Here is a 129,456-nt window from a genome sequence, read left to right as displayed (position 1 = left end):
CCACGAAGTTCCGTTTTTAGGCAAATTCTTTTTTTTGGGAGGTTTTCATTGGCTATTTTTCGCCATCAGTTTTCTGTTCGTTGGTGCAAAAGATCGCCTACCTCGTTGCTCTTGAGAAGCCGCCATTATCCCACCTCAAATTTTAAACATAGATATAAAGAAATAATAACCATCGTACAAGGTGGAAAATTGCTCTGGAGGACCCGTTACGGATATATGAGCCAAAATCAGAACTCGATTGATGGATTTAATCCATGAATACAGAAATATTGCCTCAGCTTACTGCCGCGATCGCAAATGCATGGTGTGATGAACCTTGTGACATGTGACAGCATAGGTAAACAATGTCTCACAGAGTAATGCGGTTAATCCGTTGTCTCTTAGGACGCCAGTGGCCGGACCGTTGAAATCTCAAGGACGTCTTTTGTGAAGCCCCGCTCATCGTCCGATATCACTTAACTGTTCTCTTTTTCTTCAACAACATTCGTGCCGCGAGATAGCTCAGTTAGCTACGCCGCTGTTCTAATGCTGGGAGAGCTTTACTACTTGTGTGAGCGGAGGTTCGAATCTCGTAGGGGACAGCTAATTTTTACTGGTTGTATTGAATGTTTTAGACCAATCATCTAACAATAATTAATACTCGGCAACTTAGGAAGCACATAGGTCCCTTACGATGCGTATTCGGGCATATGTGTAGAGTAAAAATATCATACGTAGGGTGTCCCAAAAGTACCGGGACTGGTTCTGTAACTTCAAAAGTAAGATAGATACAGACATGCTTTTGGTCTCATTTTAAAGATCAACTCAATACCTATCGATTAAAACCAAGATCAGCTCAATCGAATAAAAATTGACCGAGTTATGACAATTTGAAATTAGTGAGGAAAGTTTACCCCTACGGTTTTTAGGAAGATTTTTCGCGTACCAGGATTCAAAAAGTTAATATTCCTATCCACTTTCCTCCGAATCTTCCATAACTTCCTTTTGCTTTTCAAAGTAGCATCCATCAAACCGGATGCACTTTTTCATGCGCTCTTGCCACTTATCCAACATTGTTTTCCTGAATTCTTCCTCTGGGATGGAGTTGAAGAAGTTTTTAATTGCATTCTGGATTTCGGTCTTCGATACGAATCTTCGTCCGCGAAGCTCCTTTTTAAGCGTAGGAAACATCCAAAAATCACATGGAGCCAAGTCAGGGCTATAAGGGGGATGAGGGATTGTTTCAACTCCATTTTTACTCATAAATTCACGTGTTAAGCTCGATGTGTGAGGCCGCGCATTGTCTTGATGGAGTATCCACGAAGCTTTCAAGTCCGACCGTTTCCGGGAAATGTGCATTCTCAACTCCTTTAGTACTTTGCAATATTACGCACTGTCAACTGTTGTGTTTGATGGTACAAAATGTTGATAAATGACACCTCGAAAATAAAAAAACACAATAAGCATCACTTTATCGGCCGACTTTTCGATTTACGGCGATGAAGAATCTTCCTTAAAAACCGTAGGCGTAAACTTTCCTCGCTGATTTCAAATTGCCATAACTCGGTCAATTTTTATCCGATTGAGCTGATCTTGGTTTTAATCGATGGGTATTGAGTTGATCTTCAAAATGAAATCAAGATCATGTCTGTATCTATCTTACTTTCGAAGTTACAGAACAAGTTTTTTGGGATACCTTATGTATACTTTACGCCGAAAAAGCGAACCTGAAACTTAAATGCGTTAACTTCCGAAAACCATATATAATCCAACGAAAATAAATAATTGGTACATAACAGCTTTCTTGTATGCAAAGAAAATAATTAAAAATGTTAAAAAAGAGATGTCAACACAAAATTACATAGCCCCTTCAATTCAGAAGATACTACAAACGAACTGTACCTTAACATTTTCATATCCCAGAAGCTAACGTTCCCATGACGAATATTGCCATCGCTAGCGATTGCAAAATCCAACTTGTTTCTAATTTTTAATTGATACTTAATTTCCATTTATCACTATCGAATTCCTATTTTTGAAAATTCTGCTGCATGGGTTTAGCCGAAAAATTCCTTTTTGAGGAGATAGCTTCTAAAGTTTTGGTTCTTTTCTCCATTCCTGTGAATCATTAACATAATCACGTCTTAACCAAGGTATTGCATTTGTCAAAGCGTTGCATATCAAAGTTTATTGCAGTTTGTTTTTGCAAGTAATGCACAAAACACGATGCAGATGCATCCTTATCTGATTCGATATCAGCCAGAGGGTGAAAGTTACAAAACTCGTACCTCGATTGCGAAGTTTCAAAATATCTGCAAATGTTATTTACTTTTTAAAGAAAAATCAATGGAAGATGTTGTTTGGAGCCATTTAGAGAACGCCACTTAAATAATAAAGAAGAGCCCGTATAATATTTGAAATAGAATGTTAAAGTAAAATGTGAACCGAGATTTGCAACGTCGCAGATGCCTTTTGCAATTTTCAGCGCACTGCTTTGCATAGGATATCTTGTAGCGAACCTCACAAAATGAAGGCGAAGTGTAGACGTTTGATTGCGCGTCATCTGGAAAGTTCCGTTCGGCTCCTTATTTTGCCAAGTCAAAATACGCAACTGGTATTCACGTACTTCCTACGCTTGAAACTTAAAATTGAGGACTTCTTCGGTCAAATGACTCATAGATTAACAAAGCAGCTAGAGACCGTGGAAATTTTTGCCCATAACTGACGTTTTTAAATTTTCATAATTTTTTCGTGGAGGTAAATTTGACTATGTAAATTACTCAAAATTGCTTTTGCTGCAAAAAATATGCGCAAAATCGTACGTGCACAGTCTTGACGGCACTGCAAGAATCCTGCACACTTTTATTTGAGAAAGTCCTCGATTCATCTAAATTAACACTTAGTTTCAGCATGTATTATCGGATAAGTGTTAAAAATTATGAAGCCTCTACTAATCATGAGTAATTTTGCTGTCAATATTTATAACGGTGTAACATATTTCAAGAATGAATAGTTACAACCGTGCTCTAATAATTTTGAAAATTTTTTTTTTTGATGTAGGAAAAATTAATTTAGAGAGAAATTAAGTCTATACTTACCTATTAGCTCTTCAGTTTTTGCACGGCAAGAGTAACAAGCGTAGAGTTAGCTGAAATATTATCCGTATTTGTAAAATTTCATGTTATATTTCGATCCCCATTTCGACCCTCATTCTTCCGCGTTAAGGAAGAACGTCATATGAGTCTTCGGACGCAGCTAAATTGTCTTTGACAGTGAACAATTGAGAACATTTTCCTTTTCATTTTTTTCAGGAAACGGTCTTCGCGATTTTATTTAAGTCACTTGAAAATTTCAAGAAAAAGTATTCGCACTCTCCTCAAAAACGATTATTTCAAGTGGATAAATTCGGCAATATTTGAATATATATGCCGTTGCACCTTTGCGCAGCAATACTCCTGAGGCTTGCTGTATACTGCCGTGCTAAGGAAGAACGCCGTATGAACCTCCAGGCGTTGCCAAGTTTCCTCCGATAAAATCCGAAATTACTGGGAAAATTGTGAGTATTATTTTCCAAAATTTTTCAACAATCTTGTACGCAATTTAATCTAAAGTATCTGAAAGTTTCAAGAAAAAATATGCATGAATGTTGTGAAAAATACATGTTTTATTTAGAGAAATTTGACAACTCTCGAATGTTCATACGGCGTTCTTCCTTAGCCAGGCCCGCCACATCCGATCTCGGGCCTTGGTACCAGTTTTAAGGCCCGGGCCGCCAGCACAGAGGGGGTCCGGGGGCCTCCCCCGGGAAATTTTTAAAATTTTAAGTCTACTTGGACGTATTTTGAAGCTCCCATGACGAAGATTTTCCATCAGTTTCTGCAGAATAATTACGCCTTTTTTTACTTTCAGCACAAAATACTTTCGGATTGTTGCATTCAAAACACCTGGAAATTTTTTTTGGGAGGGGGGAAGATGATACTATTTTCAATTGTAGGGGGGTCCAAGCCTCCCTGGACACCCCTCTTGTACGTCTATAGCAAGGAAGTTGAGCCATTGAAGTAACGGATGTCCAGACTGGAGACTCTTAGCATTCGACGACGGACGAAAATGAAACGCAGTCACAAAAATATCCATCTATACTAAAAATCTTGAAAACAGATAGAAATCTTCGAAGAAGTAAGGAAAATTCCACAGTGCCCCAGCATGTTTTTGAAAATTTATTCGCCTTTTGCGAAATTTTTAGGGTAAATTTTTCACTTTTCCTCACGAGATAAGGGTTACATGTGAATTCGTAGTGGTTTTTCACCAGTGGCCCGGAACCAGGGACCCAGTATCCCCCCCCCCCCCCTTGTGGCGGGCCTGTCCTTAGCACGTCAGTATACCGGACCGGTAAAAAATACATTTCTCGGTTCCATCGCATAAATTTCCGGGAAATCCGAATAGAGGAGTAGGCGTGTTCATCATGGCGTGGAGGAAAAAAGTCCAATCAAACGGCCACGAGGCCTAAACCTCGAGATGAGCAAATGGGCCGGAATTGCAAATGTACCAGGAAAACTGACCGAAATCTCGAACTTTCTCCGCCCGGCTTCGAGATAATCTTCCACGCATCTTTCGCATTTTTGTAGAGGCTCCGCCCATCAATGTTGCTGCAATTATAGCGCGAAATTTGGACATCTCGATCTGCGGAATTGAGCTCGTAAAATACTCAGGCCCTGAATACATAATCCGCCGATCCGCGCGTTGCATAACTTTCCTGTATTTATAATTTAGCAAAATTTAGCAAATAAGTTTTATGGCATTAGTGGATCTTCAGCGCGGCTAGCGTTTAAGGTAGAAGGCATAATATAATTTTGGGAAGTTGAACTTGATACCCTTTCGAAATGAGACGGATGGCTTTTCAGTCCCGTTACTTGCTCCAAACAAGATGTAAAACTGTTTTTGCTCAGAGGCTGCCACATATCGATGGCCAAAGTGCGAAACCACTTATGTCCGTTTGCGACGTTGCAAACTTTAACGTCGTCATACTTGGTAGTTTCCTGTAAGGGTCCTGGTCATCCTGATAAAACAAGAATTTCTGTAAAACTTGGAAACTATTTTGTTTTGCGATCTTGGGCTAATATTCTCCAGTTTCAACTTCTCCAAATTTTAAGGAAAAGTATCAATGGTCAAAGTGCGAAACCACGCATCTCCATTGCCATGTTGAGAAATTTCCGCTCCCATTTTATTTTTTCAATGAGAAATGAGTCTATTTTACAGCTTAACTTATTCAGAATATTCTGCATATAAATCTGCATGTAAAGAAGAAATATCAAGGATTTTTCAAGAAAATACATTACCGACTTTTCTAAAGAAAAACTAAAGTGTGACATGATGTCTGGAACGTCACAGACGAAGAAACATAGTCTCGCACTTTAGCCTCAGATGTTGCTTCCTTAAAAATACATGTTTTATCAGAGGAAATTTGGCAACGTCTTAATGCACGTAAAGCGTTCTTCCTTCGCACGGTATAGTATACTTTGCGAAATGAAGGCGTATTAAAGCGCTACTTCATGAGCTTCAACTCGGGTTCTGCTTTACACGACAATTGCACGTATTTCTATCAAACGGAACTGTATATGCATTATGACGTGAGACCTGTTATGCACATTATCTTATGAGTCTCAGGGATCATGTCTTAATGCACATAGTTCTGTTTGGTAGAAATACGTCCAATAGCAAAAAACACGTAACTCGTTTGCGCAATTTTGAAGTCTCTGCTCTCATTTCCTTCATCAAAGGAGATGAAATCATAACACTTTTGCTTCTAATTATCACAGAATATCATTCACGTCGAGATGTGAAATCAGGATAGGTTTTTGAGACATGACACTGCTGGTTTTTTCATTTTGAAGATAAAGTATGATAGCGTTGCAAACCGAGACACGTACATCTGCAGTTTTGCCGTCGACAAATTAATTTTTTCAGGAAAAAGTACTGAGCATCTTAGAATTTAACGCAGTTGTTAAACGGTCCAATGGGCCTGTTGCATGCAAGAGATACAGCCGCGCGAATAGATTTTTCAGAGGTTAAATGACACGAAAATTACGATGGTCACATTAAAAAAGTCTGAAATACATTCCTTACTGCGCAATTTGCGTTGTTAGGAACGCGCTTTTTCAAATTTCCCGCGTCTGGGGGCAGTTTTCTAATCACCGGAAACGAGCAAACGGCGGGCTCGGTGATTTCCGGAAGATGCCGAGTCGTTGTTGTTGTTATTTTTTCCTTCAGTTTGTTTACAAACCCAACGTGATCTCTTATAGTGGTGCATATACGCTTTATGCGGTAACCAAATCGATCAACTTTTAAATATCCAACGTAATCCTTCTTCATTTCATTTCACGATATCACGAGCTCCGATTTTTAGGTTACCTATGTTGTCAGTTTTAGTTGACCGGAAATAGCCACTAATTGCCGTTAATTGTTTCCGTTAGAAAACTGCCCCCAGACGCGGGAAATTTGAAAAAGCGCGTTCCTAACAACGCAAATTGCGCAGTAAGGAGTGTATTTCAGACTTTTTTAATGTAACCATCGTAATTTTCGTGTCATTTAACCTCTATAAAGTCTATTTGCACGGCTGTATCTCTTCCATGCAACAGGCCCATTGTATTTCTCAAAATGGGTTTCACGGATTGAATTGGATGCAGTGGCGTGGCGTGAATTGCGATATATCGATTGTTATGCCATTTAAACCTATGGAACAGGATCGATAAACAGGGTGTTCGCAGCGAATGCCTAAATAATCGATTCTTTACCATAGGTTTAAATGACATAACGATCGATACATGGCAATTTACGCCACGCCACTGATTGGATGTATACCCAACATCCACGCATGGTAATTTTGGAACTACATTTTGAAATTAGGAACTATAACTTCTGGCTCATATGTAAAAACACCTATGTGAATAGGGGAAATAATGGAACATACTTTGTATCTGAACTAAGCCAGATATTGTAGTTTCTAACTCTAAAATTTGATGGATGGGAATCCAAGACTTCCAAAATATCATTATGCGTTGCTAAGATATTGCATTATTGCATGCTGTTCCTGATGGTAAATAAAAATTTAAATGCCTTCGCTTTCAGAAATGTTTAATTGGAAAATATTCTTTAAATGTTGGTCTCATTGTTAGCCTTAGGATAAGGATTCGTATTATGCGGCACAAACATTGTCCATCCAATGAAGAAGTACAGCTGTGAAATCTTAGCAACAGTCGATAGCTCTTAGGAGGTTTTGCATTTCCATTCTTTTGATATTAATGTGCTTGGTGGTTTTACCCTTTTTTGTTGTTTTTAATTTGTTGTACAAGGTAGTTTCACAATTTTTAAGGAACACTTAGACGCGATATTTTCCTTTTTTCCTCTATGCCTCTGTCATCCAGTTCTCTTGCATAGCACGGTTTTATGGTGATGATTACATTGAAATTCGAACTGCATGAGTATCGTGCATTTTCAAAACTATAGTGTTCATATCCTTAGAATTTTTAAATATTTTCAATTTTTTTCAAAAATAAAATTAAAGGGATTTTCTTTAAAAAAGAACTTTCCAAACTCTACTGTCATTCATTTCATTCTTTTATCAATTGTATTTTCTGACTGATTTTTTCTCATTATGGCTCTCTTTTTTCGTTTTATAAGGCAGTGTTGCTTTTTTCATGCGCTTGAATCAGTATTTATAGGTAGGTACATTTTCTGGAACACTGTTTGTCTATTGTACATTTGAATATTGCTCTCATCAGTGTAGGCACAGTGGGCTTACAGCTCTGTTGAAAAGGGGTATTCTAAAACGTCACAATTAAACACTAACCAGTTTTATGTTTTAATATTTTATTTTGACTTTTTTCACCAATAATCTAACACATTTAAAATAAAAAATACATGGGTCAGTTAATTGCTAATAAACTCTTTTCTTCGGAATGGCTAAAAATAAATAAACGGAAAAATACAATAGAATGTATCTTACATCACTTAAATTACAAAAGAAAAATGTAATGAACCTTAAAATAATAAACATAATAAGAACCGTAGTGATAATAATCAAGAATAAGCACAAATTTTTTGATTTTTGTTATTTTTAACGAATTATATAATAAAAAAGAAAAGTTCTGTTAACCAAGTTAAATAAACACGTGGTAAATTTTGATTTTAGTTTCTTTTTGACTTACTGCTCTGCACAACGTTCTTCATAATTTAGGATATAAAAATTCAAATAATAAAAACTCAAATCAGTAAACAGAAAATGCAAAGTTCGAAAGTTAAGTCTCACATTCTCTTAGCCTACCAACTAAAACTTCAACAATTTTCCGTATCTTAAAGATAATTTTGATTTTGAAGGGAGGGGATAAGGCGTTTTTAACCAAACATGTAGCAGTCCTGCACATTATATATGGTTAAAACTTAAAAATTCACGCAAAATTATACAACTAAAATAATAAAAAACCAGATTAATGTTCAAAGCTTCAAGTAACTACCCTAACATTCAAATTAGAAGATGGTCTCATTTTTTCATTTCTTCAATTACCATTCCACCGATTTTGCAAAATGATCCAAGCAAATGAAAATTTGCGAAGATAATCCTTCTCTACGAAATACGTTCTTGCTGACACCAAGTGTAAACCTACATCAGTATGTGATTTTAAATGGTTTAGCTAACTTCAACCTTTTTAATTATAGAAAATTAAAAAAGGAAAAAGAAAACCACAAGAGACTCAAAAGTTTGATGAAAAATTCAAACATTGATAGGTAAGTGTCAATAATTGTTTTTGACGTAAAATAAAAATTTAATCATTTTGGTTTTTCGAGGGAGAGTTTATTGGTGGTGCAAGGAACGGGTTAATGAGTTTAAGCACTCTTGGTTATTGCAAAATTGTCAGTATATGTACTATCAAGAATGACGCTATGATTACGTATACGTCTGAAGCGGGATATCAGGAAAAATTGTCAGTTTGAAATTTTATTGCACACATTATTGAAACGGATGTTTTCTGTTTGACATTTAAAATAGGACGCGAGCAACCCTTTGCTAAGGAAAATTACTATTATCTCCCTCCTTTTGGCAAGTAAGCTCCCCAGTTTGACGTCCTTTTGTACTTTGTTTGCTCAGCATTTGAGAATAGGTGGTAATAATTAAACAGGGTTCGGAAGTAAAGTGTATCTTGGCGACTAGGAGTCAAGTAAAACTCGAGCTGTCAAGCAGAACTCGTACACAATTCAATTTACCCAATGACTTTAATGGTGGGCTTCCCGCAACTGCGTAAATAAAAGCAAACATTTAAAAAAACACCTTCTTAAAACGGCATTTTCCGTGGAAACTCGGCTCAAATATTTATCACCAGCCATTATTCGGAGTAAGTCAGAAGAGCATATGCTCAGCAACGATTAAAACTCAACCCAATTCTAAAGTGGAAAATTCCCCGACGGCGCGGTGGCGGGAAGCGCGGCGGCGAGGGTATAGCCCATTCATCAAGGACACATGTCCAAACTAACAGTAATATTTTGGCCTCTTCATAAAGAACACGCGTCCGAACTAACAGCAATATTTCAGTGCTCGATGTCTGAAGTTGCTCAACTTACGAATTTGACAAAAGGTGATCGGTGAAATTGTGAACGCAAGTGAATTGAAAGAACTTAGGGCACTTTTCTTAGATTTTCGTAGCTTTCTTGCAAGTAAAAAATGTTGATTTAAGTTGGCCATGTCTTTTTTACTAAAAATGAGCAAATCTGTAGTAAAATTTGAACTCTTGGGGGAATTTTAGGGGATTGAAAGAAGTTGGCTGTAGATAGAGAGGGGTGGAAAACAGAGCAAAATAATACATATTTTTGAACGATTCTATGGACACTCTCAGCCTATCTCTTAAGTTGGCGTGTTAAGTTCGCAATTTCGTCTCTTAAAAATATTTTTACAATGATAAAAAAAAGTCACTTGAAACTTTGAACTACCGACACACACATTAATTAAAACTTAAATTAAACTAAAATTTTGATTTGCTACCATCTAAAGAGGGCAAGAAATGGAATGAAAATAAAACAAAAAACAAGGAGGTAGAGGCAGATCTAAAGAAATGAAGAAGAAAAAAAAAACAAATCTAAAATTACATAATTTACAACAAAAATTTTGATTTTGCGCTTGAGATCAACAATAATAAACTATAAATTGTAATAAAACTGAAAAGGGAAAGAAGCAGGAAATGAAATTAGATTTAAAAAAATCTCTTGCTTTCTAATTTTTCTTTATCTTTTCTTTTTCTTTTTTTTCGGGGCTAAGGGAATGGGTCATGAAAAACTATGTAGGAGCTTGTTATGAGATGCGACAACACTCATATAATTTAGATGCTGCATTCTAATTGTTTAGTTATCTTTTTACGGTAGGTCCCATGGCTTTAACAAAGCTGGAAAGAGTGGTAGAAGCCTTTAACATTCAAGGGTTCAGAAATGAAAGAGGAGAGAAAATGATCGAATTACTTTACAACTAATAATTATAAATAATTTACTTACAATCGCAGGCATAGTTTTATTGGCTTAAGCTACTTATTTGAACATTTTTCTAGCACGTAATAACTTCAATTGAAAGGCAACATATGCTCCCTCTTTTTCCTCTGATTGGTGAGTTTTCAGAGGAAGAGGATGAAAGCATTTATGACTAGGAACTGTTTTCATTGACTAGACGGACAAGAGACTAGCATTTGCACATGCTTGCCTGCTAGTTGATATCACATCACGATCGTATTGTACCCAATGCCTACATACAAATACAATATACTCATCATGAAGCAAAATTTAACTTAAAAATAAACATTTCAATGAACTATTATGCTCATTCCAAACAAAATTAAAGTAAGATGCATCATTCACGGAAGTATTGATACGGAATAAAAGTGTTCGGATGGAGGAAAAGAAAATGATAGTCTATAATGATTTATGCATTGAGGGGAGGATTTTTTTTTCAATTTAATATGGAAAAATCGCTCTAAGTTAATATTACTATCGAATTTTGAATACATAAAATTTAAAACAATTACAATCATATTGTAAGATTCCTCACATATGAATCATATTGATAAAGCGTTAACATCCACTTTTCGATTTCAATTGCACCGAGAAGAATTTTCCAGTTGAAAACTTCCGAACGAGGATTCTCGTTGAATGAACTGGAAATTACAGGATGTTTTTTTGATATAACAGAAGTAACGTTTGAAAAAAAGAAGATTTCCAATTGACTCGACGAAAATTTTCGTTTGAGATGATTATTGCATTAATTGTAATTTCTATTGACCGAACAGAAAATTTTTCTCCGTGGAAGATTTTGGGCTAAAGAAACAAATTTTAATCTTACTGTCCATATTCTGCGATATAATCAGCCTACTAGTGAATATTTTTTTTTCATTACATTTAGCGCAGTTTCAAGATCAAATTATGAATAAAATCGAATATTTTCTGGGATCTAAATGACAGAACTTAATTTTATTACAAGGGCTTGAATCAATTTTTAATACATTTTTATGTCATCGATTTTGTCCTCCTGAAACTTTCCATAAAAATAGTCAAAGTCCAGAATGCTCTTAGATGGATCAAGAAAGCTCGGATGATGGACTCTTGGATTATAGCTTGAAAAACCTGAGTCCGTTAACAGCAGAGTTCATGGTTAGGATGTCAAAGAAAGAAGTCGAAAATGATAATGAATGGAGGAAACCTATACAATATCCGACGGATAGGTAGTGCATGGAAGTAAGGAAAATGTTGAATTCGCTTTAACATTTAACATGAAATGAGAAGGAACATTTTTTCTGCTGCTAAAAATAAATTTTACGGAAACGACATTGAAACAGTTTTTCTCACACTGTGATTCCTTCCTCTGTATTGCACGCATTTTCCTTGATTGGTAATGTAACGGCAGATAAAAGAGAAGATTTTCAGAAACAGGTTTCTTCCGCCGATTTTTTATTATTTTTTACCGCCTAAATTTATCTGAAGGTATTTTCCAGATTTTTTACTCTAAGTTCATACTTTAACTCAAATAATAAAAAACGTTCAAGAAGGTTGACAGCTTAATACCTGCACTGCAAGTATCACTGAATTGGGTAGAGGTACTCAACCCCCCCCCCCTCCCTCTCTCTTGTGAGAATATCTGATGACGAAGATTTGGACAGAGATAAATAAGTTTTGATATAATATTTAAGGTAGAAGCTAATATTACATCAACTAATGGTGGTTTTTACCTCTGAAGGACACAAAAACAACCTCTGCTCGTTTCTCATTAACTTTTTCCGGGTAAGAATATGATGAAACCAGTACCCCAAGTAGCAGTGATCGCGATAAATTGCGATTTAATTGGAGAATGTATCGCGATTTTATCGACGTCGCGATTTATTGCAATATTATCGGGAGAAAAATCGCGATAAATTGCAACAAAATCGCGATATTATCGAACGCGATTTTATAGAGATAAAATTGCAATAAATTGCAATTTTTCATTAACGCATGAATGACGCATATGAAAGATGTTTCTATTCCGCCGCCGCCGTTTTTACCGAGATCCGTTGGTAACTTAACCATCTCATTTTTTTTTATCAATTATTAGTATAATGTTACAAAGACAGACTGGTAAGCTTACCTGAAAACCGGTATTTTTACTGATTTTTTCAGGTAAGAATGCCACTTTTATTGGTAATCAATCCCCGGTAACTTTACCATTTTATCTCGGTAATTCTACCACAGTCGATAAAAACTATTGGCGTTTTTCCCAAGGTCCATCGGTAACTTTGCCATCTCACTATTATTGGTAATTTTACAGAGACAGAATGATGAGATTACCAATAGAACCTTATTTTACCAACCGTATTTCAAGGTATGAAATAAAATACAGAGGAGGGAAAATTAAAAAAAAAAAAAAAAAAAAAAAAAAAAAAAAAAAAAAAAAATCCAATGAAAAATTGGTGTCAGTCAACGCAAAGACATAAGTTGTGAGGTTGCGAAGCGCCGATCCATGTATAAGAGGCTTCAATTCGCATACGGTCATAGCATAGTGACAATGTGCTGGCCTTCCACCGTAGCGATTGGGGTTCGAATCCCCGCGGAGGCTCCGGGGATTTTACGCTCGTCTTCGTCAAAGGACCTGACGGCTGAACCTAACGGCAATCGGCTGACAACTTTAACCCCTTTTTTTTGGCGATTTTATCAATCGCTAGGATCATCAACATCTGAGCGATCATCCTCGATCTTATCGCGATAAAATCGCAATTTTTTTGGGCCGATAAAATCGCAATAAAATCGCGAAAAGATCGAGGATAATCGCTCAAATGTTGATGATCCTAGCGATTTTATCGCCGATAAAATCGAGGATAATCGCGACTTTATCGGCGATAAAATCGCGATTTTTCCGTTGAAAAATGCTACTTGGGACATGGACAGAAGAAATTGGAAAAGTTTGTGTGAATGAATGTCTGAGTCTCAATTTTCTTCAACCTATTCTACTGAGCCTTGAGGGCAAAGCTGAAATTTTTCATGACAAGTTGTGCTTGTTACAACTATCTCTTTCCACCGAGTATCTCGCAAATAGCAGCCCTTTTCCTTTCCTTCTCATCATGGCTTAAAAGAATTGATCAATTGATCCTTAGATCGATAGTATATAAAAAGACCAGTCACTCTTCTTTGCAGGACGACAATGAAACAGACGCCGAAAGGAGAGATCAACTGTCTAGATGTTTCGATTATTATTGATATGTATAAGTCCTATTTGGTTGTTATTTTACCAGGAGATGAATAATTGAGAACGAATTGCAGGTCAAGGAGTACGGCCTTCAGAAATATGAGTGTATTTCGCACGATGCTCCCAAATTCGCAAAGTCTCGTGACCTCAAGTCTTGATTTAGGCAGAAAAATTACCATTTGCGCCGGGGTTAACATATCAATGCAGAAGGTGTAAACAATGTCCAATGCCAGTCTAAATAATCGACTATTTTATTACACGGAATCTTCGAACGATACATAATAAAGTGACGAAAATTTTAAATGTCACATCATTTAAAGAGACAACCTATTATCATATCTCAAGTCCCTTGATTAATTTTTTCACGAATCGAGAAAAGAGAAGATGAGAGGGAGACATATTTTAAAAATCGTGCCCATGTTTTCGACGCCTTGTTCATCAAACTCGCGCTATTTTCTCAATCTTAGAAATAAAATATTTTCATTAATACATTCGAAGTTCCAACGTCACTTCAATCTTTCATTTATGCTTTTTTTTGGCGCAAAATTGCTGAGGTTCACATCTGGCCCGTACCTGAGAGTCTACAGTAGATGTTAATTTTAATCGCTACTCCCGCTACTTATTCAGAAGTTTTCCTCGATTTACTCTTTTTGAGGTCTCGTAAATGTTGCTTTAAGTTTTAAATTATATTTTCTTCACTTATTCTTAAACGGCGTTGTCTCTTCCTTTGCCCAGATACCTTAATTTTAGCTTTAGTCAAAACATATTTTTATATCAAAATATGATCTCAGGCTTAAATTTCTCGATCGTTTTACTCCTTTAGCTGCTGTAACGGTGTTGGCGAACGAAAAGTTGGTGCGCGTCGACCTGGAAACGGTCACTAGCTGCGAGGGGGTGAGAAGGAGAGGGAGGGGATGGGCAAAAAGAGGGGCTGCATAAATCATAGAAAATAAGAAGCAGTCAGAGGCACGCGTTTCAAAATGAATTGTTATTGAGCGATGGACATACGCGGCGGCGCCGATCACGTCGATTTATACTAGGAATTTACCAATTTTCACATGAAATACACAAATACATATGAAATTTGCCCCAGTTTTAATACTGATGTATTCCTAGTAAAACTGGACATGTTTGTGCAGGTTTTACTGATGAGTCTATTCTGTGAATTAATCTTTTTCGAACCAAAATACAAATTTCGGACTGATGCAATTAAAGTGGCATCTCTATTCTCCGCTCTACCACCTTCTTAAGATTTCATAAAAAAGTTCAGTCAAAATTGAACTACGTTCAGCAGCAAGGAACTACAATTTCGGGCTCATTTTAGAAACAACTTATATGCTATTGGTTTCCCTATGTGGATAAGTGTTTTTACGTATGAGCCAGGAATTGTAGTTCTTTATTGCGAAATCCAGTCTACTTAGTGTATTTGCAGAAGAACAAGAGAGAAAAGAACAGGATTAGTCTAATTTTTTCGGCCTGAAGTAACTTTGACTTGGCTCGTCAAAATGCCGCAATCTCTGAAGTTGTTTTTTTTTCCCTTTGGACCTTAGACGTGGAAACCAGCGAGAGGGATCCAAAAATATTCTCATTTTCTCCAAATTCTTATTTTTCTCTCGTAAAGAAATTAGAGGTGTATTATTTTTAAAATTGCACTTCGAAGTTAGAAAATACTCATTGCACCTTTGGGAAACCCAGGAATCAACCAAAGGCCTGCGTTAATTTGAGTGCCTTTTCCGATTTAATCGAACTTATGAGTTTTCTCCTCTATAAAAGCAGGACTTAGCGGCGCGCTAATATTAGTCCGAAAATTATTTGCGAACAGAGTGAAAAATCCCCAAAAAATTGGAGTCACCACCAAAATGTGCGAATACACTTGGTGTCTCTGAAGCCATCAAAAATGGTCTGATCGCGTAAAATGTGCATTTGCCCATTTTACTCGCACAGGATTCCATGTTCTTTTGCATTTTTCCCTTCGATTTGAGCCGTCATCCTCGCAAGCTTACGACTCGAAACAAAACGAGGGCAATAAAATCGAGGCCTGGTCCAATCTAAAGTCCCTCGGACGTAACAAAGCCAAGGGCCAAGGGGCTCGCAGGCACGGGACCATACGAGGGGTCAGAGCGCGAGTCTTAATTTCGTAGACGGGCCAAAAACGCGGGCGATTTTTACGTTTTTGAGGCGCAAAAAGGGAAATCTGGTTGTCGTCCCGTTCCGGAGCCCACTTTACACTCCACCCCTCGACACGAACTTTCCCCTATTTATATTTAAATAGCGTTCATTTATTTTTCTTGCTCGCCGTCTCTGTCTGCGCTAGCCCCGTCTCTGTCTATCCTTCTGCCTATTTTAACCTCTATAAGTCTATTGTGCACACCCCCATTGCGAGACCATGCGGGGACTCAAAACTGCATTTTCAATCGCCAAGTCGAGTCATGCATGCGCAGTTGTTTCCTGTCCGCGATTCAACATTTTCGGAGGATAACATTGATTAAAAACGGGTAATCGCACAGATAAAAACGGTTTTTGTTTCGAAATAAATAGTATGATCTGTTGCGCAATCGACAGAATTTTATTTTAAGATGAATTACACCGGAAGGAAATCAACATCAAAGTCGTGAACAAATTTTGCTGGATTACTGGTTTCACTTTAAATTATTACCAATAAACGCGTAGGATGACGCACATTAGCTGCTTTTTTTTGAAGAATCCAAGTATTGTATGAAACCCCAGAATTAAGCTAAAAGTATGCGGATGCGAAGAATTGAATGCAATTGGTCACATTAGAAATATTATGGTTTTTTAAAGCAACGTGCAATGCTTTCTGCATACATTTTTAATTTATTCAAGAGATGGGCGTTGTGGCCAACACATTATTGCTATCATTGTCCATATCCTGATTGGCTAGTTCTTTTGCGTAGGAGGGACATGTCGCAGATACCCGCACGCGCTCCACTACGTTTTATTATCAATGGAATAAAAAGAAGTTCTTTTAGGGATACCTACTTCGTTTCGCGATACGAGGGAAATATGAATAATTAGAGCGGCGATAGCGATTTTTCACGGTTGCATAGGGGTAACCTTTTTGCCGTTTGATGAGAGCGGACTGGAGTTTTCGGAATACAAGCTTAAAGACCGACAATATTTGTGCACAAAGTAATTTTAAAATAAAATATTTTGGATTGATCAGATCCTATAATACACATACTTTCATACCCTGAATAATCTTTGAGTAAATCACTGGGAATAAGAAACCCTCCAATCAGATGTATGCTGCACACTGGCCCTTAGGTGAGAAAAAACAATTTCATTTCGTTTCCGTGTTGCATAAGTAGCAGAAAAAATGCGCAAATTGGGATGTCGCAGTTACAATTGAGCATGTAACTTAAATACTGAAACAGACACTAATAAATCATTATTGACCTTGCTATCAGTAGATTTACAAGCGAGATGAACTTTTAGATTAACAGCTGCTGAAAACAAAGGAAATGCAAAAAGGAAAAAAGATCGCAGAACTAATAGTTCTGCCTCCGCATTCTGGAAACAAAACAGTCGTAAATAATGATAGCGAATCTGGGATAACAAGAAATTTGTTTCAAGGAGCTTACTCCTCAAAAAAATCGGGACCTTTTGTGTGCCAAACTTTTTACACTTTGAGTCTTGAAATCAAGTTAGTACTAGAACATATGAATTGAGGCGTTCTTTTAAGGCCATACACCAAACCTTTAGAGTCCTGAGACCAGCTAAATTTTTTTAGAGAAATATTTTTTTCCAGTTTTGGCGTGCTCTTACCTAGATACTTTACAATACGCACCATCGGTTAAGAAAAAATCCATTTTTTATGCGACAAATTTTTCACATCTTCGTGTCGTATTGACCTCTGTTTTTAGAAAATTAAAATACACTTTTCATTTCCTGTATCAACACATCAAACGCTGAATAGATATTTTACCGGGTACAGTTTGTCAAATACGAACTTAACGAGCATGTGTGGATTAACATTTTTTGGAAATTAACTGAAACATGAAAATCCATTCAACTCTGAGAAAAAGTGTACTCGAAAATGTTAAACAGATATCTAAAGTAATAAGTTAGTGACCATCGAGTAACTTTTTTTCCAAGCTAACAAAACGCAACCGAACTGTTTATACATGTTAAAAAAATAATCAATGATGATACATACTTACTCGTAAAAATATGAGAAAGTTACATGATAAAACCAATATTTATAGGAAATTTACAAAGTGTTAACAGTATAATGAGGTACATTTTATTTAATTTACATGTAAATGTTAAGAAGTGTCCAAGGTACAAAGAAATCTACTATAAAAATATACAACAAAAAATTAACCTCTGAAATTTTTCCCTAACTGATAAAAACTATTTAAATTGAAACTCGATTTGCGAGTGCATGTACGATAGTTATGTTCATTGTTCTCACTTGAATGATTTAATTTCCCTTTTTCCTAAAACCTTCATTTCTTTCAATTTTTCTTCTTCAAAAATATGGACATAATGTGAACATTGCTCTTTCACAATACGTATTACTTGCATTTTAGATGAAAATAATTAAAATAATTTTTTGAGGCAGATATTTTAGTCAGTATAAGTAATCATAGGACCACAAATTCCTTATTCTACTTCATTTGAAAGTATTCAGATATGGCTCTTTAGGAGCATTTTCCATTGAAACTTTCTTTTAAGTTATGAGTGGCTAAGGTTTAAAATATATTTTCTCCCCATGTTTTCCTGTTTTTACTACATTCATGAGTAAGATGAGAAATTGCATCTAACGTGTAGTTTTAATTTGTAGATATACTTTTTGCCATTTTGGAGTATTGTCCTATTCAGTAATGTTTTCAATCTAACATTTTTGCCAACGAAGTCATTTTTGTTTTCTGAAATATCTATACGATTGAAAGTTTAAAGTGTGCAATCATGCTTTTCTAGAGCCGAAACCTTTAGCAAGAGGGCTTTTACCTATAGCACTAATTTCTTGACATTCGTGAAAACTTTAATTGGAATGAGAATAAAAGAGTAAATATTGGTTATCAGAAGATAAAAGTAACCTTTGGAGACTGACGTATGAAATCTCTGAGAAATGTTTAATGAGTGGAAAGAGCGATATTGTCGTAAGTAATTCCTATCAACTAAAACTACATGACCAAAACGTAAGTACCCTGAGAAGTAATACATATTTTGGAAGAATGTTTTCCTGTGCTGGACAAATTAACGTGATATTGTGATTGATGGCGTAAAAAACGTTCTTGAAAACTGTTCTCGAAACTCAAATAATACAGTTTTTATATTTGTGAGTCTATCCCAAACGCATTTAGATTACTGAAATACGGCGTAGAAAATAGAAATGGACAAATAGGAAGCTCTGATTGCTACACTGACTCTTTTTCTATTGTTTATTTATTTCAGCAATATAGTGCTGAATTCCTTATGTAATACTACAAAAAGTGAACGATTATCAACTAACGATAAATGAATAGACCATAAATCTAGGTTTAGATTTAGTTGAGGAATTGCGAGACCATGAGTAGATCTACGGCCAAGGTTTTTTAAAGACCTACGTCTAAATACCGAAAGTGTATCGTTCTAAGTTTTAGATTTGAACGATCAGATATTTCAACGAAAGAGGAAAATCAGACTATTTTGTCTTGGGATGACCTCGATTTCAAATTTTTCTAGATTCTGAAGAAAAGTTTACAAGGAACGCACGCTCGGAAAAATTTTCCTATGATAACCAAAACTCGATCTTTAAAGGTATTTCTATTTTCTGTTAAAATGTGAAACAATAACAATAAAATATGAGAACGATTCAATGATATATTATTGAGCATGAGTATTAAACATATTCACACTTAAGGAAAAATGACATTTTCTATAACACTGTAAATGATGATTTTTAAAGGCGCGTTAGGAACTTTAGTTATATCACTATTGACTTTTTCACAATGCTAACCTATAACCATTGTACTCAAACATCAATAATGATTCAGTCTTTTACACCGTAAGTTAATTCAGGAAATTTACTTGGCGTAAAATGAAAATTCGGAATGTAAATGAAGCCATTTAACACTTATTTTCACGGCTCTCTCACAAGATACACCAATCATTATTTTACATTTTTTTCATGCGTATTAACAGTGTCTTTCAATATTCAGCAAAAAATACAATGGGGTTAGTGGTTAAGAAAATTAGCATACAAAACCTAAAATTAGTCTTAATATTTATTAAACGGAATTAAGTTCAGAAGCATGATATCAATTCTTTGTCGAGTAGTACTGATATGTTGGCAATCTTAATAACCCCTCCAAATCCAATCGAATTCCTGCAGGCGTGGTAACATGCAATTTTTCAAAATTGTGACCTACATTGGCACTAATTTTGGTGAATTTTATCAATTCCTGAGAATAAATTTTAGCTTGAAATGAGATGAGCTGGAATCTTAGGTCAACGATGACTAGTGAACTGTGCGTTTAAAAACAACGAATTGACCCTGGAAATCAAGCAAATATATACACTTGAAATACTTCACGTTGAAATACTTCACGTTGAAATACTTCACGTTGATACTCGTGAAATACTTCACCGAATATCGATGATGAAACTGCAAAAACGCGTAGTTCGTTCATGGTGTTGCAGAATCTCCGGTTCCATTTTATTTAATCAAACGAAAAATCCTGACATCATAGCTTGAAATTTCCCCAGAATGCTTTTCACAAAGATGAGAAAATTCGAAGAGTTTTTACCAAATGACGTTGAGTACTTTTCCGTTTAGAAAATAAATCATAACAGGAATTCTGCATCGTTGCTGATCGAGATACGCAATCTTGCAGTTTCAAAGAATATAGCAATGTGAAACCATCGAGTTTCTCTTAAAGCCTCGATGAATGATCGTATAACCAGTTCACAGAGTCATTAGTAAACCTAGAGGAAAAGAGGGACCAGAGAAATTATTCTGTCTTGCCACCCTAGCCATTTCCTGGTGGAGGGAGGGGGGAGGTCCCAAGACAGGCGAATGTGTGAAAGCTGCAAGTGACTTTTGTGAGCTGAACGCAGGAAGATCTGAGGCACACGTGTGCGACCTTTTGAATAAAAGTTATCCTTGTATTGGGCAATATTTCATTGCCAAGTCCTTATTAGAATTTATCAGTTTCAGAGCGAAAACGTTTCCATATAGGTTTAAATCTCTGCGATAAGCATTGTGCAAAATTAGCTTGGAGTTGGTTTTTGATAAGCATAACACATCACTGAACACTTATGACGTTTTATCATTGCTAAAAATACTGAAAAATGATTTCATATTTTTTTACCGCCACCACTTCCCATATTAATTTACCGTTGCCCACATTTTCTCCACATAATAGCCAACTATGAGTGATTTAAAATATTTCGTATTAGGATAATAAAATTTCGGAAAGAGGATAACCAATTCCAATTAATATTTCCATTGCAATAAATCGGAAGAGGACGCAATTAGAGAGAGAACTATGGCTCTGCTATACATTATATTATACATTATTATATTCAACACCGGAACAGAGTTCCGTCAAAAATAATTGTGGCTAGATATTTGGTGCAGTTTTTTTTTTACGAAGGTCCGAAATTGTTGAATTCTTTTCTTTTTTCATAGAAAATGGACGTACTACTGAAAAAAGGAAAACTAGGAGAAAAAAGTAGAAAAGAAATACTTCAAAGGAGGGAAACATCGTAAAACTGACTTATTTTTTCTTAATTGGAATAGAGCGGCAATCATGGCTTGTTGCATATCTTAACTTCGGAAGGAAAATGTTATCTCTGTCCGCGCTGCCTGGGTAACTGAACATCGTTGCTTCAATCTTGCGGACCGCAGAGCTTCATAGAAGTCACAAGAGTATTTTCTCATTCTTATGAAAACTACAAAAGCTCTGCATTCTGTGAGCTTACAGAATTCGTTTTCAAGCCTATTAATGTATTTTCATTCTTAATAAAATTTTCAATGATTCCTCACGTTCAATGTCATAATCACACTAAAAGAAATGTATGGAAAATATATTTTAAGTTTAAAATGAAATGTGAGCAAAGGAGAAATACAGATTTCGAAATTATCGTTGTATTCTATCCAACCCTATCAAATCAAAATACGTAATTTTCAGTGCCAGTGATGTAGCCAGGGGTTGGGCTGAGAAGTCCGTACCTACTCCTCATGATCATAGGACCCCCCTCTCCCAAACAAAAGTCATTTCCCGTGATTTTTAGGATTTTTTTTTTCAGCCCTTCACCTTCTCTTTAGGGGAAATTATTCACCGTAAGACCCCTCCCCTCTCCCCCATGCAAAATAGCTCGTTTACCATTGTTCAGCATAGTGCATTAGTGCCCTCCTTTCCTAGTACTATTCTCGCCCAATTTTTTCCATACATCCTCAGCTCCTCATAGAAAGTATTTGATGTTAATACTTCATATCCGAGACCTCTAAGAAGGAGGCCAGCCATTGTAACGTCATCATCTCTTCTCTGATAGAGAATCCAACAATCTAATTCAAGAATTGGATAAAATTCAAGCTTGACTAGGCTTGATATACGTTCAATTGATCGTACATCAAGCTTAATCCAGTCATCAATTGGTGCCAAGTAAATCCCTCTACAGTAATTTACCAAATGAATGGTGTACTTTACCACGATACAAACGTGCTAAGTGGGTGTGAGTTTAAACGAGACAGTAACGGCTTTGCTCAATTTTTGTTTAACTGGCAAGTACACGAGTGACGATAGGAAAGAGCCAGAGGGCTCCGTCGATTGGTCTGATGCAACATTTTCGAGATAAAACGGCTGCATGATGTAGGAGTCCTGATTCTGCGGAATGGCGAACGTTGTCGGCAGGTTAGTTTTGACGGACGCCGCGTGGAGCGCCTCCTTCATTTTAGACACGGTATCCGTGATGTCAGCTTCCTGTCTGCCCCGGAAATCCGACCCCAGAGTGAAGCCGCCACCAATGGGCGACCTAGCTGTATCCGGCCGCTCATCAGCACCGTTAGAGCCACTTCTAGATAAGTCTTTGCTATGACCCCTGCGGATTATGTTTAGATCTAGCGCGGGGTTCCTCCTCAGATGCTCCAAAACTGTTTTCGAGTCAGCGTCAAGTACCGATCCTGTAGGATCTCCATTCTCCTCTTTCTTAGTCGGACTGTCGTCGAAGCCTTTCCTCCTGTCCGGGAGCGATATGTTATAGTGCCTAGCGACGTGCCTCTCTAGTTCCATACCAGTAGGAAGCTTGTCTCGACAAAGAGGGCACTGAAAACCCTCCTCAGCCCCCGAGTTTCCGCCCATGATGTGGGTCCGCTCATGCATGAAGAGCAGGGCCAAGACTCTTGTGGAGAAGGGACAGTAACTACACTGCTTCACGGTGGAGTTCTTGCCATTAATGATCTCAGCCAGCATGTTCTCATTCAGCGCTGCTAGGTTGAGGGTTGCATCTGCACCGTCCTCCTCTCTGTTGGTCGGAGAATCCAGTTTGGCCGCGAGGGGAGGCTGTTGACACTGAGTTGGTTCTGGAAATGAAGCCACTTGAGTTTACCTTCCTCTCCGTGTTCATTGAGAAGATGTGCTCGTAGCCACTTGGTGCTGCGGAACCGGCGGAAGCACAGCGGACAGACCTCCAGGAAGTGACTGAAGTATTTGTAGCTGAAGTCTGTTTTTTCGGTGGGCTTCAACGATGCGTCGACTTGAGTGGGCGATTGGTTCCGTGCGTCGGCGGTCCAAAGCCGCGGTGGCAACAGGACGTCGTCCACGATCCCGTGAGAGTTCTGCTTATGCACGCGCAGGAAGTACTTGCTGCAGAGGGTTTTATTGCAAATGTCGCAGACGACCCCGCCCACGTTGGCACCGGTCTCGATGGAGATGTTGTGCATGCGCTGCATGTGGGTTTTCATGAAGTACTTGTTGCAGAGCTCCTTCTTGCAGATGTCGCAGAAGCTCGTCGAGGGCGCCTGACTATGGTGGGGCTCGCTTTTCTGCGCGGGTTCCGGTTGCGACGGGCCGGAGGTTGGCTGAGGAATCTTCAAGCTTGGCCCAGGGGTCTGAACGCATACATGTTGATCCAGCTGCGCTGCAGATGGGAATTGATGCTGACAAATCCGGCAAGCGAACTTAGACTCGGAGGCGTGGTGTGGTGCCTCCTCGTCTATCATCCGACTTACCTCGTCCAAAAGCTCGCCATGCTCCCGGAGGATGTGGTTCTCTAGAGCTGATATGTGGCCTAAGTCCTCGCTACACACGTCACAAACCGTCACATTCTCAACGTTTAAGTTGTTCAACTTCATGATCAAAGAGTGTAACTTTTGAATGTCTTCCTCGTTGTGCTCTCTCTTGACACCATCATACTTACTCCTTCTGCTGCCATCCGGAGAGTTTGGAGATCTAGCTTCTTGACGAAAGTGGTTAGCCTCAGGGAAGTTATGGAAGTACGTCCTGTGCATGCTGAGTAGGAACTGGCTTTGGAATGGTTTGCCGCACATTTCGCATCTGCAAATCTCGTTCCGATCTTGATCTTCGCTCGGTCTTGGGCTGATGCTCTCATTTGGGAATGCGAAGTTCGAAGGGCCGGATGAGGAGGGAACGAGGCCCGGCTCTATTTTAATAGATCTATTTGGTGTGGAAGAGTCCCGGTCGGCAGGGTTGACGTCAGTCTCCTCGCTGACTCTGGAAAAGTCTTTGCGGCAGTCTTGCGAGTCTTCTTGAGCCTCGCTTTTGTGGTAGCTCTCGCTGTCAGAGAAGCTGCGTGAGCTGTCGTCATTTTGAAGTCTTTCGAGGAGTACATCTTGCCCCAGGGAGGTGCTGATGACGGAGGAACGGATACCGTGCACTTTGGCTTTGTGGCGGCGCAGAGAGTGCCGGCTGCAGAACTCTTTTTCGCAGACTTCGCACACCGGCCGACTGTGGCTTGAGGTAGAGTTTGAGTTGGAACCGGGGTTGGCATTACAATCGAACGCCTTCGAGCCGACCTGAACATTCGGCTGTGACGAGGCCAGTGGCGTGTTTGGCGTCGCCGCAGTTTCTGACGTCACGGGCGGTGCCGATTGAGAGGGACTTATCTCCGAGAAGTTCGGATTCCGAGAGTAGTCATCCGAGTCGGGATCCACGCCAGCTTCTTGCGCCTGCGACTCCTCGTACTGAAGTTTCAAGTCAAGGAAGCTGTAATCCTCGGTATAGGTGGACTCTGTCGACTCCACAATCCCGTGGATCTTAGCTTTGTGCCGCCGAACGAAGTACTTGTTGCAGAACTGCCTCTGACAAATGTTGCAGTATGCTTTGGCACCGCTCGAAGGTGCCTGCGAGGTCGAATACTTGGGAAACGACCCACCAGAGCCAACGAAAAACGGTTTCCGCGAAAACCAGAACTTGACTGCGGGGTTGGGGCTAGACACGTCGACGGGGCTCGGTTGGTAGTCCGTGTTCAGCGATTCCAGAGGATTCCCACTCAGGCTTTCCGAGTAAATTCCGTGTTTATTGGCTTTGTGGGTCTTGAGGAAATATTTGTTGCAGAACTCCTTGTTGCAAAGGTTGCAGAATGCCTCGGGATTGAAAATCCTCATGGGGCCGAGGCCGATGGGGGATTTGAGAGCAGGGCTGCGGAACTGCTTGAAAGAGGTTGGCAGGGTGGGAGCGAGGGGGTTGAAGGGCTCGGGCGGGGGCTTTGGATATGGTCCCTGGAACTGGTGATATGGTGACTCGTTGACCCCAGGTTCAGTCTCAGTCTTCTCTAAGAAGGACATGACGTCCACGCTAACGTCTGAATCTCCGCTGGATAGTTTCGACAGATCCAAGGGGGCCGATCGCGCGATTTCGGTCTTCGACTGCGGTGGACTATCAGGAGGCTCCGGGTCCGGGCTGGCTGAGCCGTCGCTGACCTCGGATGATCCCTCCTCACTCTGGTTTTCGTCCTGGTCCTGGGTTTGGTTCGCACTTTCGTTGCCGTTCTCGCGGGCCGCGGTCGGGTCATCGTCGTCTAAAGTTATTCTTACCGGTTTCGATTGTTTGCGACGCTTCTTGAGTTGTGACCGCTCCGAGTCATCGCCGTCCTCGAAGCTGGGCAGTCTCTTGGCCGGTCCAGGTCCAGGTCCGGGCCCAGGACCAGGCACGGGTCCGGATCCAGGTCCGCTGATCTGTGTCCTGTCCTCTGGTGCGGTCAGTAGGGGGTTCGTGATCGCCGATGAGAACAGGAACGACGTCATCGTGAGTTATCGCGAGTCGCAACTAGCCAGGTTCATCAGTACCTGCAACAGAAAAGTGTCATCTCGATTAGCCTTCTCTACTTTTGAAACAGAGGGTCTTAAAATAAGGAAGACCCGTTCTCGTAAAATGTAAATGGGAATAGATGGTATCAGCGAATCAGTCATGCATTAATACATCGGGTTGCTCTTTTTTTTTTATTTTTTTTTATTTATATACTTTAATTCAGGGCCGGATTTAGGGGGTGGCCACATGGGCCGCGGCCCATGGCGGCAAATTTAGGGGACGGCAAATGTTGTACCTTTTTCAAATGTAGGTATCAAGAAAACAATCTGATTCAGGAGAAAATTACAAACGAGAAAAGGCGAAAAAAATCTCTCATTTCCTGAGAGTTCAATTTCTAATTTGTTCGTCTTTCGGTGATATAAGAGACAGCGCCTTTCGTTAGTCTATAGTTGAGAGAGAAACCAAATACGTAATTTGGCTTGAAGTGGCGCGGCGCAGAGAGCAATGAACACGCGGACTTGAGATGGGAAGGAGAAGCCCTTGGCGCGCCGGTCAGCATGAAACACTTATTAGCGCCTACAAGACTCCATGAATACTTCACGCATTGCGTCAAACGTAGTGCGGTCAGCAGCGGTCGGCTTGAAACGCATAGCGCCTACAAGACTGTAGGGATACTTCACGCATTGGTCGCATTGCGCTAAACGCAGTGCGGTTGGCGCGGTGGCGGAAATTAACATCATTAAACCACATTCATGTTTATTCTTTCGTAATTTTTTCGTTCTTTTCTTATAAATGAAGGGCCTCGTCCACACAGAGATAGGTTTACGGAACTTAATTTTCGCGCAAAGTTCCGTGAACTTTTGCTAGTGTTGACAGGGCTTTCACAAAAAATGTGCCCAACACGAGTAAACGCGTCTTATGCACTCTTTCCCCTCCGGCACGTCCACTTGATGGTTTGTATCGATGTTTCAAAACGAATGAGAAGGGGCGGCAAAATACAGGCGGCCCATGAGCGGCAAGTAGATAAATCCGGTCCTGCTTTTATTTACTTATATTTTTAAAGAGCCTGCATACTTAGGTAAGGTAATTATATATAAAACCTGTGCAATAGAGAATTGAAATAGTCTACTCGATGAATACTGCTACTCTACTCTAAATCGAGGAGGCAGAATGTTATTACTTTTACATTTTTGCAGATGTAGGTATACACCGAAACCCTGTTCAAGCAAGAATTAAAGGAAGCGAACGAGTCATAACTTTAGGATGAAAAATATCCCGCTGTGTAGTTTAGTGGGTGGTTTTGGAGAGTGCCTCCGGCTTTTGTCTTTTCATTAAAATTGTCGTGACTCCTCCAATTTCATGTTAAAAAATAAAATTAAGTACCTAAAATGAAATAAAATAAATAAAATTAAAAAAATAAAATGAAAAACAAAGTAAAGCGAAATAAAATAAAATAAAATGTAATAAAAACATAATAAAATAAATCAAAATACTCGACGTTAAAATAAAATGAGAAAAAAATTAATTAAGGCTCTACATTTTTTTCGGTATTATAAAAAAAATATTAGTTTCAGGCATTTTAAATTGGGGGAAAACATGTTAACTTTGATAAGTGGGATGGCATAAAGATTTCGGAACGTAAGAAGGAACGCAAAAAATTTATTCCGGTACCGGGAATCGAACCCGAGCCTCCTGGGTGAAAGCCAGGTATCCTAGCCACTAGACCATACCGGATCGGTGGAAGCGGGTGGCGAAAAAGGCGCATTCAAACACACAGCGTGTGACTCAAAGCGTCTGCGCGGAGTCTCGCGAGCGAGACGAGAGCCGTAATAATTCCATTTCATTCGATTCCCGAGGTTCTTGACTCGGCGCACAGTGGTTCCAGAATGACACTTCCAGAATTTTTGAAATCGCGCAGTTGATTGACATTTTTTGCAACTTTTGCTTCAATCTAGTCCAGCATTTTATACTTAGGGTTGCAAATAGGTAAAGATTCAGGGAAAATTTACAGCCAGTTTTGCTGATTGAGGACCAGAATCTTATACGGATTCGATTTTACACTTGTGCGACGGGAGGTCGAATCGACTGATAGCTGATATGCGCCAGACGGCGGCGGCGGCGCAAAACAGCTGTCAAATGCAGTTCCCCGCTCCGTATGCATTTTTAGCAGGGATCCCTCCCACGCTCCTATCGAATATGATACAATAGGATAGAGATAAGGGATTTGCGGCGCCAGACACGGTGGTTCTTTTTGTGTCATAGAAACTTGAACAGTAGCAAGTGTTCAGAAAATTCACGCACGTGCTAGTGTATATGGGCAATTCTACGAAAACTGTCCAATTCCAGTCAAGATCGTTTTATTTGTAAAATTTGTGATAAAAAGTCTCACATTTCAACAAATTTGATGGAAAATGAGTGTTTTTAACGAAATATAACCATTACAAGTGTGTAAATTGATGGATTACGCTTCATTTTCAGCTTTTACTGCTTAAAATGTCACGACCGTCCCTGTCATGCTTGGTAGGTTCCAATGTTTACAACCTCATAACTTTTGTTTGGTCTGATACATTTTTCTGATTTTCGCACTAATTTCATCGAAAATGCTTGCAGTTGAGTAAACAATGCATTTGATTACGAAAAACATATGTCATCCACCAAAAATATTTCGAAAATATGCTGTCATTAAGTTTCACGTCACGACCGTCCAAGGTATTTTTGCCTGTCAAAACGGCCGCTAGGAGCTATTAAATCGCTGCGAAAATGATTTGAGGGTGTACAAGTGAAATGAAGTGAAGTGTTCCTATGGTGCAAGCTTGCACAGTAATCGCCCAAAGTCATTTTGAAGATTCTACAACGATTTGAAAGGAAATTATACCTAACTGAACCTTTTTTTGCGTCACGACCGTCACGTCCTTTTTTAATTATTTTATGAAGCGTGTGATATTCTGAAAAATCTTTGTGCCCACTTTATAGCCCTTAATACCAATTGCAAGTTTACCAACTTTCGAGAATGTACCTCATTGCTGTTCAGTACACCCGCCGTTTTTGTTTAAAATTTGTCACGGCCGTCACAGTCACGACTGTCGCATCGCATCGGATATTTAGTGAAAATTTCTCCAAAAAAAAAAAATGCCTGATAAAAAAAGGTACTTGTACAGAATTTTTAAGCCTGATACTGTGCTGAACTAAGAAAAAAACTCTCGATCCAAAATAACATAGTTGAATTTTTAGTTTTTGAGAGGTCAAATTGGACAGTTTTCGTAGAATTGCCCATATGTATAGTCTTGTTTCATTCTTATGCATAAATACTGAAAACTCTTATTTAAAATCAGTGAAAAACACATGAGAATCAGTGGTGTGGCGTGCTTGCGATGTATCGATTGTTATGCCATTTAAGCCTATGGAAAAGGATCGATGAACAGGGTGTTCGCAGCGGACACCCCAATAACCGATTCTTTACCATAGGTTTAAATGGAATAATGATCGATATATCGCAATTCACGCCACGCCACTGGTGAGAATTTTTACCATTTGTATTTTATTGCTACATCGAAAGCCTTGGGACTGTTCGACATAATTTTAAAACTTGGTGACTCCACTCATTGCGTAATATTCTCGGATGTACCGGACCGATAGCTTAAACTGGGATTGATGCGATCGACTTCGACATAATTCGATCGAAAAATTAAAACGAACTTGTTATTTGATTATTTCTCAATGATCGATTCTGGTCAGAGACAATTCGATCGGTTCACGATTGCTTCCTTCCATCGATTCTTGTCGATCTGATAGTATTTCGATCCACCCGTTTCGTTAAAAACTCTTATTTGTACGAGTCCCGAGGAAGCGTATCATATTTCGCGACGATACCACTATTCGACCACGCGGGAGCTCGGGTTGCCTGCGCTAAAAATTGAAGGCGAACTGATATGGCGTTAAAATCACCTCTTCCGGTTTGACCATAGAGTACAATAGAGTCGCAAAGTACTGGATCGCCGTTGAAGTCACTTTTCGAGGCTGTTTTGTCCAGTTCTCCGGAGACTAGTGTGCGGCGACTAGCGACGACGCATACGCAGAGACTCGCGCTCAGCGCTCCCCACCTCCCCACTCCCGACTCGGCTCCGTTCGTCGGCTAGGTCCACACACATTGAATCAGCTAAGTAGGCCGGTAATAAGTCTGAAATTGAGTCCATATATGAATATTACCCAGGAGTAACATACATTAATGGATTCGTTATGGCTTTGAATATCTATTTATAGCAAAATTTGCACAAATTAATATAGATGGAATTTAAAAAAGTCGAAAAAACACAAGCAGTCGTTGATTTCTCCATAAGCCACCGTGTTAAAAAATGCCGGTTGGTTCACAACTTGGTAGTTAAGTCAGAAATTAAATCCCTATATGAATATTCTCCAGGAGTAATATACATCAATGGATTCATTATGGCTTTGACTATCTAATTATAGCAAAATTTGCACAAATTAATATCGATTGAATAAAAAATGTCGAAAAAACACAGGCAGTCGTTGCTTTCCCCGTAAGCCGCCGTGATAAGAAATGCCGGTTGGTTCACACTTGGTATAAGTCAGAAATTAAATCCCAATATGAATATTATCCAGGAGTAATATACATCAATGGATTCATTATGGCTTTGACTACCTTTAAATAGCAAAATTTGCAAAAATTAATGCTGATTGAATTATAAAATACCTAAAAAACACAAGCAATTCTTGATTTCTCCATAAGCCGCCGTGTTACAAAATGCCGTTGGGTTCGCAAATGGTTCACTATTTTCGGAGCACACGTGGCTCGGAAACGCCTGTTAATGGATTGGCTTCATCGGCGCTCCAGTACTTTGCGACTCTATTGTACTCTATGGGTTTGACAAAGAGCGCGATTAATTGACGGAGCTCCGTGTAAGCGTGCAATTATGATAACACCACTGTTCCACTTCTTTCTCATTTTCTTATTTTCTTCTTCTTCTTATCATCTTATTTCTCTTCTCCCTGTTTCTACTTCCCCGTTATTTCTATTTTTTTCCTTTTTCCTTTTTTATTGTTACTTTTTTCTTCTTCTTGCTCCATTATTCTTCTTTATTTTCTATCCTCCTTCATGTTTTTCCTTCTATTCTTGTCTCTTTTCTTCGTTTCCTTTATTTATTCTTCTTCTTTGTCTTCTTGTTCTTCTGTTCTTCTTTATCTCCTTTCTTAATTCATCGACTTTTTTCCATTCTCTTTTTATCTTATACCTCTCCTTTCTCTTTTGATCCTCTTCTCAGACGGGAAATAAAAGAAAAGAATTAGTTTAGTGGGAAACAGCTTAAAAGGAGCACTAACAAAGTTGAAATCAATCCTCCCAAGACCAAAGAAAGTTAATTTACGTATGAGCTACAATATGAGATGTGTAATAATACAAAATCGTTTGAAATATTGCCTAACTAGCTATATAATTGACGCGGGCAGTGCGCAGGACGTTTAGTGCCGCAGGCGAGGGTCCCGCATGCGCGATGATGACGGCGCAGCGATACAACTATTCGTGCTCGATGGATGTCCGTGTCGCATCTGCAAAATTGAAGGCGCCATGGCGCGAGGCGTGAACTCGCAACGCTTTGCTCTGTCCTGTCAATGAGGCGTTGCTTGGATTTGGGAGAAACTTTAAAAAAAAAAAAGAGGCCTGATTATATTTATCCTATTTTCCGCCGTATTGCTCACGTAGCCCTCAAAGCACCACTAAAAAAATAAGACAAACGGAACCAACACAGCATGAAAATAGAGCAACGGGAAGGACATCCATCGATGACGGCGCAGTGATACAACTATTCGTGTTCGATGGATGTCCGTGTCGCATCTGCGAAATTGAAGGCGCCATGGCGCGATGCGTGAACTCGCAACCTAAACTGCCTCTGCAGTGTCGCTGTAATTATAACAAAACATTTTGTGTCGACAATAAATTAGCCGACAGAGACCATCATGACTACCATATTATAAGTATACTAGGGGCTTATGGGGCTGCTTCGCAGCCCCTTATTTTTCCTGTACACTTTTCACTTTCACATTATTTTTTTGAGAGAATAAATATAACAAATGTTATCAAAAATTGTAATTTTATTTAGTAAACTTTAAACTAAAATTTTGTTTTAATCTTCATACAAAATTATTTTTTAGGTTTTACATTTGTTTTCAAACTAATTTTAAAGAAGATCTTTTTTTATTTTTTAAATACTTTGCTTTTTTTTCGATTAAATTGTTGATTCTTCTTTTGCCATTTCTGTCCTGCTTTTCTTCCTATATTTCCTACAACTTTGCTCTTCTTCTTTCCTCCTTTTGTCTTTTCTTTTTTTGCTTCTTCTTTTTCTTCTTCAGTAGCTGTTCCTTCTGGTTCTTCTTCTTTTTCTGCTCCTGTTTTAACTTCATCTAATTTTTCCGCTTTTTCTTCTTCGTTTTTTCCATGTTCAGTCTGCATTCTGGTTCCGGTAATAAACTTACCTATATATGGATCCTTGAACTTTAAAGCAATAAGGTCCATCACCCGGAATATCAATTCGATTTGCAGAGAAAGAGGCAAAAGCAACAGCACTATTATAATTTCTGATATGCTTTATGAAATTTGGAGAATATAAAAATAATGATTTCAAATCGGTATTTGTCCGAATACTCGGTAAAGAAATTAAGCCATTTTGGCAGCAGTTATTAAAATGACCATTGGACATTTCACCCTGAAAATGGCGAGCATCACAATGATGACAAATTATATTCATTGAACCGACTGAAAATTTGGTAACAAAATTTTCATCAAAGTTCTGATCATCAATTTTATACTTCCGAAATGAAGAAATGAAACTTTGATTTTCTATACTAATAACAGAGTTAAGTTCTTGCTTCACTAAACGAACATGCAAAGAATTCTGGAAAACGCGACCACGTTTTGGAGGACGACCGCCTCGGTCATTGAAAATTTCACTCATAACAACTGTTAAATTTAAAATTAAAATTAGTAAAAATTATTATTATTTTAACAAAATCATAACTGAAAAGTTCAATTTTTAAATTAAAAAAAATAAATCAGAAGAAAAAGGATGAAATGAAAATGGAAATTAATAATAAACATATTTATACACATTGAAAAGAAACAGCGTGAAAAGTTCTGATCGGAAATGAGAAAAAAAACTTGGAGGTTATTGACTTAATGAGGAAAAATTGGCAATAGGAAAAAGATGGAACCAATCATGAAAAACCGTAAAAAAAAAAAAAAAAAAAAACGCGGGAAAAGAAAAATGTAAGTTGATGGCAGTTGAGTGTTGGAAGTAACCTCACTTAATGATGATTGTTGAATGAAAACAGCTGATAAAAAGACAGCAAACGGTAAAGTAAGATGCGTAGCAACAAAACTTTTCCGAAAAACAAAAAACAAAAAACCCCCACTTCCCCTCATCCAATTTATGAGTTTTTAGGGATTTAAAAATCGGGGACGAACCCCAGAAAATAATTTATAGTTTTCCCGAAGCATTGAGAACAACACCTTTCAAATGAACCAACGCCCCTCGCAATTAGTACAGTGGTTGATTCACAATTTCATTCTATTTTTCAAATTACATATTAAGATTCACTATGTAACCATCCTCATCCTTAGTCGCATCCTGTGTGTGTATGTATGAGCCGCTTTTACGGCGCGCTAGGGCGCTCTGCGACGCCTATTCTCCACAGGAATCTGTCATGGTAGAGATCCTCCGGAAGGTGGCATCTCTCCATCTCTTCATGGATGCCCTCTACCCACCGTTTGGCTGGACGCCCTCTCCGTCGCCTACCTGGGGGGAACCACTCCAACACCTTCTTCGGCAACCTGGTATCAGCCATTCTCTGCACATGCCCATACCATACCAATTGCTTGGTCATGATATCGTGCACAATCGTCCCCTCAACGCCCATTATCTCTCGGACACGTTCATTCCTGACACGTTCTCTCCTCGAGATTCCAGCCGATCTTCGCCAGAAATCCATCTCGGTCGCCTTGAGCATTTCTTGGGTCCGCTTCTTCAACTGCCACACTTCACTGCCATAGGTGATAATAGGCTTGACAACCGAGTCGCATCCTAATATTATATTAATCAAAACGCGCTCGTGCGGGGAGATGTTACATTAGGCAAACTGTCATAGCAGTTGAGCGGCTCATACATACGTAAACTTTCTCATTATAAGAACACGCGTGTTTTTCTCTTTGCTTATCAGTTCAGCAGGGGCATAGCTAGGAAATTTCTCTTGGGGGGGTCATGGGACCACCTCTCGTGGTGAAGAGAGCGGGGGGAGGGTGAGGAATGGAGGATCCCGTTTTTCTGGGGGGGGGGGGGGCACGAGATTTCTGGGGGGCAGCCCCCCCCCCCCCAGGACCCCCCTAGCTACGCCCATGCAGTTCAGTTTTTTCAGATTTAGCCAAGAACCTTATAGTCTTTACCGAGGCCTGGACCGAAGCTCAGTGTCTAAGATCTCACACTTCGCTTGCATTCACCGAAAACATTCGTCTTTTATGATAACCGAAGTTTGGACATTGTAACCGAAGTTAAGACCTTGTGACTGAAGTTAGGACTTTGTAACCGAAGTTCAGACCTTGTAACCGAAGTTTGGACATTGTAACCGAAGTTCAGACCTTGTAACCGAAATTAGGACTCTGTAACCGAAGTTCGGTTCTTGTAACTGAAGTTTATTCTCCATGTGCGGTGACTGCCCGCGGCGCGGCGCGGCGGCTGTGGCGGGAAGGCGAGGTGAGGTGGTGAGGGGCGCGGTGGTCTCTGACGGCGAGATGGCGCTTCAGTCGGCGCGGCGCGGCGGTGAACAATGAATGAGTCACCCTCCTCGCGGCTTGTCCATGTCCTGTCCCACCGCCACTTTCCTCCTCCGGTCCAACATTTATGACCGAAATCAAACCCAACGGCAAGGCACAGCAGTTCACCAGAGTATCCATAAGTCAACCGACGCGCTTCTTTCATGAGCTCATGATCCAACTCTTGAAAAAGAAGGAAAAAATCATTCCGCCATACTGCCGTACTAAGGAAGAACGCCGTATGAGCATTCGAGAGTTGCCAAATTTCCTCCAGTAAAATGTTAATTTTTCAGGAGATTTATGATTATTTTCCCTTGAAATTTTCAGATATTATAGATTATATTGGGATTGAAATCCCGTAAAAAATTGGGAGAAAAATATCCTCAAGTTTTCCAGGAATTTCGTATTTCATCGAAGGAAATTTGGCAACGTCTGAAGGCTCATACGGCGTTTTTCTTTAGCACGGCAGCATAAGCCATTATGGCAGAAAACGTTCATGTAGTAATACACGAAAAAATGGTTTAATTCTCATTCCAAAAGAGGTAGGTTGACTGGCTAGGATTTTGGGTAGGCTCTAACTCTGTCCGGTCCTGCAACACCGGTGCTGGTATTACTTAAAATCGATTTTCAAACGCTTAACAGAATGAAAAAAATTTTGCTGTGGAAAGTAGCTTTAAAAGAGTATGCAGCACACCCAGATTCTAGGTGTTTGCCAGCTTTGCTCGGATCATTATGCCCATATCTTTGGTGATGTTGTATTTTAGGAATCAGGAGTCCTGAATTATTGATTTTTCCATGTTCCTATGTGAGGAAATTGGGTGGAGAGAAGGTTTTCAAGAGAGGAAAGTGGCGGGTGAAGTATAAGGCTTTAAAAATTTATAAGAGACGATGCCTGTATAGTTGTACAAGGAACATACCCTATCATGAGAATTTCTAATTTTAGTTGGACTACTTTTTGCGATAAGAACTCACTGTTTCTGGCTCATTTAAGTAACAACGAACGGTGAACTTCCGAACCACGTATCTCAGTAAGCGTCAATTTTTCAAAAATTTCGTGATTTTTCTTCTAAGTGCAGAAAAAAAAAAAGTCAACCAAGAAAAATGATGCAGATTTTCCTTTTTCAAAAAAATAAAATATAGGAGCGGAGACTTATCACATCGCACTACTCTCCACTATGTTGGCACGAGAAAATTCTTTTTTTTTTTTTTTTTTTTTTTTTTTTTTTTTTTTTCAATTTGTATATAGATGTTAAGATTCAGCGCACTTGGAAGAAAGTTTTGCTTTCAATTCTTCTCGGAAAAATACCATGACAGTTTTATAATAAAAAATATAGCAGACATTGCTGACAGAAACATTGAGAATCCGGAGGACAGTGAACAAATATTGAATCCGAGACTCTGAAAATAATGACGAACCGTAGGAAACCCTGGTGGAGAGATGACCGTATTCTTGTTAATAAGTTGAGAACAGAGCGTCTCGCCAACCGAGCCGTAAGTCCATGATTCCGCAACCCGGCTTAGAGGCTTCTGGTCAAACTGATCCCTCGTGTGTGGTGCTGCCAATTTGCGAAAACCGTACTATTTCCTCTCCAAAGACATGGTCAAATAGTAGAGTTTGTACACAAAAATTGGCTACACCGTCCACGAATTCTAATTACGTGGAATGACAAAGCTAAATATCACCGGCCGATCGGAAAATAATTGGAATATAATTGCACACGCATGGAGGAACCACAATGCCTCCCGCAGTTGGACTTGCTGGACTAGATCAGAGGCTTTTGCGTGGGGAAGGTGCGAAAGAAGATTCCCTCGTTACCGTAAAGCGCGGGAAAAGAGTTAATACAGTAAACCTCGGATTATCCGAACCAATATGGCAATCGGTCAGTTCGGATAATCCGGAGTCAGTTACTACTTTTCGTAAAATAATCGGAAAGTCCATGAAATAAATGCAAACTACTTCGATTTTATACAGTACAATACAAAATTAGTGTAAAAATGTTTAGTATACCTGCACAAAAGCTCAATAGGCATTTAATTGTTTAAAATAATTCATGACTTTTTTCTGCGCACGGCAAGCCGCCAGTTTTTTAGTTACTGTTCTAATCCGATTACGAGAAAGTGAGGAATAAGTTTCGACAAATGAGTTCCGATTATCCATGGTTCCTTGTATTACATACCGGAAGTTTTGAAGATCACGAAGGGTCACTTTTCAAAGAAAATGAAAATTCTTTTCAAAGTGGAAAATATAAAAAAAGACTCAACGGTAGGTAAAACAGATGTTAAGCACGGTAAATAAAATCAGCGAGTTCACTTAATATGGAAGCAACCATTGATTTTCATTCAACAACGTGCGATGCATGGCGTTATCCCATCAGACTCTTTCATAGCAATGAATTTATTGGACCAAAAGACGGCAGAACCACGGTGTAAAAAGTCCTGAAGTTCATGTGACTGCGATTGCAAAGGCCGATGCGCCTTCATTTGGTGAGAATAGGCCAGATGCGCACTCCCGAGTTAAAATAGTTGCTTGCGTTATGTTTGACCCAGATCCTTACTGACGGAAGATCTGCCCGACAATGACATTTGTTAGTTGAACTATGATATGGTTAACGATTGAAGTTTGCATGCATTTCATTCATGTGTTATTTTTCTTTCGTTTGTTTATTTGTTTGCATTTCTCGATTATGTATTGAATTGTGGTCTTTTGAAAGGTTTCAATTATTATTTTTTTTCTCATTTTTTAATTAGGTGTAAATTTTAGATGCCGCCATACCTGGTACATCTCTGCATATAAAAATCCTGTCGCTATCATTTGAGCTTATATGTTTGTACAGGCGTTAAATCGCATTCCTGCGTATCCATGTCATAAAATAGAAGGTTATGTCTCGACATCCTTTTCAATTTGAAAAGTTAAAGAAACATTTGTACCCAGAAAAAATAGACACGTTTAAATCATCAGAATGTAAAAGTGTAGGTTTTCAAAGAGAATTAGGGTAATTTCCGTCTCAGTGACTTTTTTTTTTACTTTCTTTTCATTCTACACCGATGAAAGTCAATCCATGAGTGCAATTCCTGAAAAAATGAATGAAAAAACGAAGACGAGAAAAAAGAAGAAAGCAAGAAGAATCGGAGCTTGAAGCATTAATGTAAGTCATAAAGGTCATCAATACCTCATTATGAATGTGTATGCAGTTGAGAAAAAACTAATTTTTTACTAGTAATATTAAAAATCTCGAGAGCAAAAGTACACAGATCGCGGATCTAGCCGGTTATTAATTTTTGCTTCACTCACTAGACATAATGAAAGTCTACTTAATATTGCCACTTTTTTAACATCGATATTTCGGATATTTTTTGTGTTAGATAGTTATTATAAGGTGATTTGTCAAGCTTAAGTGACGTGGTCGAACTAGCATGCCATATATCGCATCGATTAGGTCAGAAATCTCGGTAGATTTTGAATTTTTAGCAAAAAAAAAAAAAGAACGATAGTCCCTGCGCATGAGCCTAAAGAATCATTCTAAACCTAAAAATCGGCAAAATTCAGAGGTATGAAAGCAGAAAAGTGTTAGGATAAACCTCGCATTCAATAGAAAAATCGATGGCTGAAGCAAATGCGAGGTTTTTTCCTAACACTGTTCTGCTTTCATTTATCTAAATTTTGCCGATTTTTGGGTTTAGAGTGATTATTTAGGCTCATGCGCAGGGACTATGGTTCTTTTTTTTTTTTGCTAAAAATTCAAAATCTGCCGAGGCTTCTGATCTAATCGATGCGATATATCATATGCCAGTTCGACCACGCCACTTGAGCTCGGCGAATCGCCTGAAGATCCTTTCATATTGGTGTGAAACGATGTGCATACGTCGAGCTGTTCAGCAGTTGAGCAGTTCGGGGACGTGCCGATATTATTATTGTGCCACAATTTTTAAAAGAGGTACAGCCGGGAAAACTTACAACTAGCCCCTGACGGGGCTATTAATTACATTATTTTTAAGTTTTATACTTATAACTAAAATTTAACTAAAGCTAAATTTTTTTGTATTAGCAATAAACCATTCATACCGAACATACCAAATGTCTGTTTCTTTGACCCTACGCTATTTCCTTACATTCAAACACCATGCATACTGTAATATGGAGTACTAGTATGGGTAAAATAAAATACAAAAATGATTATGCAAATAAACAAAATTACAAAAATTAAACAAAAAGAAAGAGAGAGGACTTAATATAGGTTAATTCCGTTACCTATATGTATGTTTTAATGGTCCTACGTTACTCTAAGTGGTATACTTAGGAGTAAAGCAGGGTAATTGTTCACAGCACCACTGCGCTGTCTTTTAAGCTTGTTGCCACGGAGAGACGCCGCGATTAACCAGGCAACCCGAGGCCAAATCATAAGGCTTGTGCCTCTTGAGCCTTCTTATGGGGTTGTTTACTACAGCCTGCTGAGCCAGCTCGTTCGGATGCATCATGAGTCTCTGGTGATGCCGCCCCGACGCTCGCTCAATAATCTCTTTAACTGACTCTACTTGGAGTTCTTCCATGATGTGATCATTTCTAACAAACCATGGGGCCCCGGAAATCTGTCTAAGTACCTTGCTCTGAAAAGCTTCAATTAGGTACCTATTAGATTTCCGGGTGCATCCCCAGATCTCGCACGCATAAGACCAAACTGGCCTCAGCACCTGCTTGTAAAGGAGAACTTTATTGGTCAGGGAGAGCGGGGAGTGGCCCCCCAGAAGCCAATACATTTTTTTAAATTTTAGGTTGAGTTGCTGTCTTTTATTTTTTACGTGCTGTTTCCAGCGAAGCTTTGAATCTAAAGTTACCCCTAGATATTTTGCTGAATCAGAAAACGGAGCTGGTGCTCCCTCCAACAGTATTGGAAGATATCCTACTTTACGATTGGTGAATATCACATGGGCCGACTTGGGGCCGCTGAGGGCTACCCTCCAGTCCCAAGTCCAGTCCACGATTTTATTCACCGTTCGCTGCAGTTTTTCAGTAGCTTCTGGAAGGTCCCTCCCAGTCTCAAGTGCTGCCGTATCATCCGCAAAAGTCCCTGTCAGTCCTTCAGCTTCCGGCACGTCTCTTGTAAATAAGTTATATAGGATTGGACCTAAACAACTACCTTGAGGTATACCTCTATACATATGACTCGCAATAAAAAGAACTGAAGATGATGTAAACGGTTTCAAGACAACTGTGTGTGGAAAGAGAGGGATGTGAATGGATCATCAAATTAGTCGGTCCTCATGGTCATAAGGTTAAAGCCCCCGAAAGATATTATCTGCGATGAAATCCATCGAAGGAGCAGCTAACGGCAAAAGTAGGTAAATCATTTGAAGGTCAACCGCAGTCTATTCTTGAGCTAGCCTCATCCGTCGCCCATTAGTGAGACAGAATGTAAACCGCGCTGTTATTTTGTACTGCATTTAATGATCTAACCAGTTCCGGAACACTTTTCCCTGTTGCGGTGTCATCGAGGATTTGAGATATCAAAAAATTTACACGGACAAATTGAATACGACCAGTATAGATAGTCACACTGAAAAAAAGTGAATGAGCGAGAATAAAAATAGGATCATTTATCACGTTTGTGATCTTTAACCACCGCTGAATGAACAAAACAAAATTTAAAAAACAGAAAAAAATGAAGTGATTCAAAAATTGGTTAAAATATCTGATATATTGTTATCGAAATAGGTAAATCAATTTCATTTATCGTAAAAAATATGTTAAGACGGCTGAATCTTAACAGAGCAGTAGTAAATAATATCTCTGCAAGTTCTTACATTGACGAAGATATTGACTTTTGGGGTTTACGGTAGATTAGTGTATGCTGCGGTTTTTCCTGCCTGGGTTTTCAACCAGGAATGAACGAAATTCGATTTGGATTCCCCGCTTAAATCGCGCCATTGGTGACCTTTTTGTAGGGAAAACCATAGTATGCAAAAGGGTTGACGACGTCACTTACTACGTTTTTTATAAGGGAAACGTCATAGTCAATACTGGACATCAGAGTCCCGATTTTTCATAATTCCTCTTATTATATATGTTGTTTCTTTACAAGATTAAGTCGTCAAAACACGATTTTGTGTCGAGAGGACCTGATCCATTATAAATTCTAAATCCCTCTTAGCCTCCGAGTGTTCGTAGAATTTTCTCTCGCCCACCCGCACACTGAGAAAAAAAGTTTGGTTAGTTGAACCGTGAGTATTTTTATCATATACTTCTATATCAGCCTGGCAGTTCGGTTCATGCAACTGTAGTATCGGTTAGGAACCGTATCCTAGGTTCACATGCAACCGAGCTCTAGAATGAACCCAGCAGCCTGATTGTTGAAATTTTTTGTTCGTCGGGTGGACATGGATGACATAGGTTAAATGGCGAAGCGTGATTGGTCGGATACGTCTTATCGCTGCTTTATCGCTTGGAATGGACGACAAACTAAAGGCACCTCTTGAGTTTCCGATAGTATATCGTCCATTCCAAACGACAAAGCAGCGATAAGACATATCTGACCAATCACGCCTCGCCATTTAACCTATCCCATCCATGTCCACCCGACAAACACAAAATTTCAACAATCAGGTGCTGGATCGTTCCTGGAACCGGTCACATGAACTGTATAAAATGACCGATATAGAACACTGTATTAACGGTTCATACTACCGAATTTTTTTACTTGATGCAGATATAGACCTGTCCCAAGACAGATTAGTCCATTTTGCCTCATATTTTTTGGGCATCCAGTCCACAGAGGCACGACCAAAAGTATTCAAATTATGACAACTCTAATAAATCCTGGCTGTAAAAAAAAATATTGTAATAATATTGTTCCAGACTCAAAGTGAGGCCGAATCAAAGTTCAACAAAACGTTACACAACGGCGTAGTCCGCAAGTTCAAGGGCCTAGGCGGAGATGAGGAGCGCCTGAAGCAGCTGACCTTGGATAGACGAGCATTATCCAAATTTTTGACAAATTTGTGAAAACTGACTATAATTCTGAAACCGGAGCGGATTTAAGGACCGATACGGGCGCGTCAAAAATCCAATCCAGCCTCAGTATTAAAAAACAAGATCCATCATTAAACCCGCTAGACGGAATATTTTAGTTCTCGGATGCGCCAAAAAACGCCTTCGATGCGAGGGTCTAGTTTTGGGAGGCTGTCCTGCGCAATTTATGCTCGTTCGGCTAGGTTAGTTATCTAGTCCAGCTATGCAAATGATGCCAGTTCTCCGTATCCAAGCCCGCATCGTCTTCGCCTTGCGGGATGGGTTACCGCGGTTATGCTAAGCAAAAACAACGGATCCGCAGTGGGTTATCATCGACGTTATGTTGTTTTGGCTTAGCAGGGCGGGCTCAATTTTTCCTAGCGTGGAAAATCCCGCCGCCTCGATGCGATGCGACGGTGGAGGTCTATGACGCTTCTCAAAAATTGAATAGGTCTTCGTCAAAATCACCTATATCTAACGTTCGATGAGCCCTGGGATATATGCATTTTAATGAAGCTCAAGGCTCATTAAGAAATTGACTCGTTCAGTTCAAGTAATAGGTTTTGGCTCTTGTCGACTCAAATTCCATTTTCCAAAACTGGACTACCGCATCAACCGGTGGAAGAATTTCGGCGGGACTCATAGCCAAATTTCCGGCATTATCTTGTCCCGTTCCTTCTTTTCAAGTCTCAGATTATACAATCGAAGTCTAAAGTCACTAGAATTAGAATTGCGAGGTTTTATGAAATCAATGGCCTCTGTTGACCTCTCCTCGACGCCGTTAAGCGAGGGTTCGCAGAAGAGGATTTTTCGAAACCGGATCTGGTTTGAGTATGCATCGATGGAAAACGAAATGAATCAAATTCAAATGAAAGTGTATAACATTAATCAGCTCATGTTTGGTTTACGAACAAAAACGCTTCGATTTTTCAGGCTTGTTTCTTTAGAAAGAGTGAAACCATAGGCTCGAAAAAGAAAACTTACTATACTGCAAGAATAGGTAGTAGAAGTGACAATTTTTCCAAAGGTCCATCACCTAAAAAATTTTCAGGATTAATCAATCAAAAGATGCATACTTTTCTGAGTTTGGGTGTTTTTTATTATAATGCTTTTGTAAAAAAAAAAAAAAAAAATCACGAAGAAAACAGAAAAATTTTCCGGGGGTGGAGTTACGTTTATTTTTTGAAATGAAATAAATATGATATTTGTATGATAGACCCGGATGGTTATAACTTTGATAAGACTTAACTTCGATTTAAAAAAAAAAGAAGTTAGATTTATTGGTCATTTCATACGTCACAATACATCGCTAAGCGTAAACAAGTCAGAATAGTTGATTTGTGGATTAATTTCGTCAGAGGCCAGAGACCTACTACGTCTTTCGTCGCTCACTGCTTTCTCATCGCTGAGCACGTTGGGATTTTCCCCAGGATCCCGGAATTTTCCTTTTTGTGATAGTTCAAAAAACACAGCGAACAAATTATTTTCCTGCTCTTGGCTGCATCACGAGAGCGACTCTTAAATTTTTGAATTCAAAATAATTGAATATAAGATTGAGGCAGTTGAAAAATGATCGCGAATAAATTGCATCTATAATTCAACAATGATCACCATCAACGAAAAATATTGAATTTCAGACGGAGTTTTCCTCGATACGTTTATAATATATTTAAAAATAAAAAAGAAAAAAATCGAAAAGTTTGGGAATTTTTCTTTGAAATATGTTTTAGTTTTAATGATACATCACGAATAAAATCTGCTGAAAATCGGAACAATTTTCTCAAGGCTTCCAGAAAATACGCCTTTTTTCGGAGGGAATTTGGTAACGACCGAGGGCTCATACGAAGTTCTTTCATGAGCACAGTAGAAAACTGCCTTGTTAAGGAAGAACGCCGTATGAACATTCGAGATTTGCCAAATTTCCTTCGATGAAATGTTTATTTTTTCGAAAAGTTATGAATATTTTTCCTTTGAATTTTCAGAATCTTTGGGTAAAATTGCTAACTAAATTATCTGAAAAATTGAGAGGAAAATATTCATAAATTTACCAGGAAATTCGCAATTGATCAAAGAAAATTTGGCAACGCCTGAAGGTTCATACGGCGTTTTTCCTTAGCACGACAGAATAGGTACTTAAAAATTCATTTATTTTTGTTCAAGTAAAAAATTATTCCTTCTCATCTTATAATTAATTGTTGTGTTGGGGCTCACAATAAAGTCACAGAGAACGAGAGGCGACTCGATCGAGAGACCCAGTGATAATGTGCGAAAAGGGGGGGAAAAGGAGGAAAAATACCTTCTCGCGGGGGCCAAAGCTTCACCTTGAGTTCAAAACATGTTTCGAGCACGGACGGAGCGGCTACAACGAAGCCGAACAGGCTGGGCGTTGAGGACGGTCAGTGCTGTAGTTCCGAATTTCAAACTTTTCTCTCCGCCGCTTTTTTACGCAGGTGCTCTTTAAATATTTTTTTACGCGCTTGTTCCGCACTTGCGTGCTCGGATCGTACATTTTTTAATTAATGCTTCGGATACTGCGTTTTCCTTGTTGGCTCTGGCTTGCCTTCTTGGCAATGTTGCCAGATCTCCCGGTCAGCTATCGAGCGACCGCTGTAAAAAAGAGGGTTTTTGCACTAGACAGGGCAACGTTGCTTTGTTGCTCCTCTCGATGACCCCTCTGGTTTTTGGCGGTTGCGCAACACAGCCACACAATGGGCGAGAGGCCGAGACGCGATGGCTGAGAATCATAGGCGGATCCTGACACCTTGAACGGAGGGGGGATGGGGAGATTAAGGGGGTCCGGTGCTCCCCAGAAAATTTTCGAAAAAGCATCGAACATGCAGTTTGAGTCAGCTTTGTCATGAAAAATTACTAAGTACAAGCGTCCTTCCTTCTTCTTTATTCCCTCACTGAAAAAAAACAAAAAAAAAAAAAAAAAAAAAAAAAAAAAAACACATTGGATCTAGAGTTCAGACTTTTGAATACATTGACAAGAAAAAATACTCTTGATTCAATCAGACTTTGGCTTAGATCAAAAGGAAATCCGCTCAAATTAAGAGGAAATCCGCTCAAAATAAGAGGCTTGGTTCTTGATTTAAGCATAAATCCGATTGAATCAAGAGTAGTTTTTCTTGTCGATGTTTTTAAGAGTCTGGACTCTAGATCCAATGTGTTTTTTTCCAGTGCTTACTCCCTTCTCCCCCCCCCTTTCCCTTCCTTATTTCGAGCGAACGGGGGGGGGGGGGGGCTTGGATTCGGCTATGCTGAGAATCATGGCACATTAAGGTGGGTCCTCGTCTTGAGGACCAAAACTTAAGCTTCTACATACAACAAAAAGAAATATTCGTGTCGGAAATCGTATTCCAAAATCTTAAAAAAAGTTAAAAGTGGGCGCTATATTGAATCAAGATTTGATGTCGATACAATGAAATCTGTTGATTAGGAACAGTACTTGACTTTATTTTAGAATTTTGAAAGATGGTTCGGCACGAATAATTCAAATTGACCGATCGATCCATTGATCTCGAGACCGAAATTTCGATTTTTCCGAAATGATCCGGAATTTTTATGGGTTTCGAGGATAGAGAAGTTTAATTCTCTGTTGAACAAACACTTTTAAAAGGTTGAAATGTTCCCACAATGGCGATGAAGCGGCCAACTGGCCAGTTCTGGTATGAAGGGTGACAGAAAATTAATCCTTACAACCGGGAAATATCGTGAATCTGGGTGAATTCAATGAAAAGCAGGAAAATATCCTAAAAGCTGAGAAAATTGGACGAAAAATTTGATTATTTTTTTGTCTCTTTACATCTCGTTAGTGAAAGTCCTTGCGGTACAAATTTTTTGGTTGGAAAAAATCAGGAAATATCGTCGCTCAAGGGCTTATCACCGTTACAACGTGAGCTCTGAAATATATGGAGCTATTATTGAAAGTGGGGCTCAACTCAAACAACAGATATGTCCTTACGTCAGAGGAGCGATTATATACGGCAATTACCAGAAAAAATCAGGAGAGTGTGAGGATTTATTGATGAGGAAAATATTCTGGCTATCCCGTTAAAAGTGAAGTTTTGAACCGGTATTTCGAGATTCTTCGACTAAAAATGTTTCGCTCCAGGAAAGTCTGTAATTAGAATGTTGTGATATTACTATTTGATTATTTACTTCTGATGATCAAAACTTCAAATTACATCCCTCGTTTGTCGGCACGTTGCAACTGGTTTAGAAGAAGTCTCCACGTGGCACCAAGGCGATTTTACAACTAGTTTTTGATCCATTCCTCAGGTGCTTTCCATTGACAAATATTTCTCAATCGCAGATAGACATGTTTCGAAACACACCTGCTATTTTAAACGGTAACTAGCTGCTCCGGGCGCCCTACGGGCGCCCTCCACAGCTAGCAATAGTGGTGCGGTAGCTTATTTGGAATGGGAGCGATTAGTTGAATCTATTTAATAATGATGATGATTCTGCGGCAAAAGATCAAGGAATTTAACTGCCTCTCTGCGTTACAGGGTGGAGACTGCCATTCTACCGAAAAATGTTATAAAAAGCTCGCATTATTAGTTTTCCTTTTTTTGTGTTATTTTTTAATTATTTTTTATTTTTATTTTTTGATAATTTTCTAATGACTATGAGGCTTTTGGGATTTATAAAAGATCGAAGCACCTCTTTGTGCACGATGTTTTTCGTACGGTTGCCTTTGGGAAGAATTTGGACTTCAAAATTTTTGTACGATGTAGCTCGTGAGAGTGCAACATATAGTTGACCATGGCCAAAAACTGTTTGGGGTAAATAAATGCTGACTCGCTTCAGTGTTTGACCCTTAGCTTTGATGATGGTCATGCAGAACGCAATGCGAATTGGAAATTGTCGCCTCTTAAAAGAGAAAGGGAGAGAGGAGTCTGCAGGTGACAAATCAATTCTTGGCAGTGAAATTCTTTCACCGGCCTTCTCGCCGGAAATGACCTGCAAATCAAGACAATTTTCATAACGTTTCCAGACGATCAATCGGGCACCATTCGATAAACCTTTGGAAACGTTGAGAATTCTTAAAAGCATGACAAAAACCCCCTCCAAAAGTGTGAGTTTATGCGGTGGTAAGCCACTAAGATTAAGACTGTCCAAGAATTCGAGGGGAAAATTGAGAGCCTCTCCCTCTTCCTCTACAATGAGCCTGTTAACACTGAAGTACGTTTTAGAGACACCTGAAAGAACTTCAACAACCTTGTCGTTAATTTCATTGCAATGCTTATTTTTAGGGGCCAGAATTGCGCAGTTTGTGAAATCTACGTTCGAACATGAGGAAGCTATATTTTCCATAAATTTCAGTAATAATATCAATTCCTTTCAGTAATACTGCTTGTCGGTAAATCAATGAATTCCGGCATGGCCTTTTTTAGCAGAAAGGTAAACACCATCACCTATTTCGAGTTAAAATTTTGCAAACTCCGCTTCGTCTTGCAAAGTTCTCATATTTTGAGTAAGTTTTCTGATTTTGAAAAGAGGTCAAAGTGGTGAGAATTTGATTGCATTTTGCACCAATGTTTGGCGAGAAGCATGCGGAACAACGGGTAAAACCTGTCTAAAATCACCACCCTAGACGACAATTTTTCCTCGAAAAGGGATATCATTACCCATTCTCTAAGAAGTCGGTCGATGCATGCCAGAGCATGCGTGATAACCATGGGAGCTTCACCCCAAAAAATGATCGTTGTTTTTCGAATAGTCTCAGCCTCTCTTGAGCTAACCGTCAGACTCGACACAGAATTCTCATTCAGAACCGAAGGAATTTTGAATTTGCTATGAACCGGCCGACCGTTAGGTAGCAACGATGCGGCGATACCTGTCCAAGCAACGGAGATGACGTCTAAGTTTTCCTCTGTACAATACGCAGTAAGACATTCTTAAACGAAAGTTTTTCCCGATCCTCCTGGACCATCAATGAAAATCGCATTACACGTGTAAGATGGATTTTGGATGAGATTAATTATTTCAGAAATAATTTGATGTTGCTCTGGGTTAACGGCAGAAATCATGGAATCATAGTTTTAGGGGGAGGAGAGTCAGGCTTCGACCCTTGAAGATTCAGGTTGATTGGAAGCAATTCCGGAAGATCAATAATGATGATATTGAAATTCCATGAAGTCTTAATGTGTTTTCAATAGCAAAAAGCCGATCAACGTAGTCGACCGACCAACAAAATAAAGAGAGAGGAAGAAACGAAGTATCAAGCAAATTTGAAACAAAGTTGTAAAGAGAAAAGAACAAATAAGAATGAAATGTCCATAACAATACATGTTGTTAGCAATACGTGTGCGCAACGCTGCAGTTAATAAGTCAGGGTCAGTCAAACCGCCAGGATGCCTATCAAGAAGTGGTGAAGCGGAGTAGCCGAGAGATTGCGACGGAATGTGGGTGGTGAGTGACGAACGACAATGCGACCCAAACCTTCTTTGAGGTTGGTGGGAGGAAAGCTATACGAAAGAAAACGGAGATAGCCGAAAGAACGTGGTGGGAGGGGTGGCTGAGACCCTAGAGGGGGTATCTAGGGACGGGCAAGCAGGTAGCGGCCAGATGACCGCTCGAAACAGCTGAACTTTACTCGTCGATAAAAGTAAGAAAATTTGAGAAAATCGAAAAAACAATTACAGCCTGCAAATCTACAGATCAGAAGCTTTCATTTAGAAAAAACCCCATGCAAATCGGTCCGGTGGTTCTCTCAAAGTTAATGTCCCAACATGCGGACTTTAGTCTGAATAAATGGGAGAAAATTTGAGCCCGGCTAAACTTCACTCGTCGATAAAAGTAAGACAATTTGAGAAAATCGAAAAAACGATCACAGCCTGCAAATCTACAGATCATAGGCTTTCATTTAAAACAAAAATCATGCAAATCGGTCCGGTGGTTCTCTCAAAGTTAACGTCCAAAGATTCGGACCTCCGTTTTAATGCATCGAAGAAAATTTGAGAAAATTATGGGAGAAAATTTGAGATAATCGAAAAAACGATCACAGCCTGCAAATCTACAGCTCAGGGGCTTTCATTTAAAAAAAAGATCACGCAAATCGGTCCGGTGGTTCTCTCAAAGTTAATGCCCCAAGATTTGGAACTTTGCATTTTAATATATAGGATTTTTCCGGTGACATTTACGCACGAGGATTCCTTTGCGAATGACTTTTTTCGAACAAAACTTACTAAGGTTTTTCAACGTGAACTGCTTTTTGAAACACACGATATCTTCAGTTAGTCTGTTATCCGTTCATTTTTTAAAGAAAATACTTCTATTAGAATTCTGAAAGATTGATAAATATATAGTCATAACCTGCTGTGGTCAGGTTCTGGGTATGTATTTTCAAACCATCAGGAATAGATAATCCTCATGGGCTCTCTATCAAAACCAAGGAATTCGCATTCATTTGGTTTTAATCTAAAGAAAACTCATTAAACTGCAATAATTGCGTCCAAATATCTGAGAAAATGGCAATTCTTTTACAGTTCTAGTTCGGTTTGAGCCGAATATTTGTAATTTTGTAACCAATCCCAGACAGTAAAAAAATTAAACTCTGAGATGTATACAGGGTTGCAAACGATTAGCCCTTTTTACGTCCCCGAAATAAGTGGAGGCGTAATAGTCCACAGCTTCCATTCCATGTCCGGCAAAAGTTCCGGGATTCGGGACTTTTTTGTCCCAGTTTCTCCCACTCCATGACCGTCAAAAGTTCCGAGAAAGTTTCTGAAAATGCAAAAGATCCGGAACATTTCGGAAATTTCAGAAGTTCCGGGAAAAATTCAGAAAAATCTTAGAAGTTCCGGGAAAAATTCAGAAAAATCTAAAAAATTCCGGGAAAAAACCAGGAAAATCTCAAAAGTTCCGGAATCCGGAGCTAGTTCCGGGAAATCGGAGCACTATCATATAAAATCTGAATCATGAGAAAAGCTCACCTCGACGTCTTACTTTCTTTTCGTGCTTCTCAGGTGCAGGGCAAATACGTGTTTTTATTGTTAGAACATGAGGGATATTATTTTTGTGTATTGAAGTGATACAAGCGGCCCAGCTGTGGCTATGGTCGTCGATCCCTCCCATCCGTAGTCACACTCACTCACCCCAATTAAAATAGTTGCGGTTCGGAGGGAGCCCTCCGAGATCAACGGATCAACCTTGCACTCGCTGATCGGCGCGACCCTACGACTTTTACTCCATCCCTTCGAAGACCGTAGACCCAATAATTACTTACACCTGCTCGTCTGCAACCCACCCTACCACCGGTTGTGTCCCTGTACCGTGACAAATGTCTATATAAACTCAACCCTCCTCCCCCTCCCATCCAACAGTCCAAACAACGCTACCTTCGCAAAATTAAATTTATATAAATGGACTTTATTTTGCAATCGGGAACTGCAATTTTGGCTCATCCGTAAAAACACTTATGTGTATAGGGAAACTAATGGCACATATGTTGTTCTTAACCTGATGAGTCTCTCGAGTATATTGAAGACGGGAACAGGCTGGCGGGTGGGATCTTGGCCAAAATTATTGTAGGGATATTAAAGATAAGTTCTCTCTTGCTTTTACAGAAAAATTACATGAAACGAGGCTTAGAACCAAAAAATAGATAATTGATAAGAAGACAGTGGGAAGGAAAACTGTAAACAATATCATCTCCTAAATGATTTTTAAAAATATCCTTCTATATAAATTCCTGCTGACGAGACTTGAGGGTCTATTTAATTTTTTATCTTATTTGGTTTACCTCTTGAAAAAAGTATGGAAAAGGAAGTTCAGTGACTTTAACAAGGAAAGTGAGTTAGAACTAAAGTCTGGCGACAGACTAACAACCTCAACTCACGGTTTTTTTAAAGTGAATTATGATGCGATTCCTTCGACTTATATAACCATGGTATTCCTCACTTTATTTTTCTACGGCTTAATTTATGCAAAGTCTTTATTGTAAACATATAATAGAGAAACATTATTAAAAGCTCCGTCTTCAAGTTTAACTGTGATCGTGAGAAAACAAATTGTTTTCCTTGTTCGTAAATAGTAAAAAATGTCAATAATCAGTTATGATGCACGAGCGAATGTCTTAATATTCTGATTTTATTTTCTGTAATCGTGTATGAGTAAATCAACCCCTTGATCTGCGAATAGTATAAGTCGCAGTCGCGTATAAGCGAAAACAAGAAATTGCAAACTTATCATCAATTTCTAAGGTAAATTGAAAATAGAAAATGATCTAAGAATTGATTTTCTACAAATTGTTTCCAAAGGAGATGTGCGTCGTTGCAAAAAGTTTACTTCGTCCGAGTGGAACCGAACATGATATGGTTTTCGGTGGCTCTTGGCAAAACATCTTATAATCAATATCAATCTATAAACTTCACCTGTCAATGGTAAATGTGTTCCATTGAAAAAGTATTAACAAATACATCAGGCTCTATTGTTGCTTTAAAGAACATTAATCTGTACGGAAAATTCCATTGCAGAGGAAAAGGAAGGAGGAAACAAGGATCATTTCGATGATAAAGAGGAAAAAGCTCAATTTGAACGATACTTTCCTACTTTTTTTTACGTGGGTATATTTTTTGTTCCCTTATTTATTGACTAATTAGCTTACTCGTTTGAATTTGAATAATATTTCATCGGAAAGTAGCTTCGAGAAATGATAACTCTTAGAAAATTTAAAAATCCTAGTATACAGATTTTCCTAAGAGCTGTTCCTTTAAAATTGACGAGTTTTTTTAAAAGTGAACGTCGAACTCGCCAGTATAATAATCATCATACAGTTACTTACGAGCATTCTGGCTTTTCTTTGTTCTTGAAATTCATGGTAAGCGCGTCTCATCGGGCTTCTTCAGTGCCGACATTAAATCTTACACACTAGATTTTTTAGTGTTTTTAGTGATTTAGTGTAAGTTTTAATGTCGGCACTGAAGAAGCCCGATGAGACGCGCTTGCCATGAATTTCAATAACAAAGAAAGCCAAAATCAGCGCTCCCATTCCATGTCCATTAAAAGTTCCCGGATTCGGAACATTTTCGTACCAATTTCTCCCACTCAATGACCGTCAAAAGTTCCGGAATTCCTTTTAGATCTTTTTTAAAAAGATCCGTAAAAGTTCCGGAAAATTCAGAAGATTTGGAAAATTTCGAGAATTTCAAAAGTTCCCGAATTCGGAACTACACTGGAAAAAAAACACATTGGATCTAGAGTCCAGACTCTTAAAAACATCGACAAGAAAAGTATTCTTGATTCAATCAGAATCTAGCTTAAATCAAGAACCAAGCCTTTTAATTTAAGCGGATTTCGTTTTGATTCAAGGAAAAATCCGATTGAATCAAGAGTGTTTTTTCTTGTCAATGTTTTCAAAAGTCTGAACTCTAGATCCAATGTGTTTTTTTTTTCCAGTGCAATGCAAAGCATACAGGGTCTTCCTCAGAGGATCATCCGCTACAAGGAGCAGCTGAATCCACCACAGAGTAAGTATATGGATCCCGAAAAACGCGCCCCGTGATTTATCTGAAACCATAACGCAAACAGGTCGCGGGTCTAATGCCGAAAGCGCCGACGACAGCATTACAGCGGATGAGGAAGCGCCACACCCCTTTTGAACTTTGACGTTGTAAAGAAAGTTTTAAAGCGGTCACCTTGCCCTCGACATCGATCGGTGGCTTTGCGGGCTTTATGCAAAATACGCCCGAGATCGATTTTCTCCTCGCGGCCGTCCGCCAATCCAAAGCCGGATCGGTCATGCGATTCGCGAGTTAGGCGTACTCGCCTTACGCTTTTCGAATGAGAAAATTCGAGCGGGAAGGTTAGCTTATCAAACCACTGCAGTATTAAAATGTATAGAGGGGATTTTCATGGCGGTTATGCCTCAAATAAGATGTTCCAGGATTAAGTACGAATATTGAAGGAGTCGATTCTTTAGGTCCAGGAAAAAAAAAATGTTTTTGTAGTATAACTTTTTTTTTTTTTTCCAAAAACGCTTTCCCTGTAGGCCACAACCGCCTAAAGTCGGAGAAAAAAAAATCGTATTTTTAATACTATGACAATGTTCATCAACCATATTAATAAAAATTCGAGAATGGAGGTAATTTTTAGCGACTATCAGTGAAACTTTCGATTAGAAATTCCAAAGATTCTCCTGCATGGAAAAAATTAACTTGTTGATTTAACAATTCAATTGCTAAAAAAGGTGACTGCAAAATTTCAAAGTAGATTTCACAACACAAAAATGCTACTTTAACCACCCATGTGGTTAAATTAGCTTATAATAGTGGTTAAAGTAGCATGTATGTGTTGTGAAATCTACGTTGAAATATTGAAATCACTTTTTTTAGCAATTTAATTTTTTCCGTGTGGTTAAAATGCATTTTACGAGGAGGAAGGCAACATTGAAATGTAATTACGCTCTTTCGTGAGGAAAACGTCGAAATGTGATATCGATAGCCAAAATGCGAATCCACGTATCTCCATTTGCAATATTGCAGACTTTTGTGGCTTAGACAACATTAAAAAATGTTCAATTTATGAAACTCTTACAAAATTTATGAGAGGTATGAGTATAAGTATGTTTCAAGTATTTACGAGGTAAAAGGCTGTAAGAAAGTTCTAAAAAATTCTTAAAAGATCCGTATAGTTTTTTGAAACCTTCACACTTCTTGAAAAATTCGAGGTAAATTTATGGACTTCTCTACGTAAATCTTCCCTGTCGTGAGTTTCATTTCTAAAGCACTGAGAAAGGGTCTCGTTTTAAGTTTATATTATTAACAGCACTTTTAAGAGCTTTTCGAAACTGCTTTGCAACAGTCACCTCCATTAGAGAAATGAAAGCCTCAATTGAATGACACTATCATTTAAAAAGTCTTCGCTTTATACTTGACACTCTCAGAAGTGATTAACCCGCTCACATTCGGCACGGAGGGTAAAACGCAACACATACACCTAGCTAATGTCGATTTTGGATTCTCCCATTTTCCCATAAATTATTCAAACAGTTTATTTGATTGGACGTATTTATATCAAAAGGAACTATATAAACAGGGATATGTAGGCCCTGTTATGCATGTATCCTTACGGGTATCAGAGTCCAAGTCACAATGGAAATAGTTCATTTCGATTTAAATAAATCTGCATGAAGGTTCACTCGCCTTAAAGGTCACTGAAATTGCGTTGCTTCGTGATACGTAGAAGTGGCCGTGACGGTTGGGATTATTGACCGGGGCTTCCTTCAAATTAGAGTTTGAAATTTTTCGGAGAAAAAATTTAATTTTAGAGGAAACATCCTGTTTTCTTGAAATGCCATCGAAATAGATAAAGTTTTCCTGTTTGGAATAAAAATTCAAGTTCGCATACCTATTTTATGTGTAATAATATGGAAAAAAAATTACGAAAAGATTGAAAGCTGAAATCTCCAGTCCTAGGATTTAAGAATTTTTTCCTCCAGGACTTTCCTCATTGAATGAGTTCTTTATATTTTCAAGCATACGAAATGGATATCTTTGATGTAGCGAATCTATTTTCTATTATTATCAGAGGAGAGAGCTTGCACAATAGAACTCAGAAAACTGGAAGGACTTTTCCTCGAACGTTTCATTAGGAAAGTTTAAAATTATTTATTTTTTTTTCTCTTTAAATGCCTAGTATTTTCAAGGTTTCAGCTTTGTTGCTTCGTGCTATTTCAGAATAAGGAAAATTGAAGTAAAGCTAGTTAAAACAAGAGACGAGGGGGAAAAGGGAGGTAAGTGCCCTCGAACATTTTGCAGCTGTTAAGTCCTCCAGGGTCTCTCCGAGTCTTGAATCCCCTTTGTCTGTTCTCGCTAAGCTGAGTCGCAGAACATTGGCATAATATTTGCACTATTATACTAAAAGTTTTCAGTACCCCACTATCTCCTAACGGAAAATGTAAGTGGCATCTTCGTTTGTTCAGTTTCGTTACTTTTATTCATCAAATCTGCATAAGTCTGGTCTATTTTTACTGTATAGCTGAAAATATTTTACTTATACTCTAAAGACATAGGTTTGTTATTGCCTCATTGCTTGACAAAACAGATCAACCCCGAGCTTTTGGATTTTAAAATGGGGCAGCCAAAAACCGCGTTTTGTCTCGTTTTATTCCAGTTACCTTTATCTATAATGTAGCAACAGCAGCACCCTTATATGGACTAGAGCAAAAATTAGACCTGTTTTTGTTTTATAATTAAAAAATTGAGGGGCTTGAAGTACAATGCGCATTAGTGCAGTTTATGATTTCCACTAAAACTAGTTTTGAAATAGGGTCTCCGAAAAATTCACTTCTGAAATCCAATTTTTAAGCATTAAAAAGTGAGTTTGAACTTTCGTTCCGCCATAAGGCTCTGTGTAATTTGTCCTCTGAGCTCCTCAATTGTTCACTATACCCCTTATGGAAAATTTTTCATGACTTGACTCTGATCGGACTCTGTTTGACCCTAATTTACATATTTTAGCAGGGATTTCAGTAAAATTGGATGAAAAATATTTAAGTAGGATGAGATCGGGTAAACTTCAATCGTCCGCCATCATCAGAACATGAATTTATAAGATGTGTATGATGTTATGTTTCCTGCCAAAACAACTCGTATAGAGCATCTAAATACCTAAATAAGTATATGATTTCGACTTTCTAAATGTCAAAAAATTCTAAATTTCCCATTCAAACGGCAAGACTGGGTAAAATCGTACTATCTCAGACTTACGAAGGACATACTACCGAGGCAGGTCAGTTGACAATATGCGACCTTGTTGCAGCCATCCCATTCACTTGCCTGCAAAAGAATTGATCACTCACTCTCGACAATGCTCTTCACTTGCAAAGAAATACCTTATTTTTAACTCTTGAAAGCCTTTTCTTTACATATTTTCATCATAAATCTTAAGTGTGAACACGCTATTGTGAGTAGTCAATCTTAGATGCGAGGAGAAAATAAATGAATTTGAACTGCTTTTAAACGGGTCAACGAACAGTATACATGGTCATTCAGGCTGTCAAAGGTCAAATGTCCGAGTCGAAATCTAGGTTTCCCTCGATACCTAGCATTATCTTTAAAGAGGGAGTTCTTGAAAGCTGGAACTGCAGCCTTTCAAAAAGTCTTGAAATGGATTTTTTTGACGCTGTCGTGACATTTGTAAAAAAGATACTTTTGGGAATTCCTCTCAGCTATTAACTCATTTTTTTACTCTAAACAAAGGGGAAAAGATTTTAGAGGAGCTGAAGAATGGGAGTGCCAATTTTTAAAACGCGATTCCTGTCCAATTAAAGGTTATGCATTTCTCTCGACGACCTTAAGAAAAATTGTCACGAAGGGGATCCGGAGATTACGCAATAAAGAACCGTAATTTGAATTGCGGGCCGTTAGTCTCTCCTTACTGTCAAGGAAAAAAAGCAAATTGTCTCTGATTGGCGGACGTTTCCCGCCAATTTACAGGTCCCTGGTGCTAAAATTGTCAGCCCTTGTGGGTATTACATTAACATGGGGGTTTTTTCACAGTGAAACAACTAGAAAATGTAAAAAAAAATTAACGCGTTGGAAACTTCAAAAATTAACTCCTGGGAATTTTCAGAAGAGAGAATGGAAAAAAGTTCCACTTTTTAATGAGAAATTATTTTTCGAAATCTTCAAAATAGTGGCCATTGGTACGATGCATTCTTAGTCGCTTCTCCTCTACAGTTCCCTGTCTTTTTCAAGTTAATTTACCCTGAAAAAACTCCATGTTATTTTCCACGAAGGCTAAACATTTTTCGCCCTGAAGCCGGTGCGTTTCTTTGCTGAATTGCATAGTGCGATAGCCTCAACATGTATCTATGAGAGGACAGTTTTCAAAATTTTTCCAAGGGGAGATTTCCCCCCGAAACACCCCTTTTAAAAAGGACAATTTCGACTGCCTCCAGAAAATTACTCCAGCAGCTAGACGCATAGGCTCAAACGACTGTAACAATTTGAATTTCGTTTTCAAAAAGCGTTTTACAGCAACTGAAATTCAGTCCTTACTCTAGCCACGCCTAGGACAGCCTTCCCTTTTTCCTTCAAAAAAGAGGAAGTAGGTAAAAATTGTCGTGTATTATACCGGTCCAGTAAAACTACTATACCTTGTGGCTGTCTATGGACACCGTTTTATCAGTAATTATACAGCGTTCTTTTTTATTCCCCTACCCCTCCCCACCACATTGTATAGGCACATCCGGTATTCGATCGGTGGTTTTTTCGCACAGTAAAAGTTTTAAGCCAGGTGCTAAATTAGTTTTTTCATCGTATTAATCCCAACGCACCGAGTCGCAACATTGTCTCCGGGAGTCCTTACCGGCCGTCGGAAGAATAAAAAAAAAAAAATTGCGCAAATAAATAATATGGGGAAAAAATTGCGGCATACCTAATTATGCAAAAAAATTAAGTTTTAATGGGGAAATGTTGGTCGCGGAATTTGAGCAAGGTCAGTGATTTTGCGCTGCGCGTCGGGCGAGCGTGAAGACATCGCGTCGCGCCGGCCGCGGCTTCAGAAAAGTTAAGTTGACTTAGGTCAGAGTCGATGCGCGTCGCGGCGCGCCGGCCACCTCGCCGCTTCGCGTCGCGACGCTACGAGCCGTTTCGCGCGGATCCGTTTTTTTTTCGAACGCGGGCCATCGCTCTCGCTCGAAGGTTTCTAAAAACGCAAATCTGAGCCATGTTGCCGCGCTCGACGCAAAATTAAAAGCTCTGTAAAAATATTCTCTCATGATTTATTTTCTAACAGGAAACAGGATTTTGCGACGCTTTTTAACTTTACTTGCCAACTAGGGGGTCCGCCCCTTAGCCACTACACGGCTCAACCCCTAGGGCGCTGCGCGCCCCTAAAAGCTCGCTTCGCGGCCAGCGAAATCTCAAACGAAAAAAACCATTAAGAAGAATCACTATCACTCATTATTAAGAATTAAAAAAAAGAAACCTCAATCAAACCACTTATGGACGGGATGGGGACTTCCCTTATGGGAATTTCCAACTTACGGACTTTGAACTCTCCTTCCTCACCCCGGCCCATCGAGCGTCTTAAAATAATTTTATTAGAATAGGGATGATGTGCGATAGGATATGAAGATCATCTCACAAAATTTCAAGTTACAGGGATGCTTAATTTTCAGTTTAAAAAATAAAACATCAAGGATAATCATGACAACGTCTAATGTAGGTAGACTGATCCCTGCGAAATTCGTCCCATTAAGGAATGGAAAGAGCTGTGAAACTTTACTTAAAGTGTCCTCATCGATTATATTCTGCTGAAAATTATAATTAAAGATATTATTGTCATGGTCAGTACTTTTGCTACTCAGCTTAACTGCGTATGCTTAAAAAACATATTTTATGTTCAGGCTTTCTTTTGCTTCTGGTGCATCACTGCTCCATATTAATTTTTCGAGGGGAAAAAAGAATCCTGGAGCACTGTTGGTTGGTCATTGTCGGAGGAGCCGGCAACATTGCCATTGTTAATCTGCATATTAGAATAATAAAAAAAAGTGTGTGGCTACAGCTAGAAACGATTCCAAATTTTGTTATTTACCACGAGAATATGGTCAGAATTGGCCGCAAACAAGTCGCAGTTGATGGATTGTGTACGATTAAAACCTTTGTCACAAAGGATAAAGAAAATCTTTTTATAAGGCGAGGTTTTGTGTTTAAATATTTTCAGCCTCTTTAAAAATTTGAATTTCTGTAATGAAATTCCGCATTTGAATTAGTATGGGATTGGATACTGTTCAAAATATATTTTTTTCATTTTGAATATTTAATTGCTGCATAAGGCCTCCTGAGAACAAAAATTTGCGCAAGGTTTTTTTCCTTTTTTCATATTATACAGTTGCACGTTTTTTTTTATTTTTTTTTTTTAAATCGGGGTATTTTGCAGGTTTGAAAATTTCTTACAAAGACAACGTGTAATAAAAATGATCTGTCGAGGACATTGAGTGAAACGTACCACTTTTGCTTTCAACGGCACATGGGAACCGGAATTTCCTCATTTGAAAGAAAAAATCTTCCCCAATTTTGATTATAAATTAATTAATGTACCTAACGGGAGTTTTGAGACTATGAAGGAAAAGGAGAAGAAACCTCTTACATCCCACCCAAATTGTTAAATCCACGAAGCTTTCTTTTGGCAACATGACTACTGTGTGACCAACAGACGGTTAAAAAAACTGTACATCCTTGATACGCTAGCATTTTTTACTTAGCGAATCAACCGTACGTGCTGTATGTTTTAGCACTGAGGTTAGGATCTCATGATAAAAAAAGCGTCATTCATAAGGACAACGAGCAGCGACCAACGCCCGGTTTCGGTCTAATCGATCAACAACTCAGCGTTTTGCGTTAGTATTTCCGCTTAACCCTTTACGTTGGTTCTTAGACCATAACGTTGGGCAGTCGATCAGTGACCCGCGTATATCCGGATACATACCTACCCGTATTACATAAAGCGTTTCCAAAGTTCGGAAGCTCACCGCAGCCTTGTAACGCAGTTTATGGTAGCTTTGGCACCCTCGTAGTAAAACACAGCATAAGAGTCATGGGTAAAACAAGGTAATTTGGGTGTCAACGCTCATTTTCGTCGGATAATAGACGATGACTCCATGATAACCCGTTTGCAAAGGGGGTTTCTATAGTAGGTCTTTTATTAGGTCAAACAGACTGCTCAATAATCATTCTTAGATGACGATTTTTGTTTATCCTCGAGAGTTACTGCTACGTATATACGATGCGGGAAAAAATTAGTGGGAGAGGAGGTGGGAGGGAGGTCTCCGAAATATTTTGTGTCCTTAAAAACTATTCAGTGATTTAACTGATGTTTTCAGGAATATTTAACCAGAAAATAAAGCTCGGGGCCTGAAAGCTTTCATCTCAGACTATGTGGACATACCATTAGTTTCGGGCTCAAAGGCTGTTAGTTTCAGATTCCGGGGCCGTAAGCCTCGACTGCGCCGGGTTCAGCGACCGGAGCAAAGATTCCTCCATTTGAAAGCTGCAGCCTGCAGCCTCTGAACTCAGAGCGAATATCACGCCTATATCAAACGATTCTTTGGCATGATTTTTAAAAGATTTTTTCTGTTTCAAGATATGACGGGAAATCTGCCTGGCGATCATATTGCCTCTGATGACATTCACAATTTTTGAAGTTTAGTATCTTGTGTCTGACGATAGATATCATCATCGAAGTTTTCCAGCACGCAAGTTGCCGCGAATCACTCGATTTTTTCAAAAATGTTTGCTACGACTAATTTTGCTCTAGGCTTCTGATATAGTTCTGAATTACTTCTTTTAGAAGAAGTTTTTTTCAATGTAGGTTCAAAGGCTCTCGCATATGAATGTGCTTCATGACGTGTGCCACTGACGTTGTTTAGACGCTGAAATTCTTTTCACCGTCTAAGAATTTCAGGCATTCGAAGCGGCAAATTTCCATTCAGAATTTAATTTACATAAGCCTTACGCTCCGTCCTCTATCTGACCAAACTTCCCCCGATCCAGTTTGACAAACTTCGGATGAGCTTCGATCTGTCAAAAAAATCCCGCAAATTTGCCCGTTTCGCATAATCTATTTCCAAAAATTTCCCAGAAATTACGACGTAAGCTTTCCCTCGTAGAGTTCACTATTGGATAGTAATTACACAGTCTCTCTATGCTTCCTCTATTGCGTGTTTGAAAGCATTCTACATTTTTACTGTACCTATGTGTATGTATAAGCAGCTTTTACGGCGCGCTAGGGTGCTCTGCGACGCCTACCCGCCACAGGAATCTGTCATGGTAGAGATCCTCCGGAGGCTGGCATCTCTCCATCTCTTCACGGATGCCCTCTACTCACCGTTTGGCTGGACGCCCTCTCTATCGCTTACCTGTGCCCGATATACACTCTTTAAAGCCATGGAATGAAATGTGTGCGGGATTTCATCCCGGTGTCTATTTTGAACCCAGTAAATCAGAATGATATGAAAAAGGAAAGAAATCCGCTCCGTTAGAGCTGAGCTCGCTCGCCGCTCTCAGGGTTGTACGATGTACATGCTGTGCGACCATGAAGTCGTCCCTTAAACGTTCAGGCAAAACTCTGGAGCTAAGCTAACGTTACAGAGTTAGGTCATAACAACTTCATTAGTTAAGAAGGCCTTAACGTTTAAGCAAAGAATATGAATACGACGACCAATCGGATTTCCTGGGAGCAAAAGACTCCAGAGTGAAACGCACTCAGGATTTCTTATCGAGATTTTTAAAAGCGTAACATCCTGCAGGGTGCCATCGGAGAGTTAATTTCAAGCTAATTTTTGCGAAAGTAAGTGTTGTGAACAGCAGGGTCGGACTGGCTCGCATCTGAGGGCATGGACCCTTGGCTAGTTAAAGGGGCGTAATGTGATATTTCCTGATGGGGCATCCCCTTCGTGGAGAGGGGTTCAGAAAATTTTGGCAAAGCAGCATGATTTTAGGCTATTTTCAGGTTCAAAGTTTATTAATCGCCCTGAGTAAAAATTGTGAAATTGAACGTATTGAAGTGAACGACGGACTTCTGAAATTAAAGAAAACAAAAAAAATTAAAGCCACTAGACGCATCCAAGCACCATTATTTCCATAAGAACCGTGTCAGTGCTGCGGTTTACACGAGTTTAGAGCGTAGGTTCAAATCCACCCTAAAAAGAATCAGGCAAGAACCTGAAAGAAGTAGGAAGAACGAGTATAAACACAGCCGACGACAAGAAAGACGTATTCGGGCCTCTTTTTAACTTTTCTCCCGAACCTGAGCGACACCTTATTGGCAGCAAACAGCAGGGCATTGAGAAATCACGCTTCGCGTAATCGCGCCTTCAATTTTTCAGATGCAGCACGGACGTCCATCAAGTACGAATAGTTGTATCTCTGCGCCGTCGTTAACGCGCATCCTTTCCCTCTCTTTATTTCCATATTGTGTTTGTTTGCGTTTGTCTTATTCGTAATGGTGCTTCAAACACTACGTGAATAACACAGCCGAAGGTAGGAGAGATGTGTTCGGGTCTCTTTTTTAACTTTTCTCCCGAATCTGAGCGACACCTCATTGACAGCATACAGCAGGGCATTGAGAAATCACGCTTCGCGTCATCGCGCCTTCAATTTTTCAGATGCAGCACGGACGTCCATCAAGTACGAATAGTTGAATCTCTGCGCCGTCGTTATCGCGCATCCTTTCCCTCGCTGTATTTCCATACTGTGTTTGTTTGCGTTTGTCTTATTCGTAATGGTGCTTTAAACTAGAGCAGAGCATTGCGAGTTCACGACTCACACCATCGCGTCCTACATTTTTCATATGCAATGTGATGGACATCCATCTTCCGAGAATAGTTGTATCGTGTTTACACTTTAGATGTCACTCACTTTTGAATTTCGAAATAAATTAAGGTTAAGTTTGCCCGAGATATGCTATGATATGTCCAAATCAATAGTCATTTTGAAAAGGAAGAAATATGTTTAAAGGTCTCTCAAGAGGTCTATAAAGTGTGCGTATGTCTAAAAATCTAACCGGCTATCGCTTTTACGGGGGTTACACATAGAGAATGAAGGAGGGGGATGATAAAGCGCCTGTCCTGTATGTCAACAAAAAGGTGACAATTTCACAGAAAAGTGTTTCCGCTTCAGAAAGTAGTTATTGGACCTCTGTTCATCACTATGCGTAAAAGCACCTCTCTTCACTCCTAACTCTCTCTTCTTCCGTTCATTTAAGAAATTTTCCGCATATATTCTCGGTCGTAATTTTTTTTCTCTTCTTATTTTGCTATCTGTCAGAGGGGCGCGTTTTTGGCGCGCCAAGGAGGCGTATCTGCCAATGGCAGATTGGCCTTATGGCCAGTTCGAGCCTGGTGAACAGTTGCGTGGCGTGCTTTACGATATATCAGTTGAAAGGATCGATAAACAGGGTGTTCGCAACGAACAACTTAAGAATCGATTCTTTACCATAGCTTCAACCGGGGAACTATCGATAATCGAGCATTCACCTCGCCACTGGTTGTGGAAACGAAAGAGTTGGCTCAATTGCTGCACGAAAAGGAAAAGACAATTGAAGAGTGCTTGCGGCAGAATTTGGTCGAGGTCAGTATTTCCGTGGTGATTTCGGATGCAGGAAAGTTGTCGTAGGTCACGCTTTATGCGACAAGTGCGCTAACCACTGACTGAATCGCGCGTTCCTTCCGAAATCTTGATCTCAGTTAGCTCTGCGACTTTGCGAGGATAAAAACAGAGCTTTGCATTGAAAAAAAACGGCATGAAGATGGTATTCGCTAATCCATTGGCCGCACAGTGGCCAGGACTGCATTAATCTGAAATGTTTTCTTTTTAGCGAGAAATGGTTTTGTGCTTTAAGGATCCTAATATTTTCCACTATGACTTACATACAGCTCATTTGCATTTTTATCCTTCCTCTCTCATGATGTAACTGTGGAGGTTTTTTTGGAGGACATAGGAACTGTTAGAGAAAACAAATTGTAAAAGATTCCATAGAGATCTTTGAGTGAATATATTTTTCTCAGCATTAGTTCATAATTTGAAAACATTCTATATTCGGAGATACATTACCACCTAAACCCAAAAATTTAATATTGCTAAGTTTTTTTTTTAGTCGGATTTGGTTTAAGAAGTATTTAATGGTACCACTGTCTCAGTTTCTTCAGAAAATAGACTTGTGCATCTTTGATCCAATCCTAAAAATCGTTTAAGTATCTTCGCTATGTCAGAAATGTAGCACTCGGCTTAGCATTTCCAAAGTAAGGAAATGACATTTTCCCCCTTTTTTTGAAAAAAAAAGCCTCCAGCATAGACAATTGATCGACATATAAACCAACAAAAAACGGTAAGAATTTAAGAGATATTTGATTTTTCAGAAACTGGATTTTTACCTCAATGGTGGTGCCAGTAACTGCGCAACAGTTCAGTGATATGTAAATTGACTTTATCAGAATATGGCCATGTTTCTGTCTCGTCAAAATATTTCACTACCACGATTACCCTCTTTTTTACCATTTTCAATTATTTAATTTCATACCCCGAGCTAGACAGGAAACCGGGAAAGGTAGGATAAAGAGAAAAGAGGGGGAGAAGAAACTGATAGAGGAAATAGAATGAGTGAGTGTCGATGAAAGAAAGAAATATACATACCTAATGAGGACGGCTGGCAAAGAAAAGGAGATAGGTAAAGAGGCAAATTTGATAAAAAATAAGGTATGAGGGGATAGAGACAAAAAGAAAAATTGATGCTTAAGCTCATTGTTGTATGTAAATTTTGTATATTAGACATATTACATAGTTATATTTGCAACCAAAAATTCAAAGAGCGCGAAAAAAAGGATTAATGTAATCAAATGCATTTTTAAAAAAAAGGGTACGTACGTTAAAAACCTGACGACTTTCATGAACATTTTTCAGATTAAATCGTAATGTAACAAAATCATAAAAATGACCCGAAATGTTTTTAAATTTGACTATGGTTCTGGAGCAAGTTCTTGATTTTTATGGCCAATAAAATAACGTGCATCGTAACCAGCTTGTGAAAGTGTAGTATTTCAGCCAAGGAAAAGGGAAAAATGGTAATGGAAGGCTAAATGCGAATTAATAAAGACATCTCCATCCCACAGCTTTCCACAATGGACCGCAAACTAGGACAAGAACTGTATCATCACAACACGATTACGTCTATTTTCAACATCAAAGTCGCACGTTGATAACGTAAAAATTTTGAATATCGATGGCTGAGGTAAAAAAAAAAAAAATGCGTTTATCAATTGCAACATCTTAAACCTCCGATTTGTTTTCATTTTTCCCCCCTTAAGAATACTTACCGAAATATCTCCTTGAAATTTCTTGGAAATATTTTACATTAGGGAAGGAAACTCTCAGAAAATTCTAAGAAAAAATTGCGTGTGTTTTTTCTTTTAAATGCATACATGCATTTGATTCGCGAGACGCAATTTGTAACTTTGCGATTGGAGACGCGCATTTTTCAACTTTAGCCATATAGGTAGATATACATCAAAATTGGAATAATGCTTAGGTAATTTACGTTCTTCGTCATCAATTCAAATGTTTTGCACGCTATCCGCTACGGTCAAAGTCCACACGGTGAACTAATTTTGACGTATTTTACAATAGAATGTTTTAAGTTCATTGTTATTGTGTGTATTTGAAAAGAAAGGGGAAAAACGTAAAATTTTCCTCGGCGGATTTGACTCGTGTGGATTCGTGGTTTTCCCGCGTGCAATCATTTTTGAATTGACTCAAATTAAAATTGTAATACTAATGTCTCGAAGAGGAGTTAGCTTTTGAAATTCCGATACATTCATTGCATTTGGGATGGAATTTTGTTGAGAAAACATTTACGTGCTCACATGTTTATCCAGTTTAATGTTAAATTCAAAGATATAGCGATGGTTCTGGGGGAAGATTGTTGAAATTATAGCTGTGTACGATAAAACAGGAAAAACCCTGCATTGGTGTCCTAAGTGCGAAATCACATACAACGGGTTGGCGACGTTTCAGACTTCCTGTCATACTTTATTGTTTCTTTGGAAAACTGGTCAACGTAGTTTCTCGAAAATTTCCTCAATTTTCCCTCTATACCAGCGCGAAGTATTCTTCAAAAATTTCAAGTTTTAAAAATTGCTTATTTTTCGTCGTAAACATAAAATAGGAGCGGAAATTTTGAAACGCCGTAATGAAGATACGTGGTTTTACACTTTGGCCTTCGATATGTAGCCTGCTTGATTTTCGATGTTCCGTCGTGTTGACATGCGTTTCTACGATCACACTCCAGGACCATTAAGCTCAAATATTTTGGTATGCTCGTTCTGGACCAGTGGCGTGGTGTGCTTTGAGATGAATCGATAGATCTGCCATTTAAATCTACGGAAAAATATCGATAAACAGGGTGTTCGCAACGAGCACCTTAATAGTCGATTCTTCACCATAGCTTCAAATGGGAAAATATCGATAATCGATCATTTACGCTAGCTCGACACTGTTTCGGATTGCCATCATCGTTAAATTATGTAGTTGCGAATAAATTCGGAAGATCCAAAGGAAGCAAAACAATCTGATTCCGGTTCTCTCACTTTTAAATGGGCAAATTATCGGACATTAATAAGGGGGGCTAGTTTTCCTCAGCTACGCCCATTTCGGTAAAATTCGAACTTCCCAAAATTAGCTCCGCCCATCGAGAAGATACGTCCGGAATGTAGGCAAAAAATACAAAAAATCAAAAATGGTCGCCATGTCCACGAGGCTGCCGTCCAGGTGGAGAATTTCTAGGATCTCCTCCATGGTCATCCATTATCGTGAACGATTAGGCAACATGGCGCGCGTTTTCGGGCATTTCGCAATGATACGACCAGGCGCTCAAGGCCACGAAAATCCAGGGTCCGTTGCCCCCCGGCTGGGAGTGTCGCGCACCGTCGGGAAATGGACGTCTCTTCTCTAAACCTGTTTTAATCTCGTGAGCCTCGTGGTGTGTATGATGTGGGCCATTTCGTGGTTCAAGAGTACTTAAAACTAAGTCAGTTTTGGCACTAGGGGCTTTCCAGTATCACGCCTACCGGAGGCAGCCATACTTCTGAAAAACGAGTGCTCAATAGGAAAGGGGAGGGGGCGTCGGGTCACATGCTTCCCTGGATCTGCCAAAATTTGCACGTGGCTTGTTTTTAACCAGGTTCGGCATTCGGAAACGTATTCTTGATCCAAGTAGAAGGCGGGGCTGAAGGCGGAGGAATAAAATAGAGTGATGCTGATTTTTCAATCCACCTATATTTTGAGGGAGCTTTTCTTCCACAGGCTAAATTATACGGTTGGGAGGCACTCTTCTTGACTATAGTCTTACACTTTTAAAATTAGCGTTTGTACAAATTCATATTTCTGTGGGCCTTTGAGCCTTTTATGGCCTTTTGTCTGTCAAACAAGTTCATTCGGCTACGGGGAAATTAGTATGCAAAGTTTGTTTCAAATAGGAGTTATTTTATGTTTAGACCTCCAGAGACGTAAAACGAATCGATTCGTGTCGCTCGAATTCATACCCTCCATTTATGAGTAGGTACAAGTATTAATGCTAAAAAGAAGTATGCACAAATAAATTATATAAAAATGAGCTATGAAGCCCATGGATTCTATGTGCTTAGTTCCCTAAAAGCTCAATTCCTCAAAGTTCTTTTCCAATACTCTTGAATACGTATATCCAATCCGTGCCACACGTTTTTCATAGCTCCTCGCATCTCAACCATTGATCCAGGGAAACATGGAATACATTATTGCATTCGAGCTGAAGTAGTTTAATTAATTAATCCTTTAAATTTCCGAAATCAAGGAAAACGTCATTCTCAGGTAAGATGTTACTTTTCGGGAGTTTTCGAAGATTTTTCCTCAACTACGAGCAGACACGAATGAGACATTTGTGAAATTTTCATGCGGTTAGAATAGTTGAACTTGGAGTTCTGAAACTTTTGTGAGGTCAATTTAGTAGATCTAGAGAGGAAAAATGTCCAGTTTAAATTATTCTAAGCCATCGAGTCTTGTTGTCGTTCGTGAGTTCAGCGATCTAGTTTGTTTATGTATGCCTTGATGAACGCAGTAAAAATTTGGGAATCGGAAACGTAAACAGATTTCTCGGCAAAAAAAATGTTAATGGATTTTTCTGACAAGAGGCTTACTGAGTAATTCCCTCTCCTATATTTTATTCTTTCGTAACGTTTTAATTTCATTCGTTGAGTGATGAATATTTCAAGTTGTACACACAATATACCTACTGTACAAATTTAAAATTGAGCGTCATTGAGGGTGGAATGAAACCAAACCGGTTGTGATGGGATTCCTAATTTTATAAAAGGGGTCTTAGATTTTATTACTTAATGTGTTACCAACCTAGGTTCCGTCTTAAATACGCAACAAGCTTCTTCAATCGGGCAACGTGGATTTGTTGTTTTGATTTTTCTATGCATTAAACAAGAAATAAAAACAAAAAAAAAATATATAACCTAAATACAATTCGCCAGCAAATTGGAAGACTCTTAAGAGGAAAAAAAGTGAATATTTTCAGTCGAAACGTGAGTACAACCATCACAGCGTTTAAGAACCTCTTTTTTTTTTTTTTTTTTTTTTTTTTTTTTTTTTTAATAAGTCTTATTGAAATGTTTTGTGAATATTTTTGCACGAGTTAGGCAATTTTAAAGGCAATTTGATTTAAAAAAAAACCCGTTGCCAACATTTCTTTTCCAAAAAAGAAAACGCGAGGGGAGACTCGTAAGTGCAAACAAAAAATCGTCGAGCCACAATTTCGGACTTCTCCATCGATGTGCAACATACAGAATTGTATGGCCACATTCTCGATGAAATTATTTTTTTTTTTTTCAAATGCCAGATGTATAAATCTTTCGATATGAATCTTGTGCTTACATTTTCAAATTATGTAGTTTAGACAAACTAAGTGTACTGGGAGAAAAAGCATCAGAAGATGCATAACTCCAGCACTGAAGTTCAAAGAGTGAAGCCAACACCTTCATTTGGGCATTGAATTTATTTGCATTTGGTTATTCAAATTTTGGTGATTTCGTATGCAAAATCCATCTTTACCCTCTGTAATGATTCCTCACTATGTGCGGGAAAAATACCGCAAAAACGTGACAGCACTACTAACATAGTTTCGACGAACTATTGAATTAAAATGTTTTTGCAGTCCTATTGTTACCGTATTTTTTAAAATATAAATTTAGCTTCTCTTGTAGAAACGTTCCAATTATGTACATTTTGGCTGCGTGTGTGCAGTTGGAATCTACGATACATTCTTCTTCGTCGCGCTGAAGAATGCTACACTTTGAAAGGAGGAAAAGTGTGAAACAACGGTTTCTTCCATTGTTATCCATATGATTCCTGTTTTCTTTATTTGATTAAAATGTTTTTTTATTGCTGCTAACGACCTCTAGCTTGGCTAGTATGTATACATTTGATGTGCACACACATATAAAAGAACAGATTTTCAAAGCTTTTGCATGCTCCTATGACATCAGATATCATGTCATCCGCGTGCCTGTACCCTCAAAAAAGGTTTAATAAGGTTTTATTATGAGCATACAGAGGCGCAAGGAAGATTCGAATTTGAGAAAGGCCGGCATGATGCATGGCAGCGATGTGTTACATAAAAATAAGGATAACTTTAGTCGAAAATTTCACCCGGGTGATTCGCATATATTTTTGACATCCATTCCGTCTTGCAATAATTTAACCATCTACTCGGAGGAGAAATTTTTTTTTGTATTTTTCCTCGTCCTCCTACTTTTCTCAATTTCCGCCTATGTCTAATAGGCTCGTCTCATAAGGTGAGACACGTGCCTTTTTTTTTACGCAATTTGAGGAAGCTCCACGTGTATTTTGACCTTTCATGAAGAGACAATCCATTTTTGGAGTTTCGCAGCTTTCAAATGAATATTTTATGGAGAAAATTTCCTGTTTTCTCCTACGCAAATTTTCGTCGCAGGATTCGAAATTGACTCTGCTACGCAGATAGCACTGACCCCCTTTCTTCCTGAGGAATCGGTTTACACGCATCATTGAAAGATAGCGATTTTCAAGCTGGAGGATATTAAAGCCGCAGACAATGATGGTGACTCTAACCAATAGAAACCTCATGCCTCATAGCCACACGGTGAGGGAAACTTCGTGTGTGCGGGATCCGAAGTTTAGGCCATAGTGCGGCTAGAGGGCCAAATCTTAAGGGCCATGCAGCGACCGAAGTTCTGATCCTGCATCTACAGTACTTTCGTACTCCGATTAATTCAATCTTCGCAGGTTGGGCGGGAACGACCTGGGCCGTGGTTGGTCATCAGTGGCGACACGCGAATATGATCGATTATCAATATTTTCCCATTTGAAGCTATGATAAAGACTCGATTATAAAAGTGTTCGTTGTGAACACCCTATTCGTCGATCCTTTTCCATAGCTTCAAATGGCAGATCGATCGATACATCGCAAAGCACGCCACGTCTTTGTTGGCCAGAGCATTAGATATCGTAGTATATTCCCAGAGTGAGCATGTATGCCTCTGGAAAGCATGAATAGAGAGAGAATGGACAAAAGGTCGGTAATTTTGGAAGTAGGTTTGACCAGGTCATTTAGCTGCTCTCTGTCCAGGGATACTCCAGTAACACCCATCTCAGGCCCTTTCACTAAAAAAGAAATGGACTTTCGAGTTTTAAAGACCAAGCGTTGCCAAGACTGTATGAAAGCGCAGTAACTGCAGCACGGATGCTGTTAGGGCGTATTTATGCTAAAAGGAACTATGTGGAAAAGGAAAGATGGGGTGTGCTCGTTAGTTGAGGGTCATAAGAATGAATGGGAATTTAAAGGCGCCAGTGACGTCAGCGGCAACGAACAAGAGCCGCATGACAGGGAGATCGTTGGCAGGACTCTTTAACCCACGAGCCCTGTCCACAAGACTCTGGTCACATGTCCACGGCTCACGAGTTGGCGCTCAGTTCCTTTTGATTTAATTGAAAATCCCGCTTTCCCATTTTCTCAAAAAGGAACTATATCCACTTTTACATTGTCTCTTAACCAGCTTCTACGAACACACCCCATCTTTCCACTTGCACACAATTCCTTTCAGCGTATATAGTCCAATCAGAGCAATGATCGAGCCCCTTTCAGCGAAATCAGCCTGATAATATGAACGGATGCTGTTGGTGTCCCGCGATCAGAATGGATCAGCGAATTAAGATGATCAGAGCCGACGATTAACATAATTTGAGCCGCGGTTATGTAAGACGAATCGATGTTCCCGCTCCAGTGTGGGCAACGAGGAAAAATGAAACTAATTGTTGGCCGGATCCGTCTGCGAGCGCCACCGAAAATTAGCCCCGGCCAATAGCGGCATTTCCTGTCTGATGCAACCTGCATTTTGCAACTCAGTCGCCGGCTCGTGGACCAATCGGAACCGCGAACGGAGCTTGACCGGAATCCTTCGGCGACCGCGACTTTTGACTCTTTCTCCGCGCGGTCACGGCATCCACGTGCGAAAAATTAACCATTTCCCCTCGTCTCTCCAACTATTGCGTCATTTTTGGAGGAGGAGCCCCATTAGTAAATTTCTCTACACGTGTATCTCGGCCCGCGATATCCTTGCAAAAACTAGGCCGAAAATCCATATTTGGCAACGAGCATGGGATTCTTGACGTGATCCTCATTATTCCAGATTTTCTCAAAATGTCATCCCCCTCTCACTCCTCCCCTCTCACAAGAAGATGACATGGGCCCAACCTAGCCTCAGAAAAGACTTGAACGCTCGGGTGTTTTTTTTAAAATATTGACGGCTATAGAGTTTGTGGTATAGATATTTGGCGACTATATTATTTGTACCTACCCTTTCTACGTCCAATTACTTCGACGCCAAAGGCAAACAGTACTATTTTCTTTGAAGTTCGTTAAGTTGTTGAAAAGGAGGAGGATAGAGCAAAGCACAAAAAATAAAGAATAACTGCATCCTGATTTGACAGGTTTGCAACCGATCGTGTTCGAAGCTAATTTTAAAATTTTTCTTAAGAATTCATAATTTCTTGAGAAATAACGAGAGAATACGTAAATTTTCGTGAGAAATACAGAGCCTTCAATCTTGTTATTCTCTTAAGGACAACTTCAATTGATGATTCATAAAGCCACAATGTAAAATTGACTGAGTTCATCAGGAAGGAATCAACCCACATTAAGTTGAAACTGAGAAAAAAGGTTTGGAGTTTTATTCCTGCATACGGCTCAATGTAGAAAATAAACTTTAACCGCTCTCTTCACAAACTAATTTCTTTTATTCGACTTTCAGTTTTTGGCAGGAGAAAATATACGGCTAGTGAAACTCAAAAATATTTTTAATTCAATTTTTTAAAAAATTGGAGTTGGTTCCTTTCTGATAAACTCGGTCCAACTATTTGTACAGGTTTATGGAAGAGAACCCTATCGTAAAGAAAACGGTAGGGTTTAAATTAGATTAAATTTTGCAATACGGAACCACTCTATCTCTGGCTCTTCCAGAAAAGCACCTTCCTGCATAGAGAATCCAGTCGCATATACGTTGCTTCTGAAATGAGCCAGAAATAGTGGTTCCTCATTGCAAAATGTGGTCCAATTGATTCAAGCTGCATTCAACTGATCTAGTTTCTTCCTCCAGTTAAGACTTTGATGATGGTTAAAATGTTGTTTCATGTAGGTAACCAAAAAAGCTCTGATATTTGCATGTGTAGGACACTCAAGCTGAAATGAATATCTGGAGTTTTTATGTAATCATTTTTCGTTTTGAAAGATGGGCTTAGGTTCACTGCACTTGGCTGTACTGCCGAATTTATTACATATCAGATACATTCTGAGGTAGGTGAGTGGAGTCTACCGAAGTTTCAAATTTTACGTCGCGTCAAGACGAGGCCAAAATTCCCCAAATTCGATCTTTAAATATTTTTTTCTTCTTTTTTGTTTCTTGGATTGAAGCAGTACACCTACTGCCATCGCCAGCTCAACTAAATTTGCAACTTTAAAATATTCCGTCTAAAAATTCCTCTAAACCATTACTTGGATATTAAATTTCAAGACCCGCCACTTGATTTTTGCATGTAAGCTACTTATCAAAGGTATAGTTTAAAATGTCAGTTTGACAATGGCCGCTTATTTTACAGTGGGGTGATTCGAAGAGGAGCATTGCCATTAAAGATAAGAATTCTCCTTTACGTAATAATAATTCTTTACGTAACTCAGCGCAATAGTAAGGGTACTTTCCTGTTTTCATTACCATCGCGGGTGAAAGGAAAATTTTATATTGGCTCAACCGAATTTGGAACATTAAAAGAGGCGGGAGTTTTAAATCTCATGACGTGTCTCTGGTGGAAATCCCACAATTTGCTAGCCGCTGGGACTTCTGGTGAATTTTGGCTGAGACGGATTTTGCCACCTGTTTCTATTTTGTCGGGTTTTTTATCGGAAATTTTTCCGATTAACCATTCACACCATTTACATTTGAGCAAGTATCTACTCTTGAATATTCAGTTTTTAGTGCTAGAACAGTGTACCTGTCTGATTTTTATGGGAAAAAGTTCTTACGGGTGATTTAAATTTGCGACTATCCACGGAGAAAAGAAGCTTCGATCCACAAACGCCAAGTTCTTAGTGTGGCGATTTTTGTCAAATTTGGCTGAAAAATCTGATTTTAGATTTCGATGGTAAACGCTTTAGCGTGCGTCTCAAAAAACAAGTTTCGAGCGGTCTAGTTCACTTTTGTGCCATTAGAGGGTGTGTAGTTGCATCATAATCCAGCAAGATCATGCCGAGAACATGGGAGATTAGAATTTCAGATATGCATACTTATCTCAAATTACGGTTTTTGAACTGCAAATCTGGAACCACTGAAATCCGGTTCGGTTTGACATTTGAGTATTTTTTTTCCAAATTGTTCTCACAACACACCTCTTTGCTCCGTTACCAATGACCCAATTTTGAGTTTTTCGGGAAAGAGTTCCCTTTTCTCGTAAACGATCACATTCAAAGACAGCCGTTTTTATAGTCCTCACGAATTGGGCAATAAGTTTATCAGTTTTATAAGTTTTCAGCCAATAAACGATGAGAGATAGAAACACCCCATTTCTAATGGCATCAAAAGAGGAAACTTGATTTCTAAACACATGAAATAGTTTATAAGCTTTACGCTAATAGCCTCTCCAGCAGGACTTTAGGGAGTAAGAACGGCCGAGGACATGGGAATCAAGGATTTTCACGGAATAAATACCTTCGATTCATATGGGACGCTGAAGTTTTTAGTTCAGGCAACTGAAGTTTTCAAACTCATGAGCAAAATTCAGTTCTGGTATCCGAGGTTTTTGTTAGTCATACTAAGACTCGTATTCTTTTACGAAATTATTCGATTATCTAAACTAAGGTTGGGTTCCTACGACTGAGAATTCGGGAACGTCGACCTAAAACTTCAGCGTTCAGTGGCGTAACGCGCTTTGCGATATATCGATTGATCTGCCATTTAAACCTACGGAAGAGGATCGATGAACAGGGTGGTCACAACGGACACTTTACTGATCGATTCTTTACCACAGCTTCAAATGGCGAAAAATCGATAATCGATCATTAATGCCTCGCCGCTGATAGCATTTCGTATGGACTGAAATTCAGTGATACCGCAGTGAATGCTCGCACCTTTCCCCGCGCCTACAGAAAAATGATGACTTTTGTGATTGCTCAACACCACTAGACTTCAGTAGAGAGTGCCTGGATCACCGAAGAGTATTTATACTCAAATTGTATTACAAAAAATTTTGTCGTGCGGAAAAAAGTCGGAGCTTGCAGTAAAATCGATGAACTATCAAACAAAACTTTGTGTACGTATTCTGAGTGCACGATTAGAAAATTTTGAACCTTCATTGCAAACAGATGAAAAATTTATAGTATCAAAACAATTAATTGCAAGAAGTTTATCAAATCTTGGTGCACAAAAGCCTGGTTGCTTCGGACTCGGGTCTCACGGGAATGTAAATTTTTCCTTAAAATTTTCATGAGGAAAACAAGTCAAAAAACACTTTTTTCATGACTCTCAGTCCTCGGCAATTATTTGCGCGACCAAGGCCCTGCCTTGCCGTCGAATTGCCACTCGATTGATGACGCCAAAAATTTAAAATCCCCGAGTCTAAGTGCAACAGCGACAACATAGTGTTGAAATACATTTATTACTTATGCGTAGTACTCTCGAGCCTTGGTTGGAAATCCTGCAAATTTTCTTTTTCGTGTTATTTCATTTCTATGAAAAAAGAAACTCATGGTAACCCTCGTTTCTCGAATGTGAACATAGGGACATGTACGCACATGTTGTGGTGTGGCATTTTGGACATAAAAAATGGCATGTAAGTAATTTACCAGGGACGGGAGTAGGGTACAATGCAGTTCCTAACTATGAAACGTTCCCTGGCAGTTTTAATGGCTCCGTATCTCTAAGGAGCTAAAGAAAAAAAAAAGGAAAAAAGAAACATAATTTATTTTCTTCGTAGTTTCCTCTCATATACCAATCAACTGATGATTTTAAGGGGGGGGGGGGGCCTAGAGCAATTATGAATTATGGTGTAAAGCGTTTTTTTCTTGCTTAAGATTATATCCCCCACAGCGTCGCTGATGCATCGCGTATTGCCAAAATTGTATCAAGGATAAAACTGTGCTATCAAAAATTGTACCAAGTGTTTTATCGTGTGAAAACTCTGCATCGTTTCAAGAAATAAAGTTTGAAAATCAGCAAAAAAGGCCCTGGAGTGTATAAAAAACTTGTACACAGGCGAATCATTTCATCAAGATGAAAAATGTTATACCTTGTCTTCGTTATTGCGATTCCAGTACTGAAGGTTGCCTGCTTTCAAAATCGCGGTAAAAACTCGAAGGTCTTGTGCCTGGCTGCAATTCTGCACATCTAAAAGTGAGATACTGAACAACATTGGTTAAACAAGTAGGTGAGGTCAGTGTTAGCCTTGCCTCTTGTTTCCACATTTTTCTCCAAGTCAAGCCATGTTTTGCCTCAAGAATTGTGCCAATTTATGCTCTCTGTATACCATCAGTGTCATTTTGCTGAAAATATTAAATTAAATTGATTTCTCTATTAATTAGTTCGTCCATTTATTTATGAATTGAAGTATTATCATATTATATTAACACCGATATGAGCTCTTCTTATTTCCACATTTTGTCCAACTCCTCTCACTGAGTCTAAACGCCTTCACTTTCGTGCGTATGCAACACGGACATCCATGGAGCTCGTATAGTTGCATCCAGGGGTTATAATGAAATTCGTTTAGTATCCGCCGCACGCAACACTAACTGCAGCTTTGCTTGTTTCTCTTACATTTCAACTTCATTCCAGTGTTGCTTATTGTGCCGATGAAATAAACCATTACTGATATTTATTGGGATATCGTCAATTTTCCGAAAAATGCATTATTTAAATGCATTACGACGTTCTCAGCCCTCGAAAGCGCAAAAAATTAGATATCAAAGCCTGTGCTGCAGAGTTTCCTTAAACTTCTTTAATGAGTCGTCCTTTATTTTCATTTTCTTCCATTTGGGGAAACTAATTATGGCGTTTAAATGGAACAGAAAATATTACCATTCTTCTTTCGAGAAAATGAAATGCGACAGGAAATCTGTTACATCAAAAGCCTAAATACAAGTGTATGATTTCCTAGGTGCAATGGCAAAACTAGAGTATAATTAAGTCTGGTAAATATATTAATTAAAATTATATTATGTTCTGCTCTCTCTCTCCACTGGCATGTGAGCCGCGTTTAGTTTATACAGTTATTTTACCCACGCGAAATGGACTACGATTGCTTAAGGTCATTTAAGGCCTCCCTTAAGGCTCCGATCTACCCCCTATCTCCACCCATATAAGGCCCATACCTATGAGGTCCGTATCCACGAGGTAGCTTGAGTTTCCCCCTTTTTCGCCCTCACGTTAATGGGAGGCCCCTAAAAAATGAGTTATTAAGTGTCCGATCACCGTTAAAAATTGTTCTTTCTCTTGCTCTAGCGATCAATGAATTCATTTAGGCAGGCCTCTCGTACTGCAAACAAATACAAATTCTTTCTGAATCTGAACTGCTGTGCCATCTGGGCATCGAAAGAAATGCGCCTTCATTTTATCAATCAGGCAAAAAACCGTTTCACGTGTTCGAATAGTCGCATGTACATTGACTTCACAAAAATGTACAATTTTTTCAATGTATAATAAGTATATACAGGCCGTTTTTTTCTAGCCACAGAAAAACCTATTCTTACGTCAAACCCCGGACTTACAGAAATCTAGGCACGTATTTCTGTCGTTGCCTCCAAAAGTGATCTATGTAATTTTAAAGCCCCTAACACCTGTTTTTCCGTGGAAGTTTCTGAACGTTTTATAACAACATTTGTTCGGATTTCTTTCGTGGGATGTTTGAAAATGCCGTCTTTTGGTGTGAAATATCAATGTGCAATGTAAGGTTAAATTGTTGATTTAGTTAGGTACCTCACGTGACAAAAATTTGCTTACAATCCCATCATTTATCCAAAAAAGAAAAAAAAAAATATTCGCATAAACCCGTATTATTTCATCATGAACGGAAAAAAAAAAAATCTGAACGTTCGAAAATAAAATTCAGCAAAAAATGCGCATGTATGTGCGCGGTGTGTGTAAAGAACATTATCAAATGTTCTTGGGACACGTCGTTGAGGGGTGAAATTCTTGCTTTTGAAAGGGGGAGGGTATATTTCATCATTTAATTCTAAATCATAGAAATTCAAATTTCTCACTGAATCTGATTCCTTGAGTATAATTTTTTAACTTAAAATCTCTTCTTGAAAAAGCTATCTCGCCTTTCGAGATATTTGCCAGGTACAATCTTATTTCAATTCACGACTAATTTCAGGAAGATTATTTACATTGGATCATTATTGATCGTGATTATGATAATATATTATTTTGCGCGTTGCAACGGATCGGGCTTTGCATAGACATCCGGAACTTCAATGAAAATGGATTAAATTAATTCATAACAAAAGCATTACTCGTCCCGGTATTAAAATGTCTCAGAATCCATCCTACTAATTTGTCTCGATTTATTTATTTATGATAATTTCAGAAGTACTTACTTCCGAACTACTTTAAATGCAAAAACTGATGGCAATATCGAGTGATACATAAGCAACGCGCCCCCCTCCCCTCCCATAGAATTATTCGTGTACCGGATAGGATTTTCAGAGGCAGTAGGGGTTTATAATTCCACCACTCAACGTGGAAAAGCGTCTGAAGTGAAATTTTTCAGGGGGAGCTGCGAATCATAAATGCTTTCCGAAAAAGTTGGAAATCAGCCTCTCGCATAAAACTATCAGATGCTTCACCGCATCTGGACTATAATTATTAGTTCATAATTTTAGTGTTCTTTTTAAGGAGGTGAAAGTAGTCTTTTTAATCTTGGTAAGCTTTCGAGTGGCCGAAATTGAAGTATCTCCTGAATGAAGAAAATCGATAGGTTGGAGCGTATGAACAGATTTTACAACAAAATGCAACTTCAAAAAAATTTAACCTGTAAAACATAGTTTGTAGCCTCAAAATCAGAACTGAAATTCCAATTGAAATTTTATGCGTGCCGCGATGCTGAATGTTATTTTTAAATTTTATGATTGGTTTTTAAAAATTGCGAAAATGTTGCTCACGCCCCTAATTCAATGGCCGCCTCAATTGTCTTGGTACGCCAGCAAAGTTTATTCATCTTTTTTTGAAATTCAATTTTTTTCTCACAAAAGTGTTCGGTTTAAAAAATAAGGCCCTCTCATCCTTTCAATACTAACCCCATGTGATTTCCAATTTGCGGGTATCTTTATTACGTCAACGAGTATCATACGTGAATCGTGAATTACTGAGCTTAATGATGTTTTTATAATAAAAGCGCTCGTATAAGCATAAAGAAATCTTGGTGACAATTCAATGAGAGTTCCTGAACACACTCTCAAAAATAGAAAACTTATAGGGTAGACCGATTGAAATTTCACAGCTTTTTTCGTTTCCACCGAGGAAAAAGCTCAATTCAGCCAAGGAAGTATATTGAAACAATCGGAGCACCATAGAAAATGTATTTTCACGCCTGCACCTGAGCAAATAAAATCATTGCCTAGTTATAATTTTCAATGATTCGTAGAAGAAAGTTGACAAAATCAAAGACTGCTAAGGTTAGGTTGGACTTTACTTTCTTCAAAAAATTACCGGAATTCATCATGAAAAATAGATTAACAGTAAGTATTGGAGGAATGAACATATACAGCATGATTGTATTGTCTCTAGGTTTTACATTTTGTCAAACAATTGGTGTGGGCTGAAATGATGTAAAAACGCTCATCATCTGCAGCCCTACCTGTGTAAGACTTGCCGTAGAAAATAATCGATCTTTCATGATTATTAAGCACACTATATACAATAACTTTGAAACTCCCAAATCACGTTTCTCGTTTGCGGCGTTTTCAAGTCTCTGCTTCCATTTTATTTTTTGAAAGAGAGCAAATCTGCATCTCTTCCTGACGTTTCCACGTAATTTTCATCACGCAGAGGATATAATCACGTGAAGTTTTGCAGATTTGACAATGAGTGTATTTTGCAGTTTAATAAATAAAGTATGGCGGAAGGGCTGCAACGTCGCAAACCGATTTCGGAGTTTCATCTTCGATGGGTGGCTGTCCACCAAAAAAGAGAACTTAGTTCATGCAGGTAAAGGTTTCAGTCGGTACCTAAAACGATTTTTGTAAAAAAATCAGATACTGAGATCGTGACGGGAAAATCTTTCTATGTAGTCATAAGTTGCAATCGGCTTAATTTATTTTCGAACAAATATGAAATTCTTTAAAGTTGCATCATGCTTTGCACAAAAATGTTTGCTTTGAACCGGGCAGATTAAAATTTAAAAAAAAAACTTTTTCCATGCTAGCTTTATTAAACGGTGAACTTTCAAACCGAAGTATAATATCAACTTGGGTTCACATTTTAGGGCGGTTTTTGCCTAAAAATGTTCAACGAATACTTTCGCATGCTCTCATGTAAAAAACTCAATTTTGAGTTTTTGTGGACCACGACTCCTCTTTTCTGAGACGGTTACATGTTTTAAAATTCCAAAATTCACCATCCATTCAGCACTTGATTTAAATTATTCGGTAAGAGGAGCACTAGTTTCACACGATTTTCATTCCAAGTTAGACAAATACCTGACTTTTGATCATAGCTTTCTCGGGAGAAATTCGTAGTCATGTTGAATCAACATGGTGGATAATCTTCATATCAATAATTTGTACTTGATTTGAAAATGTATCAAAGCGTATCACATGACTGTCAGCAGGTTTAACCAACTGTAGAGGGGAACATTTCCTATTTGTTCCACGAATATATTTAAATTAAGAAATGTCCCATTTTATTATGATGGTCTTCAAATGTAGTTTATCCCTCCATATGTAGGTATACTAGATCAAGATTTTGCAAAATTCAATACTAGCCTCGAACTTAAGAAGTTCGTCCATTATTATTATTACTGTCCTCCTTAACATACACAATTATGTTAAAATTTATATCTTGATGTGATGCAAAGGTGTATAATGAATTGTAAGTTCATATGAGTTTACTTGAGCCTGCACACAATATGCCACGCAATAGCCTTTAAAAATGTATCCTTCAAAAATCAAGCGAACATCTTGACCAATTTTTGTACCTATCATTGTTACTGTACTTAAAACGGCATTTTTATCAGCATTTATGGTTGTACAGTGTAGGTATACCTACTAAGCTTCTCATTTGGTAAAATAAGCTCTTCTCTAGTATCCATGTATCCTCTTTTGTAGGAACGTGTTTCAACATGATTATCTATAGGGGAACGACAGGTTCTTCCTGTGACCTGCAATGATTTTTAAAATTTACTTATAAGTGAAAATTGCTTGATAGATTCTACATGGGGAAACATTGTGTCTTTGATTTCGAATTTAATTTATTGTTAGATGTATATGTAGTCAAAAACTTCTATTTTCTTCCTTTCAACAAAACTACTTGCTGCGTGAACTGAATCGATGGAACAGTATTTGTCAGAAATGAAAGAAAGGGGAAAGCGCCGAAAATAAAGTCTAAAAATGTAACATAGACGTCAATAATATTAGAGAATAGGTATCTATATTAATAATGTTAAGAGCGAGGAGGGTGAATGAAGACGGGCAAGTCTGGACCCGGAAAAGTTTCGAGTGAGGTCAGAGGAAGGATGAAAGAGGCTTTAGATTCTTCTCGATGGGAGATTCGAAGAAAGCCGAAACTAATATCAATTAATTAAAATAGCTTGCGGGGAAATCACCTACACCTGAGGGCCTGAGGGGTAAGGGATGAAAGATGGGGTAAGAGGAGGAAAGCACACGGGGCCGAGGTGAAAGGGAAATTTCCCGCGGTGTCTAGAGCCGACTTCACATCCACCCCTTTCCCTTCCCCTCGCTCCCACCCCCTCCCGGTTGGTTCGGCAGGGAACACTTAACCTATCACGGAGCAATCTTCGGGGCAGAATTAGAAGATGAAAAATTTTCGGTCGGTGGTTGCGGTTATAAAAATAATAAACTCTTGACGCGGTATTATTTGCTTTATTGATTTTCCCCCTTTTCACGGCGAAGCGCCCGTCTCGGAACGCAGGGACGGACCGCTCGCGCCGAGAACGGAACAGGGAACGTGTCCGTGAAATTGGCGAAATTTGAATGAAATTTATTCCTTACCCTGTTCGCAGAAGCGGAATCCTGAGATCTGGATAGTTCCGACCACCATAACACGACACAGGTATTTTTACCGGGGTTCGGTACAAGTTCACTATCACTACAACTGATAACAACATTAAATTTCATAACTATGTCCGTACAACAACAAACTAAACTATAATTTTCTCAAGGCGGCATTTCGGCGCACGTCGAAAATAATAACGGGTACGTTTCAACGAGGAGCGTTTAGAAAACGGGAATTAAAAACAAGGAAGGGAAAACACTTGTGGTCGAGATTTATTCGAGGGTTGCGCATGGGATTCCGCGTTTTGAGGGTTATGGGTCGGGAGGCCGACATGTGAGAAAGGTTGCGCGAGGCGAATTTGCAGGAACGGAAAACGGGAAACGGGGAATGAACGCACAGGGCACGGCGCGGATCAGATCGGGGAACGAACAAAACAAGCGGCGACCAACTCAGTTGTACTCGGTTACATGATAATATCTGCAAAATCCTGTCGGGCTATCGAGCTCACAAACTTGCCGATGTGTTGAAAGAGCGCTCCAACCCTCACACACACAAACGTGACGCGCTACTGCCATAATAATTGCTGGCAGAATCCTCTGGGCCTGTATCGATTGATTCATATGTGACGTCATATCAAGGGGACAGTTGTATATGTGTGGAGGGGGGTGCGAATAACAGAAAAGTGCAGACACGATATGAAATTCAATTTTATTACTTTTTTCTTTTCCTTTCCTTCTTCTTCTTCCTTTTCCTTGCCCCCGCCCCGCCCCCTCCGCGCACGCTCCTCCCCTCTCCCCTCCCAACTCGCGCCCGGCGCGCCGCGCCGCGCCGCGTCTCCTTTTTCTTTTTGCTTTTTCTTTTTCTTTTTCTTTTTCTCCGCGAGGCTTTCCACCCTTCACGCGGTCTGCTCGACGATCTCGCGGCTCTTGCGCATTGGCTCCGAATTATTCTCGGTTCCTGCTCGAGAAATGACGCTTTTGTGGAACTATGATGCACGCCCTATTCTTCTCCACTATTTTCCCTCGCATTCAACTCGTCACGCCGACGTTTCCCTCAATTTTTCGCCTTTTCCAGCGCCCAACTTTAACCTGAGCCATTCCTCCCCGGAATCGAATTCCGGCCAGACACGCGGCCCGAAGAATCAACCAAACGCAAGCTTTTCACATCCCGCAGTCGCATATTTTTGCTTATTGCGAGATCCTGTCGAGTCACCGATTCGTAACAAAAAATATTCGAACGCTGATAGTGAGTGATATAACTAGGGTTTCAATATTTAAAGAAAAGTCAATACGAAAGAGATTGACACAATTTTTTGAAAATGAGAATAAAAATAAGTAATTTTCAAAATTGGATTAAGCCGCTAGTTCGGTCGATGATTCAGTAGGTTTTGGAAATAGAATCCAAGTGCTTTCTTATAAAATGATGATAAAAAAAAAAAAAAAAAAAAAAAAAAAAAAAAAAAAAATCAATCAAGCACTATGCGACAGATCAGTTCATAAATTAAGTATGCATTTAGTCGTAAGACTAACTGAACGACTAATAGTCGTAATAATTATGATTAAAAATCAATGTAGTAAAACGACATAGAGGAGTTTTTGAATATAGGTATACATAGTTAATTAATATTTGAAGCTGCAAAGTGCAGTCTACTACCTATACTCACCGACAAGTGTTCTGCATAAAATTTAATGTCAGAAAAGCATGTTGGGATTTAGCAAATCTCTACTCATTTCTCACTTTTTAAATGAGAAATCTGAAAAACCAGCGGTTCTTTAAGAGAAAAGGGTAGACTTTTTTTAAGATATCCCAAAAAATTTCAAGAAGATACTCTGGTTAATTTTAATTCGAGAAAAATAAAAAATAATCAGAGACTTCCAATTGAGGCAATTAAATTGTGATTTTCTGACTTTAAAAATACTAAAACTAGACAAGCATTTGTTCCTATTCTAATAATCAGCCAAAAGTAGTAGGTAGGTATCCACAGATACTTAAATCAGCGGCGGTGTCTGACCAGAGGAATCTAGGGACAGCTGTTTCAGCACAAGAGCTCGCGGAATATGGGTTCGCTCTTTCGCCTTCACTCATCAAGATAGGCCAGAAAGTATACAGTTTGAAATGAGTACCTGGAGGAACATGCAGTGCGTCGTCTGAATCACTCGCCTGGTTACATAAAATTCCAGCCGGCTGCTTAATCTTTAACAGTTTTCCTTGTTATATCACTCTATTTAGCTTTTGAAAAATATAGGATTCATGAAAAATATTAAAAATTATTAAAATAATTATTCTTGAATCATTCCTCATTTGCCGCGGAGTGGTAGTCCTAGCGTAAATACATTCAGAGAAAGCTAGCGCCCTAAATTAACGGCAAAATTCCGAAAACCTGCCTACTGAGTTAAGCGTCAATTCTCGTTTTATTTTTGAAAATAAAAACAAACAAATATTTTAGCGTGAAATTTGTATTTAATAATTGGGACAAGGTAAGAGTATCAAAGAAAATTTCAAGTCGTATATGGCTGACACAACAATGTGTATTTATTTGCTCCATTTTGAACAAGTATCGCTAAATGAAACATGGCTCACACAAGAGGTAAAAAATCAAACCTTTCATAATTTTAAAATAATATTCAGCAATGCAATTAAAGAAAAGTCAAGAGGAAGAGCATCAGGCGGCATTGCAATTATGATAAAAAATTCTCTTTTATCAAAAATGAAACAGATCCATACCCTAGACATATCAGACATGTGGATATTTGTTGAGTTACAAGGTCAATTTAGTAATCTTATAATTGGTGCAATTTATATAAATTCATCCCGGGACAGTTATGTGAGTGTCGAACTATTAGAAGCAACTATGAACGATATAATGGAACGATCCCCAGACTCTCACATCATTGCCCTTGGAGATTTCAATGCCTGGGTAGGTAACCTAAATCAGTTAAATTATACTGATGAGGAACTTCTTGCTGGAACTAAATTAACTGTGAATAGAGAGACAACAGATGGAAAAATAAATAAGCGAGGAAAGCTAATTACAGCAACTATGGAATCAGCAAACATGCTGTTGATGAATGGTAGAACGATCTCAGATTCCCCTGCTCAGTATACATTTGTAGGTAACCCAGGAAAAAGTATTATTGACCTGGCGTGGATTAGTGTAAAATCTGCAGAATTTATAAATGACTTTAAAGTGATTCCTAACTTCCCTGTATCAGATCATTTCCCATGCAGCCTAACATTGATGTCAAACCTAGTTTCACTTGCAGATAATAATGGTAGAAAAAGCCCCGTATCGGGAAAAGAAGTCACAATATTTAAATGGAATAATGACCTTTCTAAAAACTTTAACTCACGACTCGCCAGCTCACTGGCAGAGACAGAGGAAAAAGAAAACCGTGAAATAGATGATTACAATACTCTGCTTACAGCCATAAAAAAATCTGCCAGTGAAACAGGTCTTAGCCACACTGTAAAAAGAAAAATAAGTTCCAATATGCACAGAAATAACTGGTTTGACCAAGAATGCAGAATTCAAAAACGTAAAGTTAAAAAAGCAGCTAGACAGGCTAGGAGAGAAAAATTCTCAAATAACAGCTGCAAAAATCTCCTTTTTGAAAAAGAAATGTACTCGAGCTTAATAAAAAGGAAAAAGAAGGCCAACGCAAATGAAATCCAAAACGCAGTGGCTAATACCAAGAACCCCTCCGAGTTCTGGAAAACCATTAAAAAACTAAGGTGCAACAAAACACAAAAGAGTTCCGTAGATACCCAAACCTGGGAAAAATACTTGGAAAATTTTTATGAAACCATCCCTGAAGCAGATACTGTCTTTCAAGATGCTAGACACCCAGTTCTGGATAGGAAAATTGAAACTAAAGAATTAAACTCTGTATTGGATAGCTTAAAAAATAACAAAACCCCGGGAACAGACAGCATTCCTTATGAATTTTATAAAAACTTGAATGGAAAAGGGAAATCCGCTCTCCTGCGAATACTAAACAATGTAATGGAAAAAGGAGAAATCCCAAAAAAGTGGGGTGAAATTAAATTATCCATGTTATACAAAAAAGGTGACCCAAACGACCCCGACAATTATAGAGGTATTGCACTTATCAACTCATTAGCCAAAATTCTCACCTATTTAGTCACTAAAAGAGTCACTAAATTCATTGAAATTAATAATTTGCTACCTGAAAACCAGGCTGGCTTTAGAGAGAAGAGAGGCTGCAATGACAACATTTTTGTGTTAAATTCCATCATCCAGTTTCAGAAACTGAAAAAACAAAAAGCCTACTTGATTTTTGTAGATTTCAAAAAAGCATTTGATTCGGTTAACCACCAGAAATTGTGGATAAAACTTTATAATTTAGGAGTAACTGCGAACTTAATAAAAATAGTGCAAAATCTGTACAAAATCGCCAATGTTATGGTAGACGTAAATGGCATGCTAAGCAAACCTGTTAAAGTCAGCAAGGGAGTTTTACAAGGTGACCCCTTTAGCGCCTTAGCTTTCATTCTTTTTATTAGCGACATCGAAACAGTGCTTAGGAAGCATGTACGTGGTATAAATGTAACGATAAGTACTGATATATTACTCCTTGCCTATGCAGACGACCTAGTTATTTTGGCCGAGTCCCCAATCGACGCCCAAAGAAAATTAAATTACCTAGAAAAATACTGTTTAGAAAATGACCTCATAGTAAACGTCTCTAAAACAAAAATACTACCCTGTCACTGTGGCAGAAAACCAGGTAAACTCCCACGCTTCAAATATGGAGGCGAAGAAATTGAAGTTGTAAAACACTACGTGTACTTAGGTGTCAAATTTACAAGCAGCGGACTATTTGCAATGCAAGCTGATGACGCAATATCCCGCACAGCTATAGCCGGAAGTTCCGTGATACAAATACTACAAAAAGCGAAAAATAACTCTTTCAAATCCGTATTAAAATTATGGGACTCGGTCACACTAGCAACTCTACTATATGCGGCAGAAATTTGGGCTCTCAGGTATTGTGATATGCTTGAGTCTGCTCAAAGCAGATTTTTCAAATCCGTTTTTCGATGGCAAAGATGCACACCCCACTATGTCATAAGACAAGAAACCGGCAAAGATAATATAGAAACAAAGGTATTGAAATCTACGCTGAATTGGTACCACAGAGTACAAAATATGCACGAGTCCAGGTACCCTAAAATATGCTTGGCCCGACTCAAAGAACTAGATGAAAGTAGGTACAATATAATTAAATACAACTGGTTCTCTCAATTAAAAGCCATGTTACATAAAATTGACCAAGAATATCTATTTCTTAGAGAAACCACAGAGCCAGCTGCGATCAGGAAAATGGTAAATGAAGTTCAGAGAAAAATATCAGAACTTACCATGGAAAAAGACAAAGAAAAGTTAAATGAAACAAAGTTTGTCCCCCATTACAACCTAATTAACACTGAGAATATTGATGCCAACCATAATTATTTATATCGTAAAGTGAGTTTTGCGAAAAAAAGACTATTCAGCCAACTACGAGCGAGAAATGTTAACTCCCTTAACATCACTATCAATCAGATGAACCATAGAATTAACCCTAACGAAATTTGCACAATTTGTAATACTCAACAACCTGAAGATGCGCACCACTTATTCTTTGTCTGCCCCATTTACCATAACACTCGAAAATATTACTTACACAGCTACCTTAACAAAGACATAAACCTAATTCTTAGTAAAGACTCAAACGAGCAACAGCTTACAGATATTTATAATTATTTTGCGACAATTCTGAGTATAAGATCGTTCATAATAAATGAATAACTGAATCAAAAAACAAAGTTTGCCTATCATGAACGCTGCTATTTCATGTACATAATTGTAAGCCCAGCATATCCTAGAGATAAGTGTAGCATAATGAAGTAATCTCATGTTTGTAAATGATCTCCCAACCTAACCCCCTTTGTTAAATCCTCCCCAGGATAAAAAATAAAGTATTCTATCTATCTATCTATCTATCTATCATCAAGATAGGCCAGAAAGTATACAGTTTGAAATGAGTACCTGGAGGAACATGCAGTGCGTCGTCTGAATCACTCGCCTGGTTACATAAAATTCCAGCCGGCTGCTTAATCTTTAACAGTTTTCCTTGTTATATCACTCTATTTAGCTTTTGAAAAATATAGGATTCATGAAAAATATTAAAAATTATTAAAATAATTATTCTTGAATCATTCCTCATTTGCCGCGGAGTGGTAGTCCTAGCGTAAATACATTCAGAGAAAGCTAGCGCCCTAAATTAACGGCAAAATTCCGAAAACCTGCCTACTGAGTTAAGCGTCAATTCTCGTTTTATTTTTGAAAATAAAAACAAACAAATATTTTAGCGTGAAATTTGTATTTAATAATTGGGACAAGGTAAGAGTATCAAAGAAAATTTCAAGTCGTATATGGCTGACACAACAATGTGTGTTTATTTGCTCCATTTTGAACAAGTATCGCTGCTTGTTTTTGTAGGATATTTTTACGCAGAGAATATTTTTGTAAGGGTACAGAAAAATCACTTGTAATTCTGCGCGACGGCAATGCCCGGTCATCTTTGAAAAAATTAAAATATGAGACAAAATCTGCAATGCAGCAAACAGTATTAGGTACAGAGTCTTGTAGTACCACCGTAAGGCAAGACTCCGTAAAAGACGGTAAAAACAATGATATCATACGGTGACGGAGTCGTGATAAAATATCACAATATTTCCGGTGTCACATATATATAGAGAACTGTTAGGCAGCAAATTTCCAAGATTATTTACTTCATAAGCTCAATCAGCACAATCACTGGTCTCGAAAATGTGCATATGCTTCGGATGTGTGGATAAGATAGCATTTTTTAACTTATTCTGTAATATAAAATCATTAGAGTAACGAGTAATGCGTGATGCCTGGGGCGCGAAGCGTTTTCGGGGGTTGGAACGTGAAGCGGTCAGCCCCCAAGTGTCTCATTAAAGTGAACAACAAATGGACAAACAGCCAACGCAAAGCGGTACACTGAACGGAGTAGAGCGAGTTTCTCTATCGAGGGACATTCGGGCGAGAAGTCAATGAAGGCGCGCAAGTGCAACTATTCGTGTTCGACGGATGTCCATGTTGCATAAACGGAAAGTTGAAGGCGCACCGAGAGGTTCATAACAACGCCGGCGACCCCGCGCGCAACTATTCGTGTTCGACGGATGGCCATGTTGCATATACGAAAGGTTGAAGGCAAACTAGTTCTCCGCATTCTTGTTACTTTACATTCATGATTCAGGAATAGATCTGTTGCAATGATCGATAATAACTGCGATATCGCCCTCCGAAAATTGTAGTGATTACCTACCGTCCTCCATTGCGGTACTGCGGTTTTTTTTCTCCGCTAATTCTTCCATCAGTCATGATAAAACTTTGCTCTGTTGATTCCATGTGAATCACTGAAAGACTAAAGTATAGATGAAGTTAACTGGACGTATTTCTGTCAAACGGAACTATGTCCACTAAGACACGAGCCCTGAGACCCATAAGAATACGTGCATAACAGGGCTTACGTCATAATGCACATAGTTCCGTTTGATAGAAATACGTCCAACTAAGGTAGGTGGATGACGCAGCAAGGTGGATGACGTAAATAGCTATGTTTTTTCAAGATTAATACGCGTATCCTTGTTCTGGGATTTATAAAGTTCGCGCTTGGATAGGTACTCTTATTTTTTGCTAACATACCTTTATGTTTTGAACATTAGAACGCAATTTTAAAACAAACGTAAATGATCTGTGCGTCATGCTAAGCTCCAAACTTGCTATAATCTATTTTATTTCTTACTAATATACGTTTTAACCACCAGATCGCAATTTATTTTAAAACAAAGGCAGATGATCAATTTGTCGTGCCAAGTTTCAAAATAGCCGTAATTTATCTACCAAGTCGAAATGCATTTTACGGTTCCATTTTCATTTTATTTTTTAACGAAATCGCCGTTGCGTCCAGGGCCGGATTTACTTACTTGCCGCCCATGGGCCGCCTGTATTTTGCCGCCCCCTTCTCATTTGTTTTGAAACATCAATAAAAACCATCAAGTGAACGTGCCGGAGGGGGAGAGGTGCATAATACGCGTTTACTCGCGTTGGACAAATTTTTGCGAGAGCCCTGTCAACACTACTAGCAAAAGTTCATAGAACTTGCACGAAAATTAAGTTCCATAAACCTATCTTTGTGTGGAAAAAACCTTCCATTTATATGAAATGAATGAAAAAAGTATGAAAGAACAAACATAAATGTGGTTTAATAATTTTAACTTCTGTCTTCACGCCGCGCTGACCGCACTGTGTTTGGCGCAATGCGTGAAGTATTCATGCAGTCTTGTAGGCGCTATGCGTTTCACGCCGTCCGCCCGCTGCTGACCGCGCGGTCTTTGACGCAATGCGTGAAGTATTCATGCAGTCTTGTAGGCGCTGCAATGAGTGCTATGAGATACATGCCGACCGCCGCGCCGAGCTGAGGGTTTCTCCTTTTCATCTCAAGTTCTCGTCATCATTGCTCTCTGCGCCGCGCCGCCGCTCCAGGCCAAATTGCGAGTTCGGTTTCTCTCTTAGTCTTAACTGGACTAATTAAAGGTGCTGTCTATTGTATCATAGAAAGACGAAAAAATTAGATATATGCTCTCGGGAAATGTAAGATTTTGTCACCATTTTTCGTCTGTAATTTTTCTTCTGAATCCGATTTTTCTTTATAGCTACATTAAAAAAAAATTGCATAATTTGCCGCCATGGGCCACGGCTCATGTGGTCACCCCCTAAATCCGGCCCTGGTTGCGTCTATCTGTTTAGAATGACCCGGAGTTTGTGTGTCATAGTTTTGTTTGTTGGAGAGCAGTGAGAGTTGTTTTCAAAACTTCATATTTTTCCAAAATATGGACAAAGAAAAAAGGAAAAGATTCTCGCGTCTCATTACAGATAACTTGAACAGAAATATAACCGCCAATGTCACTGCTGGTGGACACCACGTTGATGGCGACGGCTTCATGCAACTATACGTGCTTGATGGATGCCCATATTGCATGTACAAAAACTTGAAGGGGCACTGAAGTTTTGACAGACATTACGAAACTCGTGCAGTACCGTGACACTAGAAAAACACTGCTTTAAATGCAAGGGAACAACAATTTGTTCAGCTCTCTTTACGGCGCGAGGCTCGCCTCGAGAGTGATCAGAAATAAAAGTGAGCATTCGCATAACCTTCCATTCTTCCAACAAGGGAAGTCAATGGAATGGAATGGAAGAGGAAGCTCAGTTAGCAGCACGGTCTATTTCTAGGTGCTTATGACAATTTCTCTCTCTGGAAGTATGTTCAGGTTCCTACTCTATTTCCCCGGGAAACTTGTTCATAAAAATTCTTCCTGCATATTTCGATGGCACTTTCTGTAGTTGAGCCACGAGGCACCAAAATAATGCGAGCAAAACCGAAAAGGCCATGGAGAACTAGCCACAATTAAAAAAAAGTCAACCTGAAAAGCGTGATAGATACTGAGACGTGGCATTTATGAAAGCCGCCCGGTTTTTTAAAGGTTCCTCGTCCATTAAAACAGTGGTCTTAACAGGAGAAGGCAGCCCAGAGTTTCTGCTGCGGGGCATTGCGCCTTCAATTTTTCATGTATGCGACACGGACATCCATCAAGTACGAATAGTTGTATCAATGCGTTGGGATTAACATAATGATCGTATTTCTCTCGTTTGTGACAGTTGCTCTGTTCCTGGGCTTTGTAATGAGACGCAAGAATCGTTTTCATTGTTGCGCATGCAGAGCAAGGTGTGCATTGAATAAAAGCAAAATGGCTCTCACTCCTGATGAATGAAATACAATCATGTACGATTCAGACATTAAACTTTTGAGGCACAGGGTTAGACGTAAGATATATAAAGTAAAGTGATGCCCTCTGTAACGATGGCAACTTTCTAACTGAGGCACATTTTGTTGAATCCAAAGTCTACTGTGACTTAAATACCTATTTGAGCTCTGACTTTCGAGGGCCAACAGTACTAGGTACTTGCAGCATTTTCGATGATTCGGATTGTGCAATTGACTCTCCTACTTTAAAATAGTTTTTCGTTTGAACAACTTTATGACAGCAATTTCATTTTTCTGCAAGCGTATGAGCTGCGGATTTGGAATTATTTTAGAATCGTACATGTTATACCCCAATTTAACTTTTCGCCACCCCGACGCAACTAGAATTTTGCCGCACCCACGATAGTTTCAGCAGAGGAAAAAGGGATGTATTATGGGAGGTCTTGGGGACCTCTCCAAAAATCTGTCAAAAAATGGTGTTTTAACTTTTTTTTTAGCAAGTTTCACCTTCTTAATTGTCAAAGTTTATGTACCCTCGTAACTGTTGATTTACAAAAAAAATATCTAAATAATTACACAATTTTCAGAGCACTATTGTCTCAGTCGCCTTTGTTTTGCAATTTGCTGCCCCTATGCAACTACCTAGGTTGTTTACCCGGTAAATCTGGGTATGGTATGTTTTTTTCCTTTATTTAGGAACTAAATAAAATTGATTTTGCCTTTCCAAAAATGTGGGCAGTGTTAGGAAATAAAGAGCGTGAAATCAGAACAAATTTTTAAAAAAGAATTCCATTGTTTAATCAACATATTCCTTTTCCTTTCATTTAAACGATGAGAGGTTAATTGGTACAGGTATTAATTAATTTTGGATATCAGAAAATATTCATCACACTCTTCTCTTAGACATTGAATGAACAATAAAGATAACATATTAATGGTGTAACTGGAGAAAACACGAACCTCGATTTTGATGTTTAAAAATTTTTGCTGTTTTATATTGTTGAAATGGAAAACACAATTGCTTCAAATTTTACAGAGTGTTCTTCACACCACGAGGAAAAGTAGCCAAAATTTTCAGGAAATTACATTGTTCAATTTTCCATATAAAAAAATTGGCATGGTGGAAGATTCGCCACGTCATACATTAGGATACGTGTTTTTCCAGCTTTAACATTTGCACACCAATTAAAGTTGTAAGTTTCCAATTACATTTTAATCCCCATGTGGGGTATTGTGTAAAGTTACTGCATTCTTGAGTGTAGAAACCAAGGATTTTCCATTCAATATCAAGGGTAAATTGAGGCAAAAAATCATGTCTTGAAACGTTTTGGATTGAAAATTGTTACAAAACTCAGGCATCTATCTGCTAAACTGCATCAGACTTCTTAAAATCAATTCAAAAGGTTTTAAGACATTTTCAAGCACCCATCAAGGCATGATGCGCCCCATCTTGATGGATCTTAAGTGTTACCAAGTAGGTAAGTATAAATAATCTATTTACACAAAATTAACAAACATTAACAGGTTAAGAGAAGGGGAACTTTAATACTCGTATTCAATGCATCTAGCAGATAGCTCCAATCAAAGTATTAATGGTAAAAATTGATTAAAACTAATACAAGGAGAGAGGGAAAGCAGGTTTCATTTACAAAAACCTATGTACATAAAGTTCAAAGGATAATACCTAAAGGGTATTGATTCATGAAATTCTGCTTGTGCAGTTTAAATTTTTACACACAATGAATTCAGATTAAAAAAGAAAACTTGTTGGACAATGAATGGATTGAATAAATTACAGAGAATTTAGGCTGCTGGATTGCCTAAAATCGGCTCCTCATTGTTTACAAAGGCAGAATTTTCTACTTCTTTTCGACAAGAAAAGAAGGAAAACCTGTTGAGCTATTGCAGAATTTTTGTTAGAGATTTTCATGACAGAAAAAGTGTAATAAAAATTTGCAATCTTTCTTTTTGACAGCTTTGAAGAGAGAGAAAATAAATTTCCCTGTAAAGCATCAACCTGACTGATAGATTTATGACCATATACATATGTTGGTGCTGGCAAAGTTACAGCACAAACAGATCGGACTAAAATTAGAGCAATGTGTCTATTTATCATGAGTTGATGCTTAAATGCTTTGATTAAAACAATGTAAATAAAGCACATTGAAAGGGTAGGAAAAGGGGGATGGAGGAGGAGCGTTGATGAATATTTCACGAGTTGGTAGACAGCATTAAGACTAACATTACAATATTTTTTCCTTCGTAGAGGAAAGCGAATCGACTTCACAGAGACTGACATTTTAAAAAAAAAAATTCAGTTGATACACCTGTCCAAAATTTATACCTCTTTCGGATGGTCATCAATGAGCAAGGCTGAGGGCTGATAATTAAAGTTGGTAGATTAATGGCAGGTTACTTCACGATTAAGTTGACATTAAAAGGTATTATTAGTTAGTTGGATCATGGAGGCTCTTTGATGGCTAAATTAAAATTGAATATTACAGCAAGTTTTACCAACGGCCTATGAAAAATTCACAACACAAAATGGTGTTGAAAGATTCAACCAATAGATGTCACTGTTCAATATCAGCTTTGTTTCATCCTGATTTCTTGATAATTAATGAGTTTGAATAATCTGCCTACAGAGTGACCTATTTTGTAAACTACTTAGAGTAGAAATGAGCTCAAGCATGAGGTGTAAATTCTGGTCAGGTTATTCTGAAGAAAAATACAGACATTTTACTTCACAAACATAGAAAGACTACAAAATCTGATAAATGTGTGCAGAGAGTGAGAGAACAAGTGATTTTAAACACTGGTATGGTTAGACTAGAGGGAACTAGACACAAAATGCAGATACCTCCTAATTGAGTACTCTGTGATGAAACTGAATCGCAAACATTTGAGGTCAGAAAAATCTAGTCTTCTTGTTTTAAAAAAGCTGAGATAATATGAGCCTGCATCATTGCGAATTGGCTTTAAAAGTCAATAATTTATGGTGTATTTTTACAAAAAACGGCAATCTCTTTGGGCCTCTTACAGGGATATCTTTGTACACTGAAAAAATGAAAATTGAATGCATTACAACAAACAACCTGAGATATATTACGTATCATATTTATCCAATGGGAAAGTAAAATGTTAATAAGTTCTTTAATGACATTGTTTGAAGAAAATACCAAACTTAGAAAACACCTGCAATTCACAAATCGATTGCTTGATTTTCGGTTTACACACTCTTTGACAGATTTACAATGACGTAGTTAATCAGACAGAGGAAATTTAATTTTAAGAAAATCTGAGGGTTTTTTCTCAAACTTTTTACAGTATCTTTGTAGAAATTTGAAAGCATAGTCATCAAACTTGTGTTGTACTGAAATTTGTTTTCTTGGACTTGGCTTCAAAAATATTTGCCCATCAGATAAAAAATTTTCGCACCAGAGAGATGGACACTGGTGCGATACATAGAGCTCAAGGCATCATAGTATGTGATGTGTTTGACTGATGATTTTGAAAAACTAAGTAAAATTATAGCGGCATCTTTTTAGAGAGGGATGCAAGCTCGATTTCCTTTGGACAAGAAGAGTTTAGATTCCCAGATCTCAAAGAGCAAAAAGAACAAAATAAAACTTAACATAGTAGGTCAATAATAAATACTGTACACACAATAATGACAAACATGGTTCCTAATTTACTACGCCACCAAGCTTTGTCACTACTGACATTACACACAAAAATATAAACATTCAAAAAGGGGAAACAATATATAACTTAAATGGCAGTTTAACTAAATACCAGATCAAAACAACAGTCGTCCATTATCAGTGGAAAGCTAAGGATTTCAGCAGTACAACTTGGAGAGGACTTTGAAGTTAATCCAAGGTGAATCGATATACGTCTTAAGGTGTGCATCCTTTAATGAGTAACTAATCACAAAAAAAACCGGATGTTTTGTTGGTAAGGAGGAATATCTTGTGAGGTATAAGTATTACACCGTACATTTCGGTCGATAGGTGATAGATGAAATCGAACTGAAATTACTGTTTTCAGTATTTATGAGAAATTTAAGTGATAAATTAATCAAAAAAAGATTCACCTTGCTGTGAAGTGAGAGAGAAAATTGGGCGAAATCACAGAAAGAATTGGGAGACCTTCACTATAATTTGATTAACTTGTTCATGTACTCCACTAAATAGAAGAAGAAAAAAAAAAAACACCTTTTTGGCCAAAAAATAAGCAAATTGATTGAAATCACAAATTTGAGTTGGCACTTTGAAGCAAACGATTTTCACTGATAACTCAACTAGGTCATGGATGCAGTAAAAAATTCTCAAGGAAATAGTGTCAAGTTTCTCTTGGATTGCACTTAGATAAATTATCTTAGGCAAAGTAGGATGGTGAGCCTAAATGGTAGAGACCAGAGATATTTGTTATTGCCAAAGATATCTCACAGATAACAATGTAGATGACAGTCCACAAACTTAATATTTGCAACGCTAAAAATGCAAGTTCTGATGGTATATTCCTGGTATCTTTAAAAGGTCAATATGTACCTAACAAATAACTGAGTAAAACAAATCAAGGTATAGTAGGAAAAAAATTGATCACAAATGATTCCCTAATGATAAAATAAAAAATACCCTTGGAATAGGGAGACCTATTGGCATCAGTATAATTAATTAAGCTCTCACAAATTATTTCAATAGACTTAACGGTAGCTTCCAAAGTTTAGCCTGCAAGATGATTCTTACTAGAATACTGTATGAAAAGCTCAGTTTAGGTGTAGTTGACGCTCCAAATTCATAATATTTTAGTCTCTGATACAACTGCACAAAGAATATTGGGGAAATAATAGATTCACACAAAAATGCTGCAACGAATATTGAAAAATGCTTACATCCTAACAGGGGACACATTTTTTATTCCATTGCTTGACATGTTTCACGGCAGAATTAAGATAAAGCTCTTCCGGAATTTTGAAAATTAAAAATGGAAGATTTTGATGATGACAGAGGTTCCAAGTCATGACACAAATTAGTGACATTACATTGGAATTGATGCAAATGGAGGGTCAACTACAAGTTGTACAGTCTAACTAGTAGACATGACAACAAGAATGAAAATAACACTGACAAATAGGTGCTAAAATAATTAAAATATACCTACAGACAACCACACGAGTATATGTACACTGAGGGCATTTCAATTACGGGGCTCAACAAACCCTCAGGCTCCACTAGCCTACGGTTGCATGCGACCCTATGACTTTCCCTCAAATTAACAACAATAAGAGCAAACTCAGGTGCATAAGTGACATAAATTTAACATGATAAAAATACATTTCTACACTTAGTCCAATCAGCAAATTCAAGGCTGTAGGTTTGGATTGATGTAACTTTGAACATTCAATTAAACATTGAAAACCTTTCCTCACACTATGTCTATTGATAGATTTACTGCTGTTCCATATTTTATTTCCTTGATTCTCACACTAGAGTACAGTGAATTCAAATGCTTTCTTTTCTACCTTTACAATTCTCATCAAGATGACCAAAAGAAACGAACTAGAGAATAGAATTGAAAGATCATCATTTTAGATACTAACATTTAGAAATGACAATCATAATGATCAAGTATGTGAAACTTGTATTTGAAGGCTTGGAAATTGTAGTTGAAAAAGAGAGAGATTCATGATCATTCATTATCAATCTAATTTGTTGCATCTGAAATTCTGAATTAAATATTTTATTTTTGCCGATTAAATGCCTGTAACTGTTCAAGTCTGCACTGATTAAATAATAAAATAAAAGCAAAAAATTGCTTTGAAATTTTGGAAAGTTTGGCTCCTGAGTTTACGAAATTGTTGGACACCAAGAGAGAACTTAAGTCGCACGTACAAATTTAAAGAAAAAAATGAGTTCATTAATACTTTCATTTTACACACAATTCTTATTTGATTGTAAAAAGGAGATGACTTTTTCTTATCACAAAATATACTTTGTATCACTTGAGATAGTGATTGAAATCAGTATAAATGAAGGTAAAAAAATAAATAAAATGAATGAGGGATGTCCACAGAATTGACCTTAGGACAAAAGAATTTCGGATGAGTCTTCAAACAGAGAGGCGACACCTGATTAGTGCATTTGCATTTAGGAATAAAAAAATATAGACAAAATAGAGACAAGCGAGAATTTCTAAAATGAGATGAATATTAGAGATGACTAACAGCGAATTTATGATACGATACGATTTAATTTTGTAATAGACATGTTGAAGATGTATCACTGAATTGGACTAATCTTCTATCCCAAGAGAGATCGCCATGTAAGCAAAGAAACTTTTTTAGTGATTCATGGATTATCAAGACAATTCTGTTCGGTGGCAAAAGCAGAGAAGTCTTCGCTTGAGAAAGTGACAACTTTTCTGCTTTGGTGCAAGTGCTTCAAAAATATTGAGGAAGATTTGCACTAACAACAACAAAATATTATTGACATCAAAGGCCTTTTCAGACTTCAAATACAATTAATTCCGTTTCAGGGTGATGGTTCACATGGCGCTCTCCCATAGCATAGTAGCGATGGACTTTAAACCAAACTAATTTAGTTAAGAGAAAGATAAAACTTTAAAGGTATTATCACACAAAAAGGGGTTACTTAAACATACAAGATACTTAAAATGTAGCGTCTACAACAAACGAATAGACTTTTCCTGACAATTATGCCCATTTTTACAAGAGGAGATACTCTCTAATTATCATGCATACAGGAAGGGTTTTGATCCCGATCAATCTTCGCACCTTTAATTATCTGCACAAGGAAAATGCTGTGCTCTGTAGAAGCATTTATCGAGGGAGACAAAAAGTACTGTCTCTCTCAAAAATTACTGATAAGGCTACTGAATCATTTGAATTTTTAATTGAGGTCAGACAACGTTGCTGCTGGGTGACCATTTTCTGCAGAATAGCGAATTGGTCTCATGATCCAGGAACTCCCTTTTACCCTTTTCACCTATTAAAATAAATTAACAAATCATAAGAAAATCACGGTCGCAAGATAGTTTCTCATTTAACAAGTAAAGTTTTCAACTCGTTGCTGACTTTTTCGTGTGATTTTAAAATAAATGAGAGCAAATGTAATGAGAGAGATTTTGCCAAAATCCTTGAGAATAAATTTAAATTAATTGAAGGAAAATTTTCAAGTAACTCTTGAACGGTTCATTCTTGTAAGAGAAGTAATTTTTAAAAAGTTAAAATTGCAGTTTTTATCCCTACCTACCTTAAATACGAACTTGAAATAATTTATAATGCAAAATATCTGATAGTACAGCACACTCATTGAAATAAGTCAGGAAGAGAAAAACCAGAGAAGAGCCCTCTTATTTTACTTAATATAGAACCAATGCCATTATATATTTCTCTGAGAATTTATGAGAAAGACAGCGGAAACAAATTGAATAAAAAAAAAAATTGAGAAATTTGTAAGAAACAAGATGTAACAGGGTGATTTCTGCGATTAAAATATCGTTTACGTGATTTAGAAAAAACCAGCAAACCTAAGAAAAAGGTTGTACACCCTTAGGCCCTTTATGTATTGAGTGGAACAATGTTAAATAGAACTAAGAGGCTTGAACAATTAAGTTGGATTCAAGCTTGAACTTTCATAATTTACCTGAATAAAATGAATGGCTGCCTAGTAAAATAAAGGATTATTCTTTGACTGAGGAACATTTGAAGAGCTCACGCCTATCTCTTGCAGATCTTCTGCCTGCATCTTGACTGGATCCACCTTCGACCCCTTCCAAAGACCTTGACCTGGCAGAGGTTGACTTGGACTTACTTTCTCCACTTTTACTTGCTTCTTGGTCATCATGTTTCGACCTATCTTTATTTTTCCCTTTCCGAGAGCCACTCTTTGATTGGGAGCTTTTTGACTTGGACTTGTGGGTTACGACTGGTGTCGATTCAGGCTCTTGATCATCCTTCGCTGCTGGAGAGTCTTTTTCTTCAGCAATTCTCGGCAACGAGTGAGAACTTGGGTGAAATTCACACTCGCTCCGATCCTCACTTTTTGAAAACTTGCGCTCTGGGCTAGCTGTATTGGCGAAAAGGACACTTGATCTTTCTTCTTCAAAACTGCGAGGTTTTTCTGCCAGTTTTGAGCGAGGAGGCCCTTCATGAGATTTTTCTGAATCTTGACCTTCACATTCTGCCACAGGTCGCAAACTGGTTGGTGGTGACTTGGAGGTGACCGTGACCCTGGGCGCATGCAAAATTACTTTCAAAGCTGGATCGCAAAGGGGTGAGATGGAATTATTTTTGGCCTCAGCACTTCTTGGGTGAAGACGGTCTGGTGAAAGAGCTCTGCGTAGCAGAGGGGAACCAGGCTCCCCATTTTTTGGTCGTCCAAAGCTTTTCTTTGAAGTAACTGGGCCTGGGGAGTACGATTGAGTTTGGTTTGAGCTGCCCGGCTGATGTCCTGGTGGAAAAGCTAGGGGTGAGGGTGACCGAGTAGGGGAGGCAGGTAATGGGGAGGGAGAAGGGGTGCGTGCTAAAGGTGACAGAGGAATGTGTCCGACTGATTTGCGACGGTTGGGCGTGTGGACACCTTTAGAGGCTGAGTGAAGTTTGTGTTTCAGACCGTGGAGAGTGGATGGCCGCTGGAAATGGCCTGAGCCAGATGGAGCTGGAGACGAGGAGGATGAACCAGAGGAAGATTGTGACGATTCCGGCGAGCACGGCGAGTCTGGTGAGGGTGGCGGAGCTCGGCTTGTTGGAGATCGGACCAGCGTTTTTTGAGGTGAGAGAGAGCATGGGATTGTTTCTTGATTGGAGGAGAGTGAACGAGAGAATGTTTGAAAACTACGGTTTGCATACACTGTTGGAATGGATGGAGAGGATGCACTGGCACCAAGCTGGAAAAGAGAATGTTTTTGTTATTCAGCTATTTTTGATAAAAAAACGATCATCAATTAACAGTTATTAACCTTGAAGGAAGTAGGTGATGGCACAAAGAAAGAATAACTAGAGAAAAATATGATAGATTAAGGACTGAAGCAGCCACCACTATAATATTGGGTATTGAGGTAAAATTAAGTGAACAGAATGAAGAGTCTTTATAAACCAAATCGTTGAATATTGTGCCAGGCCAGGGCCCGACAGCTAATAGCTTAAAAAATAAGCTTTGGTTTTCTTTATCCCCAGAGTTCATTGGAGAGTAGGGAGATATTGCTACATGCTTGCTGTGTCTATAAAAAAAATTGGTCAAAATTACAAAACATTTGATAAGCTCTAGTGCTCTTGTAACATACATGCAAACTCTGAAGCACGCAACATGCGAAACTTAAATGGTTTTTAACTGATTTTAAATAAAACGTCACTGGAGATCACGAAAATTTTCTTCATAAAAAGGAAATTCACAAAATTTTTCCGATTTGAAGTTAAAGGAAGACCAGAATATTTATGTATCTAAGTCTTTTAGGGCGGTAGGACAAATTTTTTGATCAACTTTAAAGACAGAAAGACCAGGACACCTATAATTATCCAAACTTTTGAGGGTCAATGATGAGGAAAGTTTATTCACCTGTTGCATTTCAGCACTTGCTCTTTTACTGCTAATTTTGCGGAAAAGCGAGGCTTTGTGTTGACGACGTTTAGGATCTGCAGGGAACTCTCCTCGACGCTGAGATCTTTTCGCTCTTTGATGGGCTTTGCGAGATGCAGCCAGTTTCCCTTGACCTGGTTCTCTTTTACGACCACCAGTGCGGATGGATGTGTTTTCTAGTGGAGTCGCTCTTAGCGATGCTTTATCTCGGTTTGTCATGAGCAGCTGTAGGACATGTGTGTGGTATAGGCCTTGGACCGCTTCTCCATTAATATGAGTGATCAAGTCACCAGGGCGCAATCCAGCCTCAAATGCTGGACTACCTGGATCAACAGCCTGAAAAAGGGACAAGAGTTATCATCAAATCTTTTTCATAACAGGGTGTATCAAAATTTGAAAAAATTAAAAATACAATTAGGTTACTATTCCATTTTTTGCTTTTTAAAGAACTTAGAGGGCATGATCTTACAATTTTTTGTGATTGTCAGACCCAATCAGAATATTTATTCACACTCCCTTCTTTTTATTTAAATGAAATATGCTGGGTGTGTAAGTAAATTTAGGGAGATAATTCTTACCATGTGGGGGGCGCTGTTTAGTTGCAATCTCAACTGACACGCTTTAAAATTTATAATGATATTTATGTAGAAATTTTACAGACTTGTCGATCTAATTGTTTTAACTTTTAAGGCGCAAATAGGAAAGGAATATTACCAGAAAAATTCTTAATGACTGTTTTTACTTTTGAGCACCCTTTCAGGATATTGCTTATTATTTGCCATATCTTCATCAGCCCTTACAGAGATCCGATCCATGAAATTGAAAGTTAAGTGATGATTAATCTTACCTTAACTAAATGGTGCATTGTGTAGAAATCTGAATCACCATAGTACACACGTATCGTGTGGACAGTGAATCCAAATCCTGAGGGCCCCCGACGAATAATGATCGGTGGTTTTAATGAATTGACTAAAGGTGATAATTCCCGACAGGGAGATGTATCTCTAGAACTTGCTGTGCTTGAACCACCGGGAGACTGTATAGGTTGTGGAAATTCATCTGCAAGCACCAAGAGACATTTTTGAATGAATATCACATTAAAAGAACTGACAAAAAGCTATTTACTGCAAATGACTGTTTGGTTACAATTCTCATTCTTTGGTACACGTTATGAAAATTTCATCTTCTAAGGTGCATTTTCTTTGATGTACGTAATTTTATGAAGGTAAATTTGATATTTTATTTTGTTTCTTTAAGTGTTGCCAGCCATGCCAGTCATACTGACCGATATTAAAAGATCTTGCGATTGCCAAACCAAGGCGCCAATTTCGACCAAGAAACGGTCACTCCTGTTGTCAGGCTCCCATGAGGCCAGCAAATGTCGCAGTTGTTGCTTAAGGCCCATGATGAGTATCCTTATGTCTCACAACTGGTATGCCCCTGCGGCAGAATGCACTGCTATACTTTTGCTTTTGTGGGGAGGGAGGAGGGAGGGGAGGAGAAAGGAGGATCACCCTGGTACCACAGGAAATATGCACCCTAGACATCCTGGCAATCAATGTGTTGAGATTAAAAGATTGTTTAGAAATAAGATTAAAATAATGTTTTTCCCATGTTTGAATAGATACTGTTGTAGTCCTTACCTGAGGGAATCATGAGAGAGAGACCTGAGGCAGAGAAACTTTTTATCACAGCTCTTGATTTTTGCTTGCCTCCAAGAGAGATTGGAGAAACAGCCATCCGCAATAAGTTAGATTTATCGGGAGAATTCTTGCTCTTTTCAAAAACAGCAGATAGATCTTTGTGCATATCAGGTGATGAGACTGATTGTAGTGTGCCTGATGTGTCACTGTTAATGAAGAAAATTAAGATAAAGCATGATTGAAAATAAGAAGAAACAAAAAACAGCATTGAAATAAATTTACTAAAGGAACAAAGCGGATAAAGAATGGTGGTTGCATTTTGTACCCTCTGGACGTCACATGGTATCGGGTACATGGGCCAGCCGAGGCCGGGGGAGCCGGCTCAACCTCGAATTGCACGGCAAAAACTGTACCCTCTTGACGTCACAGCGCTTCAAGATGGCAGCCAAAATCGAAATGCTACCTTGCATTCTTTATCCGCCTTGCTAAAGGCAGACTCAGTTAGTATTTGATAATTTTCAATAATTCAAATTACTAAAAGTTGCTTGAGACTTAAATCAAATGGTATAGTGATGGAGTTTTTTCAACGAATTTTAGAATGAAGTCATTCCATCTAAACACAAATTCACACTTGGAAACTTAGATTAGTTTGTTCTCAAAAAGTCTTGACTTGAAAAGGGAGGAGTTGGTTCTAGTAGAACCTTTCTATCATAAAAGAGGGGAGGGGAGAATAGGGTGGTAAAAGAACGACAAATCCATGATCTTTATAGTTAAAAAATCTAAAATAAATCAAGTCATTTATGAGAAGATTTGTAAGTATTCAAAACTTCTCGATTTTAAACACTACCCCAGTAGCGATCTACAGGAAAGTTTGAAGGTTGATGTCAAAACACTTACTGAGATTGGTCTTCCTCGACTGAGATTGAGAAACGTGGCAACTCCTCTTTACTATGGAGTCTCCTCTTGCGGTGGATCTGGGGGGAGACATCATCACTATCTGTTTGCGACGACTCCGGTGTGCTTATGGTGAAATTAGCCCGATTTGTCAGAGAATTATCTCCACTTCGAGGACTGTTTTCCAGATCTGAATTATCGTGACCATTACTGGATTCCTGTTGATCTTCCGATTGGCCTGCACAAAAAAAAGACAATGGTTATTCGTGTTTGGAATAAATCTCACTGCAAAAGTGTATAGATTTTTGAGTCATTGATGGTTTTTGGTCTGTAAATTATGAATCAAGAGAATTAAGATGTATTTGACATCTTCTTTAAACCACATTTAAATTTAATCCACAAAAAACAATTTATGCTTTTTTACCATTGAAAGAGGAGATAGAATAGAGAACTTGTCTAATGCTGACTTGCTTTTGGATTTATAAAGTTTAATTTGACTGGATTTCCTGCATGTTAGCTTCCAAATATTCTTATTTATAGAAAAAAGTTAACAAAAATATATGGCTAAGATTGCAATACAATTTAAGATTACTCTGAAGGACTTCTAATCATGACATGAGAGGAAAGAAACAGGAATATATTCTAAATTTTAAGGATAAAGGAAAAACAGAAATAAAATATTCAATCATGGTGCTCTCGCAGTCATCAATCAACGTTGGGATAATTATCCTCATCAAATAATATGAATGTAGATGAAACCAATGATAAGCAGGTATTCTACAGCGCATCTTTATTGCTCAAGAAACGTACTTTTCCTTTGGAGGGACTGAAAATATTGACAATAAAAAGACATAAGTCTCTCAACTTAATTACCTGAGTCTCCAACAGTAAAAATTGCTTTCTTTACTGAAGAGCCTATAGTATCTTGAGGTGGGACAACTTTCCGATACTGAGGAGAGCAAGAAGAGAAAGATCCCAGCAAAAACGTCTCGTCATTGTCATCGGTATCTTCTCCAAGGTCATGGTTGTAGCGATCAAGCCGTGCTATGTACAGAAAAATAGGGATAATTTGGATTTAATTTTGTTAAAAATATACAAAAATCAAAAAATAATCACATATAAACTACGTTTTGATTAATTTCAGTAATTCTTTGAATTTTTGCTCAGGGAAAAATGCTACATATCAAGCTTAGTAAAAAAAAGTCAGACAACTTCAACAAACTTTCTACATTTTTTTATTTTGGATGGTTGGACAGATGAGACATACGTCTTCTACATGCATTGACTAAAAAAGTTTCTAACTTTAAGCAGAAATCAAAATGGATTAAAAATCCGATCCAAAGAAGTTAGAGCTCATTGCAAGTATGATTTTGATCATAAACTCTTAAAATAGATTCAACACACATTGGGCATTACATAAAAGTGACTTACAATCAAAATAACTGGTGTCCTCATCGTTTTCGAGTTGAGGAACAAACTCTGCTTTTTGACGCAAAAGTGAATTCCAATCAACTCCATAGAAATAGGGATGCTCTTTAACTTCATGCGGTCCTGCGCTACCCAGGCGATTGCGTGCATTTTGCTGCAGAAGTGCTGTAATGATGTCTTTTGCTTCTGCTTGAATGACCCACTCATCATCACTTGGCCATTCAATGTCGTCTGAAGACAAAAAAAAATTTTGATTAGTAGGAATTAAAAAATATTCAAACATCCATGTAATAAAAAAACCACAAATATCAGTGGCCAAAGTGCAACTGGAAAACGGCTAGTTTCTTTTGAAAAGTAATTTATGTAATTCCTTGATTTTTTCCTCCATTATCAGAATATATTCAGTACAAATTTCAAGCCATGGAGATGGCTTGGTCCTCTTCGAAAAAATAAGATAATAGTTCAATATTGAATCACTGCAATGGAGGTACGTGGTTTTGCACTTAGGCTATCAATACAAGCTGCTTCCACAACACTCTGTGACAAAACTTAGCCACCCCAGTCCCCTATTCTCCGTAAGTCCTTGAAACGTTTTAAAGGCTCTTCAAAATGACTCAGATGAATTGGATGAATTTCTGGGGTAAAGTTTCTACTGCATGATGAAAAAAAGCTATGCCTTACCATTGACAACATGGGCAAATAGTTCTTCCGGAGTATCGCCAAAAAATGGAACGCAACCAACCAGAAACTCATATAAAATAATTCCCATCGACCACCAATCCACAGGCTTGCCATAACCTTGCCTGAAACATAAACAATAACAATATTGAAGATACAAAATGCCAATATGAAATGAAATTCAGTGATACCCAGATTGTCCGACCACCAGTTATCTAACTACTGATTATTCAACTCATCACTTATCAAATATAATCAATGTTGAGTTTTAGGTCAAAAACAAGCTAGCTAACACAACAAAAACTGGTTTTTTGAGCAAATTGAATACATATATGGTTTTTTCCCCCAATTAAATTATTATATTTTACAAATATGATAGAAAATTGGCTAGGCTTGTGTTTTGTGGTTACAAACAGAACTTAAAATGACATTTTTTCAGTCTGGAGTGATATTTATCCACCTACCTTAAGATTACTTCAGGGGCAATATATTCCGGAGTCCCAAACACCTGCTTGTCAGAGAACTGTCTTGCATCTCGGTCAATGTAAACTTCATACAAGTTTGTAGCCACTAGAAAAACAAATCATTCAGATGTAAATACTAAGTAAATGATGACAAAGATCAATAAAAAATCAGAAATTAAAATTCATAGAATTTAAAAATAGTTTTCTGCCATGAATTTTTGGAGCCAGTCAGAAAAATATCTTGTTTAGAAGTTGATGTTCAAACTTCTCAGTATGTGAATCATTTTCTACTAAAATTTTGAAAAAGAAAAAGAATACTGTTCTGGTTTCGAGTGTTGGAATTTAAGGGAGAGAATTAATGAGGGGGGAACTTACATGACATCAATCCCATTTTGCTCAGACCAAAGTCGGTCAATTTGATATGACCAGTTGCAGTGATAAGTAAACTGAAATCAAAAATGATATATGAAAGTTGAGAACAAGAAATTTTAGAGCTAAAAGGAGGATTATCATACGTTCAGATAATAGCAAAAAATACCCTTGGAGCAACAAATGAAAGTCCAATTGCTGAGAGGAACTATGAGTCAATGAATTAAATGGAAAAGTACTTTTTGACTCTTTTCATTTGCGTATAGTTCCTTTTTGCAAAAATATAAATCCAATTCAGAGTTTCATATTCTTGAGTGGATATCACAATAGGTTTAACCAGAATCAGTAACTCTACAGCTTGCTCAACTTAATTGCACTGAAAGTTCATGCATGAAAGATTTAAAGACCCTAAAAAAAAGCACGACAGCAGTGCATGATTTGATAAAGTGCTTATTGTGTCGTTTTAAGAACTCCTCACAATATATCACCCTGGTATGTATATAAGTGACTGAGATAAAAACATGAGTGGTGTATACTTCTGCGAAAAAGTTGGTATGATAATAATTCTTTGTTAGTAAATTACGTCAGGCTTTTTTCTTGATTTTAGACCCCTCTTCTTTGTCGAGAGCCTTAAAACCCTGTGAAAATGTGTCAATATAAAACAAAGAAAAAACTCTCCTTGAAACTTGTAAGGAAGAACTGAAACAGGGGGGTGAGAACTGGAAAAAATTGCAATTTTACTGCTTAAGTATTTAAAGATTCTATTATTTTTCAATTTAAGGTATACAGTAAAAACTTACTTGTCTGGTTTTAAATCACGATGAACGATACCATAACTATGCAAATATTCAACTGCTAATACAGTCTCAGCAAAATAAAATCGAGCCATGTCTGGTGGGAGAGGTCCAATATTTTTCACTAATGCTGCGCAATCCCCTCCTTCAACATACTCCATCACTAAACATAGATGTTTCTGGAAGGAAAAATACAAACTTTCACGTGAGTATGCACAAGATAATATAAAATGCAATGCAATTTGGTTGGATGTAGACAATTTTGTATGCTAATCATAAAATTGACACTTTTGTGTGCGTACTATTCTCTGATGAAAATAATTCTGGGGAACTTACTGTTTTCTACCCCTGAAACTGGGGTAAGTTTTTCGTTGAAATCATCATAAAATACACTAACTGAGTCTGGGTTCACTGTGAACTCTTCTGCCCACATTTCCAACATTAAATTGTTTCTTCAAAATACTGCTAAGGAATGATAACTATTCAGAGGTTTTCTAAGTATACATCAGATGCATGCTCTCCGCTCAATTCGAGTCTTGAGTCCTTATACACCCTGAGTTGTGCAATCTTGGATCATGGATATCACAAACGGGCAGGAAAATTATACGAATAGTAACGTTCCTCATCATCATTGGTCCACTCATTCCTGGATTCTTTTCCTAGATTTCCTCTCTCACTCCATTTGTTTTTTCCTTAGTTCCAAAGTCCATTCTGGTTTATAAACTTTACAACCCATGTAAATATAATCTTTGTGCCCATTTATGACAACCATGAAACCTAAAATCAGAAATGGATTCTACATTGTGCTACTATGGCTATAAAGGGACTCGATTAGAATTCATTTCATCATAGTGCTACTGGTCAATTGTTAGAACACATTTTGCAATTAGGAATTTCAATTTATGCCTCATTTATGACCAACATAAATGCAAATAGTTCCCCTAAGCAGATAGGTAATTTTGTGGATGAAGAAGAAATGAATGCTCCTCAACGCAAAATTTGGTCCATCCAGTCTACTAAGTTACTGAAAGTTGAACTAAGTAAGTTAGGAGATGCTAGGGTATGACGATATGGGTAGAGCACTAAGTCATGAGGAAAGAGCAGACGATATAGTACAGCATTTACAGATAAGTTGTCAGAAGAGGTGCAATAAATCATGATAGCTTCAAAATTTGAACACGAGACCCTTCGAATTCTGAGACATGCGTACATCCAGTGTAGGTTTCAAGAGGTTCTTTCAATATTTTTAGAATTTTATGAGTTTGCTTCAGTCGAGGAAGCAGAATGAAGACACACAGAATAGAGACATGGGCAAATAATGACTCAACCTCAAGTAGTTTAATTGATGAGGAGTCGAGTTTTTTACGACATGAGATGCTCGAGTAGAGAAGATTTTGAAAGAATGAGCTCTCTTGGATATTTCTGGAGTGAGCTGGTTCACTACAGTTTTTTTGGGAGCCTAAGATAAATGCTTAAGATACTGGAGAATGTGATGGTTATCAAAGAGGTGCACGCCTAAAAATACAGAAATAACCATCCACCCAAAGTTTTAGAAGGAATAATCGATGCATTGATAGGTTTTTCTATCTTGTTTTTAGAGAAAGGTCACAAAATAAAGACCAAACATATGCTCAGTAGCTGGTTCCTTGAAAAATTGGGAATGAGAGTTTCTGTTGATGCCTTTTATCACCGTTTGAATTCTCCACCTAAAAGATGTAATTTGAAATCCATTAAAAGGCACAATAAGCTAATAAACTGCGATAAGCAAAACCACGGTATTGAATTCAGGGATCATGGGTACGGACTCAACTCACCTAAAAATTACTTTTACAGTTTAAAAAGAGCTGGGCTGATTTTAATGACTCATAGCCACTTAAAGGATCAAGTGAGTGAATGTTAAAAGCAAATGGATTCTTAAACATTATTATATCACTATTGATTTTATACCTTTGTCTCAAAACTGCAGTACATGCTGACCACGAATGGGTTATCTGTAAAACTCATGATGTCCCGCTCTGCAAAGACTTGCTCAATCTGATTCCTAAGCATCAGGTTATTTTTGACAATCTTCTTCATGGCAAATCTTTGTTTTGTCTCTTTGTGCCTCACAAGTGACACTGCGCCATACGCTCCATTTGAGATGAGCTTAATAAAATCGAAGTCATCTTCACACGGTGCCTGAAATGGACAAAATTTAAGACCATTAACAAAGGTACAAAATTTAATGAATATAAGAGAGCATTCCCCTACACTTCCATTATTTTCTTCCTTCATAAGTCTGCTTGTGGTGGAGAAGGTATTCACTCAGAATATTTGAGATAAGCTTTTCAGTTTTGCTGATTCAATTATCTTCAATGGAATTAAACATCTATGGATTCAATAAAAACATGATTGTGCTTCATACAATGTAGTTTTAACTTAGTGCCGTCCATTTCAATTTCGGGAGGAGAAATAAAAAGAGTGTATATATGGGGACGGCTCAAAAATTCTAAAACACCAGTAAAAAATAAGAATATTTCATAGTAGAAGATGTTTGAGCAATTTGGTGCATACTTTTTCCACATACATATGTGGAGAGACCAACTTGTAAAATGATTGGCAATGCTGAAAAAGAACAAAGAGAAGGTTCAGAAATAAATGATGGGTGAGTGTGCCCTTACTTTTGAAAATTTTGATTCCTGCTTTGGGGTGGATGTGCAAGGGGGACAGATGTTCACTCTCTCTAATGAACCAGCACCACAGAGCCCTCCATGCTGTATATCTGAAATGAAGACATTAAACCGTGACAAGTCAATTTGATTGAATTTAATCAAACAAGCAATAAAATTCCACTGACTGTCTTGGAAATCTATCTGATGGAATATCTGATGGAACTTACTTTCGTTATCACTGATTGTGAGCATTTACTCTTACAAATGTCCCAAAATTAATAATAAAAGAAAACAAATTGGGGAAAATTCCTCTTCCAATAAAAATAAACATAAAAAAGATTTGAAGTTTATTGAAATAAAGGGCATAGGTTAAGGATTTCTGACGATGAGGCATTTTTAATGATATTCAGACAAAAAATGTCTGAATAGTCTCAATTTTTAGATTTGATAAGCAACAAAACAAAAATCATTACTTTCAATAGTTGCCTTTTGGTTCAAGTTTGCCACAATCTGCGATAGGGAGATCAGACATTCTTTGCACCCCTAGAGCACAAGATAAAATATTAAAAGATTTAAGATTCAAAAGACTCTCTCCGAGAGAAATTTCCAAGGGATTTTAACAATTTTAGATCTCAATTTGATGCTCTTTGTCTCAGTGAAGAGAGAAGAATAATGACCTCCTTTCATTAACTCATCAAATTATTCAGTATACTTGGAAAGAGAACAAAAAGAGAATCAAATAAAATACTGGAAAGGGAACAAAAAACTACACATACCTGTGATGGGATCTCGATTGAGGCCTAGCTTACTAATTATGTACTGAGGAATGTCTGCTTTGATTGCTTGGTTAAGTTTTGCGTGTCCTTCTACTTCTTCCAGAAGATGGTAGAATTCCTCTGGATCAAACTCTAGGCATTCGAGTAGCCGCGCCGGGCGGGAGATAATTAGTAAGAGTCTGTTGATTGTGCCAGTTAAAAGCTGGACAGCTTCTTGAGATTTTTCTTTGGTCTGTAACAAACAGAAAATATAATGAAAATATATCCTATTTGAAAAAGAGGACACAATATTACTATCAGGGGGTGGCAACTTTTAAACTATCATATAATATATTTTGATGTGACACTTATCCTCTTCATTCTGAGTACCACTGACCACTTGAAATCTTTTCCCAACTCAAGTGGTTCCACACTAAATGATTAGCTCTGACTTATCACAAAACCTGAGCAGCTCTTCTACTCTTCAATGTACGTCTTCAACTGTGATCACATTCTGAATACGTGAGTGCTTATGTCAAGAATGACAGCCAATGCTGCGGAGATTTAAAAGCAGCACTGCCAACATGTGAGGCTGTGCTGCTATTTCATTGTAGAAACCGTTGATTTTGGGCTAGAAAAATGTAAGTTTTGGTCTTTCAATGAATATTTTCTTCTGAGATATTAATTGCAGTTCAAGGCCGGTCATTCACAACTCTTAAAAGCCAATTTCAGCTGTGGCAGCTGGACCCTAACTAGAACCTTGCAACGCAGAGTTTGATTCCCTGCAACTAGAATACAACTCCGTTATTCACTGCTTATCGTTGCTTGCTTTATGTTTGGAGTAATTCTTTGGTGTTGAAGATAAGGTATTCATCAAGAGCTTCTATAGAGAGTTTAAAAGGCCCGTATGAATGGAAAATTTTCGGTTTGTCTCAGCAATTATTTTTATACCTACGATTGCATTATGTTACACCCTCCATCATCGTTTAACAAGCACCTTATTGGATAATTTCAAACTAAGTAGCTTCTTCAGATTTTGAGTCCTTCCGGACAACAGTATGAGCAAAATCCTTCCAATGAAATTTTTCCCCCTAAACATTGCTTCGCCTGATGATAACAAAATCAACTAGTTTGAGATAAAAATTTGCATTGAAACTGAGGATGACAGGAAATTGAAAAGGGACAAAAATAATCAAATCATTCTGAAAGATTTTTTGAGTGAAGTTGTCAAGAATCTGGGTTGCAAACAATGCATCATTAGTGAAATTAAAATTTTTAGTAATAAGGAATTTGAAACAATAAGAATTTTTACTAAAATGTTTAGTGAAATAATTTCTAAACGAGATATGAAAAAAACACACCCTGAGTTCAAAGGCAATGGTCCAAACAAACTCAATTCAAGCATCCCATTCTCTAGTCTCTTTCATTAAGAACATAAATGCTTTCCAGGGTACATCAAATTAAGAACAATACGGTAGGTATAAAGCATTGCCCACAGAATATGCCTGAATCAAGAGCAGAGAGTAATTTGCATTTTCTTTGCTTTAAAAATGAACTCATCTATTTTATTGTTCAGCATATCATTTTGAGTTTATTGTTAACTAGACTAAATAACTTCATGACTTGGTTCGTTTGGACGATAAATAGAATGAAATTCATTACAAAAGAAACTAGAGGATATCAGGTTGTGGGTATGATTAGAGCCAATAATAAGGACACATTTAACCCCAAATAGTTTCTTTGTGCTTAATGTGCCTAAACAGTGAAAAGAGTAATAAAAAATAGCAAAAGAATAAAGTCCTATGGACTAAGACGCAAAATAAAATGATGAAAAAACGAGGTAAGAATTTCTGCAATCAATCTTTACGATAGCACTTTTAAAATCCACAGAATAACACCTGGAGGCACTTTTCAAGACATCAACTTCACAATTTTTACATATAAATATGCGAATGTGAACACTGAAAAGGTAAAACTTACTTCACATAGTAAAAGAGCCAGATCATAACACTTTTGTTCAATTATTTTAAATAGTTCTATTTTTATAAGACTGTAAACGTGGCAGTAGTCAGTCATCGTTTCTGACTTCATCGCGCACCACTAGTCACACAGACCGAGGGTTAAGTTGCTTCGCTGGAGTACACTTGCATACTGATACTTCTCATCCTAAGCCACGTGTAGATAAATACAGCTCTCAAAGCTCTACCAAGATAAAGTCAAGTTAGTAAAGCTCCCTGATATCCTATGCCTCTAGTGACAAGTGCTCCACTTGTGAAAACTTAGTCCGGTAAGGTGATGTTTTCAGGTCAAGGAACGATTTAAGAGACATCTCACGTGTAGTTTGAGAAAAATGCCCAACGTCTTAAGAGATACCTTTTGCAAAGGAAAGCAATTTTAGAGGCTGTCGTGAAAAATAACATTTTTTGTTCTATTTGGGGGGGGGGGGGAAGGGGGGTTTATTATTTAGAAGGACTTAACTTTTTAGAATCTCTACCCTAGAATTGACCTCTTAGGTTTGAGAAAGTAGAAAAGAGCTAGTTTTGATAAAAGAACAGAAAATCGAAAAAATTACAAGAAAAATTACTAAATGAAAATTATTCTGGAAACCAAAAGGCATCTATGTAAAGGACAGTATTTAATATATATCTGATTTATCTGAGTGCCTGAAAGCCGTGCAGTGAAACGTGCCAACTTCCAGTGGCCTTCCTTGTGAACAGATTATTCTTCTCTGAATGATTATGTAATACTAAGTCTACAGAGGAAGAAGAAAGTACTTGAAATTGCTACAAATAGCATATTTGCAAAGTTACTTCAAATCTCAAATTTTTGATGACATTGTCATATTTCATTCCTTAATGATTATATTAGCGCAAAGATAGGATACATAAAACCTTGTCTGTAGTTTAGAATTATACAAATTAGAGTGGTCTTCACAAAGGTATTGGAAACTTTTACTGGAAGTATTATGCAAATTTTATGAACGCCTGTGGGTTCCATAGTAACATTCATTTTTACTTGGGCAAAATTTAAGGAGGCTTATTTGAAAGAAAGGAGGGCAACCTCAATGATTTCTTCTGATTTTAAAATTGACAACTGTAAGATTTCCAGAATTTATTGTGAGGAAGAAGAATAAATTCAGGAATTGGAAATTCTGAAAAGAAAAGGAAGTAACCAGTCGTAGAAAGCAACACAATCAGCACTCAATAAGCAAGCATGACGATAGAAATTGATGGCATGAATAGTAGTGTCTGAACGTGTGAACCCAGCCAATCAGAATTGTCTGCCGTCATTTGTTATCCCCCGTTAAAGATTTAAATCAGTCACCAATACTACTTTTATTGAAACAGTCGCTTTTATACGCTTCTGTAATATCATTAAAAGTGTATATTACTGATATTCCTAGATGAAAACAGTAAAAACGTATTAAGGTATAATTCTTTCTTTAACCCTGAACTTATCACAGGAGAAACTTCAGAATTTTGACTTATACGACAGACATGCTTGAATGACTAAGTTGACTTAACACCTATGAAGACAGTGCCACCATCTGCATTTGGTTGCTTCCTTAAAGAACTTTCACTATTCCCTCACAGCAAGTTCTGAAACTCCTAAGGGAGTCAATTGGTCAGGTCATTATTAAAACTCTGTACTTGAGTCAAACTTTCAGTTGTAGAGGAATATAATTTTCGACACGCTGCATTTTGATGTGTGCATTCTTTTGTCCTCCAGTTAAAACAAGGGGCAGTGCTTTTGGGACACATTTTGTACGTAGATTTAACGAATACACATGGTGTCTTAGCATATGCCTGAATAAGTTAGTTAGTTATTTTATTTATAGACAGTCCGTATCCTAGGCTATTAAAGTCTTTACAAAGAATTTGGAAGATGGGTGTATATAATTAAGTTTTTCATGTAATTAAGATATAAGTACATACATTTTTCTGACTTTAAAAAATTGATGCTGAATAGAATTTTTTTGAGTTTGATGCTCTCTTAGTATTTAGAGGCTGCATTGATTAGGAACTATGCTTAGCTTCAACCTCATCATGTTCAAGTGAGAACAAACTGAGAGTGCAGAGAGTGTATGTGACATAGTAGAACAGGAATTCATAGACCAAGGATACTGAACTTTATGAAATAATACACTTCAGCAACAGTGCTTGTAGGTTTGTGAGAGAGCGCTAAAGAAGAAGAAGAAGAAGAATAGAGAAACGAAATCTAATCCGGCGGCTGTTGGGAGATCACCAGTGAAAAAAAAATGTAAATAAGGAATTCATTATTTTTCTTCCAAGGGAGGCAAGTACATCACTGTCTCACATTGATGTCTCAGGAGTGGGCTCGAAGATGATGCTAAAAATAGGTGTAGATAGCAACAGGATCAATAAATAAGACTAAATCCGACCTCTTACGGAGGTGTAACGGGAGAAAAATGTATCATAATTTTATCAGCTTGATAAAAGGGTTAGACATGTTAGTGTGTGTTGTCAAGTTTCCAATTATTCAGTTTGAAGAAGCTGTTGAAGACTTGAGAAAGTAAAGAATTTTTGGTGGAAGTTTTTCAGTCCAATGAATTTCTGATGTCTATACTTCTGGCTATCTTGTTGAAGTTTTGAAAAAATTGATTAGGTATTACTCTTTGACGTCCATCATCAGATTATATCTATCGTAGAAAATGTGATCTAAACCCTTCATCATCATTATAATATACTCGTAAGTTGTGAACATTTTTTTCCAGAAATTTAAATAGAAGAACATTTGCTTCTGCAAATTTTATTGAGAAGGTTTTGCAATGAAGCCATGAAAGTATATTAGAAAATTTAAGTTCAAATGAGATAATAGGGAACTTTTGCATTTAGTGCAGTTCCACTTCATTTCACATTTTTTCATAATTCATTTTACTCTTTGCACAAATATGTGTTTGAAAATGTATTGCATCCAGTATTAGTGTTACTTTGAACAAGCCTCTAAGAGAGTTTCTTGTGTAAAAGCATTTTTCAAAGAAGAGAATGGGAATGAGACAGATCTCTTAGGTTGCTTGTAACCCAACTACTATTCAAAAAAATTATATCCAGCTGGCAACACTTAAAAGCCTCTTTAAATTCTGAGCAGACAAGGAGACACTAGATGTGTACTTAAAGACTATGAGAAGCACTGGGACAATTGAAAGACACATGAAGAACCGAGTGAGAATCACAGTCACAGCATATGCAGAGTGAAAACTTGATGCATTGACGTAAAAGGTGCTCTTGATTAGAGTGTCTTCCAATGAACATAATAGCACTGAATTTGAAGTCTGGGCGTGGAAGTGTCTGTTCGTTGACAGTAGCTAGAATTAGATAACCTCAATAAATCTTAAATTTTGGACTTGACTTTCATGAATTATGTACCGTTGAAGGTTCAACAATTCCTCAGACAGTGGACTGTTATTAAAGTCCAAACTGTCAAAGAGGACTCAAAGTGTTAAAGGATGTATGAAAACGAATTTCACTCCTTTAAATGAGTCCTTGAAACACTATTTTAAAAGATTACAAAATTAGAACATGCTTGGTACAACTGAAATACACTAAATTAACAAGTTTTGATGTTTCAAAGGCATAAGAATTGCACATTTTGAGAATTGATGGTGCATAAGAACGAACTTCTGCTTCTGCTGATACTAATAATTTGATGTTCCTTAGCTCCCCTGATCACACTATGATGATTTTTCTAAGTTAAGGGCTAGTTATGGGTTGAAAAATGCAAGAAAAGAAAGCAAGGGATGGAATTACTATTCAAAAGAGCTTTAACCAACCTTTTCCTTTACTTTGAGGGGAGCCATTAGGGTTGAATAAATAAATAAAATCTCACTCAAATAAGCAAAAGATTTTTGATGGTTCTGTCTAGGCAGTCCTACATAGCCTACTAATCTTTTTTATTATCATGATAGCTTTCTGCTTCTTTCTTACAAGAGAGATTGATGAGACACATTCAAGGGCTAGTGCGCTAAATACCATAAAGAATTAACTTTTCGGATTTAAAAGTGCTCTGTAAGTGGAGAAAGTACGATAACAACTTGGATTCAAATCACAGTTAATTCTGTTTCATGATATGTCCCAATTTAATTTTAGACTTTCACTGTCATTTCAGAGAAAAATACTGTGAGAAAATTACCATTACAAGATTTCCATTCACAGAAATATTTCATCTGAAGTAAATAATTAATCATGGCCCAACTGATACTGAGGGGGGAAAAGCATAGCAAAAAAAGGGGGATTTTGTTGTTGTTCTTCAGGCCCTTGAAATCAAGTTCCAATTTCACTCATTCGGGTAACTTGATATTTCAGACCGTACAGATGGATCAATATTTTAAATTAAATGAGGGGATTGGGGCAAAGTTCCCCATTTTAACCCATTTGATAGAAGTGCACAAGTTGTCTCCAAAGTAATGCAATGATTGCAGTTCTGCACAAAAACGGGAAAAGCTACCCACGGTCAGTTTAATCTGAAATTTAGATGAGAAAATTATGTTTCTAACCAGGCCTATTTCTGTTACATGTTAAAAAATTCACAAGAAGCATTCTAATTATTATGATGCTGTTGATGCTTCGCTCAAACAATCAACGAAAAAGTATTTTTCCCATGCAAGTATTTTATTTCAATTCCAAATTCATCTGTTTTGAATGAATTTATGGTGCCTTGTCAATGGTAAAAACTTTCAGATTATTTCCTTTGGATAGAGGAAGTTCCTCATTTGAAATTACAAGTGATAGCTGGAGGAAAATACTTCAAGTTGCATGAGAGATGTTTTTGTTTGATTTGGCCGAAGAGAAGCCACCTGTCACGTTGAAAGGTGCCGATACCTGTCTCTTAGTCTATTGAGACGCATTTTAAGTAAAACAAAGTGAAGTGGTCTGGCTCTTGTTTACAGATTGATGTATATGCTTTCTGTTTCTGCTATGATCTAGTATTTATTTACATTTGGCTTCTTGTAAATTATATTTTCATAAAAAATGAGAAAAAAATCAAAGTGCAAGTCATGGCAGAGAGTAGAAAATGGCAGCTTCCTGAAACATTTACGCATGATCTCGAGCATTGTCAGTCAAGTTCAGAGAATTGTTCAAGATGAGCATACATTTTTCTTACAAAAACTTGCTGATTATACTTGACCAGTGAGAGTTCTTGCTAGCTGGCAACAATGTTTAGCGTCCATTTAAATGCATACGAAAGAATCAAGTCTAGGTGAGGCTGCTTAACGTAGACTTGATGTTTACCTATGATGGATTTAAATGGAGGAAAAACAATGCTGGAAACTTTCAAAAATACAGTGTTGATCTGATTGAAGTACTATTAAGATATTGAGAAAAAACTTACTTCATTTAATAATCTTTCCAGACTTTCTGACATTTCATAGAAGTATCTCCTAGTGATGAGTTTTTCTTGACTCTTTTTCAAGCAATCCCTGGCAATTTCTACTATTTGATGGTGAACGAAACGCAAAATTGGAGCGGTATCTAGAGAAGCTTCACTCAAATTTCCTTGCAGTACTGATTGCGACTCATCAATGAATTTAACCAACTTTTCTTCCATCTGATGCGTTGCCTAAAGAGACATTGAAAATATTATAGAATATTAGAGGAATAATTAAAGAAGAATTATAGAAATGTAATATTATACGTTATAATATTAAAGAATATCAAAACATGTCATATTTTCGAAAAGCCTGTAAGAATTTGAGGAAACATGAATAATTGTTGGCATGGTCTTAGCTTAATTTGTACAGCCTGTACCTTTGGGATGATGGGTTTTTGAACCAGCATAGTCACTAGTGACTACAAAAAGTCTACTCTGTTACGGGTAGTGCATTGACTACCTATAGTACTGCTGAGGGCACTAATGACAAATTTGACGATTGAATTGTTTCTTATGCCTGACTACATACAGCATCCTTGCACTTGGTACTGACCACGGCTGTGTAGACACAATGGATTGGGCAGCGAGCTTTTTATTGTTAATAAGACTAAAATGATTAATTCAGTCTAAAATTGGCTGTATGACAGCAGTTTGATTGCTTCAAAGCCTAAAAGCAACAACATAGTTTTCGTTGACTGTACAGCAATCTGCTCAAGGGCAAGGACCAGAAGTTTATTGACTAGAAATTGTAAAAATAGTGGCAGGAAATGTAATTTTGAAGAGAGCAAGTGCACTAATCGCAATGAGAAAGGCTCACATTAAATGCTCCTTTATGGGAAGGATTTCTTCACAATCTATGATACTACTATGAAAATTCTTTGAAAAATTAATGTTACCTTCGGGAATCTTTCTTTGTACATGGTGTTCATCAGAATAACATCACTGTCCATCACAGGAGAACGGCTTGGACTACTGCTCATAAAAATAGAAAATTTATTACAATTGGGTACTTGTGAACATAAATGAAAGCAAAAAAGAAAAAAACAGTAAACTGACTCCAACACCTTAGTGATAGAGAGAGGCACACACAGTGAGAGCTAGGAGTGGCAAAAAATGTGTGGTGTTCAGGACTTACTCCTGGTGGTCCCTTTAATATTCAATTATAAAATTGGTAGACAAAATTTCTGTGAAAATTAACAGCTTGTAACTAACATTCACCCTTGGAATTTTTGAAAAGGGAATATATTAACACTCTAATTCTCTTGAAAGGAAATTTTCGACAAGAGTCAAGTATTTTCGAGAACTGTTTTTTGAACATTTTCAAATGTAAATTATGTGCGGTGTCACTCAATATATTATACAGGTGAATAAATACCAATTAAAGAGAGAGAGAGAGAGAGGGGGGGGGGCAGACACTTCAATTGACTTGTTTAAAAATATGAAATGATCTCCTTGTGTCTGCACCTCTCACTTCAACTTCTCAGCAATTTTGTAAATGATTCACGTCAGAATGGATAATTGCAAACTGCACAACCCTGAATTTTAATTGGTTCATGCATTCTTGAGGGGAACTGAGCCATTATTTATTTGCAGAAACGACTTGTAAGCTGTGTATAGTTGCACTGATCACTTAACTTTGGGCAGAATTAATATCAGATCAAGCAGACACATATGCAATTTATTTCCATGAAAAATGAGTAAAAATGTGGAACATTATTGGAAATTCAATGTCAGTGGGGTCTCCAATTTTCTTAAGTACATATGATGCACCAAGCAGAGCAATCCAAACAGCACTGCGAAGCTCATACGCTGTTTTTACAGGGAATAGCTTAATATTCTTATCTTACAGGGAAATTTCAAGTGTATTCAAGTGCATTTTATTAGACTTTAAGGATTTTCAAGTGCAAAAAAGGATGAAAAAGAATTCAAGTATTCTCAAGTATGCATGAACCATGGATATTACAGTGAGAATCTTGCTGAAAACTGAGTCCATACGTAGAAATCTAGATGTTGTAATTAATTGGAAAGTTGATGCCAATTGCCACTATGATTCATACAAACACTGTATGACTAGATGCAGACTTTTGAGTTTTCATTCATTTTTGATCAATCTCATTGGAAGATACCTAATCAAAGGAAGTAAATCTTGACATAACTAGATTTGTATGATACCGCATTCATGATCATCTACCATTAAATTGGCAGGGTTTACGTATCAGGTTTAGAACGTGTCATGTTATTTATATAAAGTTGGATGAAGTCCTAATATTAACAGCTTGATTCTTCATATCAAGTTCTTTCTCAAAATTAGTTTTCTGTGCTTGGGTGGATACCATTCATATTTAATTACCTTAAACTCCTGGATCTTGGTCTGCTAAACGGTGATCTGTGACCATAATCATCATCAACACTGGGATTGCTTTCATTTGAGGAGAAATGTCGTGATAACAGTCGTAACTCATCATTGGTTGGAGCACTAGGGAGTTGGTGCAGTCTTTCTATACTTGAACATTGAGACTAGAAAAAGAACATGTTGTCAATGATTAGGAGAGAAGATAATTTCTTTAGGCAATCTTTGTACATGTCATCATAGTAGAATTCACATATAATGGAATACATGTTTTTTCTTGAAAATAGTGATACCAACTCGCTGTACAATTCATTTTCTTCAACAGAATAGCATTAAGGGATCTCGGAGCACCCCTTTGATGCTACAGGAAATGCTTTAACGAACATCAGTGGAACAGAGGTTTAATATCGCTTTCTGTGGTGAGTTTGCTTTCAGAGATCCAAAAAACAATCAAAAATTTTCCTGACAATATGAGCTTGTAAACACTTCAGAAAATTTTAGATATAGAAAATTCTTGGCCTTCCGGTTTAAAAACCCCATTTTCCCTAGAAATTTAAACGTGATGGCCTTTCTACAACTCTGTATTGAAAATTTGCCACAGTTTTATGATAAATACACAATTTCTACTGTGGTTCTGCAAGGACATGCAATTTTATCCACCATCTCATATTTAAAACTTGTTTTCAGGGCTAACTTATTTTTGCACTGACCAATATTAACTCACCCAGCTGCATGGTCAAGAAGTTTTGGCATTCCCCCAATTCCTCACTCATTATTTGACTTCAACAATTTCAAAAATACTGAATGTAATAGATTAATTTGCTTGGAGTTGATTTTCAATGACAAAAAAGTGTAATTGAAACAAAAATGAGCCAAAAAAAATGTAGACACAAAAAAAATAAGAAGAAAATACTAATAACTGTACAGAATATCAAAAGGAGAGACTTGTTAGTTCTAGAAAACTTACAGAGACACTGGAGCTACCCGGAGTTGTACCATAGCCTGATGATGGTAGGGAGGCCACTGACCACCGACGACCATCGGCTTTGCAATCACTACTTAGATGATTATAAACTCTGCGCAAATAAAGCATACAGTAGAATTAAAGACGTCTTTGGAAAAAAAATTATTGAAAGTAATAAAAAAAAATTATAGATTAGACAAATAATTGAATGTTGATCAGAAGAAGTTAATTTTTTTTTACATCGATAATAAGAATGGTGAAATAATGTGTTTAGCAAGCTTGTTGATAAAGGGAAACAGAGGTTAGTGGACAGTTCCTTTGATTGCCATTTATTTTCAATTTTTATACGATAATCCTTCAAAGCTTTAGATATGACGTCTCATTTTTAGAGCCACAAGAGCATTAATCTAACCATGAATTGCGACAAAAAGAAACTTTATCATTGGGAAACAGATCCAGATGTCCTAGTGATCTAGATGAAAACAACTTATTTCAAAACAAAATATTTTCATCTACTGGCTAGAGGAAATAGAAATATTTTTTTTTTTCACTTTTAAATTTTTTAAGTTTAACAAGTAATACATACCTTTTAACAGGAACAAAAGGAAAATGCAATGAGGGGGAGACTTTTGGACTTTCCAGAGGACTTCCTGTTGATCAAAAACAAAATGTTAAAATTAATTTCTTTGCAGCAGGGGGCAGAGGGTTTAAAAAGCTATTAAAAATAGATGCGAGGTGAACAATATAAAAAGACCTTCAGGCACTATAATGCTCCTCAATCTGTCCAATTTTTTACAGAAAAACTGATGAACAGCATCATCCGAAAATTTGTCTTTTTATTCCTATTCCATAGAGATAAATTTCTTAAATTTTTATGAAAGTACACGCTGAAGTTTTTAAGAAAAAATTAAAAAATTGAAAGGTGTTCCTGAGCATTGCGTCTAAACGTAAATGGTGATTGTGATTAGGCTGGAGAGTGACAATATCTTTATCAACTAACTCCATGCTCTGAGTGAGCCAGGAATTGGGTATTATTCCTCAGTATGTGAATGAGCTGCTTTCGAGATATGTTTCATATTTTATGTTTTTATTTCAATTCTAATTTTCTAAGAATAGCTACTACAACCAATTTTTTTTTGAAAATGGCTTAAATAAGAAAATTTTCTGACAGGAAAAGCAAGCAGACAGAGAAAGAAAGAATATTATCAGTAATTTGGTTCTGACAAAGGCCTACGTATGATTCATAGGTTAAAACGTACCTCAAATTCCAAAGCTTCCTAGAGACATTTTGCATTCAGTTCATTTTTATTGCTACAGTGTTTTATTAAGCTATGATGAAGGAGCAGTAGTGTCAGTAAGCTTTGGCATTTTGGGTGCACATGAAGGTTTTTGTCAAAAATTGATTGCTGATAAACAATGGCTAACATAAACTCCTTCAACTTATGAAACCAGAATAGAATAAAATTGAGTTACTTTTCAAACAGCATTGAGGTATTTGCATTATATTTTTAAGGACTTTCTTTCTCAGAATAACGTAGCAAAGGGCTCTTCATCAAGCAGTAGATTTATTTGTTGAAAAGCAAAAGTTAATATCCCTCTTGCGATGAATTTCCAAGGTTAAGTTATAGTTTGTAAACTTTTTGAGAGCTTATTTTAGAGTAAACTAACCTAACATGGGTGAATGACAACGAGGCAATGTTGGTGATGTGTTGGCTATGAAACTTTTCCGATGATTTACTCGGCTACTTCTCCTACCACCAATATTCAGCTCTTTCTGTGATAAAATAATCATTAAAAAACACACATTAATATGACATGAATATGAAATGATTTAAATATGCATTTTGAATTCAGAGAGAGTATTTAAAATGAACGGCATCACTAGAGTATTTCATCAACTTTACAAGAGGACAAGAAGGTAATCCTTATACATAGGTGATTCAAAAAGAACAGGGCAAGAATACTCCTAGAACCTTGCTCCAATGAGCTGCAATTATTATAAATTTGCTTAAGTCACCCCCTCCCCCTCAAAAAAAAAAAAAAAAAAAAAAAAAAAAAAAAAAAAAACTTAGGTACATACCTACTTAATTTTATAAATCTTACAAATGATAATACATTTCTTCATTATTGCCAAGAGTTCGACAAAGGATGGTGGTCAAAAACATTAACACTGTTATGCATTCTGGAGCAATTTTGAAACTGAAAAAACTCTCTTAACCCTGGCATCAAGAAACAGAGACTCAGATATTTAAAAACCTAAGACTTGTTTACACTTTACATGAACTACCAGTCACAGTCTAGGACCAGTCCTGCCACTTCTCTAGAGGCTTCCTGCCTAAATAATTGCCCCTGACTGGGAGGGAAGCCGTTAATGAAGGGGACAGGGGGTCTTTCCAAATGTGTCTGGCAGTCAATTAAATAAAAGTAGATCTAAGTCTTCATTTGACAAGGTTGAGCTCATACTAAAATGGCAGTTGCTGACCATTTTTTACTAAGTGGTTTTTTTTTTTTTTTTTTTTTTTTTTTTTTTAGTTTAAGGAAACAACGTAAGAGAAAGATAAAAATAAAGGAGTATTTGAATCAAAATTTTAGTGTTATTCTGTTGGGTTTTTTCCCCTTCTCACTCTCTCTTTGAACGTTCTTTGTTGAGAACCCTGTGATAGATGACCTTCCATTCTCTCGCATCCGAAAATATTTCAAAGGGGTTTGAAAAAACCATGATGGGATTAGACACAAGAAACAGTTAAAATAAAATTTTAAAATGTCAGCACTCCCTTGCATGCTGTACCCGCTTCTGAGAGCTGTCGCTCCATCTTGAGTTGTTTTCATCAAACGCCAACTAAGTTGGCTGAAACTAGATGAGGACAGAGCTCCAAAGTGCTCATTAGAAGATGATAAAAAGCGGAGGAGGGTGGCAAGATTTTATAATTTTATTTCCACTAGGTAAGTAGTATGTCTGTCATTCATCAAGAGCTTCCTTAGAATTTGGACACAGATGTGCAAAACGCTACTTACCATCTGATAAGATAAAGAAGGAGCTGACTGACCCAGTGTGGAGTTCCTCATCAACACCAAATTCGACATTTCTGAAAGGAGAAAAAATTTAAAAAAATTAAGACATTTTTCTTTAATATTTCATTTATTAGGCCTCAAAATGAAAGATAATTTACAGGTATCTAATCATGCTTTCTGACACTTCAAGTTCATCACAGTTGAAGGCAATCTTGTTCATAAAAAATTGAGAGTCTGAAAATAGATTATAAGAAAAATTTGATTCACACACTGCTTTTGTATCCCCGCTATTCTTCTGAAAAATAATATTTTTTTCATAAAAGGAGGTAGCCTTCTTCACTTGTCATGACCGGAACACTCTAAAAATTTGAGCAGTATAATGAAACAATTTTAAAATAGCATTTGAAAGTTGTGACACAGTTAGTATCAAATGATGGTGCTTTTGTTTTCAATGTGGGCAAAGAGCCAGAAGCTCTAATACTCTCCCACAAATAACGTATCTATGCTGTATTTTGCATACTCAGTGGACCTGCTTGGGAGCATTCAGCCAAACTAGCAAACCTGATTTAAAATGGAAGCACCTACTTCAGTATCTGAATAGCTTCTTATGAACAAAGCCTTTAAATTATAAGCTGAAATTAAAACACTTGACCCACTTCAAAATCAGTGAGTAAGAAAATAGCACTATTTTACCTATTTCAGTATCATCAAATAACTGGAAAATTATTTTCTACTAAAAAACATTTTCCTTCCTTAATCCAAAAATTTTAGGAGAGAAAGTGGTAAAAGAATCTCAGGTTAATATGAAAAAATAAGCTTCTGAGCAATGGAATTTTAAAAGGTTGAAGATTTTACAGTTCAAAAGAACCTAGTTCTCAAATTTTACTGATACATTTAGATAAATGTTACTTATGAGGGTGATAGATGGACCATAACAGAAATGACAAACTTCAGAGCTTATAATATAACTGATTCATTTCAGTGGGTAACAGGTAGATATTGTAATAAACTGGCACATACATTATCTACAAGACAGAAACTGGGCTGCCCCGCGGATCTTTGGACTTTAAAAAAGGTAAGTGCATGAATCATAAAATATTGTTAATTCCTCATAACTAGCTGTTACATTTGACATATCTGATTCTCAAAAGGATGAATAAATGCCAAAGCAAAGAGTATCCTGGCTTATCACAATTCCAACAAAGGTGACAAGACAGAGAAGTAGGATGTTGACAAGTAAACAGCATGATCAGATAGGACTAGGTGCACAGGGAAAAGAAAAATATTTGGCTTGATGTATCATCAAAATTAGTTTGTGATCTGCGACAACAATTGTTCACAACCCAACCTCACACACCAAGAGCCATCTCAAAAATATCAAGGAGGTAGGGCTTGTCGCTTTAGGGAATTTAAAAAAATAAAAAGAGGATTTTAAAGGAGAAACCTTTAAAAGATACGTAAAGATGATGTGCACTTACAGCTGCATGTAAATAGCATGTTTTTTTTGCAAAAGTGCTTTCATTCAAAAATGAGGAGAAAAAATAAAGAATCATCACCGGGCATTTGGAGGAAAAAGGGGATTTTGAAAATGGGAAAGATATGAACTTTTAGTGATGTCTGCTTTTAAAATACAGCACAGATAAATGGGAAGTAAGATTTAAAACAGATGCATTAGAGTCAATTAGAACTAAGTTCATCCATAAGCTTAAATGGGCAGCGCTTAGCAAAATGGTATGTACCAGTGTCCTTGACAAAAGGTTCTGCTCTTAAAAGGGGTAGACAGGGTACCACATCTTCTTCACAATAATTTTTCCTACATTAAATTGATAGTTTTTACCTCTCTTTGATGGAGGTTTTTCAGGTCGCTCATCCAAATCCGACAGGCGTCGTTCGGAGGGCTCCATGGTCTGGACCCGGGCTCTTTCGAGCGGCTTGCCAAGATTACTCATCATAAAACGTTATTGATAGCTTTCTTCAATGCTTCAAGGAAAGGCATGGTTTCAGGTTTCAAGATCCACATCTTCATACATAGCATTTTCAGTTGCTGGAAAAAATGTAAAATTGGGGTAAGTGATTTGTAAAATTCAAGGGATCAAGAGTTCCAACTTAACTGAAAGAATTGCAAGATCTAAGAGTTCATAATTGTTGACAAAGTTTGCCATTCTAACAAATACACTGCGCACAGGTACAGAAAATTTGATTAAAACAGAATTATTAATACTGGTATCTGAACACAAAGACAAATGGATATACCTAAAACAGAGGAATCTTTCAGACCAGAGAGAATTATTTGTGATATTACAAAGTCAAAAGCACCAATTACGATGAATAGGTTAAGGTGATTCGTCACGGTTTCTGGCGTGGTCAAACTGGTGTGCGATATATAGCATCGCCTATGTCAAAAATCTTGGCAGATATGGAATTTTTAGCCAAAAAAAGGACGATGACCTCTGTACATAAACCTTGCATTCGATACAGTTATCAATTTCTGTATTGAATGCGAGGTTTTTTTTCCAAACAGAATTCTGCTTTCATTACTTTCTAAGTTCTGCTAATTTTTTTATTTAGAATGGTTCTTTACAATCATAAGGTTGTTGTCCGTTATGTGACTAAAAATTCGATACCTGCCAAGATTTTTAACATACTTAATCAATGCGATATATCGCTGCCAATTCGGCCACGTCAGAAACCTTGACGAATCACCTTAAGAGAAGGGTTATAATAGAAGGGCTACTGATAGAATTTCTATACATTATTTGACTTAAATGATGTTAACTCTGGCCAGCTTAAACAGAAGAAAGTTGTACATTTATTGATTACATGGTTAGTAGACCTAAGCACTGATCAAAAATCTCAATCAACTGGTCAAAAACGAGTACCAAAGAGAGGAAAGTGAAATAAATAATGAAGATGTTCAGTGTAACTTTTGCACAATAATTTTTAATCACAACTCTTTCTATAGTAGAACAGTAGGAACGGTTAAAAAGTTATAGATAATGCGAACACGTGCATGGTTATGATAAGCAACTGATAGTGGCCATGGTGGTTTGGTGCTGAATCTCTCGCTCACTTGATTAACTTCGATTAGCACCGCGGTATTTTGATAGCCATCATTTTTAGGGTCAAAAGAAACACAGTGATAAAGTCATAGAGGTAATGTACCTCTGCTTGATCTAATGAGGACATTTTTCGATATTAGTTAAATCGCTGATTTCAAATTCGTAGGTAGAGATCATCATTTGATTCAATGGTTGAAAGCTGAAGCCTCTCGGGCATGGGTTGGTTTCGATTAAGAATGGTAGGTTTTAAAGGATGAAAAAAGGGTGTAAGAAAAAAATCAGATTGGTCGACTCAACTGTAACAGAGGGCAATGACAGCTCCTAGTTTGTGGAATGAATCACAATATAGGTCAGCCTGTTGGGATAGAATTATATGCTTGAATTCTCTCAGGAAAATTATTAGTAGTTTATATGCTCTAAGAGGGCACAAAATAAAGTTAAAGAGACAGAGTAATTAAAAATTGAAAAATTATGAATGAATCATAAAGTATTCAGGTCTGAGTCATAAAGGTGGATGACATGCACCTGAGGTGATGAGAACAGGTAAGTCCATCACCAAAATTGGTCAAGCACAAACTAGATTTGGCTGCTGAGCTGGACTCAAGGCTGCCATGCTATGTTTAGTTGTTTAGAATTAGAGGTGCATGAGAAATAAATGAAACACATTTTAGAAATAGGAGGATATCAATGAAGAAATTAATTACTTACTCGAAATCAATGGTGAGAGAGACCTGACAGGGGGGGCTGATCACAGACAGAGAGCATTGAGGGAGGTAAAAACTACTCTAATTCGAAGGAAAATATTGTAAACTTGTAGGCATAGCCATCAAGAGGCTAACACCTTGAATTCCAGGAATTTAAAACCCTGAAAAGGGATGGATTAATATAAAAAGCCATGAAAATTATCCTCGAAAATCACAGCATCTATGTAATCACTAACCAAACCGCGGACCTCAATGTAAACACGGGCACAAAAACATCAGACATCGAGGAGGCGGAGGAGGTCTATTTTTTTTGAACTGCTAGTAGCGCCTATTATGAAAATGACCTAGAAAAATAGGTAAGCGGGGAGAGAGGGGTCGCGGATAAAAGAGTGAGAGAGAAAGCTGCAGGACTCGGCACAGCTAAAAGAGCAGGATGGAAGATGTGAGGTGTAATCGAATGAATGGAAACGATTTCATTCAGGGACTCACGCAATCTTTTTATTTCTATAATTGATTTTTTGCTATTTCGCGTGCTTTTCCGAATCCTTAATGGATATGGTACGTTATGATATGAACTCGATTATATGCCTACACGGAAATAATATGTCAAGTATCGATATCTCAATTGCAACGTTTCAACATTTACGGACAAGTGTAAAATTCAAAAGGAAAAACGATTGATATATTATAAGTTGGATTCAGATGTTCTCTATTTTATTATTTACCACTCCATACCTATGCGTCTCCTAAAACTGTGTTTCTAATAAATAGGTACGGCATGCTCCCAAATTTTGAAACGTTGCCAGGGTAACACCTTGGTAAAAATTGGCGATAGGAGCTGCGTTTCAAAATACCATAGGAGTTCTTATAGCCGACTGAAGAGGGCGATAGAAAATCATATAGCTGGCTGTAGAAAGTGGAAAAAATTATACGGCCGGGCTACACGAAGCGATAAAAAATTATACAGCCGGGCTATAGTTCCTATCGCCGAGCTTTACACTTTATCGCCTGGCTGCTGCTTTTTCGCCATCGGCTATAAAAGGCTATAAGAAATTGAGTAGAAATTCTTGTGCTTTGTAAATCCTTAAGTTTGTACGGAATCACCGTAATATTTACAAAACGCATATTATATTTTCCTTTACTACATAATTTTTTTCATCAATTAAAATGAGAATAATCCATATAGAGTGTGCAAACATTTCAAAGTCATGAGTTCAAAGACGCTGACTCCGCGAGATTAAATATTAGAGCCTAATACAAAGCGGAGCGGCGGCGCACCGGAGCCTACAAACCTAACAGGGATACTTCACGCATTGCGCAATGCGTTAAGTATCCCTGTTAGGTTTGCAGGCGCCAGTGCGCGTTCAGCGCTGGCTGCCCGCCCGCCGCGCCGCGCCGCAGCGTACCGCGGCGCTTGAAGCAACTATTTCACACCAGAGGTGTTGCACAGTATCATACGAAATTGAAGGCGCTCCAACATATTAGGAATGTCAGGCATCCTTCAGAAGAACGGAGCTTCCCTCGCAAATTAAATCAAGATACTGCGGCCCAAAAAGAGAGCGGTAGTCCAAAAACTCACTAAGTCCTGGCATCCGTAATTAGTAACGTTTAGCATACACTTTATCGCCAGGCTGTTGCTTAGTCGCCATCGGCTATAAAAGGCTATAAGAAATTGTGTTGACGGCTATAGAAGTTATTCGAAATCTTACAGCCGGCTGTAGGTCTATGGTATTTTGGAACACAGATTCTACTGCTAATTTTTACCAGGGCAGTCAGATGC

The 129,456-nt window shown here is 37.9% G+C and overlaps 2 protein-coding genes and 1 non-coding gene across 4 annotated transcripts; all 3 read right to left on the bottom strand.

The window, feature by feature from the left end:
* Window positions 1–20,312: 20,312 nt before the first annotated feature.
* LOC109042533 (uncharacterized) lies at window positions 20,313–81,753 on the bottom strand. Its single transcript, XM_019059339.2, is given in 3 exon segments — window positions 20,313–23,163; window positions 23,166–25,979; window positions 81,054–81,753. Coding segments are annotated over 2 exon segments (3,537 nt in total). The 5' UTR covers window positions 25,938–25,979; window positions 81,054–81,753; the 3' UTR covers window positions 20,313–22,398.
* On the bottom strand, window positions 27,604–27,675 carry TRNAE-UUC (transfer RNA glutamic acid (anticodon UUC)). Its single transcript has one exon. It is a non-coding gene; the product is annotated as a tRNA-Glu (tRNA).
* Window positions 81,754–91,693: 9,940 nt separating the features above from the next.
* Window positions 91,694–127,944, bottom strand: dop (microtubule-associated serine/threonine (MAST) protein kinase dop). 2 transcript variants are annotated; one of them, XM_019059203.2, is made up of 23 exons: window positions 127,681–127,944; window positions 125,751–125,957; window positions 123,917–123,987; window positions 122,570–122,675; window positions 121,488–121,551; window positions 120,905–121,013; window positions 119,938–120,104; window positions 118,484–118,559; window positions 117,549–117,776; window positions 110,220–110,451; window positions 109,453–109,553; window positions 108,740–108,970; window positions 106,799–106,971; window positions 106,005–106,075; window positions 105,630–105,735; window positions 105,169–105,290; window positions 104,491–104,718; window positions 103,933–104,103; window positions 103,063–103,297; window positions 102,166–102,371; window positions 101,370–101,581; window positions 100,502–100,858; window positions 91,694–99,833 (listed from the first exon to the last, which is right to left on the bottom strand). In XM_019059203.2, exons 2-23 carry the CDS (start codon window positions 125,863–125,865, stop codon window positions 98,628–98,630), a joined length of 4,587 nt encoding a protein of 1,528 aa, XP_018914748.1. In that variant the 5' UTR covers window positions 125,866–125,957; window positions 127,681–127,944; the 3' UTR covers window positions 91,694–98,627. The 2 variants fall into 2 exon arrangements, with proteins under 2 accessions (XP_018914748.1, XP_018914749.1); XM_019059204.2 differs by lacking the exons at window positions 117,549–117,776; window positions 118,484–118,559; window positions 119,938–120,104; ... (4 more) ...; window positions 125,751–125,957; window positions 127,681–127,944 and adding an exon at window positions 112,179–112,369.
* Window positions 127,945–129,456: the final 1,512 nt, after the last annotated feature.

This window comes from Bemisia tabaci, chromosome 6, assembly GCF_918797505.1.
Source record: "Bemisia tabaci chromosome 6, PGI_BMITA_v3".
Taxonomy (NCBI): Eukaryota; Metazoa; Arthropoda; class Insecta; order Hemiptera; family Aleyrodidae; genus Bemisia; species Bemisia tabaci.
This window is presented reverse-complemented; position numbering and strand designations above follow the sequence as displayed.

Bases quoted from the DNA above. Each gene is read 5' to 3' on its own strand.
- dop (XM_019059203.2), bottom strand. From the start codon at position 125,865: ATGATGAGTAATCTTGGCAAGCCGCTCGAAAGAGCCCGGGTCCAGACC. The intron at 108,971-109,452 runs GTAAGGGCACAC...TGTCCATTTCAG, and splicing joins AGGAATCAAAATTTTCAAAA to GCACCGTGTGAAGATGACTT. The intron at 103,298-103,932 runs GTAATTAAGTTG...TTTTTTGTGCAG, and splicing joins TTTTACTGTTGGAGACTCAG to GCCAATCGGAAGATCAACAG.